The sequence below is a fragment of the Bombina bombina genome, chromosome 8 (genome assembly GCF_027579735.1).
Source record: "Bombina bombina isolate aBomBom1 chromosome 8, aBomBom1.pri, whole genome shotgun sequence".
NCBI classification, from domain to species: Eukaryota; Metazoa; Chordata; class Amphibia; order Anura; family Bombinatoridae; genus Bombina; species Bombina bombina.
Genome location: NC_069506.1, coordinates 41,915,892 through 42,060,070, shown reverse-complemented (window position 1 = coordinate 42,060,070; position 144,179 = coordinate 41,915,892).

The window sequence follows — 144,179 nt, the reverse complement described above, 5'->3', positions numbered from 1 at the left end:
TAACTCCTCACAAACCCAGCTTGCCCATAGCAGAAACATAACTCCATTACTACATAATCCCATCCCATTCACTCCTGCCTTCAGGAGTTACCATAACTGCTATCCCCCCGGGCAAGCTCTCCGCCATCTAGCTGCGACATGAAAATTACCTCTACGGGGAGGGAGCTTCTTCCCACACGTATCTTGCAAAGGGATTTGGCGCTCTTTTCTGGGCTACCCCCCCCCCCTTTATTGCCTCCCACCCATGACCCACCTCTTCTTTCTTCTCATTGGTCCCAGGCTAGGAGTCACCCTCCCCTCCTGTCTAGTCCATTCCTCTAGGGCTCCATTTATCTATCTAAATAATGAAAGTTTTGACTTCCTTGAAGCCTTTTCTGTGAAATAATGCTTCTTTCATAGGGATGATAGAATATTTTTGTTTGAATGCAAGTTCTATATTGTAAGCAGTAGTCATTATAACAGTATCAGTATCAGTGGTTTAACTAACTGAATCATTTAAAGGAACACTGAACCCAAAAATTTTTTTTTGCGATTTAGATAGAGCATGCAATTTTAAGCAACTTTCTAATTTACTCCTATTATCAAATTTAATTTTCTTCATTCTCTTGGTATCTTTATTTGAAATGCAAGAATTTAAGTTTAGATGCCGGCCCATTTTTGGTGAACAACCTGGGTTGTTCTTGCTGATTGGCGGATAAATTCATCCACCAATAAAAAAGTGCTGTCCAGAGTCCATAACAAAAAAAAAAGCTTAGATGCCTTATTTTTCAAATAAAGTTTGCAAGAGAACGAAGAAAGATTGATAATAGGAGTAACTTAGAAAGTTGCTTAAAATTGCATGCTCTATCTGAATCACAAAATAAAAAATTTGGGTTCAGTGTCCCTTTAAGTGAATAGTATTAAACATATATCTTGTAATTTTTTTGTGTTAGAAACCTTAACATTACGCCTATAGTATACACCCATCAAAAAAACAAAAAAACAAGCAATACTTAACATCATTTTACCCAGCACTATTTTATTTCTTAAAGAGATATTGTAGTACAAAAATAAAATCCACAGTTTTGTTAAAATATTTTATTTGAAAATAAATACCTTTATTATGCACTTAATACTTACAAAGTAGTGTTCTTTTGCCACTTCAGATACAGCCAGTGGACTAAACAGGAGCACACATACATGCATATGCTCCAATCACTGGCTTTATTCTCGTGTGGAGCAAATTGGGAGTATTCCATGCATGCAACTTTGATTACGTTTAACCCTCTTGAAGTAGTTGTGCTGTGCACATAGTAAAATGGAGTTTATTTTTAGGTAAAACATTCTAATGAAACCAAACATTTTATTTTTTTTCATTAAAACTACCACTTTAACACAATTTTTTTCTTATGAAACAAAAAATTGCATTGATTAAATTATCCATACCAGTCTATAAAATATATTAGGTTCAAATTAATTTGAATAAGACTGAAAGTTAGAGAGATGAGTCTGAAATGACATTAAGGCTTCTTGGAAAATGTGTCTGTGGATTTAAATGACATCTCAGGGGACAGTATCAAGCTTCCAAATTCCTTTCATCCATCAGATGAGAGAACAAGAAGTTGCTTTCAGATGGACAGCAGTTGGAATTTTCTCCTGGAGTATTTGAGCTGAGACCACACAGATAAAATCCTTCTTCTATTGCATTTGAAATCCTACATGCAGAATCATCTGTCATTGGTCACAAGACTGGGGGCCTTTCAGCTCTCAGTAAAGTAAGTTCAGGGCAACATTTTACTTTTTTTTTTTATTCCAATCCTTTTTGGATTTTGCTTGAGAGATTTTCCAATACAAAAAGGCCACTAACAGGTCACTTGTGCTTTTTTATATGACTCAAACAAACGTATTTGATTATGACTCTAACACATTTGATTTTGTGCTATGGTCTCATTGAAGAGTGCACCTCCAAAACTTCCATTGTGCATATTAAAGATCATCAATTAAATAAGAGGAAAATAAAGTATTGAATAAAGCTGAATAAAAGAGCAGTTTACATATATATTTAAAGGGATATGGATTTTTTTCTTTAATGATTCAGTCTTTTGTTGAAAGACAGGTAGGTATACTCAGGAGCGTGAACATATCTGTAGCACTGTATGATAGCAGTTTTAAAAAGAGTGCTTTTATATTTTTAGAGCACTATGTAGCAACAGGGATTAAACAAACTGCTGCCGACAGTGTTCCATACACATCAACACTATCTACATAGGTATGATCTTCAATAAAGAATAAAAGATGAACAAATCAAATTTGATAATAGAAATAAATTGGACTTTTTTTTTACAAAAGAACTGGATGCTCTGGTCTCTATTTATCAAGGTCTGTCGGACCTGATCCAACAGTGCGGATCAGGTCCGACAGACCTCGCTGAATACGGCGAGCAATACGCTCGCCGTATTTAGCATTGCACCAGCAGCTCACAAGAGCTGCTGGTGCGATGCCGCCCCCTGCAGACTCGCAGCCAATGGGCCGCCAGCAGGGGGTGTCAATCAACCCGATCGTACTCGTTCGGGTTGATTTCCGGCGATGTCTGTCCGTCTGCTCAGAGCAGACAGACAGGTTATGGAGCAGCGGTCTTTGTGACCGCTGCTTCATAACTGCTGTTTCTGGTGAGCCTGCAAGCTCGCCAGAAACACGGGTAATCAAGCTCCATTCGGAGCTTGATAAATATGCCCCTCTGTCTTAATTATGAAAGAAAGAACACACAGAATTAAACTTTCATCCTAAAAGTGCTAGGCTTAAATGCGTTTAGGGCGGCATGGAATGTCCTACCTTTTTTGACGTTCGACTGGGGGACTTGAATCATATGATCGCATCGACAAATACGTGATTTCCTTTTTCAAGTAAATGTTTACATTGGAACTTCATTTGAATGTTCAGCACTTGCCCCCTCTATGAAGGGGTTAAATAAAAATATATTGTATGTTTTCCTTTAAAAAAAACAATGTGGTAGCAAAAAAACTAAAAAGAAATTACAGTTTGTTTTGGTGCACGCAATTGATTGTTAATACAGTAAAAATAAACAGCAACATCAGGCTTAATTCTAAAGGGACACTGAACCCAAAATTTTTCTTTCCTGATTCAAATAGAGCAGCAATTTTAATCAACTTTCTAATTTACTCCTATTATCAAATTTTCTTTATTCTCTTGGTATTGTCTATTTGAAAAGCGAAAATGTAAGTTTAGATGCCGGCCCATTTTGGTAAACAACCTGGGTTGTCTTTGCTGATTGGACAGCACCAATATAAAAAGTGCTGTCCATGGTTCTGAGCCAAAAATTTGCTGGCTCCTTAGCTTAGATGCCTTCTTTTTCAAATAAAGATAGCAAGAGAACGAAGAAAAATAGAATTAAATTAGAAATTTGCTTAAAATTGCATGCTCTATCTGAATCATGAAAGAAAAATGTTGGGTTCAGTGTCCCTTTAATAAATACTAATAATAATACTGGTTTATTATATTTGTGGAGCAAGAACTTTGCCAAGTTTTAATTTATGTTTTCTAAAAGATTAATGTGATATTAAACTGTTTTTAAGCAAAAGGTAGCACATGTTCATCCAAATTATATATATACAGTATATATTTAATTATTCCCCCCCCCCCCACACAGATAGCCACAGCTATCATTACAATCCCTAATATACTTTAAAATGTTATTGAGCAGTACTAGTTTGGAATAATGGATCTTTGAAGCAAACAAGGCAAATTGACATAGCATTACCCAGAATCCCCCACTTCACTGGAAATACTGTTAGCTGATGCTTTCTGTGGAAAATGTATTTGGATGTGCAGATATTATATTTTTTATGAATGTATTTATGGTGGAGTTTGTTTGTTTTTTAGCTGTGGTGAAGGCTTTTCCCCTCTCCCCTTTAAATCACCATAATTTATATTGAGACCTGATGTGTTTTAAGAAATAGAACAGTAGCTGCCACATTTGGGTACCCTTGTGGTGTGTTTTTATTCCTGCTATGCTTTAAAGCTGCTGTGAGTAAAATGTCACTAATATGAGAGAGTCTTTGTTTTAAAGGGGATTTAGAAAAGTCATTGTAATGTTCACTTCCTCTCCCTACCCAGAATCCTTTGTTTCATAGGAAACACTATAATATGTTTGGATTTGGAAACAATTTTTCCTTGCCTTAATATTCTCTATAACTATATAGAAATTGGTTTCAATTATTTTTAAGACACAAGTTGATAAGGGCCATAGGTTTTGTGGATGTTCGGATGATCTACACTGTTGTTACAATTGCATTCTGGAATAAAACCAAGTGATTCTGCCCTACCTCACATCCGTGACTTTTATAGGTGGTATCTTTTCACTACATTTTGTGCTAGATTACGAGTGGAGTGGTGCTTTGTACTCCTGCTCTCGCGAAAACTCAGCTCGACTTCAGCTTTTTGCACGCGTCATGTACCACGCGTATTACAAATTGGAAATAAAAAGTTTTTGCACCTGCGCTAATCCAACATGCACACAAAGGCCGAAGTTAGCATATTGTGACCATAGACTTCAATAGAGTGCAAAAAGTGTGTGTGTGTGTGGGGGGGGGGGGGGGGGACGTAACACCCAGCCTCTCTTCATCAGTCCCTCTATACTTTTTCTGAATCATTAAAAAAAAAATAGTTTTCAAGTCTATTTTATGCCTCAAAACATCTTACCAGTGGCCACAAGTAGCTGGAAGAAACTCAATTATAGACTATAGTAACTTGAGAAATACAGTATGACTTAAAAAAAATGCTAAATAAATGCTGACCCAGGGTGGATTTGGTAAGGTTTTTATTGTAAAATCAGCAAACGATGCACACTCATCCGAGACACAATATAGTTAGCTGGTGGCATTTGGCACATCATATTAACTAATTAGAGACTGAACTTTTTGCACTTACTCATTGCTCCAAGCACAAATGTAAAAACCTTTCAATAAAGGACAGTTTTAAGAAACAGATGAAAAGTTACCACCCACAGTGGCCCCAAAACCTGTCCCCAGTGGGTCATTTCGAGCTTCAGAAAGATTTTGGATAATTGCAATCATGAGCTGATTGAAGAAAATTATACCCCTTTATGTGGCTTTAAAAAAAATATTGTATTTCTTGTAGCGTTAGAATATTTATTGCAAATACTGAGGCAAAAATGTTGTTTAGAACTGTCCAGAATAAATTAAAATATACAAATAATATTTTAGTTTAAGTGGCACTACTACTATGTGCAAATGATTTAGATTTTGATTTTGTATAAAGTTGTATAATTCGCCAAAATTGCTTTTTTTATTGTCATTTGTCCATTATTTTTTTTAAAACATGGAAAATCCATATTAATGCAAATCATTATATAATTTACATTATTTTATTTTTGTAAATCTCATAAAAATATTTATTTGATGGCATACATCAAATAAATTAAGGTTATTTGAATATTAAATATAACGTGATGTTTTGGATTTTACATCATTAAAACTACTTGAACTTAAATGTTTATTTTTTTTTCATGTACATATTGCATCCTATCTCACTTTGATGTAACACAGAAGTTAACAATCTGAAATCAAATGTAATTTGCTCAATATTATTTATATAAATACTAAGCTCAGGCTGAGGATGGTGCTTTTGCCACAGACCCAAGAAAGGCTGTAGTGCATCATGCAGGATTGTGAATATTTCAATTGTAACATGCTACAGAGTGATTGTTTGATCAGCAAAGGACTAATTCTTGACAGCAGAGCCAATAAGATTGCAATGATAATGCACATTTTGCTAACAAAAATACAGTTTTAAATGTTATTAAGCAAATATGCTTAAAGTGAAAGTAAATCCTAGCGTTTTACAAATGCTAGGATTTACTATTGAAACAAATAAATATCACTTTCATTCATGATGTATAAGATATTTCATGTAGAAAGCTCCTTTATTTGTTTCAATTGTCCTCTCTTAGCTCCTACAGCAGCCCACGGCAAAAAAAATTTTTGGCTAAGAGGTAACGTTTTCACCTCTTAGCCAATAGCCGTGCGGTAAATCCGGTTTGGCACCCATAGGAGCCGGATTTACCGCACGGCTATTGACTAAGAGGTTAAAACGTCACCTCTTAGCCAAAATTTTTTTGCCGTGGGCTCCTGTACAAGGTAAAAATGGTGACTGATTGAATCAAATAAAGGAGCTTTCTACATGAAGTACCTTATACTTCATGAATGAAAGTCCCCTTTATTTGCTTTAATAGTAAATCCTAGCGTTTGTGAAACACTAGTATTGACTTTTACTTTAACTGCTGATATATACAGTGCATTTGTTATCTATCTTTATTATCTATCTCCAGTTTCTATCTATTTATCCATCATCTATCTATCTAGTTATCTATCTCCAGTTTTTATCTATCTGTCTATCTATCTATCTATCCATCATCTATCTATCTATCTATCTGCATGTCTGTCTATCTATCCATCTATCCATGTATCTATCTATCTATCTATCTATCTATCTGTTTCAGTCTGTCTGACAATCTATCTATCTATTTCAGTCCTACTGACAATCTATCTATCTATCTATTTATCTATTTCAGTCTGTCTGACAATCTATCTATCTATCTATCTATCTATCTATCATCTATCTATCATCTATCTATTTATCGATCTATCTATTTTTCTATCCTCTATCTATCTATCTATCATCTCTATCTATCATCTATCTATTTATCGATCTATCTATTTTTCTATCCTCTATCTATCTATCTATCTATCTATCTATCATCTATCTATCTCTATTTCAGTCTGTCTGTCTATCACATATCTATCATCTATCTATCTATTTATCATCTACTGTATCTATCTATCTATCTATTTATCATCTACTATATCTATCTATCTATCTATTTATCATCTATCTATCTATCATCTGTTTCAGTCAGTCTATCTATCTATATATCTATCTATCTAAATATCTATATAACTATCTATCTATATGTCTGTCTGTGTGTCTCTCTCTATTATGAGTTTCTTGAGAAGCTGTCCGTAGGCCTCGTTGCATACGGGCAGCGGTTCTGTACATCAGCTGCCTGGCACCTTTGCATCATTACACACTCCGCTGGGTGTGTAATGCCCGTCCCTTAGCCCAAGCGACCAATCAAGCGACCAAGCAAGAGTAGGGACTGTCCATCACCAAGAGCGAGCATTCTCTCATGATTTCTCTTTGCCTTCTCAGAGGTGGTGAAAAGTGTGAGAAGAAGCAGTCTAATGACCACTGCTTCTTACATTTTGTAAAGCAGGCGCACATGTTCGAACCTGCCCCACAACGGCTCCGACTACATGTAAAGGGAGCAAAATAAATAATGGAAGAATATTACAAAGTTAATGTATTATTATGCATAACTAAACATTAGCAAGGGTGTTCACTGTCCCTAGCTATGAATATGAGATACCAATGAAATGCATCCGTTTGTTTAGTTGATGCTGACATGTGACCTCAGTTGTAATTGTTGATATGGATTGCTATAAAAGTTAATTTTTATTTCTAAAGCAACAGCAGACTAGTCCCTTTAATACACTCGAGCAGGTAAAATGCAGTGCAATGTACCTTTAAATTTAAGCAGCTATCCAGCTGCTCCTCTGCCTATAGGAAATAGCAAACAAAGTGATTTTCATTTATAAAGCAAATTAATTAATTGATTTGTCCAAAATAGTTTTTTGTCTGTGTACGTCTAATTCTTTTTCTCAAGTGGACATATTTAAATCCCTTTGATGCATCTTACATAAAATTGTAAGCATTATTTTCCAAACACAATTTATTCCTTTTGGATCTATAGATCCTAAAGTCAGAAAAAAAGAAAAAAAGTTTTATCCAGGAAACATACATGCTGATATATTTTAGTGTATTTTATTTGACATTTACAAGGTTATTAAAAATCCAAACTTTTCAGTAACATCCAAGAAATTGTTAAATTAAACTTACAAATATTTTATAGCTGATTTATTCAAACATATGGCAACATACATTTACTGACAGCTATAGTATTATCCTAAGAGGCAGATATTTGTTCAGCATTCAATCATAGCTGTTTCAACAGCAATGGCATGTTACCAGAGTCTGAAATCCAACATTTTTTTCCATAGTAAGGACATTGGTATTGGATGTATTCCAAACATCATCATCATAATTACTTCGTTCTTCTTTAGGCTAAAACAACATGTAGATTAGGATAAATGGATGTGCAATTCATAATGGCAGCAGTGTGTGTTCTTTAAAACATAGGATGAACATGGTTACAGCACAAGATTGTTATATTAGGCAGCAGAGTTAAAAAAAAAAATAATACTATGTCTTTAAGGATCCCTGTAAGATGTCTGCACTTTTTTTTTTTATTCTGAGTGCTTAGAGGCCAGTTGTAGAGCTCAGTGACATAGAGGAAACAGGGCCAAAAATAAACGGCCTGTTGATTTACTCACGTTACATCATTTTCTTCCCCTCAAGAGCCTATAAATCTCACGCTCCTTGTAAAAACAGAATTTAAAAACAATTGAGCGCTTCTGAGACGACCCCTCAGCTTCCAGCCTCTGTGGCTTTGGAAAATAATGCGTCTATTCACTTTGTGTAGCACTTGTTTCATATTAGATACTATTGGAGCCTCAGTTCCAGCCAAGTGGCAGATCTTGTTAAGACATTTTATAGTCATTCTAGTGGCTTTCGATAAAACTCTTCACTTACAGATCTCTGGACTTTTACCTAAATAATGTGCTTCCTGACTTTTCCATCCTTTAGAAGTCATTAATTCACACATTTACATTTCTTCTTTATCTCCCTGGTATTTTATTTGATCAAAGACTTACAGATGGACAACACTTGCTTTTTTCAAAGGAGCTGTCTTATTATTGAACAATTTATAACTTCATTGCATGGTTCTAATAAAGTTGCAAAAGGCAAAGAACTGGTATTGTTAGAATGTTAATACTGTTCTCATTACTTTTTTCCAAATTGTGTATGTATTGTGTACTGTTTGACAGCAGGCAAGTGGTACTAATATTATCAACTTAAATTGGCTTCAGCTGTTCCCAGAGGTTGAAGAACCGTTTAAATACGAAAATGCTGTCATATTGACTAGCACAATGCAAAAGAAAAAAAGTATTTAAAGAAAGATGGAGTTATTTTTCCAGGGACAATGTTGACCAAAGCAGTAGTCACCTCCGAGCTAAAATCCACACCTGCGATGCAAATGGCTGAAAAGATGAAACACGTCATCAAAATGCCCTTCTGCTATAAAAATGTAATAAAAATCGGTACACGATCCCTGATTGAAGCCGCCTGAGTTTCCTAAATTTCTTGTCAAAGATTACTCCCTAATCTGAGCAGTAAAATCTTATTGCAAAATATGCATTCATCTGTCTTTTAAATGCATAAAATATATTTCCTTGCCCACACTACACACGTTTGAGTGAAACCATATAACTGCAGACAACCTCATACCTGATGAAAGCTGTTTAAAAAGCCAAGTTTAAAGAGATATAAATATATGAGAATGTGTTCTGTTCACACTGTACAAAAACAAGACTCACCAGTATGGCAAAACCAATTCCCTGTAAAATAGCTTTATTGTTTTACAGACAGATCTGCTTTACACAGTCAGGAACACATTAGAAACAGTTTCCTACAAAATATATGTTGTAAGATGTTTCGACATGTATGAAAGTACGAAAATTGCATCTATGTTTAATTTTGGGTTTGCGTTCATTTTAAGTGGACATTGTTGTCAAAAATGAGATTTACATGAATTCCATTTCAACTTTGAATTAAAGAATTTCTGTATCACATATGCATTTGCAATTATGCGTCTAGTAAATGCAAAATGATTTTCCTAATTACTGACACCACCAGCTCTCCAAGAACTAGATTATGAGTGGAGCACATTTTATCGCCCCTGCTCGCTCACTAACTGCGCTCGTCTTTGGCTTTTTTGCATGAGACAGTTACCATGCGTATTACAAGTTGAAAGTAAAAAGTTATAGCTAGTTTCCTGTCCAGTTGGGGTTTTAAACCTTCCCTATCCCGCCAACTTACTTTATGGGAAGCTAGGTGGTAACAAGGGCTGAGACTAGGCAAACCCTTATCCCTACATTACACTATTATGGAAGGTGCGACACCAGTTGATAAAGCCCAACACATTCAGAAATGGGAGCGGAGGTTAGACTTTATAGCACCCACCAAGGAGTGGCACCGCACGCTCCTACTTACGAAAAAAGCCCTTCACTGTATCACCATATATGAAACTTATATAAAACTACTCACACACTGGTACTATGTTCCAGCAAGGCTTGCAGAAATCTTCCCTATGGCCTCTCCAGTTTGTTGGAGAGACTGTTCATTCACAGGTGACATGACTCACATTTGGTGGAGTTGCCCTAAGCTCAGACCTCTCTGGAATAGATGCTTCTCAACGCTTGCAAACATAGGTATAAGCCTCCCTAGAACCCCTGAGACGGCCTTATTTTACCTAGGAACATGTAAATTACCCAAACATTATGGCACGCTATGTATTTACCTCTTTTCTGTGGTCAAACTCAACATAGCAAGAACATGGAAAAGATCACTCCCCCCAGCGTGGTCAGACATTGTACTAACAATGGCATACATATACTCTATGGATAAAAACATTTACTACACGTCAGGTAGATCCGACTTTTTTGAGTTAGTTTGGTCCGATTGGAAGAGTAGGTTTGACACTTCTTGGCTTCCTAGCTTCGAGACCTAGGATAATTTACCAAGCAGTCTGTAGAAAGTGCCTGCTGTCCCACACCAGAACTACCCGGATAGATAACCCTATTCTGGGCTCTCCCCTAATTTTTTCTTTACGGCCCATCCCCCTTTTCCTTCCTCCCCAGTATCACTTCATTCCTCAATGAGCCAGTTGTTACTATTTATGCTAATGCTTTCCCGTCACGACTGTATTGTCTGTTTTATTGTCTCCTTGTGTAATTTAATACGTTGTACGAGTTGGTCGTACACATGATGTATTTACTGTTTCTTTCAAAAAACTAATAAAATATTTCCTTTAAAAAAAAAAAAAAAAATAGTCTTCCAAAATCAATAAACATCCTAATTTAATGATTTAAAAATAGTGAAAACACGACCATGAGGCAATGTGTATCACAAGTAAACTAATAAACGTAAAGTTGGCTTTGAAAAAAAAAAAAAAAAAAAGTTATAGCTCTCACCCTATCCTGATGTGCACAAAAAAACTGAAGTTACAATATCATGACTGCATTAACGTTTTCCCCCATTTAATTCATTGGAGAGAGAAAAGTGAAACAAAAACAACTAGCACCCAAGTCGCGCACAACATTGCATTTTCTCAAGTGCGCTAACCAGACATAAAAATATTAATATTTCACATTCCGATGTTCTTCATATAGAAGAATATGTTCTATTTATTCATAAATACATATATATATATATATATATATATATATAAAAATTTCCAAATGAACTCTGCACTCACTCCACTTCACAACCGCCCAGGGTGCATCCAATGCCACAGCGTGCCTGTACAAATATCCAAAAAATGAGAGCACTCACCAGGACTTAACACATTAAAGCAATCACAGCTTTATTTTAACAAAGTGACGTTTCGAGGATTCTAACCTCGTCCTCAGACTTTACATTTGTGTACATACCTCAGTTCTTTTAAACCCTCCACCGACTATCACCGCGATACCGGAAGTCACCTGGCGTCTTGTGCGCAAAACTGCGCATGTCCAGAGCGTCGGCATGGCAACCGGCCGCGGTGTACACTAAAAACAAAAATGTGAATACAAATGGTTACAATATAGAGCAATTCAATTGTTACTTTATGGTTAATGCACTTAACATCCTAACTATGCGTGCTAATACCTATTTCAAAAGTTACATAGCAGTTTATAACTGTAGAGCGTTGAATTGGTAAAGACTTAATTCCTAGTCTTATATCCAACCTACCACATTATATGGCTATATCAGCAATCAATTGTAATAATAATATACTATACACAGATTGTTACAAACTAGAACAAGATAATACTCCCTAATTTATTACTTATCATTTCCAAATACTATTCTAAGTGCCACTATAGCATTCTGGATAAGAATCTATTTCACAAGTAACAGTGCCAGTCCAGGTTGGTATTCAAACCATCTGGTACTAAAGTGCCCAGATTAAAGATCCACCTGGACTCGCACTGTAACAGGAGTCTATCTCTGTCTCTCCCCCTAGTCGGGGGTGGAATGTGATCTATGATCACAAATCTCAAATCCGCAACCGTATGGCTAGTCAACACAAAATGTCGTGCCACGGGTTGGTCAGACCCCTTATTTTTTATGGCCAGTCGAATGGCTGCACGATGATTGGCCATACGGGTGCGTAAGTCATCAATAGTCTTTCTGACATAGAATAACCCACACGGACAGTGTAATAAATACACTATATGTGTCATCGTGCAGGTTACTCTATGTCGGATAGTATATCTACGATTGGTGGTAGGATGAACAAAGAATTTTGCATTAGACAAACCACTACATGTAGTGCATCCTGCACACTTATAGCATCCAGGTTTTTTAGTCTGCAGCCAGTTAGATTTTTCGTAAAACTGTGCAGGGTCAACCTTCACCAGAATGTCCCATAGAGAACGTGATCTTCTAAAGCCTACTTGTGGGTATCTAGAACCCTTAAATGGTAGATTTTTATCACTTTCCATGATATTAAAGTTCTTCTTTACCAATATTTGTAGATTTTGCTTGTCTGAAGTATAAGTGGTCGTAAGGATCATCCTTCTTTCCATGTCCTCTTTTGTCACAGTTCATAAAGCTGTATCTTGATCCATGGAGGCAAATTTCTGGAAGTGTTGGTTGATCTGTTTCTCTTGGTAACCCTTCTGTAAGAATCTTGTTTTCATCTCCATCAGTTGTTGTTGGGCATTGCTTTGTTTGCTATTATTTCTCATGACCCTCTTAAATTGAGAGATCGGTAAAGCCTTCTTTAATGACGGAGGATGGCAACTAGTAGCCTCCAGCAATGAATTCCTGTCCGTCTCCTTTTTGTATAGAGTTGTACCCAACATACCATCTTCCATAAATATTCGCAGGTCGAGGAAATCTACTGATGTAGAACTTTTGGTCATCTTGAATTGTAGATTGGGATTAATGGTATTCAATGCCTTATACCAATCCTCTAATTCTTCCTCCATGCCTGACCATAGAATGATCAAATCATCTATGTAGCATTTGAAATATTTAATATGTTGGTGTACAAATAGATCAGTATCTTGTTCTTCAAATTCCGCCATAAATAAATTGGCGTACGATGGAGCCATATTCGACCCCATCGCCGTCCCTTGTAGTTGTAGAAAGAATGATTTCTCGAATTTGAAGTAATTTCTACTGAGGCAAAGTTCCAATAATTCCAGAATTAGCTCTACTGGTGGTCCCACATATGGGTATCGGTTCAATTGTTTGTGAACTGCCAACATCCCCTGATCGTGTGGGATGGAAGTATATAAACTAACAACATCCAATGTTGCTAGTATAATTGGTTGATTGATTGTGGGGAATGATTTTATCTCTTTAATCAGACTAATAGAGTCCAACAGAAACGAAGGCATATTGCGGACACATGGTTGGAGGATACTATCTAGAAATACTGCTATCGGTTGTAAAAGGGATCCTATGGAGGACACGATTAGTCTGCCCAGTGGATGGGTCGGGTGTTTATTGCTCTTTGGCTGTGCATAAAACGCAGGAACCCTTGGAAACTCCACTTTCATAAAGTTCCTTTCTTGTTTGGTCAACCAACCATTCCCAAATGCTCGATCCAAAACTTCATCAATTTGTTCCTTAAACAGTATAGTAGGATTATAGGTCAGTTGTTTATATGTAGCTGTGTCATTCAGCTGGGAGAGTATTTCTTGCTGATAATAGGTATAATCCATTATGACCAGTGCTCCTCCCTTATCGGCCTCCCTAAAGATCAAATCTTTATTTGTGCTCAAGTTATCCAGTGTCTTCTTCTCTTCTTTGGTCAAGTTGTTTCTACAATCCGGTTTAGCCGATGTACACATTTTATTAGTGTCATCAAATAGTGGTCTACTATATGTTTTGATACTAGGATTTGTGCTCGAGCAATCATAAGTGCTTTTAGGCTTTAATTTTGGAGTGTTAGCAGTTTCCACAGCAGTATCCCCAAGTCCCATGCCAAAATGTTCCTTGAGTCTTAAGTTCCGTTCAAACCTTTGCATATCTATGTACATAGCCAATCGGAATTCAAGGGACGCCATCTTGGATGACGTCATTTAAAGGAACCTTCATTCGTCGGAAGTCGTCGGAAGAAGAGGATGCTCCGCGTCAGCTGGCTTGAAGATGGACCCGCTCCGCTCCGGATGGATGAAGATATAAGATGCCGCCTGGATGAAGCCTTCTGCCTTTCTGGAGGTCCTCTTCTGCCCGGATCGGATGAAGACTTCTTCCCCTCTGGAGGTCCACTTGTGCCCAGCTGGGTGAAGACGGCTCAAGGTAGGGTGATATTCAAGGGGTTAGTGTTAGGTTTTATTAAGGGGGGGATTGGGTGGGTTTTAGAGTAGGGTTGGGTGTGTGGGTGGTGGGTTTTAATGTTGTGGGTATTGTATTTTTTTTACAGGTAAAAGAGCTGATTACTTTGGGACAATGCCCCACAAAAAGCCCTTTTAAGGGCTATTTGTAATTTAGTATAGGGCAGGAATTTTTATTATTTTGGGGGGCTTTTTTATTTTATTAGGGGGATTATATTAGGTGTAATTAGTTTAAAATTCTTGTAATTATTTTTTTATTTTCTGTAATTTAGTGTTTGTTTGTTTTTGTACTTTAGTTAATTTTATTTAATTGTAATTAGTTTTATTTAATTGTAGTTAATTTATTTAATTATTTTAATGATAGTGTAGTGTTAGGTGTAATTGTAACTTAGGTTAGGTTTTATTTTACAGGTAAATATGTCTTTATTTTAACTAGGAAGTTATTAAATAGTTAATAACTATTTAATAACTATTGTACCTAGTTAAAATAAATACAAAGTTGCCTGTAAAATAAAAATAAATCCTAAGCTAGATACAATGTAACTATTAGTTATACTGTAGCTATCTTAGGGTTTATTTTACAGGTAAGTATTTAGTTTTAAATAGGAATAATTTAGTTAATTATAGTAATATTTATTTCGAGTTATTTAAATTATATTTAAGTTAGGGGGGTTAGGGTTAGGGTTAGACTTAGGTTTAGGGGTTAATATGTTTATTATAGTGGCGGTGGTGTGGGGGGGCAGATTAGGGGTTAATAAATATAATGTAGGTGGCGGTGGGCTCCGGGAGCGGCAGTTTAGGGGTTAATCAATTTATTTGGTTGTGGCGGGGTCCGGGATCAGCAGGATAGGGGTTAATAACTTTATGTAGGTGGCGGCACTATAGGGGGCTGAAGATTAGGGGTTAATAGGTATAATGTAGGTGACGGCGGGGTCCAGGAGCGGCAGCTTAGGGGTTAATACATTTATTAGATTTGCAGCGGGGTCCGGGAGTGGCGGTTAAGGGGTTAGTAAGTTTATTGAGTTGCGACGGGGTCCGGGAGTGGTGGTTTAGGGGTTAATAAGTGTAATGTAGGTGGTGGCGGTGTAGGGGGGGCAGATTAGGGGTGTTTAGACTCGGGGTACATGTTAGGGTGTTAGGTGTAGACGTTACCTTAGGAATCAATGGGATATCAGGCAGCAGCGAACATGAACTTTCGCTCCTGTCAGACTCCCATTGATTCCTATGGCATCTGCCGCCTCTAGGGCGGTGGATTGAAAACCAGGTACGCTGGGCCGAAAACGTGGTGAGCGTACCTGCTAGTTCTTTGATAACTTCCAAAAGTAGTCAGATTGTGCCGAACTTGCGTTCGGAACATCTGGAGTGACGTAACCATCAATCTGTGTCGGACTGAGTCCGCCGGATCGTATGTTACATCACTATATTCTACTTTTGCCGGTCTGTAGGGTTTAATAACTACGGCGAATCAGGCTCACCACAAATACGCTGCGGAATTCCAGTGTATTTGCAGTTGACAGCTTGATAAATAGAGGCCATCATATCTTTGAGCCCAATTTTTTTCAATAATTTTATTAGTTTGTTTTATTACGAGTGTAACTGTACTTTTTAATGTGTTTTTGATGTGTTTTGTGCAACTTTTAAATTGAACAGTTAACCAGAGCTCTGAGGTTGTGTTCATGCAAGCGCATTTACTTTCAGCTTGTAATAATCGCGCTACTTCCAATGCAAGCAAATAGGTGCGGTAAACCCGACATCGATTGCGCGCAACAGTTAGAGCGTCACTCGTAATATAGCCCTAAGTGGGTACAAGATGTCATTGTGCTGCCATTCTATTTTATTCCCCTTGTTTATAACACCATCAGTAATCCTAAAGCTCAAGTTTGTTAGATTATTAAGGACATGTAAAGTGTCTTATGCAATTGTATAGTCTCATTCTTTGTGTTGTTTAATGTCTTATTCAACTTTCTAAATATCGTTTGATCTTTGAAACATTGGTCCCACATTCCAACTCATTAGAGTTTTCTGTGTAAAGACTTTAATTGACTTGTGGCTTCTTATTTTCAATGGCATGTCAATCCATTTAGTGTCAGTTTTTTTAAATTAATAACAACAATTATTAGGTTCATTTGGTTTAGCTTTACAATAAAATGTCAAAACTTAGCCCTAAGTACTTGCACAGCGACATTAGATAATCAGAATATTTATTTCTACATCTTTTTAAATGCTTAGCTGTAGGAGACTTTAAAAAAAAAACATGAAAAGTAAAATTAGTCAATAATTTAAGACTTTTTCTCAGACAAAAATAAACAGATAACTTGACATCATTCACGATGAACAAAACTGGATGACTGCCACATTTACTAGTGAGAAAGCTGAAGTCTCTGCAGATGTGGACTGCAAAAATCAAGGACATTTTATATCATTTGTAAAATTAATGAAAAAAGCTTTATAACATATCTGTTTGCTGAGTTATAAAGTCACAGTTATTTTTAATATATAGGTTGATTTGTTCCAAGGAGAATGACGCAACATTAATTTACATTTTTAGGATAACATTTTAATTAAAGTGTGTTAAATTTATAACTGGATCCAGAAATGTAATTCTATTCCTATTTGTTTGGTATGGTGTAAAATAATTCTACTATTCAAAATGATGTCTTCCACAATTGACTATACTGTTGGGTCTATTTATAAATGTTAAAAAAAAAAGTCAGTTCAAAAGTCTGATGACGTTAGCACAGGATGGGCAATTGATGCCAAAAGTCTCCTAAGCATTATTTGTGGGCCCGTGTTTCTGGCGAGTCTTCAGACTCGCCAGAAACACCAGTTATGAAGCAGCGGTCCATAACCCTGTCCGCCTGCTCTGATGAGGCGGACAGGAATAGCCGGAAATCAACCCAATCGAGTACGATCGGGTTGATTGACACCCCCCTGCTGTCGGCCGATTGGCCGCGAGTTTGCAGGGGGCGGCGTTGCACCAGCAGCTAACAAGAGCTGCTGGTGCAATGCTGAATACGGAGAGCGTATTGCTCTCCGCATTCAGCGAGGTCTTGCGGACCTGATCTGCACTGTCGGATCAGGTCCGCAAGACCTTTGATAAATAGGCCCCAATGTGTTGTTTTTATACGTTTAACAGTTTTTCTTGAAATTTATTGGAACCTGCCTCTTAGTTGTGAGCTGGCAGTAATACTTTACAATAAGGTTTTTTTTTGTGAATAAATGAATTAGAAATTTTCTCCAACTTGACTATTACATCCAACTTTACATAAGTCAATATAAAGTTGTTCCTTTGTGGATAGACCATTGTGTTTTTCTATTGATTTATAGAAGAGGGAGGCGTATATGATATAAAAAAACATAATTAAATTAATTGAGATCAAAAAGGTCACATCATTTTTGATTTGCACAATATGTTTGCTTAATCTGTTTTTACCTTTATTGAGAAAGTGGCCTTTACTTTTTGACGTAAAAGGATATTGTACTTTTGACTTCTTGACTTGACCATCTTGGAACTTATGTAGTACATCCATTGGACATTCTATGCACTTTTAAAACAAAGAACATACAATGTCAGATATGCAACAAAATATATAGAACAGAGAGACAAATAAGATAACACAAGGTTTAACAAGGTTTCTAACAGGGAAATCATGGCAGGCTACCATTGGAAATGAATGTGTCTCATGCTATAACTTCAGAATTTTGTATCTAACTGGGTTGCATGAGCAAACAAATCTTGTAGACTTAAGAGACTGCATTGAGAACCTATGAAAGTAACGTTTTCAAATGTTGAAAATTACAAATTCAGAAAATATACAGAACATATATTCTGGAACACCCACTGCTTAAAGTGAATTTATAAAATCCGGACCATATCTATATGGTTCATTACTGACTTTCAAGTGCAAAATTATTGTAAAAAGAAACCTTTGAACGTTCAAAAATGCTGTATCTTTCTAGCAAATATTTTAGCAGACCCCTCAAAGGTAACCCATAAAACCATCAGTTCATATGTAGCTACAAATGCTGCAGTATTTATTAGAGTGAGATTGACAAACAAACAGTCTATAAATGAAAAAATATAGGCAGTAAATCAGAAGACATTTTTTAGATTATGTTATTGTATTATATTTTACTTTTGTTTTATCAATGGTAAGTTACAGCACCTATGTAATTAATCCTCTATATAACTGTTGAATGAAGTCTATTGGGTAAATTTAGCAAGAGGCGAGTGGACATGATTATAGTGAAATGCTTGTGCAATGATTCCCCTGCTTACTGGCGGCCAATCGGCCACTAGCAGGCGCCCTCAATTATCCCGCTCTTTTGACCTCTGCTTCTTAACTTCCGTTTCTGGCAGACCAGAAATGATGGGGCTCCGAAGCAGAATCCACTGTTGACAAATGGAGCCCTCTGTGTAGCTTAGAGGAGAGATGGTAGAGAAGAGAAGCGATATGACAGAAATATTTAAAGGGACATAATACTCATCTGCTAAATAACTTGAAACTGATGCAGTATAACTGTAAAAAGCTGACAGAAAAAGAAGATATTTTACCTAACAATTTTCTCAGCTCAGCAGAGAAAGTTCTGCATAAAAAGTTATAATTCAGCTGTTGTCCAGCTGCAGGTAAAAAAAAGAAAAAAAAAAAAGAAGAAGAAATGAACTGCAGCCAATCAGCATCAGCAGTGCTGAGGTCATGAACTCTTTTACTGTGATCTCATGAGATTTCACTTAACTGTCATGAGATTTCATAGTAAACTTCCTTAAACTGAATAGGGAAATAATATGAGTGTGCACAAATGCTCGCTCCTTTCGCTGTCCTGGGACAGACATACTGATTTGCTGCTTAGAAATCCTTTACATTGGGATGTGGCTACTGAGGAACTTTTGAGGTAAAATAACTTTATTTTTTACATAGAGATGTTCAGGTGATATTTTCTAGTCAGCTTTTTACAGCTATGCTGCATCACTTTCAAGTGTTTCAACATTTGGGTACCATGGCCCTTTAAGTATATTAAAGGGTTTCATTATGCTGAGAATAAGAGGATTTTTCACAAAAATTGCAACACCAGTGGAAGGGGTCATCTTTTTAATTTGGAGGACAGTAGGTTGAGGTGTAATTTGTCTAGGCAATTTTTTAAAAGAACGGTGAGTCATGGAATAGACAACAGAGAGAGTAAGGGCAAATACTGGGGGTAATGCCTAGTTTGATCAGTACTGAAAGGTAATTAAAAGAATTTTAGAAAGTCTAATTTTAGGTATAGAGCTGTTTACCTTTGCTTACCGCGGTTTTACATATGAAGAAGATACAGTTGCATTACAATATAATTCTCAAAAAAAGGAAAGTCTTTGTATGCTTTCTCTCCATGCCAGTGAGTTTTCGATAATCGGAGCCTATAAGAAAATATAAGAATTCCTTGGATAAGCATAAGCCTATCGTAGAATTAATAACGTTTACTCTTAAGAATAAACAAACACAGCCAAGCTGAAACATTGGTATTTATCTACCATCAAAATCTATGTCTTTGTGTCATATAAAGATGAATTTTAGATTCCTAAATATATACAAGAGACATAAGGTTTTGGTGAGAGCTATAGTCAGTTATTAAAAAAAAAAGTTAAAAACAAACTATATATTTAGGGTTTTCTTTCCCTGTGTAAGCACCAATCTGCTGAATTCTTCCTGTGTACTCTTTTTCTCTTTCACCAGAGTATTAAAAGGCTACTAAAAAGAGACCTCACAGATGCCAAGATCTGTTGAGCATTGAGTTGTAGTTTTGACAGTGCTTGAGTACCTCAGCTTGGTAGATAGGCAGTGTTTTTTATTCTGTTTGACAATTATCTTCTGGGCAGCATTACCAGGCTTATACATCTCCTTTCAGCAGTCCCAGATAGTTCCCGACAGCAGGGGGATTCTGTTTTGTCTCAGGGAAAAAAAGGTGGGCTTTGGCAGTATCCAAGGCCACACTCGAACACAGTAGGGCACAATGTATCCTCTGTCTTTCAGAGAAAATAGCTTCTGACAGGGATCAGTTTTCAGTCAACTGCCAGGCCTCTCCCATTATATGAGGCAAGACCTGCAGGCTGCAATGTAGATAACCTGTTATCGTAGAAGACTGAATAGAGAGTTCACTCATTTGTGTTTGTGCAAGATCATGGACAACCTGAAACTATGTTCCTTGACAGGGCTCTCAAATTAAGCATAAAACTGAGCATATGCCCCTAAAAGCAACACCGCATGCTTAAAATGAGGTGGAAAATATGACTACAAGAACTTAAAGGGACATAACTTTAAAAAAAGAAAATGTGTTATATCATTTTAAATTTGTACTATTCCTTGCACAAAACTAGCTGTTTAACTCTTACAAAAGGGTTAAACATGTTGTTAAATTCAGTTCGATGACAGCAATGTTCTACTGGAAGCTAGCCAAACACAACAAAAGGCATATGTGTGTAGCAACCAATCAGCAACTAGCTCACAATAGTGCATTGCTACTCCTGAGCCTACTTAGATATGATTTTTTTTTTAACAAAGGATACCAAGAGAACAAGGCAAATTAGATAATAGAAATAAATTGAAAAGTCTTTTATAACTGCACGATATCTGAACCATGACATTTTAATGTTGAATTTCTATGTCCTTTTAAACTCTTATTTTCTAAAGGAAATTCCTGCACTGGGGGTTTGGAGAAAGTAACCTGTATATTAGCTTTTTACAACATTTAAATATAGGTTAGAACTCTCTACAATTGGATTTTGGAATTTCTATATGCCAGAAAGTATTGGGCTACCAAGCAGTACACTGCATACATTTCTTCTTCCATAACCATTTCATTTAAAAATGTAATTGAGGTTACAATCAAGTTGTACTAAGAGGCATTTGAGGTGCACCAAATGTGTGCCATAATATTTTTCAAAATGACATATTCATATTATATATTTTGTGGTGGTGCAAACTCATGATGCCAGACAATTAATGTTAAAAATGATCATGATAAAATTTATGCTATGCTTTATAATCACCCCAAGAGAGAGGGGTATTGTGCAGAATTCAGAAAGTGACTCAGCAACATGCCACACAATTATTACTTGATCAGTGGATGAGCTCATGCATAACTTTCCTTAACTGACCATTTCAAAAGAGGTAAGATAAAAATGAGACCTTCTTAAAGAGTATGCCAATGGACTGCAAAATAACACAAATTGCAGTTTTACATTATTTTATACAACCCATTTTTAATATAAACCGTTTTCAATGCAGTCATTTTACTATTTAGATAGATATATAGATAAATAGATAGATAGATAAATAGATAGATAGATAGAGATAAAAAAATACTTAAGTCCCTTTAATGTAATGTAATCTAGCCTAATATGTCTACAGACAGACAGACAGACAAATAGATAGATAGATAGATAGATAGATATATGTAATTTAATCTAGCCTAATATGTCTACAGACAGGCAGACAGACAGACAGATAGATAGATAGATAGATAGATAGATAGATAGATAGATAGATAGATGATAGGTAGATAATAGATAGATAGATAGATGATAGGTAGATAATAGATAGATAGATAGATAGATAGATAGATAGATAGATAGATAGATAGATAGATAGATAGATACAAATACTCATGTCCCTTTAATGTAATGTAATCTAGCCTAATATGTCTACCCAGAAAGATAGAATCATCAGTTTCATTATGTTAACGAAGGTCAAAATACAACAACAAAAAACAGTTACAGAGTTGAGTAGGGCTTGAGTTATCAGTAGGCATTTGACAATGTTTTGTTAACCCTTCAGCTGCCATAGATGGCTGCTTTACAGGCAGTCATTTAATCGAGTGACACCTTTGCAGTACTGCATATATTTTGTTATAACATTTTGAATGGCAATCTTGTATCTGCAATAGAATATGCGAATTCCGTATGAAAATTAACAAACATATTTAACTTGCTCCCATAATTGGTACTTTATTTAATCCTATTCTCCAAAATATGCTCAGTTATAAACAGATTTCCAAAAGACAGTTTTGAGTTTACAAATTTGTATACCTATGCTAGCTCCAAATTTGTTCTATAGTATACATGGATCTAATCTTTAGTAGAAACGTATTTAGTATTCTAACATCTCTGTAATCAACTGTTACTTTCCAAGATCAAAAGAAAACCACATTTAATTTACATGGAGTAGTTAATTTATCCATTTTAAACTACAGATGCATCACAGCCAATTCCAAGTCTTTTGCTTTGTTACACGTTCTGCGAACCTGATTCTTTCGCCTTTGTGTCTTCTTGAGTTTCTCTGAGGGTCTGTTCACATTGGATATATTTTCATGTACTCTCTTTTTTTGGTTTCACATCAAACAAAATGCAGTAGACAGCTCAATAATGCTCAAGTCCTACAGGTGCCTCGAGTTTAGTATACCGGCAGCGATCGGTTTCATTTGACTTCTCAGTGCAGTAAGTCTATGCTTATTCATTCATTCATACAACAAACTTCTACGGATCTTTCTCCATCTTCCTCTTTTTCATATAACAATGAAACACCAGTGACCATGCAGTTAGAAGGATACATTTTCATGATTCTTTTTTTTTTAAATCTTCCTATTGGATGTGAATAACAATTTTATTAACAAGCACAGAAGTGTAATCAATATCAAGTGCAATAGGAAAACAATAGTGAACCCTTTTTTTGCATTTATGGAACATTCTAATGCTATAATAATATTATTTGCTGGAGCAGTTTATTATTACATGAATAGCTGCAAAGGGTTTAAACACATACATTAATTTGCTCATCAGGTACAATCCTACATTGTTACTAAGCTAAACAAGGTTGGTGATTGGTGGCTACGTACATATGCCAGTCTTGAATGGTATCCTATTGAGAGGGTTAAACAACTACTTCCAATGAGCAACACTGCAATAATAAAATACTCCAATAAATTAGATCATTTATTTTTATGTTAGTTTTTATCATTAAGATATTCTAGGCTGCTATCATTGAGGAAAAGGCTACTTATTCAACTGAGTTTCCTCCTCTTTTGACATAAATCTTTAACCATATTACTTTAGAAGATTGAGCCAGGGCTGACAATGCCCCTGTTGGTTGCTTTCTTGATTTGATCAGTAATAGGGGCTAACATTTTAAAGACCAATTAAATAACCATATTTCTTGGCATGCATTTAAAACATTTAAACAACACAAAATTAATTTCATGCAACAATTGCTCCGCCCCTTCTACTATTGGAAATAACACACAAGTACTCTGCTTTCTGATTGGTTGGAGAATAAAAACGAGAAAGGGTGGAATTGTGAATTGAATCTGCTGCAAAATAAACCCACATCACTTATTTATATTCTTTTTCCTCTTCTTCTTTTTATTATTATTATCATTATTATTATTATAATTATTATTATTATCATTATTATGTATCATTACTATTATTATTATTATTATTATTATTATTATTATTATTATTATGTATTTTTATTATATTATGTATCATTATTATTATTTATTATTATTAATAATAATAATAATATTAATATTTGTAGAACAGCAAGATATTCTATAGTGATAAAACATGGTTTTTTTATTTTATTTATTTTTCTACTTTTAATGGCAAAAAAAACTGTTAAATATACTCTTTTGTTGACTGATATAGTAAAACTCTTATACATGAAAATTTCAATACGCTTCAAAAATGACTTTGAAAACTATGATATAAATTTATTTAAAAAGTAACAGTATTATTATTTCTTAAAAATTATTAATATTATTACATTTGATTTACCTTTTCCTCTTTCAATTTATTTATATTTTCTTAACAATAATAAGTGAGTTGTTCTGTGACATTCTCTTTTAAATTCCGGATGTAGGAACATTCAAGTTACGTGTTATAATGTATTAAAATCCATCTGCATCTTAGAAATGCATTGTCAGCTGTTTACTTTCACTAACTGCATTTGCATTCAGTATACTTAAAGTGATTTGAATTATTAAAGACTAGTTCTTTGAATTATGGGTGTAGTGAGCTGTTCATGTGAGAAGAATGTGTTACTCGGTTAAACTAAGTTCTTTCAACAACATAACGATGCAATTTACATCCGATCAGATATTGGTTGGTAGATATTATTTATAATGTCATATTTTATTTTACTCTAGAGAGAAAAAAAGTTATTTATTTTACAGAATAGTTTCTTTAAAGGTACATAAAACTTTATTGCCATTTGGGTCATATTGATTTGAAAGAGCACTATACATCTTTATTTTTAACAATTGCATCTTTGTATTTAAAATTTAATCTGAATAACAGCTCCTTCTGCACAGGCCACAATGTAAGCGCATACAGATCCACTGCACATGCACTGGACTGTCACTCAAGTGCATGCACAACTAACATTCACCAATCAACTTCTGTATGCTGAGCCATGTGATTTTGTCTTTAGTAAGTGAAATATATGTTTATATCTGATACTATTCATGTTTTTGTTGTTTTTATTCTGCTGATATTCTTACCAAATAGTTTTTCAAAGACATCTAATTTTGGGACATGTTAATGATTAGATATACCAAGGTCAATTCTCTTTTAAATGAAATGTTTGTCATTCATTTCTTTTCTACAAAAAATGTCTCTTAAGATCTGTAAGGGATGTTGTAGAATAGTGCACTGTTACTTACATGTAACTATAGGTTTATCCCTTGTAAAGGAGGTAAACACATAATTACAGTCATTTCTGAAAGAGCAATGCAGTACTGGGAGCTAGCTGGTAATTGTTGGCTACACACATATGCTTTTTGTCATTCGCTCACCAGATGAGTTCAGCTAGCTTCCAGTGGTGCATTGCTGCTCTGAACCTGATTTTAACTATGGGCATGATTATCTAAATGTCACCAATTCTGATGTGGATTTTCACGCTGACCCTCGCAGGGACCCTCCTCATGGAATTATCTTAAAAAATGGGCAATTCCTGCTAGTGGCAAGTTGCATTTTATAGAAAGAAATGGAGCTCAGTGGAAAGGGAAACGTCATTGGGTAGAGCGAAGATAGCACTTAAAAAATTAAATCTGCTTATAGCATCTTACAATCACCTCTATTTTCTTATGCATGTGTTTTTCTATTAGGATAGAAAGTTTTTGCGTATTTTGTCACAACCTCCCCACATTTTAGTTTGGGAGAAAAATCAGTGAGATCTGTAGGGCAAAAATGTTTAGATAGTTAAGCTTGTTTTTGAGAGATAATTTCATACATGCCCATAGACTGCCCATGTTCAGCTCATTTTACGTTAAAAAAACAATTACGCTATGTTTTTTGTACTTATAAGTATGAATTTCTGTGTGTTAAATGCACATCCTGTGTACTTAAATTACGATTTATGTTGTGCATATTTAATATGATTTATTCCTGTGTAATTTACATACATACTTTGTTATGATTTTTGATGCACCTTAACAATACAAATTTGTCCTGAGTATTTTTGTGGGAATGGTTTGAATATTTGTTTAGTGTGATTTTTAAATTACTATTTTCATTGTGCACTTTTGTAATGTATGCATCTCCATCCCGTACGAAACTACAGTATACACCCCTTAGCCAGACATACTGTTTTCTGGGTAAAAAAAGTGGCTTTAGAGAATTCCTGCAGGGAATAAGAAGGAACTGGCGAGCAATAGAATCGCACCAGCCCAGAGATTTTTAGATAATCAGGCCCTATGTGTTTATGCCTTTACATGCATCTTTGGTATGTTTTAATAGTGAATTTGACTCCTTTAAGTCTACTTCCCTTAGGGAAAAATCATCCAAAAGGTTACCCACAAATTCATTCACAATTACAAATGACTACATTGCTTCATAAGATTCCAGTGTTAAAAGATCTTCTCTATGAGATTTTTATTTATATTGTAATGATTAATCCGCTCAAGTCCGAAATTTGTGTAGTATATCTCATGCAAACATAAAGCAACATTTTGAACTCAAAGCTCTTTCTCAAGATTAAGTACTTAATAATATATCAAACTGCTCTTTTTTTATTAACTTTTCCACAACATCTGAACTAGCATTTTAATATCATCACAGACTAATCTATCTGGGTGATTGACAGCCCTTGCTCTTGAAACATTGCACAAGAGCAGGCAGCATTGCTCAAGTAGCCGCTTGTGCCATGATAAGTACAGACAGCTCAATGCTGCCCACCCACCTCAATCACAGGCAGACAGGTACCCACATTGTTAAAGGACCAGTAAATACCGTAGATTTGCATATTCAACAAATGATAAAAAGACAATGCAATAAAACTTAGGGGTAGATTTAACAAACGGTGGATGCTGCAATCTACCCCTGAAGTTTTCGGCTCGCCGGAAGCTTAAAGGGACAGTCTACACCAGCATTTTTATTGTTTAAAAAGATAGATAATCCCTTTATTACCAATTCCCCAGTTTTGCATAACCAACACTGTTATATTAATATACTTTTTTACCTCTGTGATTACCTTGTATCTAAGCCTCTGCAGACTGCCCCTTTATCTCAGGCGGGTTTCAACAGTTTAGAAATCAGTTTGGGCCTAGCTAGGTTAAGCTTTTCAAAAATACCACCAAGGGAACAAAGCAAATTTGATGATAAAAGTAAATTGAAAAGTTGTTTAAAATTGCATACCCTATCTGAATCATGAAAGTTTAAATTTGACTAGACTGGCCCTTTAAGTGAAAAAGCAGCGGTGGTAAGACCGCTGCTCCTTAACTTGTCCACCAACTTGTAAGCCTACCTCAGTATGCTGTCATAGAAAGTAACAAAGCTTCAACAAAAGAATAAAAGGAGAAAGAGGTAAATTTTATAAGAGAGATGAATGGAATGTTTTTTTTTCTGAATTATGGATGTTTAAGGATGAATATATGGACCTTTAATACATGATTATTGTTTTGTGACTCAGACAAAACAATGACCAAAATCAAAATCTGATTTATATATTAAGTATGTTGCATGACTGCATAGTATTGGGGAAACCTTGATTAAATATAACAAGTCTTTGTAGCCAGGAAAAGTCAGGAAATCCAGCTAGAGTCATATACTAAAGCTACAGGCCAGATTTCTGAGCTGTTATTTCTTTAGGAATAGAAGCCTGCTCTGCTACACCAGTCTCATTTTGATTCCTATCGACAAGTGATGATATGAGGTTCAGCAGAGAACAACAGATTGAATTCTCAGCCAAGAGGGGTTAAGAATCCCTTTCATACACTGCCGGCCACCCACTTCACCTTGTCCTCTTAGAGAGCTACAGGAGCAGTTAACCCTTGTTCTCCTGTATTTCTGTAGTAATGAAAACAGGAAATGAAATAGGTTTAGGGAGAAGATTAAAATCTGTAAGCTTGCCAAGCAATGTGGTCATTTTAATGATCTGTGCTCATTGTGCAATTTATATGCTCCATTTTAAAAAGAGTTTGTATGAAAGCCAAAAAAACGTTTGTCTTAAAACCATAGTAGACTATAAATACGTGTTTTTAGTTCACAATGTTAAACACATAATAATGCATAGTATGATAGACTCGAATTTCTATAAATAATTTTGCATGAATACTTTCGACCGTTTACCCGTCATATCCTTGCATGTCTGGAAACAACAGTGCAAAGTCTGGAAGTACTTTACATCAACAGAATTTCTTGTAGGTAATGATCTCTTACATGGAAAATTTGTCCAAGTATATTACCTTTGGACTGTGAATATATCCAGCTTCCGTAGATCTCTCCCCATGGTAAATGTAAAAATAATTAATGCCTGAGTTATACAGGTGAATTTACTTTTTTTTTTTTTGTCTTAAGTAGAAAAATATGATGAAAACTTTAAAAAGTAATAAAATGAATCCCAGCTTTTTTTGTTGCGTACAGTTATGCTGTCTATTAAAAAAAGGATATGTTCATTATGACATGAATACCTAGTAATCCAGAATAATTTGTATTACCAATGTTACCATTATGTAAAGTGTTAACTTGTAATCTATAGTGATAAATAGTTTTTGGCAATTTTTTTTATAGTTTAAAAGACTTCAATATGACTTTTAATAGAATGTTCTGGTTTAAAAGGAATACTTTTTTGGCTAGATACAACCAATAAAAAAGGATTTTCACATTCTTAAAAGAGAAATTTTATGAACAAATTGGTGTCCTCAATAAGATTTCAATGCAAAAAGGTTTACAATTATTCCAATTTTACCTTTATCCTAAAATGTGATAAATGTGATCAAAATATTATTAGAGTCACGATAGTGACAATGTTACTTACTCTAATTTGTTAGAGTATGTCATTTTAAGACTACCCCCCCCCCCCCCCCCAAAAAAAGGGGTTAACACACTGATGTACCGCTAGGGAGCTGCAGAGCACTGCTGATTCAGAGCGGAGACTGAATTTGATTCAAATGAGAGTATGTTATTTTTCGACTATTATATGCAGTGATAGTATAATAGGTGTACAGACTATTAAGGCAAATTTTTATATATAACAAAATATGAATATTTCAAATGAACTTAACACCCAACAATTTATTTATAAAATATATGTCCAGGAGAATCAAAATTTAAACATTATACTTCTCTTTCTTAAAAGGGAAATTCAAAATTAAACTTTCATGGTTCATGATAAGAGATTTTTTTTTCAATTTACTTTTGATATTTAATTTACTTTGTTCTCTTGATGTCTTTTGTTGAAAAGTTTATTTAAGGAGCAGCAATGCACTACTGGTCGCTAGCCAGTAATTGGTGACTACACACATATGCCTTTTGTCATTTCTATTCATAGAATTTTTAAATGTGCAGGTGATTCATTCCACTGGTCAGTTGCTATTTAGCAAACATCTCTCTATCCTTACTGAGGATGGATCTTATTTATTTTCAGCTTTTAAGTAATCTAAGATGATATTACCTATAAGGGAAAATAGAAAAAGTCTGGGATTCAGTATGTTGTTAAAATGTGCTAAAATAATCTTTCTGCTTCTGAAACCTTAACTTAAACTTTGTCACATATGTGCACAGATAAAAACTAAACTAAATACTTGCGCCCATTCATAGGGTTAGTGGGAAGAGATAAGATTTGTCTTTTTTTTGTGAATGAGGGCTTCACTTTCACAGAACAGGAAGTCAGGATGAATACAAAGAGTATGGAAGGAGTCAGGTAGTGAAACTCCAGCTTCCTTTAATCTGATAAAGAATAGACACTAAAATGTAACACTGACAGGTCAACTCTACTCAAAAACTAAATGGGAAGGTGGTTAATTGCCAGATAACAAAAATATGTCATAGCAACTTAAACCTGAGTTACATTCTACTTCCCTTAAAGGGACAGTAAAGAATATATTTAAACCCCTGATTTATATTCAAGATGTAATATCATATTGTAAACCTTTACATTTTTTCTTTTTCGTAAATAAAATTTGAACTTTTAATCATATTTTTTGGAAAGCTCCCCCGGGCCGCTCCTACGTTTCCTACAAATTTGTATCATCAGTGGGCAAACAGACAATTTTAAAGCTCCCATCACCCATCCACTTCCTGATGGGTACACCCCTGTCTGTACGCTGCTTGTCTGCATGTTTGAAAAGACAGACAGCTATAGACAGGAGTGCGCACAACAGGAAGTTTGTGGGGTAGGAGGTAGCTTTAAGCCATAATCTATTTATAACGTATTTATTACGTTTAAATATTGTCTTTCTAATTATTTTCTCAACTTCCTTATCTTATTTTTTTCTGCTGTTTCTCAATTTAGAGGGACAGTCTACACCAGAATTTTTATTGTTTAAAAAGATAGATAAACCCTTTATTACCCATTCCCTAGTTTTGCATAACCAACGCGGTAATATTAATATACTTGTTACCTCTGTGATTACCTTGTATCTAAGCCTCTGCAGATAGCCCCCTTATCTCAGTGCTTTTGGCAGACATGCAGTTTAGCCAATCAGTGCAGACTCCTAAATAAATCCACGGGAGTGAGCACAATGTTATCTATATGACACACATGAACTAGTACTGTCTAACTGTGAAAAACTTTCAAAATGCTCTGAAATAAGAGGCGTTTTCAACAGTTTAGAAATCAGTTTGAGCCTAGCTAGGTTTAGCTTTTCAAAAATACCACCAAGGGAACAAATCAAATTTGATGATAATTGTAAATTGGAAAGTTGTTTAAAATTGCATGCCCTATCTGAATCATTAAAGTTTAATTTTGACTAGACTGTCCCTTTAATTTTGCATTTTGTTACCTCTTCCTGCCTATATTGCATGTAAGGGTTAAATATATTATTACATTAGAGCTTGTAATAGGTATAGATATGACGCTTACATTTGTTTTATTTAATCTCCCGTCAATAAGTATAGATCAATATAATAAAGTGGCGAGGCGAGCGCCACAAAAGGCTGAAGTGACACAGTGATAGGCTATATATATATATATATATATATATATATATATATATATATATAATGAAATATATAATTTAATACATATCGAGAAAGTGTACAGTATAAATCATGGATCCATGTAACAAAAAATATATAAAATCCAATATAAAAACAAATATAAAAACACAATTGGTGACATTCTGGAATAATCAGAATGTCGCAGCCCTGTTGGTGAAAACAACAATAAACATTCAAAAAAGAGTCCAAAGTAACAGTCCATAAGAGTCATATACTAAATATCCGTGGTCGTGTAAAGCAAAAGGTGAATTGCAATTGATGGGAAAAAAGGTGAAAAAAATGTGGAAAAAAACTGTGAAAGAAGGCTGTGGAAAAAATAACTTTGAAGAAAATAACTTTGAAAAATTCACTAAAATTTCAAGTGAGGAACATCAATAAAAAACATCCAAAGAATAAGGTGTATAAAAAATGTGAAAAAACAAAGTGATGAAAATACTCCTGCAAAAAAATGTATAAATATGTGTATGGGTGCAGAGGTAGAGTCCTTAATCCATAGAAATCCGTGGGTGTCTCCAAAAAATGTGTTCCAAAATTTTTTTTCTAAAAAACCTGTGGAAAAAATAAACAATACTGCAAAATAGGTATACAAATAGTAGCAAATAAAAGTAATAAACTTACTTTGGTTAAGTCGACGCGTTTCGGCCTCAGAATAGGCCTTTATCAAGACTAAATAACCAAGGTAAGTTTGTGATATATAAATGGTGTTCTATCCAATCAATGAGTGTCAATTTTGGCGCAGTTATTTGGCTTCGCCCACATCCTGTAAGGTGTTTTCTGGATATGGGCATACTTCCTAATGGCCCTTCTTCAAATAGTTCTAAAATACTGATACTATATAGTCTTCTTACTTAATAACTTTAATAAAGTATGCTATGGGTTAATCCTAGAATTAGCATCATGTTATTAAATATTATTTTCATTATTAGGATGAGTGACGTTACTTCCGGAATATGACTTCCGGTTTCGGGTAAATGAGTGACGTCACTTCCGGAATATGTATTTCCAGTTCCTTTTATTACCGGATGTTGTGATTTTGGGAGGCAAAAATAGAGAAGTAAGAGGGGCGTTATTTCAAAATAACTTTTAAGACACTGTATTGTTTTAAGTGTATGAATTCAATTATATAAGATTTATAGGTAAAACAGTATGTTTGAATAACTTTGAGTGTAATAGTTACGGATATTGTCAATCAGTGGCGTCACTACCAGAATATGACTTCCGGTTTCAGGTAAGTGAATGACGTCATTTCCGGATTAAACATTTACGGTTTTGTTTTAGACAAATGTCAAGACTTGACAGGCAAAGATGAAACAATGCTGTCCATTGGTAGAGGTATTCTCTAATCACCTGATAGGGCACCCAATTAGCATAAGTCCAGAGAGTTCACTCGGACATATAATAATGGGAGTGATGAAATAGCACACACAAATAGGAAACCAATCATATAGATATACACAAAAAGGATAGCTGTCTTAAGTATAACACTGATAATAACAAACATATAAAACATATAAAACCATTTCATAATAGCTATAAATAAAGGATTGACGATACAGAGAGACATTATAAAGATCATCATGATCAACATCATGGCATCAACTCACAAGAATAAGTAATCAATCATAAAAAAATCAATCATAAAAACTCTATAAATACTGCCTACCATAAAAGTAGTTAAGATTGTGGTAAAAGTGCATATAAAAGACCCACATTAAGTGAGTCAGGTTCTGCAATATACCATATAGCATATCGTAAAAACACATTATATAACATTTCATAAAAATATCATAAAAATATATCATAAAAATATAAATATAACTTAGGACTAGTAGGAGCTGGATCATAAAATCCAAAGTGGGCAGTAAATAAAGATTAGATAGCTAAAAATACTATTGTGAAGGAAGTGAATGGGGGGACTAGAAGAATGTTATCGTCTATTCAACTGGAAGAGGTGTACTAAATCTTCTTTATTATTTAAGCCTTTTGGATACAGGCAATCTAATGTGAAAATCCATTTGGACTCACTGAGAAGCAGTTTCTGTTCATAATTACCACCTCTCCAGTTTTTTCTTATTTTTTTGTATCCCACAATATTTAAAATCATTCAGATTTCCACTATGAGTGGTGGAAAAATGCCTATATAATGGAGTATCTGTGTTCTTTTTTTCAGTGCAAAGAATGTGCTCTCTTATTCTGTCCCTAAGTAGTCTAGTAGTCTGTCCTATGTACTGCAGGTTGCAAGAGCATTGAATTAGGTATATAACACCTCTATCGCAACATTTGATCAGATCTTTTTCTTTTTGTTGATATGAAGAGAAGGTGTTGGTTTTCCACCCATTTTTGCATGCCTTGCAGTTTGGACAAGGGTAAAATCCTTTAATGGTTTTATTCAGATAATTCAGCGTACTTTGACCTCTTTGTTTAGGGACACTTGGAGCTAACATGTTCCTCAGATTATTTGTTTTTTTGTATATAAATGTAGGCTGGGGGTCAATTTTTCCCCAATCAAGTCATTGTCCTTTAATAGTGTCCAATGTTTTCTGAAAATGTTATCCATTATGGGTCTATTGGCACAGTATTCTGTGATCAGTGGAACGTTAATAATATCAGTTTTGAAAATGTTTTGTCTTCTTATTCTTGTATTTTAGGAGATCTTTACAGTCAGTGGTCCTGACTTCCTTGATCTTTTCATTCAGTAGTTCCTCTCTGTACCCTCTTTCTAAAAATCTTTGTTTTAAGACATTAGCCAGTTCCTCCCATTTTCTTGGATTAGAGCAATCCTTTTTTACTCTTAGCAATTGGCCCTTAGGAATGTTATCTTTCCACGTGGTATGATGACAGCTTAGGCTATGCATATAATTATTACAATCGATCGCCTTAAAGAAGGTCGGTCTCTATATGCCTATCAACAATCTCTATTTTGAGATCTAAGAAGTTGCTATATTTGTAAGTGAATTTTAGATTCATCCTGTTCAAATTCATTACATCAATTGTATGTTGTAGATCCTCAAGCGTGCCTCTCCAAATAAGAAAGATGTCGTCAATATATCTTACATATAGGACCAGGTCTGCGCTAGCTGGGCAGGAGTACCAAAAGATATTCTCCCACTTGCCCATATATAAATTTGCGTAGCTCTGCGCGAACCTGGTCCCCATAGCCGTCCCGCATAATTGTTGATAGTATTTGTTGTTGTTACTAAAATAATTATGACTTAAAATATAGTTGATGCTATCAAGAATAAAAGTGTGTTGTGCTTCAGGGATAGAGGGGTCTTTTTGTAAGAAGAAATCCACTGCTTCGACACCTTCTTCATGAGGAATGCTAGTATAAAGCGACACTACGTCGCATGTGGCCATAATAAAAGTATCTTCCCATACAAGATTTTCCAGGGTAGTCAGGACTTGTGTAAAGTCTCTGAGGTAGGATGGTAGACTTGTAACGAATTGTTGAAGGTTTTTATCCACATATTCCGAAAGATTACAGGAAATAGATCCTATACTATGGGTCTTCCAGGCGGGTTTACCAGAGACTTGTGGATCTTCGGGAGTTGGTAGAAAACTGGGGTGATAGGATGTTTCACCATTGGGTAGTTGTATTCTCTTTCATTTAGTATCCCCCGTTTTCTTGCTTTAGTAACCAAAGCTTCCAATTCTGTTTTGAATTTCTCCATCGGATTGCTGAGTAACCTCTGGTAAGTTTTAGTGTCGTCTAAAATTCTGTTGCATTCTCCTTCGTAGTCTTCTCTGTTCATTACCACTATACTGTCTCCTTTGTCAGCCATTTTTATAGTTAAGTTACAGTTGTTTTCAAGTTTCTTAATGGTGTCAAATTGGGATTTAGATAGATTGTATTTGACATTCTTCAATTTGTTCTTCCTCGGGTTTCTTATGTCATGACATACATCCATTTCAAATGATTCAATTGCACTTCCTTTGCTCCCAATTGGAAAAAATGTAGACTTAGGTCTTAAGTCTGTTTGTTGAAACTGGTCTTCTATAGATGGTCTTGGAGGTATAAGATTCCTTTCCATAGGGGATCTTGCATAATATCTTTTTAACGTTAATTTTCTGACAAACTCTTTGGTGCTAATGAAAACTTGGAATGTATCTAAGCATTCTGTGGGTGCAAAACTAAGACCATATGATAATATGGATTCTTCCTTCGTCGATAGCTCACTTGAGCTGAGGTTGTATATACCATTAATTTTTTTGTTGGTTTTAATTACCAAATCAGAGTTAGATGTTTGTGGAGTTGGTTCTTGAATGACATTTTCTGTATGTAGCTTTTGTTTATTTATTTTTTTTCTCAATTTTGAACCTCCTCTTTGTCCTCTAGGGGTCTTCTTTTTTGCTGTGTTATATTCTCCTGTTCTTCTGAGTCTATGTTTTTTCTTTTCAGTGTAGTTCTTTCTTTCTCTTTTTCTCTGGGGTGTGGGGGATTTACCCCTAAAAAAACTGAATCGGAAGTAGAGGCTGAAGTGAGATTTTGTTCTGGGGTCACTATAGTCTTCTTTATTTTCTTCTGTAATGTTATGTTAGAGTGATGTGTATTCTCTTTTGTAGGGTCTTGGTAATCATTTTCATCTCAAATGTTTTCTAATCTGTTGGAGTCGTTGTAATATTTCTCTCTCCAACTAGATCTGTAGTGAGGATTGCCATACTGGTTATCTCGATGTTGGTAGTTTCTGTAATCGGAATGTCTCCTCTCATAGCCTGGTGTTTCGTCTCTATGGTCAACAAAGGAGATCTTTCTTCCTTGTGTAAATTTTGGTTTCTCAAAATTTCTATGAGAGCTATTGTAATTGAGATAGTATGGTCTATAATGATTCTGATATGATTTATAATCATTATATGGGTGATATGATCAGTTTTCATGATGGGCTCCATTATCATAGTTAGTATAATGTCTCTCATTATACAACCTTTGGTTATTCTGTCCATAATCATGTCTGTTTCAGTATCGTGGAGTCCTGTCTTCAAAATTGTCCCGATCCTCATTATAATACGGGACACTTGTTCTGGGTGTAACTCTATAGTTTGGATACCTTCTATGAAATGGCTGATAATTCCGATCTTTGTATTGAAGTCATATTCCGGAAGTAACGTCACTCATCCTAATAATGAAAATAATATTTAATAACATGATGCTAATTCTAGGATTAACCCATAGCATACTTTATTAAAGTTATTAAGTAAGAAGACTATATAGTATCAGTATTTTAGAACTATTTGAAGAAGGGCCATTAGGAAGTATGCCCATACCCAGAAAACACCTTACAGGATGTGGGCGGAGCCAAATAACTGCGCCAAAATTGACACTCATTGATTGGATAGAACACCATTTATATATCACAAACTTACCTTGGTTATTTAGTCTTGATAAAGGCCTATTCAGAGGCCGAAACGCGTCGACTTAACCAAAGTAAGTTTATTACCTTTATTTGCTACTAGTTGTATACCTATTTTGCAGTATTGTTTATTTTTTCCACAGGTTTTTTAGAAAAAAAAATTTGGAACACATTTTTTGGAGACACCCACAGATTTCTATGGATTAAGGACTCTACCTCTACACCCATACACATATTTAAACATTTTTTTGCAGGAGTATTTTCATCACTTTGATTTTTCACATTTTTTTATACATTTTTAGTGAATTTTTCAGAGTTATTTTCTTCAAAGTTATTTTTTCCACAGCCTTCTTTCACAGTTTTTTTCACCTTTTTTTTCAACTTTTTTTCTCATCAATTGCAATTCACCTTTTGCTTTACACGACCACGGATATTTAGGATATGACTCTTATGGACTGTTAATTTGGACTCTTTTTGAACGTTTATTGTTGTTTTCACCAACAGGACTGCGACATTCTGATTGTTCCAAGACATCTGTACCATTTGTGTTTTTATATTTGTTTTTATATTGGATTTTATATTTTTTTTTGTTACATGGATCCATGATTTATACTGTACACTTTCTCGATATGTATTAAATTATATATTTCATTTTATATACACTGTGTGCAGAATTATTAGGCAAATGAGTATTTTGACCACATCATCCTCTTTATGCATGTTGTCTTACTACAAGCTGTATAGGCTTGAAAGCCTACTACCAATTAAGCATATTAGGTGATGTGCATCTCTGTAATGAGAAGGGGTGTGGTCTAATGACATCAACACCCTATATCAGGTGTGCATAATATTAAGCAACTTCCTTTCCTTTGGCAAAATGGGTCAAAAGAAGGACTTGACAGGCTCAGAAAAGTCAAAAATAGTGAGATATCTTGCAGAGGGATGCAGCACTCTTAAAATTGCAAAGCTTCTGAAGCGTGATCATCGAACAATCAAGCGTTTCATTCAAAATAGTCAACAGGGTTGCAAGAAGCATGTGGAAAAACCAAGGCGCAAAATAACTGCCCATGAACTGAGAAAAGTCAAGCGTGCAGCTGCCAAGATGCCACTTGCCACCAGTTTGGCCATATTTCAGAGCTGCAACATCACTGGAGTGCCCAAAAGCACAAGGTGTGCAATACTCAGAGACATGGCCAAGGTAAGAAAGGCTGAAAGACGACCACCACTGAACAAGACACACAAACTGAAACGTCAAGACTGGGCCAAGAAATATCTCAAGACTGATTTTTCTAAGGTTTTATGGACTGATGAAATGAGAGTGAGTCTTGATGGGCCAGATGGATGGGCCCGTGGCTGGATTGGTAAAGGGCAGAGAGCTCCAGTCCGACTCAGACGCCAGCAAGGTGGAGGTGGAGTACTGGTTTGGGCTGGTATCATCAAAGATGAGCTTGTGGGGCCTTTTCGGGTTGAGGATGGAGTCAAGCTCAACTCCCAGTCCTACTGCCAGTTTCTGGAAGAAACCTTCTTCAAGCAGTGGTACAGGAAGAAGTCTGCATCCTTCAAGAAAAACATGATTTTCATGCAGGACAATGCTCCATCACACGCGTCCAAGTACTCCACAGCGTGGCTGGCAAGAAAGGGTATAAAAGAAGAAAATCTAATGACATGGCCTCCTTGTTCACCTGATCTGAACCCCATTGAGAACCTGTGGTCCATCATCAAATGTGAGATTTACAAGGAGGGAAAACAGTACACCTCTCTGAACAGTGTCTGGGAGGCTGTGGTTGCTGCTGCACGCAATGATGATGGTGAACAGATCAAAACACTGACAGAATCCATGGATGGCAGGCTTTTGAGTGTCCTTGCAAAGAAAGGTGGCTATATTGGTCAATAATAAAATTAATCCTCAAAAATACAACTTGCCTAATAATTCTGCACTCCCTGTATATATATATATATTATACTTATTTAGTCATTTAGACCTTCTTTTAGCCTATCACTGTGTCACTTCAGCCTTTTGTGGCTCTCGCCTCTCCACTTTATTATAATATTCATTATTGGGTTCACTAAGGGACCTCTTGAGGGGAGCTAGAGGTGTGTTGATATTAGCGCAGGGTCCACTCACTGCATTTGTTCAATAAGTATAGATCATAAGATTTAAAGGGACACTCGAGTCAAAATTAAACTTTCATGATTCATATAGAATATGTGATTTTAAACAACCTTCCAATTGACTTCCATTAACAAAATGTGCACAGTCTTTTTATATTCACACTTTTTGAGTCACCAGCTCCTACTAAGCATGTGCAAGAATTCACAGAATAAACGTATATGCCTTTGTGATTGGCTGATGGCTGTCACATGATAGATAATAAATAGATAGATAATATATAACCCTTAAAACTATAGAAAAGTGTCAGCTTCATCAGTTAATCTATGTAGGTAATCCATTTAATCTTCTTAAAACCTACTTTTTTATCCTTATTTACATAAAACTTGCCTTTTGCTCTTTTTAACCATTGTGGGTTATTTGGAAGCAACATTGATATGTTTGACTGCTTTAGAAGTCACTGCTGGATCAACCTAATTATTAAGTAATTAAGTATATACAGTAATTGATTATGAGAGTTTCTTTAACCTCATCATTTTATATGGCCCTATACAAGAATGGCCACTTGCCTGCTATTTAATGATGTTTATTATCCTGAGTTCCATATGATATGGGCCAGATTACGAGTGAAGTGCAAACATTTACACTCAAGCGATATCCTGTTTTTGGGATTGTTTGCACGCAGGTTAAATTACGCTGTTGTTAAAAGTAAACGCGATTGCTTGAACGCAATTGCCATTTATGTTAGAATGATTACCGCATCCTCAGAAATGTGGTTAACTGTTTCATATTGAGATACATACATATACATTTCTAAAGATGTATATATGTATATACAGTATATATATATATATATATATATATATATATATATATATATTTCTATTTATATATACACATGTATTTATGTATTTACATGTGTATATTTGTATTTACAAACATATATACACATATAAACAAATAAATACATAGTGCATTAGAGCCCTTTGCAGTTAAGTACATGAAAACATATTTATGCAATATTCATATTTAATGAAGGTTTTAATTTTGTATTTACTGTAAATATTTTACATTCCAAAGTTCTTCGCATAAGGGAATATGGTCTAAGTATTTATACATTGATATTCCTATATATCTGTAGATCTGTAGATATCTATATATATGTATATATATATATATATATGTATATATATATATATATATATATATATATATATATATAAAAGGTATATATATATATATATATATATATATATATGGTATAGATACAGTATATATTGTACCAAAATACCATCAGATATACATATATATGTATTTATGAATACATAGAACATATTCTGCAATGTGCAGAATATTGGAATGTGAAATATTCATATTTTCATGTCGAGTTAGCTCAGTTGGGAATATGCGATCAGGTTTGCGCTTGAGTTGTTTTTTTAGGGTGGGTTTCCACTTTTCTTTCTCCATTGACTTCTATGGGGGAATAAGTTATCGCACTCGCAATATTGTAAGCTGGGCTTTTTGTGCGCATCAGGTTATCATGAGCCCGAAAACTTTTCACTTTCAACTCATAATACCAGCGCAACCCAATCCGTGCAAAACATTTAATTCTAGCGCAATTAGCGATATAGCGAAAGCACTAAATAGCACTCCACTTGTAATCTAATCCTATGTCTTTTACATTTTGTGTTTGTATGGAAATTAATTGAGGTTGCCTTTTTCAGTCCCTGTAACAAAAATAACCTGTAAAAGTTCTGTTCTTAGAAAAAAAAAGCATCATAATTGCTCTTCAGGGTAACCTGCCTTATTTCACTTTAATTGGAGTTGCAGAGAGCTCTTAATTGAAATCACCTCTCATTTGTTTGCTGTTCGTAGGGGTGAATTGATAACCTATCCTAACTTCACAAAGCTTCTAAAAATATGACTTTAAATGTGCTTTGCCAATATGTATCCCTTTTTCAACTGGTTTGCTTACTGCCCACGACTGGATATAAAAGAAATCAGTATGATATCTGTTGACTCACCCTTTGCTATGAGTTTTTTCTCGCTTCTGTTATTAACCAACATTGATTAATTGCATAATTACCTACTATTGTTGAGAACAACAGAGAGAACTAATTGGAATGTATGAGGGTCAATTATGAGTAATTGAAATCAATTAATAGGTGATTTTCTTGATAGAGTGTATATAATGGAAGGGAATCTAATTACAGTTCAAAGTCTAGAAAAAAAAACTGAAGGCACAAGTGAAGATTTTGCAATGGGGTTGATTAGCAGACAAGCAAATCTTGTATCAGTACAGTAGAATTAGTACCATTGTGTTTATGAAAAGCTGCACCGAAAGAGTGGCTTGTTCCTTGTCTTTGTGCCTTGGTTGCCGGGAGCATTTTATAACAGGGTTGATAGGAGGTTATTTATAGGAGCTTTGATATTTTATCAGCAGACAATAACAGCTTTATTAAAAAAAGTATAACAGTTAAAGGGACACTCAAGTGAAAATTAAACTTTCAGGATTCAGATAGAGCATGCAATTTTAAACAACTTTCCAATTCACTTCCATTAACAAAATGTGCACAGTCTTTTTATATTTACACTTTTTGAGTCACCAGCTCCTACTGAGCATGTGCAAGAATTCACAGAAAATATGTATATGCTTTTGTGATTGGCTGATGGCTGTCACATGATACAGGAGGGGTGTAAATAGACATATCTTTGAAATTTGTCATAAAAAAAATCTGCTACTCATTTTAAGTTCAGACTAAGGGGTTGATTTATAAACGGCTGATGCTGCTTCCAACCCACTCCGCTTCCAGTCCGCCTAAAGCGGAAATTAAGAAGCCGCGGTCATAAGACTCTGAGGCAGCGGACAGCAATCAGCCCGATCGTATACGATCGTGTTGATTGACACCCGTGCTAGCGGCCGATTGGCCGTGAATGTGCAGGGGGCAGCATTGCACATGCATTTCACTAGAAATGCTTGTGCAATGGAAAATGCCGACAGCGTATGTTGATTGCGGCGGACATGATCCACTACAGCGGATCATGTCCGCCCGCACAATGATAATTCGGCCCCTGAGTGCTATTGCATTGTCTTTTTAGCATGCATTTGTTGATTATGCAAATCTACTGTATTTACTGGTCCTTTAAAGGAGCATGACAGTCAGAATTAAAGGGACATTAAATACTAAATACAAATTATGAGCATAGAATTGAGGTTATCCCCCTTCCCCCGCCTCTCTCTAGTCAAGGGTGTCACCATGTTAAAATCTATCTTTAATGTCATTTCAGTGCTGATATTTTAGCACATGTTCTGTAAGACTCCTGCATTGTAACCTAGGTTACAAAATATTGGCACCCATAGTTAGATGGCGTTGAATGCTTGTTTAATGTGCCTTTAAACGTTTATGATTCAGATAGACCATGCAATTTTAAAACTTTTCAATTTATGTCTATTATCAAAATTTACTTAAAGGGACAGCCAAAAATGGAATCCACATGGATGCATTTCAGTTTTGAATAGAAGCATTTTTGTAATATACTGTACATGAATTAGCAAAAATGCTTCTAATACAATATATACAGGGAGTGCAGAATTATTAGGCAAATGAGTATTTTGACCACATCATCCTCTTTATGCATGTTGTCTTACTCCAAGCTGTATAGGCTCGAAAGCCTACTACCAATTAAGCATATTAGGTGATGTGCATCTCTGTAATGAGAAGGGGTGTGGTCTAATGACATCAACACCCTATATCAGGTGTGCATAATTATTAGGCAACTTCCTTTCCTTTGGCAAAATGGGTCAAAAGAAGGACTTGACAGGCTCAGAAAAGTCAAAAATAGTGAGATATCTTGCAGAGGGATGCAGCACTCTTAAAATTGCAAAGCTTCTGAAGCGTGATCATCGAACAATCAAGCGTTTCATTCAAAATAGTCAACAGGGTCGCAAGAAGCGTGTGGAAAAACCAAGGCGCAAAATAACTGCCCATGAAATGAGAAAAGTCAAGCGTGCAGCTGCCAAGATGCCACTTGCCACCAGTTTGGCCATATTTCAGAGCTGCAACATCACTGGAGTGCCCAAAAGCACAAGGTGTGCAATACTCAGAGACATGGCCAAGGTAAGAAAGGCTGAAAGACGACCACCACTGAACAAGACACACAAGCTGAAACGTCAAGACTGGGCCAAGAAATATCTCAAGACTGATTTTTCGAAGGTTTTATGGACTGATGAAATGAGAGTGAGTCTTGATGGGCCAGATGGATGGGCCCGTGGCTGGATTGGTAAAGGGCAGAGAGCTCCAGTCCGACTCAGACGCCAGCAAGGTGGAGGTGGAGTACTGGTTTGGGCTGGTATCATCAAAGATGAGCTTGTGGGGCCTTTTCGGGTTGAGGATGGAGTCAAGCTCAACTCCCAGTCCTACTGCTAGTTTCTGGAAGACAGCTTCTTCAAGCAGTGGTACAGGAAGAAGTCTGCATCCTTCAAGAAAAACATGATTTTCATGCAGGACAATGCTCCATCACACGCGTCCAAGTACTCCACAGCGTGGCTGGCAAGAAAGGGTATAAAAGAAGAAAATCTAATGACATGGCCTCCTTGTTCACCTGATCTGAACCCCATTGAGAACCTGTGGTCCATCATCAAATGTGAGATTTACAAGGAGGGAAAACAGTACACCTCTCTGAACAGTGTCTGGGAGGCTGTGGTTGCTGTTGCACGCAATGTTGATGGTGAACAGATCAAAACACTGACAGAATCCATGGATGGCAGGCTTTTGAGTGTCCTTGCAAAGAAAGGTGGCTATATTGGTCACTGATTTGTTTTTATTTTGTTTTTGAATGTCAGAAATGTATATTTGTGAATGTTGAGATGTTATATTGGTTTCACTGGTAAAAATAAATAATTGAAATGGGTATATATTTGTTTTTTGTTAAGTTGCCTAATAATTATGCACAGTAATAGTCACCTGCACACACAGATATCCCCCTAAAATAGCTATAACTAAAAACAAACTAAAAACTACTTCCAAAACTATTCAGCTTTGATATTAATGAGTTTTTTGGGTTCATTTAGAACATGGTTGTTGTTCAATAATAAAACTAATCCTCAAAAATACAACTTGTCTAATAATTCTGCACTCCCTGTAGCTGTTAGATGTGTATTTAAGTATTCATCATGCACCAGCATTTTAAACAGGGCACTTGCTGAGAGAGCCTAAGGTTCTTTCACCATCTGGTAATGACTTGTTAAAGGGACATGAAACCAAATTTTTTTCTTTCATGCAAAAACATGCAATTTTAAAGAACTTTATAATTTACTTCTATTATCGAATTTGCTTTATTCTCTTGATATCCTTTGCTGAAAAGCATATCTAGATAGGCCCAGTAGATGCTGATTGGTGGCTGCACATAGATGCCTCATGTGATTGGCTCATCCATTTGCATTGATATTTCTTCAACAAAAGATATCTAAAGAATAAAGAAAACTAGATAATAGAAGTAAAAAAAAATGTTAAATTGTATTCTCTATCTGAATCATGAAAGACAAATTTGGGATTTAATGTCCCTTTAATTGCTGACATAATGCAAGCTCCACTGGTGCTTTGAGCTGCTGCAGTATTTAAAATACTGGTGCATATTGTAATTTGTTTCTATTTAAAGTTGTAATTCATCGGTGTGCATTTAAATTTTTGCCTGGAATGCCCCTTTAATTATTCATTCTCTTGGTATACTTTTTTAAAAAAGCATACCTAGGTAGGCTCATGGGCAGCAAAGCACTACTGGGAGCTAGCTGGTGATTGGTGGCTGCACATATACCTCTTGTCATTGGCTCCCCAGATGTGTTCAGCTACCTCAGAGTTGTACATTGCTGCTCTAGAGCTGACTTAAAGGGAGAGTCAACCCAAAATTTCAAATAAGTAATTCCTTTAAACTTTCTAATGATTATTATTTTGAACTATAGTCCAATTTAGTAACCTAAAGCGTATTAGTACTTACTTTTATCTTGTCTGGCTGTTTAAAATGTCTGCCTGCCCCCTCCCATATTTTGTCACAAGTATCTTCATGGTTGTGCAGCACTAAAAGCACTAACAGCTAATTTTCGCCCGTACACACTCCCGTATTTTGTGCATGCGCAGTGCGCCGATAACACTGTAGGGAGAGGTTTCAAAGAGGAACTCTAAATACATTCTCATTTTCCTAGACGTGTCATTTTCCTCCCCCTACAGTGTTATCGGCGCACTGCGCATGTGCAAAACACGGAGTGTGTACGGGCGAAAATTAGCTGTTAGTGCTGCACAACCATGAAGATACTTGTGACGAAATATGGGAGGGGCATATAAACAGCCAGACGAGGCAAAAGTTAGTACTAATACTTAGAAACACTTTAGGTTACTAACTAAATTGGGCTATAGTACAAAATAATAATCATTATAAAGTTTATAGGAATGACTTATTTGAAATTTTGGGTTGGCTGTCCCTTTAACTATAGACAAAATTGATCAAAATTGCAGCATCGCATGGTAAACTTAAAGGGATAGGAAAGTCAATATTAAACTTGCATGATTCGGATAGAGCATTTTATTTTAAGACACTTTTAAATTTACTTCTATTTTCAAATGTGCTTTGTTCTTTTGGTATCCCTTGTTGAAAAATAATATGCACATATCCTACACTAGTGGGAGCTAGCTACTGATTGGTGCCTGCACACATTTGTCTCTTGTGATTGGCTAACTAGATGTGTTCAGCTAGCTGCCAGTAGTGCAATGCTGTTCCTTCAGCAAAGGATAACAAGAGAATGAAGCAAATATTTTTTAATAGAAGTGAATTGGAAAGTTGTTTAAAATTGTCTGTTCTATCCAGATCATTAAAGAAAGATTTGGAGTTTCCTGTCCTTTTAACCATTGCACAAGAGCTCTCTTGTGCAATGCAATCCATGCTCTCGCGTTATTGGTTCTCAATTACCCCAACAAGTGAGTGTCAGGGTGATTTATCTTACCACCTCTGAGGTGACAGAGAAGCTAAATAAACAATTCTGTGAATGCAGCTTAATAAATCTTCCTTTTCAGGAATTAAACGCATAGTGCTCTACAATCAACAATACACTAATGAAATGTTGCAACACATTAGATCATTTTTCCTTTTGCAATTTTATGTCCCTTTAAATTTTTATTTAAAGGAGTATTGAGCACCAAATTGAACTCCCTTTAAAATGTTTTATTATACAAACTCTAAATAAAATAAATAAATAAATAAAAGCTTGTAGTATACTTTTCTTATTTATTTTGTCGTTTCTTGTTACTTACCTCTATAAATTGTGGATTTTCCACTACCCCAAGGAGGCTGTTGTGTCTCCTTTAGGATTCACGCTGCAACATTCTACACTGTGATTGCTTGATCAGTACAGGAGCCCATTTTCAGCCAACCCTAATTAACCATATCAAACTAGATATCTCAATAGGTTTTTCAAACGGTTTGTACCTGGACTCGAAAACAATAAAAATGTGTTAGTAATATGAATGCTTTTAAAACAAATGTTTTCTAATCAGATATTTTACAATGCAGTGTTAAATGTTTATTTTGTGTATGTATAAAAATCACTTTAATGTCCTTTTAAGGAAGGGATTAGAAGAATGAGTACCTTGCATTGTATACATGCATGAGCAAAATATATTGAAACAATTTTCTAATTCTTGGGTTGTCACTCACACATCACTTCTCAATGAAGCTGTTGTGTCTTATTTTACGTCTCCACACCTCCCTCATTAGATGTGCATCCTCCTTTTTGTATAGAAAACAGTGTTTTCCACCCGATCGCACACGTTCCTTCTTATGAGCGAAAGCTCATTTTGAGCAGGGAGTTTGCTAGAACTTTAATATAAAGTTATTAGATGTGTGTGTGTGTGTGTATATATATATACAGAGAGAGAGAGACAGAGAGAGATAGAGAGGGAGAGAGACAGATAGACAGAGAGAGATAGTGAGAGAAAGGGAGAGAAAGAAAGGGAGAGAGAGAGAGACAGAGATAGATAGAGAGAGAGAGAGAGAGAGAGAGAGAGAGAGAGAGAGAGAGACATAGAGATAGATAGAGACAGAGAGAGATATAGAGAGAAAGTAAGAGAAAGCAAGAGAAAGAAAGGGAGAGAGAGAGAGAGACAGAGAGAGATAGAAAGAGAAAGTGAGGGAGAGAGAGAGACAGAGATAGATAGAGAGAGAAAGAGAGAGAGAGCGAGAGAGAGAGAGAGAGAGAGAGAGAGAGAGAGAGAGAGAGAGAGAGAATGGGGGGGGGGGAACAGCAAAGGATCCACACTCACTGTTTTTTTATCAAATAAAGTGCTTTATTTGCAGATGTTTCAGGAAACAAAACTCCCCTTCTTCAGACCTGTTCCCCGAAACGTCATCAAATAAAGCACTTATTCTAAAAAATCCAGTGAGTGCAGATTATTTGCTGTTTTATAGTTAATTACATCCCGGCACCATGGTAGTTGATCTTGGTTTTTAAGAGTACACACACATATGTATGCAGGCATACAGGCACACACACACATACATATGCATACACACACACAAGCACACACATACACATACATGCATGCACACACACACAAGCACACACATACACATACATGCATGCACACACACACAGAAACATACACGCACATACATACATACATACACATGTGCAAATACATACATAAACACACATGCATACACACAAACACACATACAGGCACATACACGCTCACACCACAAACACACACATGCATAGACATACACACATATACATATGCACACATACAGGCACATACATGCACAGACACACACATGCATACACACATACAGACATACACACATATACATATACATATACACACATACAGGCACATACATGCACAGACACACACATGCATACACACAATCAGACATACACACATATACATATACACACATACAGGCACATACATGCACAGACACACACATACACACACATATGCATACACACATGCAGGCACATACATGCACAGACACACACATGCATACACACATACAGGCACATACATGCACATGCATACACACACATATATATATACACAGACACATACAGGCACATACACCTGCACACGCATACACACATATATATACACACTTACATACAGGCACATACACCTGCACACGCATATACACATATATATAGTTACACACTTACATACAGACACATACACACATGCATACACACACAGGCACATACATGCACAGACATACACACATGTGAATGTGTGAAAAAATGAAGATGTTTTTAAGTAATTATCAAGATGTTTGTAAATTGTATTGAAAGCAGAAGATTATGTAATCGAAACCAGAGGTTAAGGGGTCAAGGACTATGCGCTATCAGTTACAGAACAGGCAGAAACACATTTCACTTCCTTACTACTGGGCATTGTGCTGAAGAAGTTGGCAGTGACAATAATTCTCTGTTATTTATTAGAGCACAATCTTTCAATGATATACAGGAAATTGGAAAATATATTGTTTTAGCTACACCTGCATGGAGACACGTAATTAGAGATTTCAGTGAAAGTATTTACAAAAGTAAACTGTCAACCAGTCTATCCATTATGTACTTTTTTCATGCATTTATATATAATAAAGGTGCACAGTATTGCAGCTAAATCTTATGTTTGATCAGTCGCTCTGAGTGACCTGTTGCCACTGGAGAATTATTATTCAACTGACAAGTGATATTGTTTGTTGTTTAGTTTTCTTTTTTACAGTATGGACTGTTTTATTTTGTTATTTTGTGAGTTAGTTGTTGGAAGGGAAGGTTATTTGCAATGGGAGAGGGATCATTGGGTTACCAATAGAGGAATGTATGGGAGGGCTATATTGGGGGGGGGGTTAGATGGGGGAGGCATCTTTATATAGTAGGGGGCTTTGCATTCATGAAGCCAGATCTGTTGTGTTGAGTCAGATATGAGGTGGTGACATGGTCACAGTGTTATTAATACTGGTTCAACATCATGGTAGGGGTTAATAGTGTTGGGTCAGGATTTTTGGTTAAGGGTAATTGCACTGGGAGAGCTATTAGTGCTAGCAGAGGGTAGTGGTTAGATTTAACTGTATTTTGGGGTCCAGGACAGTTGTGGATAAGGCTATTTAAAGTAGGAGTAGGTGAACACTTGTATTTAAAACTTGTTTCAGCAGTCTTCCAGTAGATATAAGTAGTCAAACTCTACCTATCACTTTCCTTATATGGAGGAGTAAATCAGAACTTGCATCTGGAGATAACAACGCTTGCCCCTGTTATTGTGTTTACACAATCTACAATCTACATTGTTTGACTTCAGTAGAAATTATAAGGTAACAAATTGTAAATTAGGGACAGATATGTGGCAGGGTGAAGACTGCTGTGTGCTACGTTAGTTTTCATGACTTTTCATCCACAATTGTTATAGTCTTAAATTACAGGAAAACTATACTACAAAGATGTTTTACTATACATAATTAAGCATATTATACTATGATCTAAAAGTGTTTACTGTCCGTTTAAAGGGCCACAAAAGTCAAAATTAAACTTTCCTGATTCAGATACAGCTACTAATGAGCATGTGCAAGAGTTAACAGTGTATACGCATATGAGTCTGTGATTGGCTAATGCCTTTTACATGATACAGGGTGCAGGCAAATTGAAGTAAATTTTGAAATTTCTCATTTAAAATTCAGATTAATAGTGCATTGTCTTTTCATTAGACACTTTTTGATTATGCAATTGTACTGTATTTAAATAGACAGTGTACTGCAACATTGTTTTCCCCTTAATGTGTTTTCAATGATTTGATCACATGGAACAAATTAAAAGTTAAAAAATGTAGGGTATACTGTCTCTTTTATAGTCCTTTAGCTTTATTTGTAGTGGGTGGACTATAATTGTCTGAGTTCTAGACAGATTACACCAGATATAAAGAAATGTTGCAAGGTCAAAATTTTGAATACTACATGATCCACTCCAACCTCTCTGGGGGCAGAGGGGGGGGGGGAATCTCAATTACAAGGGGGAAAATAAATAAACACTAAAATGAAATTACAAAGTTTATTTGTATCTAGTATACATAAATATTTTACAGTGAATAACATTTTCAATTTAAAAGGACATAAAACCCAACATTTTCTTTCACAATTCAGATAGAACATACCATTTTAAACAGCTTTCCAATTAACTTATATTCTCAAAATGTCTTTGTTTTCTTGTTATCCTTTGTTGAAAAGCAGGGATATAAGCTCAGGAGTGTGCACGTGTCTGCAGCACTCTATGGCAGCACTATTTCCTGTCATGTAAGGCTTCGGGCATGAGCACGCTACCAACCTAGGTATCTCTTTAACAAAGAATAACATGAGAACAAATTAAATTTGATAATAGAATTTAAAACTTTTTAAAAATTGTTATTCTCTATCTGAATAATTAAAGAAAAAAATGGGCTTCATGTCCCTTTAATGTAATTTTAAAAATATATTTTATGTTTTATTTTTAATTTTTGTCTTTACATACAAACTAAAAGGTCCATATTATCTTGCCTAAATGAGTACTTAATCCCCAGACATATGCACATAACCCAGGCACTCTTAAAAGCCTTTAATATATTTGACCTTACCATTTCTATTGGTTATACATTCTAAGTATCTAAAGTTAACTCATAATCTACTACATTCTATTTTGAATAATGATCTATGAGTCTGGTATTCTTCTTTCACTAAAAAGAAAAGTTAATTTTGAAATAGTGGTTTATGTCTGCGTCATAGTTTATATTTCTAAAATTCCGCAATCCATAAACATTCTACATTATTCCCTTTCCATCCCCTGGGGAGGTATTTTCCATGTAGTGTAGAGACCTGGACTTCATCAGCTGTATCAGTAGAACCTATGTATATAGATTTGTGCAACTGACCATGTCTGAATCATTCCCCCAGTAAATAAAGCAATTATTTTTGACAAGTTACATTAACTTTCATCAATAGTCTAATTTTTGAACAATATGCCTTCCACACTGAATATCAATAAGGACTTATCTGTATTTTTTTTTAAAAAATAAAAAAAATTATAGAGGAAGAATTCAATATGTCATTTTTTTCAGCATATTGATCTTGCTTCCCTATAAAAATCAACAGACAGCACATTGTTAAATTATTAACTAAATGTTACTTCGTACTAAGAATTTGTATCTGCAAAGATCATTTGGAAAGACAGTGATCTCTTTATACATTTTAATAGACCAGGGAATAATACTGGTGTAAAACTGACTGCTTGAATTGTATTGATAATGTCAAGTTAACTATTTCACTATTGATTGGGAGAATAAATGTGGGATTTTTTTCCCTATGAATTACAGATAATCTGTTTTAGTATCTAACCTTAGTATGTAAATGTTTTCTAGTGCAAAATTGCATCCCCTGATTTGTTTAACAACAAAACTTAGTTAATTTCTCCTAATTTTGTGCTCTTATTTTTCAATCTGAAATAAACCTAAAAACTTGTTAAATTCTATGTGAAATGCTACCAGGTGCTTTATGATCGCCTAGTCGCTTAGGTGCACCAAAAAAGGGTTATATTACATTGCTTCTGTCAGAATGTCTGTTGAGCACCTTAATTAATCGCCTAGTAACTGATTTAAAAAAAAAATGTATATTCTCCTTCTAATGCGTGTAAATAAGTTCTCCATAAATACTGGAGAAGCGAAGTAGAAGTAATTTCTCTTGGAGCTTCCATGGTTTTCAACATCATTATGGAATATTTTTTTTTATTATTTTTGCCGGAATTTCTATTTCTCATAGATATGAGGCTCTATAACATATATATATATATATATATATATATATACAGTATATATATTATTTCAATAAATAGATGCTTCAGTCTATGAATATTTTTTATTACTCGAGAAAGCCTAGTTACAGGCGAAACGCGTTGATGATAATCCAAGGGGTCTAAGGACTTTCCAGTCAAATTAACACTCTGCGTAGAGTAGAAAGGAACTGCTGCCATTTAATAATTGGACAGAGAAGTACCCGTTAACCAAGATTACAAAGAACCGGTAGCCCTGGAGAACTGTCATTCACATAAAGATCCATCCTACCTAATTTTACCCATGATATAGTCACAATCCAGAGGTCTGACTGAAACCGGAAGTGTGGAGGAAAGACACACAGTGTGTATCGCACACATTGAATACCGGGTAACAACCGGAGGGCACAGAGTTGGGACGAGATTAAAAGATTGACGAAGGGATCAGTACAGTATCAAAAAACGGGTACTTGGAGGTAACATAGTTTCCATATACTGGATTGTTGAAATCTGTTACAGAATATAAACATTTACATTTGTGTTGCTTATTTTATATTCCACTACTATATAAGCAAACTGTTACCCACAGCATTGAGTCGAGTAGCTCAAGAGTTCGTTTCTCTACATGTTTTTATTTTTACTTTTTGGATATATTATTCAATTTTTTTTATTAAGGTGGTATTGAGTACATTTTACGTTTTATGCTACAGGTGTCTAAGGTCATTTCTCTGGAAATATGTTTTTAGAGGAGATGTCCTCATTAACCACTTTGTTTTATATTGTTCTAACTCCAACGAACATTATAGTTTTATTAAACGGTATATACAGTCACCAGTATCTAGGTTTCTAATTTTCACCCATTGCTTTATTATATGATATGTTTTGTTCTCTAAACTATTTTGCCTCATTTGAAGTTTAACCCTAAGCTTTCTAGTACTTTCGAGTACTTTTTAGCACAACAAAGTAAAAAAAATGTATAAAATCTGTTAGCATGGTTTTTTTTAAAATACAATTGTGGTTTAAAATATACTCAAACTAATTTCCATTAGCCTCAAAGAAGGAGCATATAAAAAAATAATAATAATAATTTATTAGCCTTTAAACAAACACAAACATTAGAAAAAAATGAATATTTTGATAGCTAAATAGTTGAGTTCTTTATATAAAGGGGCTGAATTATCAAGCTCCGAATGGCTCGCCGGAAATAGCAGTTATGAAGACTGCGGCTCCATAACTGGTCCGCCTACTCTGAGGCTGCGGATATCAATCCGCCAGATCCTATACAATCGAGCAGCCAACCGGCTGCGAATCTGCAGGGGGCGGCATTGCACAAGCAGTTCACAAGAACTGCTTGTGCAATGAAAAATGCTGACAGCGTATGCTGTCAGCATTCATTGATGTCTGTCGGAGCAGATCATGTCGGACAGACCGGTGATAAACCGGCCCCATTATATAGAAGAACAAACAAATTATAAGTGTAACTGAATACAGATATGTTTCTAAAACAGCTAGCTCAATTTTAGGTTATTTTATCCCATGTGTTTGAATACTCAACCCTAGTTTTCAGCTTTGCAACACAATGCTCAAAGCTTCCAATTTCACACATATTTTGAATATCAAATGTAATAGTCATCTATTAAAAATACATTCAAATGTTCTATTTTAATGTAATGTTTGGATTTTATGGAAAAATACAAGATACTTTTTACCAGTATTAATCAAGTCGCAATACAAAGTTTGAAAAAAACTAAACTCATAACCATGTTATGTAGAGAGAGAGAGAGAGAGAGTTAAAGGGACATACAATTTCAGATAGAATATACAGTTTTAAACAACTTTCCAATTTACTTCTATTATCAAATTTCCTTCGTTTTTTGTTATCCTTTGTTGAACAACAGGGATGTAAGCTCAGGAGTGTGCATGTGTATGCAGTAATATATGGCAGCAGTATTGCAACAATGTTATAGCAATAGCACTAGATGGCAGAACTATTTCCTTTTATGTAGTGCCCAAAGCATGTGCACACTACGGGGTCAATTTATCAAGCTCTGTACGGAGCTTGATGCCCTGTGTTTCTGGCGAGCCTTCAGGCTTGCCGGAAACAGACCGCTACTCCATAACCTGTCCACCTGCTCTGAGGCGGCAGACAGAAATCAACCCGATCGGATATGATCGGGGTAATTGACACCCCCTGCTAGCTGCCATGAATCTGCAGGGGGCGGCATTGCACAAGCAGTTCACAAGAACTGCTGGTGCAATGATAAATGCCAACAGCGTATGCTATCAGCATTTATCGATGTGCAGAGGACATGATGCGCTACATCGTATCATGTCCGCTTGCACATTAGTAAATTGACCCCTATCTATCTCGTTATCTCTTCAACAAAGAATAAAATGTGAACGACTACAATTTGATAATAGAAGTAAATTGGAAACTTTCTTTAAAATGTATCATTAATCTGAATAATGAAAGAAACAAATTGGGGTTTAATGTCCCTTTAACACTAAAAATGAACAATAAGGTAGAGAGTTTAAAATCCCCAAAATTCTTTCTTTATTTTTTACAAGAATCTTTTGAGCATTTCAAAGGTTAACTTCCCAAATCAATAAATCATTTTTTGTTCCTCGCTGCACAGCTGTCAGCAGATACAACCAAACGTGCGTTTATACAAGACAATATGAAACCAAAGAAAAGTAACATATAAGACTTCTAGCAATTCAATGATCTTTCCTTTGTACAACTGAAGTTCATTCATTTATGTTCTGTACTCAACAACATATCTCATAAATGTTAGCTACCAGTGAACTTGTCTCCTAGATAAATTCCTAGGCTAGCTTTCTGCCGGCTGGTGCGATTCCTTTGCCTGCAGGAGATAAGATAGGGCTAGTGTTTGCTACAATGTGTCAACAACTTGCTTCATGACACACGATGAGTGATAAAAGATTAGGAAAGGTGCTGATGTGCTCACATTTAGTTAATGAGGTCACAGATGAAGTTACCGGCCTAAATGATAACCTGCAAATTTGAATAATGTGTAGCAATCATACAGATTTAGAGAAGCTGTATCCCTATCCCCTCGCTACTGTCAAACACATGTAAGCACCCAAACAAAAACAGTGGGGGAAAAATCAGTTCCAATGGATAACACCTACTGTTTTTCACAGTCTCCTGTGTTCTTGTAAACTATGAAAAATCAGTGGGATATTGCATTTACTGGCTTACTCATTATAATCCTGTCATTATGAGATTCCCTTTTCACTTGTCATAAAATGACATCTTTGGTATTAGATTTTTATAAAGTGTAATATAAGTTGCCTTGTTTTATGATCCCTTCATTTGTCTCAAAGCTGTAAAATGTTGACCAACATTATAGGTAAAAATGGAACGCTATGTAACTTGCATTTTTCTTTAAAGGGACAGGAAACCTGCAACATTTTCTCGAATGATTTGGATAGAACACACAATTTTAAACAAATTTCCAATTTGCGTCTATTGTCAAATTTGCTTCATTATCTTGTTGTTATCCTTAGCTGAAAGAACAGCATTTAATTACTACTGGCAGCTAGATGAGCATATCTAGTTAGCCAATCACAAGAGACAAATGTGTGCAGGCACCAATCAGCAGCTAGCTCTCATTAGTGTAGGATATGTGTGAATTCTTTTTTTAACAAGGGATACCAAGAGAACGAAGCACATTTGAAAATAGAAGTGAATTTAAAAGTGTCTTAAAATGACCTGATCTATCTGAATCATGCAAGTTTAATTTTGACTAGACTATCCCTTTAAAAGACATAGAGAAGAGACGTGACGATGAATCTGTCAGCGCTAAAACATTGCACCAGGTGTCTCTACCGTAAAAAAAAATGTTTTGTTTGCTGTTTGTTATGAAAAAACTGTATAAAAATTGATTGACATGTTGCTTCTGTTAATGTTTATTCTACAAGTAAAATCTTGCTTCTTTTATTCATTTGATTTGGGTATTAACAGGTATGAGTTCTTTTTGGGGCACTGTATATACTGATAATCCTATGCAAACTCATTTATCTTGCTACATCTTCAGAACAATCTGTCTCAACACAATTGAGTGCTATTTTCTGCAAGGAACGATGACATTTTTCCAATATTCTTCTTCATTTCATTTATAGATGGTAATTTGTCATTGTCACTAAAGGTGAAGGCTATATCTGAATTAAAATGACTTAAAAAACACTTTTTTTGTTAGTTTTTTTGTTATTAAGACAGAGCATACAATTTAAAAAAAAAGTTTCCTATTTACTTATATTATCACATTTGCTTTGTTCTCGTGGTATTCTTTATTGAAGAGGTAACTAGGTAGATAGTGGGCACGTGTCTGGAGTACAGGTGGCCCTCGATTTACAACGGTTCAATTTGCACCGTTTCAGAATAACAACCTTTTTTTCAGTCATGTGACTGCTATTGAAAAGCATTGAGAAGCAGTGCATTGATTAAAATAGCCAGTAGGTGGAGCTGTCCGCTTGTGTTGCAGCAAAGATATGCAAGCCAAGCAAGCTGAAATTAATCAGTTTATCCAGACCTGAGCTATCGAGCAGCTTGCAAAGGAACAAGATCTTCCTGTCTATAAATCAGTCCAGATTGGAATGCATAGAAAGAACTGTTTGCAGAAAAATTCAAGTAAAGTCTTTGTTGTGTGATTATTTTATTAGGTTTATAATGCTGTTTAGCAAATGTTTTTGTTCATTTAACTTAGTTTAATTATATATTCTGTGTTTAGCATTTAAAGTCTTCATTTCAAAGCTTTAAAAATAACCCAATTTTGAGAGGGGCCTGGAACCTAACTCCCTCACTTCCCATTGACTTACATTATAAACTGGATTTCAATTTACAATGGTTTTGATTTACAACCATTCCTTCTGGAACCTAACCCTGGCGTAAACTGAGGGCTACCTGTACTACATAGCAGGAAAAAGTGCTGCCATCTAGTTTTCTTCCAAATATATAACATTGTTGCAAAACGACTGCCATATGCAGACATGTGCACATTCCTGAGCATACTTTTTTTTTGTTAAACAAAAGATCAAAAGAGAATGAAGTAAATTAAATATTATAAGTAAACTGGAAAGTTGTTTAAAATCACATGGTCTAGCTGAATCATAAGAGAAAAATGTTTGGGTTTCATGTCCCTTTATGGAGTAATTTAGGATTTAGAAGAGCGATAACTGTAGGTAATTTCCTATACAATTATCACCCACTTATCCTCCAAACATGATTTAACATTAATCAATTTGAAAAACTCAACTATTTTAATGGTAATATCATCCAACTTTCAGTTCAATCCATCTTCACTAAATTAGCGAGGTAGTTTACTAAACACTGGTAGAAATGTTTAAAATGATATTAAACTAAAATTTATAATTGACCATATTATGATTAATTATGCATAGTAAAACAATATTTATTTCTGCAGCAGTTTTCCGTTGTTTGTACAGTTAATACCCTGGCTATTTCAGAACAGTGACCCTGCAACACTGCAATATCTTAATGCAAGAAGTCACTTAGATTGCAAAACAATGCACATTTTCTGTACAAAATGACCCTTTCAAGTTTTTCTTAAAGGGACAGTCAAGTCCAAAAATAACTTTCATGATTCAGACAGGGCATGCAATTTTAAACAACTTTCCAATTGACTTTTATCATTAAATTTGCTTTGTTCCCTTGGTGGTATTTTTGAAAAGCTAAGCCTAGCTAGGCTCAAACTGATTTCTAAACTGTTGAAAACCGCCCCTTAGCTCAGAGCATTTTGAAAGCATTTTACAGTTAGACAATACTAGTTCATGTGTGTCATATAGATAAACATCATGCTCACTCCCGTGGAGTTATTTAGGAGTGTGCACTGATTGACTAAACTGCATGTCTGTCAAAATTACTGAGATAAGGGGGCAGTCTGCAGAGCCTTAGATACAAGGTAATCATAGAGGTAAAAAGTGTATTAATATAACAGTGTTGGTTATGCAAAACTGGGGAATGTGTAATAAAGGGATTATCTATTTTTTAAAAAAAATAATAATTCTGGTGTATACTGTCCCTTTAAACATTATTTTGTATGCAGATCGTTAGAAATGCAGTGCTTAATTGGTGATTATATACTAGGCCAAAATAACACAAAAATATTTGAATGTCCCTTCAAGTTGGTGTGACTACAGTGTTTCAATCCAGTTATTCAGCAAAGAGATTACACATTCTATGAATGCTAAATACATTTAGTTGTGAGAAGCATAAAAGGGTTAATATGATCCTGATAGAAATATTTCCAAACCCTTTGTCATTTTAAGTTGTTTGTTGACTAAAATGTGAAGAGATCGTACATGCTTAGTAAAGAGACACTAAAGAATACCATAGGGGTTAGGTAATTCCTGTCACAGTACTCTTTCTCTCCATAAAGGGGGAATTAGTGATTATAATATAGAATGTTTAATTATGTGCTATAGAAAAAAACATTTCAGTATACTTTAATTAATTAGTCCCCCCCCCCTTTCCCTGTATTTATTATTGCAGATTATCCAGTTTCCTGTATACTCCATACTTGAGAGTACTATATTCTATAAAGCCATTGTTTGCATACCATAGCCACTCATTTATAGCTGTCTGTAACTGAGCAGATTACATTGAGGAAAACTAGGTTACATGTCAGCACATATTGCTTTGAGCACATTAAAATGTTACACTTATTTCTTCAATATTTAAACAACTAATATAATTAAAGGGACAGTGAACCCAATTTTTTTCTTTCAGAATTCAGATAGAGCATGAAATTTTAAGCAACTTTCTAATTTACTCCTATTATCAATTTTTCTTTGTTCTCTTGCTATCTTTATTCAGCGCCATGGATAGCGCTTACTTATTGGAGGCTTACATTTACAAACCAATAAGCAAGCATAACCCAGATTCTCAACTAAAAATGGGCTGGCTCCTATGCATCACATTCCTACTTTTTAAATAAAGATAGCAAGAGAACGAAGAAAAATTAAGAATAGAGGTAAATTAGAACGTTACTTAAAATTGCATGCTCTATCTGAATCATGAAAGAAAAAAATTGGGTTTAGTGTCCCTTTAAGAAAAATATCTACATATTATTGGTAGGTTAATTTTTGCTTTGAATACATCAATCTATCTAGCTAATGTCCCTTTAAATAGAGTTCTATGTGTTTAACTCATGATATATATTTTTTTCTGGATACCATAGACCCTAGACACACATTTATAGCTGTCTGTAATTATCTTTAGCAGATTACATTAGATAATTTTTGTGTGTATATGTATATGTGTGTGTGTATGTGAATGTATATGTGTGTGTGTATGTGTGTGTTTGTGTTTATGTGGGTATATGTGTATGTGTGTATATGTATGTGTGTGGGTATATGTGTGTGTTTGTGTACATATGTATGTGCGTTTATATATGTGTGTATGTGTGCATGTGTGTGTATATGTGTTTGTGTATATATATATATATGTGTATGTGTATCTGTGGGTATATGTGTGTATGTGTGTATACATGTGTGTTTGTGTACATATATGTGTGTTTGTGTATATGTGGGTATATGTGTGTATATGTATGTGTGTGTATATGTGTGTGTTTGTGTACATATGTGTGTGTGTATGTGAATGTATATGTGTGTGTTTGTGTACATATGTGTGTGTGTGTATGTGAATGTATATGTGTGTGTATTTGTGTGTGTTTGTGTTTATGTGGGTATATGTGTATGTATATGTGTGTGTGTGTGTGTATATGTGTGTTTTTGTGTACATATGTATGTGCATGTATATATGTGTATGTGTGTATATGTGTTTGTGTATGTGTGTGTATATATGTGTGTATGTGTGTGTGTGTGTGTATATATATATATGTGTATGTGTGTGAATCTATATGTGTGTGTGGATCTGTGTATATGCGTGTGTTTGTGTATATATGTTTGTCTGTGTATATGTGTTAGGGATAGACCGATATATCGGAGTGGCCAATTATTAGGGCCGATATTTGGAATTTCTGAAGTATCGGTATCGGCCAGAAACTTACCGATATTACCGATATGGAGCAAATCAAAAGAAATTTAGCTCTGTGTACTTCAGGGAACCTATGTCGTTTTAAGTGACACAAATCACCTATAGCACATATAAGCTGGGCATAGCATAGCATCTAATAATAAATAGCACTGATAACAGAGTCCAAGCCCAGGTGTTCCTGGGAGCTCAGTTACCGACTACCATACCCCCAATGGCAGGCCTGTAGATGGACTTGCATAAACTAACATATATGATTTGTGAAATGGAAAATGTGATCTTTAAGTGGCATTTAAAGCTACATAGTTTCCCTGAACACGTTTTTCTCTAAAAATAGAGAAGAGAAGAGAAGAGCGCGGACTCAAATGCAGAGTAACATCAATTTAATAATACACACGACAAATGGCCACTTACAAAATAAAAATATAAAATCAGCATATATATGAAATAAAAACATAGACTTATCGTCTCATGCCAGCATTCATCTGTGTTGATGAGATGTCAGAGTAAGCTTGTCCCTTTGTATCCTCCTTAGTATTGCCAGATTCAGGTATGTCAGAGTGGGTCCTTGAGGAATTACCTCCAAGCAAAGTTCATAAATTCATGCCAATTGTGGACCAAAGTTCTGAATCGATATTAAAACAGGTGACAAGTGAAATGGCAAGCTAAGTGTGCGTTATAGCTGAGAGTACAAAACGTTCCTCGGCTCTTTTAACCTCCAAGCTCGTAGCTGCAGACTTAGAGCTGGGGCGGCTTCACAGGAACGATTAGCTCAGAGGGTGGGCGGGCAGTGGGCGGTTCTCTACGCGTTTCGTCACGTCTCGGCGTGACTTTCTCAAGACTCTTGAGAAAGTCACGCCGAGACGTGACGAAACGCGTAGAGAACCGCCCACTGCCCGCCCACCCTCTGAGCTAATCGTTCCTGTGAAGCCGCCCCAGCTCTAAGTCTGCAGCTACGAGCTTGGAGGTTAAAAGAGCCGAGGAACGTTTTGTACTCTCAGCTATAACGCACACTTAGCTTGCCATTTCACTTGTCACCTGTTTTAATATCGATTCAGAACTTTGGTCCACAATTGGCATGAATTTATGAACTTTGCTTGGAGGTAATTCCTCAAGGACCCACTCTGACATACCTGAATCTGGCAATACTAAGGAGGATACAAAGGGACAAGCTTACTCTGACATCTCATCAACACAGATGAATGCTGGCATGAGACGATAAGTCTATGTTTTTATTTCATATATATGCTGATTTTATATTTTTATTTTGTAAGTGGCCATTTGTCGTGTGTATTATTAAATTGATGTTACTCTGCATTTGAGTCCGCGCTCTTCTCTTCTCTATTTTTAGAGAAAAACGTGTTTGCAACCAAGGTCTGTGGAATCACCTGTTCCAGAGGAGCTGCTGGATCCTTTGCTTCATTTCATTTATCAATATATTTTTGGAATAAGTATCAAGAACTGTCCTTATATCTAAAACAACTTTTTGGACTTTGTGTTGTTGCTTTATAACTTTGCACAACTATATATACATATATTTGTCAGATATTGCTATTTATTTATAATATAGAGTATTCTATCGGTTATTTCCAGATCATTGCGCTGCTTTGGTGTGTGTTTTACACACACCAAAAATCTGTATTCTATAGTTTCCCTGAAGTACACAGAGGAGCTAAATTACTTTTGATTTGCTCATAGGGGTCGGCAATACATAAAATAAATCTGCTTGCTAGTTGCTGTCACAAATAGAACATTATTTGTTGCATTCTAAAAAACTTTACACATTTGCAAAACATTTCACTAAAGCTGCTATATTTGACAAATTTTTTATTTAAATATTTTATTTTCCCCTTTCATGGGCATAGAAAAAAACATTAAAAAAATGATAGTTCAGGCACATCAGTTAATTGTGAACAACAAACCTTGAGTAGAAAGCTATGCAGTATAGGAGAATAGTATCAATATTCTCTAGCAGTGGATAACAATGCTCTGACCATTAAGTGGCTCTGCTGCACATGTATAAAACTGCCCATAAGTGACATAATATAGAAACTTATAGTTCACTCCTCAGTACCAGGGAAGGTATTTGCAATCCAGTAAATATATGAGCATATTAAAAAATAAAGCAAATAATTAAATCTAGCACTGATATTCCAGCATGTCCTTTCTTTCTCTGTCAAGTGGCAGTATATACAGGGAGTGCAGAATTATTAGGCAAATGAGTATTTTGACCACATCATCCTCTTTATGCATGTTGTCTTACTCCAAGCTGTATAGGCTCGAAAGCCTACTACCAATTAAGCATATTAGGTGATGTGCATCTCTGTAATGAGAAGGGGTGTGGTCTAATGACATTAACACCCTATATCAGGTGTGCATAATTATTAGGCAACTTCCTTTCCTTTGGCAAAATGGGTCAAAAGAAGGACTTGACAGGCTCAGAAAAGTCAAAAATAGTGAGATATCTTGCAGAGGGATGCAGCACTCTTAAAATTGCAAAGCTTCTGAAGCGTGATCATCGAACAATCAAGCGTTTCATTCAAAATAGTCAACAGGGTCGCAAGAAACGTGTGGAAAAACCAAGGCACAAAATAACTGCCCATGAACTGAGAAAAGTCAAGCGTGCAGCTGCCAAGATGCCACTTGCCACCAGTTTGGCCATATTTCAGAGCTGCAACATCACTGGAGTGCCCAAAAGCACAAGGTGTGCAATACTCAGAGACATGGCCAAGGTAAGAAAGGCTGAAAGACGACCACCACTGAACAAGACACACAAGCTGAAACGTCAAGACTGGGCCAAGAAATATCTCAAGACTGATTTTTCTAAGGTTTTATGGACTGATGAAATGAGAGTGAGTCTTGATGGGCCAGATGGATGGGCCCGTGGCTGGATTGGTAAAGGGCAGAGAGCTCCAGTCCGACTCAGATGCCAGCAAGGTGGAGGTGGAGTACTGGTTTGGGCTGGTATCATCAAAGATGAGCTTGTGGGGCCTTTTTGGGTTGAGGATGGAGTCAAGCTCAACTCCCAGTCCTACTGTCAGTTTCTGGAAGACACCTTCTTCAAGCAGTGGTACAGGAAGAAGTCTGCATCCTTCAAGAAAAACATGATTTTCATGCAGGACAATGCTCCATCACACGCGTCCAAGTACTCCACAGCGTGGCTGGCAAGAAAGGGTATAAAAGAAGAAAATCTAATGACATGGCCTCCTTGTTCACCTGATCTGAACCCCATTGAGAACCTGTGGTCCATCATCAAATGTGAGATTTACAAGGAGGGAAAACAGTACACCTCTCTGAACAGTGTCTGGGAGGCTGTGGTTGCTGCTGCATGCAATGTTGATGGTGAACAGATCAAAACACTGACAGAATCCATGGATGGCAGGCTTTTGAGTGTCCTTGCAAAGAAAGGTGGCTATATTGGTCACTGATTTGTTTTTGTTTTATTTTTGAATGTCAGAAATGTATATTTGTGAATGTTGAGATGTTATATTGGTTTCACTGGTAAAAATAAATAATTGAAATGGGTATATATTTGTTTTTTGTTAAGTTGCCTAATAATTATGCACAGTAATAGTCACCTGCACACACAGATATCCCCCTAAAATAGCTATAACTAAAAACAAACTAAAAACTGCTTCCAAAACTATTCAGCTTTGATATTAATGAGTTTTTTGGGTTCATTGAGAACATGGTTGTTGTTCAATAATAAAATTAATCCTCAAAAATACAACTTGCCTAATAATTCTGCACCCCCTGTATATATATATATATATATATATATATACTTTACTTTTAAACCTTATCTGTAAAGTGTACCAAGTGAGCATGTTTTTAGTGAAGTGGCAGCAATATATGAAAAAAACAGAAGCCGTTTAACAGGAGAACATGCTGAAATGTTATACTTTCTGCACTATAATGTTTTTCTACTTAACTGTGAGTATTTAAGAAATCATGTAGTGTCTAGCTTTGCAGTAGTGACTTAAATTTAATTTTATATCACTGTTCAGTTTATAAGGGATTTATGCCATTTTTATATGTTTTAGGAAGCCATTTAATAAGTTCATTTTCAAGAACTTTATTTTTCCCAGTTGTTTAAAATTGTAATTAGCATGTTCAGTTTATACCAGATTTGTGTAGAAATTGTGTTGATTTTTCAAAACTTTAAATGTACAGAATATCGGCCCCTGTTATCAGTTATCGGCCTGAAAGGCAGTCAATAATCGTTATCGGCCCTGAAAAAACTATATTGGTCTATCCTTAATATGTGTGTGTATGTGTGTGCATGTGTATGTATATGTGTGTGTATGTCTGTGTGTATGTGTATGTATATGTCTGTGTGTGTGTATGTGTATGCATGTGTTTGTATGTCTGTGTGTATGTGTGTATGTTTGTGTGTATATGTCTGTGTGTGTGTGTGTATGTATATCTGTGTGTATGTCTGTGTGTGTGTGTGTATGTGTGTGTATGTCTGTGTGTGTGTGTGTGTGTGTGTGTATGTGTGTGTATGTGTATGTATATGTGTGTGTGTGTGTGTGTGTGTATGTCTGTAAATGTCTATGTATGTGTGTGTGTGTATGTGTGTGTATGTGTATGTATATGTGTGTGCATGTGTATGTATATGTGTGTGTGTGTGTGTATGTATGTGTGTATATGTCTGTTTGTGTGTATAATTGATTATTTTGATCTTAAAGGGACAGTGGAGTAATGATTCAGAAGATCAAACACATTTAAAAAAACAACATTTCATTTACTTCTGTTGTCAACTGTACTCTTTGTATCTTTTATTACAACTTAGCTCCTTACCATAAGAGCATACTGAGGTAGGCTTAGGAATGTAAAATGTGTCTTCAGCATTATAAGGCAACAGTTTTTGCAACAATGTTTATAACAATATTATATTCAGTACTCAATTCACATGCACACTCCTGAGACAATGTTCTATGCAATCTTAAAGGAATATGAAACCCAATTGTAAAAAAACGTTTTCAATTGACTCCTATTATCAAATTTGTTTCATTACCATGATATTTTTTGTTGATGAGATAGCTAGGTAGGCTTCTGGTCTCTACATGGTAGGAACTAGTGCTGCCCTCTAGTGCAATTGGATAACATTCTTGCAAAACTGCTGCCATATAATGCTCCAGAAATGGGCAGTCTTACGTTCTTGCTTTTCAACAAAAGATACTAAGAGAACAAAGAAAAATTGATAATAGGAGTAAATTAGAAAGTGACTTAAAGGGACACTGAACCCAATTTTTTTCTTTTGTGATTCAGATAGAGCATTACATTTTAAGCAACTTTCTAATTTACTCCTATTATCAAATTTTCTTCATTCTCTTGGTATCTTTATTTGAAATGCAAGAATGTAAGTTTAGATGCCGGCCCATTTTTGGTGAACAACCTGGGTTGTCCTTGCTGATTGATGGATAAATTCATCCACCAATAAAAAAAGTGCTTTCCAGAGTTCTTAACAAAAAAAAAACTTAGATGTCTTCTTTTTCAAATAAAGATAGCAAGAGAACGAAGAAAAATTGATTATAGGAGTAAATTAGAAAGTTAAAATTGCATGCTCTATCTGAATCACGAAAGAAAAAAATTTGGATTTAGTGTCCCTTTAAAATTGCATGCTCTACCTGAATCATGAAAGAAAAAAATTTGGGTTTCATATCCATTTAAATTTTCAACAAATGTAACTTTAACTCTGAAATGTGATTTTTGTGCACTTTTATTCTGTGGCAGAAAAAGTCTACCTGTCAAGGAACAGGCATATAGACCACCCCTTACTTTAAACATACCAAGTTTCTGTTTCTTATACTGCTTTGCGCTCTGGGTAAGATTTCAAAAATGTTGTTACTGGTTGGAGGTTTTTTTTAACAGCTCTATTACACAAATCCAAATTTTGAACTCTATAATTTTGAGCAGCAGCATGCAACTTTCCTGTTGGCACCAACTCCGGCTCCTGTTCCCTGCAGAGAGTTGTTCAACTGTCAGAAAGGTCAGTGAGATCATGCTTCTGCTGGGCTGTCTTGTCTATCTGATATGTATTTATTTGTTTCACTGATACACAAATTAATATCCTGAGATCGCTACATTTGGTTATTCATGCATAAAGAAAGCAATCAATTTAAAGAGTACATGCCAGGCATGTATATACATGTGTTTAAAGGGACATTTGAAGTGTGTGTGTGTATATATATATATATATATATATATATATATATATATATATGTATGTATATGTGTATATATATATATATATATATATATATATATTATATAGATATAAAGATATATATAGATATATAGATATAGATAGATATACTATATATATATATATATATATATATATATTTATATACTGTATATATAGCAGCACTGTCTGTTAAATTAATGGTTTAAAAACATTGAATTCTAATTTTGATAGTGAAATTGGACACCAAAACATGCAACAGAGAAGAGGGGGCGTGTCCTCTTCTCCGTTGCATCTTTTGGTGTCCAAGTGTGTAGCGACTGTGAATCTGGAATAAACTTACCTTGTTTTCACAAGCCTGGAGTTCCGCCTCTTCCTTTCTTCTGCAACGCTGGAGTGACTTCCCTCTTTTGGTGTGCACCTCTTTAGTCCAAGCAGTTTTGGAGTTCTATTGTTTATCTGGGGTTATCTGTCGGCCCCTGGATGACGCCTATGTGAGCCGCGCTAACCACTTCCTGCTATTGCAGTTTATGAAAACCCATTTGATTATTGCTTATGTTATCTCCTTTTACTGTGTCCAGTTAGGTATAAATAAGTAATTGAACAAGCACAGTTATGATATACTTTTTTGTAGAATTTGTCCCTGGGATCTTCTTATTCCAAATTTAAGAACATTGTGCATATAGCATGCTTCAAATGTTAAAGGGATATTAAACATTTTGAGATGGTAATTTAAAATAAACTGTATTTAAATTAAAAAAAGTCTGCAATATATTTTTATTATTTATTTAGTCCTCTTTTCCTGTAATTTCATTCTGAAATTGTGAGCTTTTAAGTTCCTGCTAGAAATGGAAGTGCAGAACACTGTTATATTCCACACAGCTATTGGCTGCAGCCTCTAGTGACCTATTTATAACTGTCCCTAATTGGCCACAGCAGAGAAGGTAACCTAAGTTACAACATGGCAGCTCCCATTGTTTTATAGACACTAAATATTTACACTTATTTTGTCCATATTTAAACAGCTAATGAAACTTTTAAAAAAATACTTCTAAATGTTATTCTCAGACTAATCTTTTCTTTGAATGCATTATTCTATCTAGGATTTATTTAGTGTTTAATGACTCTTTAAGCAAAATCAAGGTGTTCCTGTGTTTTTCACATACATAGTACACAGGGTTATTTATTTCACACATTAGCAGTTACATTAGCAGTTTATTTCCCACATCTCACAGCACTTTATCCCCCTCTCTCACACACTCTCCCCCTCTCTCACACTCTCCCCCTCTCGCACATAATCTCATTCTCTAACTCTCCTCCTCTCTCTTACTCCTCCTTCTCTCAAACACACACTCTCTCCCTCTCTCTTACTCACTCTTCCTTCTCTCTCACACATACTTTCCACTCTTTCTCAAACACACACCCTCTATCTCTCTGATAGCTGTATTTATATAACATTCTAACATTCTATTTTCTAATTTTCGTTTTCTAATTTTTCAATAAAATTCAAAAAGATTTGTTCGAATAATAGAATGTTTAGCTATGTATTCATTCAATTTGTCACATTCAAATTCAAAATACTATTTCTAGTCTACAACCGTGTTTAATAAATGTAATATTCGAATTTGAATTCTACATTCGAATTTGAATGTTACATTCAAATTCAAATTGTATTTCTAGTCTAATACTGTGTTTTTTAAATGTAATAGTCGAATTCAAATGTGACATTCGAATTTGAATGTCACATTCAAATTTGAAATAATATCTCTAGTCTACAACTGTGTTTAATAAATGTAATATTCTAATTTGAATGCTACATTTGAATTCTAATGTCACATTTGAATTTGAAATAGTATTTCTAGTCTAATACTGTGTTTTTTAAATGTAGTATTCGAATTTGAATGTGACATTTGAATTCGCATATATATCATTCACATTCAGAATAGTATTTCTAGTCTACAACTGTGTTTAATAAATATAATATTCAGATTTGAATGCTACATTCGAATCCGAATGTAACATTTGAATTTGAAATAGTATTTCTAGTCTACAAATGTGTTTAATAAATGTAATATTCAAATTTGAATGCTACATTCGAATTCGAATGTAACATTCAAATTTAAAATAGTATTTCTAGTCTAATACTGTGTTTTATAAATGTAATATTCGAATTTGAATGTGATATTCGAATTCGAAATAGTATTTCTAGTCTACAACTGTGTTTTATAAATGTAATATGCGAATTCGAATGTGACATTCCAATTCAAATGTGACATTCCAATTTGAATGTGACATTCCAATTCGAAAGTGACATTCGAAAACTGTAAATAATAAATAAATCGATAATAGAATTTTTAAGAATATTCTTTCTTAACATTCTATTATGTAAATCAAATTTCTACAATAAAATTTGAATTTGAATATAAACACATACGCCCATCCCTAGGTGCTGCAGACTGATGACCGCTGCTTTCCTAACTTTCGACTGCAGGCTTGCTCATGTGACTGTAGACTGTGCTGTTTACAACATGTATATATATATATATATATATATATATATATATACTTTTTAAAAAATATATATAATTAAATAAAACCATTTCCATAGTCCTTCATCTAAATGCTGATACCCAATGCTTAAAAATGTACCACCCATTTAATATTCCCCATATTTTATTTTCCCATCAGCCCTATCAACATTACATTTGTCATCAGCTGACAAAAAGTTAATTTAAAGCAAATATTTAAAAATGTCCTCCTACGTGTTTTCTTGGTATCTTTCGTTCACACCAAATTAAAACCGATTGCACCTTGCACTTGTAAGATAACTGAGTGATGCATGGATAAAAGTATTCTTTACTTGAGCATGATTAATCAATTCATCATGGCAATCTAATCTAAAGATAATTTGTCTTCTTATAAATTGAAAAGAAAAACTTCCTTTTATAATAGACTTAAAAAAATATTTATTTTTTCAGCTGTTGTTATCTTGTTGTAGCTTCCTATGTTTACCACCGGTTTATCCTTTTTTTCTTTATTTTCGAGTTTAAAAAAATATAAAACTATATAAGTGTTACAAAGCTGAGTGGAAGATATGCAAGATGAAATATTAAATGATTATGAAAATCTTTTTTATTACACATAGGGGAAGATTTGATAAGCAGTGGATGCTGCTTTCCCCCGTGTGAAGTTTAAGTTAAAGGGACAGTCTACACCAGAATTTATATTGTTTAAAAAGATAAATAATCCCTTTATTACCCATTCCCCAGTTTTGCATAACCAATACAGTAATAGTAATATTTGTTTTACCTCTGTGATTACCTTGTATCTAAGCCTCTGCAGACTGCCCCCTTCTCAATGCTTTTGACAGACATGCAGTTTAGTTAAAAATTTTCAAAATGCTCTGAGCTAAGAGGCGGTTTTCAACGGTTTAGAAATCAGTTTGAGCCTAGCTAGGTTTAGCTTCTCAAAAATACTATGAAAGGAACAAAGCAAATTTTATGATAAAAGTAAATTGGAAAGTTGTTTAAAATTTCATGCCCTATCTTAAAGGGACACTGTACCCAAACATTTTCTTTCGTGATTCAGATTAAGCATGACATTTTAAGCAACTTTCTAATTTACTCCTATTATCAAATTTTCTTCATTCTCTTGGTATCTTTATTTGATATGCAAGAATGTAAGTTTAGATGCCGGCCCATTTTTGGTGAACAACCTGGGTTGTCCTTGCTGATTGGTGGATAAAATCATCCACCAATAAAAAAGTGCTGTCCAGAGTACTGAAACCAAAAAAAGCTTAGATGCCTTCTTTTTCAAATAAAGATAGCAAGAGAACAAAGAATAATTGATAATAGGAGTAAATTAGAAAGTTGCTTAAAATTGCATGCTCTTTATGAATTACAAAATAAAAAAATTGAGTACAGTGTCCCTTTAATCATGAATGTTGAATTTTGACTAGACTGTCCCTTTAAGAAGCAGCAGTCATAACTTCTCTGCCACTTTTAGGTGGCGGACTGCAATCATCCTGAGCTGATACGATTTGGATGATTGTTACCCCCTGCTAGCGGCCGATTGGCCGCGAATGTGCAGGGGACAGCATTGCACAAGCATTTCACAAGAAATGCTTGTGCAATGTTAAATGCAGACAGCGTATGTTGTTGGCATTTAGCAATGCCGGGCGGACGTGATTGCTACAGCGAATCATATCCGCCCGGCATTTAATAAATTGACACCTTAGTATGTATCAGCAAGATATAAAATAGTTATTTTTTGTTTTGTTAGCAACATTTTCATTGTTTTGCTGTCCAGGAAATAGTGCTGTTTTTTTGCATATGGATGACATTTTTGCAAAATTGGTGCCATAAAGTGCTCTAGACACATGAATACTCCTGAGCTTACGTGCTTTTCAACATAAAATACCAAGAGAATGAAGAAAATTTGATAAAAGAAGTAAATTAGAATGTTGCATACTCTATCTGAATCATGAAAGAAAAATGTTAGGTTTCTTGTCCCTTTAAGTTTGTTTATCTTATCTCTTCTGCTGTTGCCAATTATGGAAAAATATATTGAGTTCCTGTGATGATCAAGTAATCACTGTGTAGCATGCAGCAAGGTTGGAGTTATAAATCCTACAGGACGCACTTGAGTCTGTCTGGAAAGAAAAGTTTAGAAAAATAAATAATAAAAGAACACTGTGATGTTTTTAGTGTAAATAAATTTGGGGAATAAAATGTTAAAGTTTAATGTTCATTTAAATATGTTGCAATTTTTCAGACAAACTACATACTACAAAGTGATTGCTTAGAGATTTACAGGCAGCCCTCACTGGCCACCATCAATGATGATAAGATAAACATACTCATTAGAGTTTTCAAGTGGTTAATTTCTGATTTGCAAAACTCTGCACAAAGTGCCAATAAAGTTATAGTATTAAATGCCTTTAAAACATATATTGTGTATATAGATCTTTTGCACTTAATTTCTGATACATGCTACAAGACATGTGCATTCGGCTGCTTCGCCATTGGCCGAATGCAAAGAAGGTGGATGCTCATGACTTTTGGCTAATTTCTAGCACTATTTATTCTTGTGAAAGTTCAACATATTAAGATCTGGAATTGCACAGATCTTAGTGTGTTGCACTTTCACAATAATATATATATATATATATATATATATATATATATATATAGGGAGTGCAGAATTATTAGGCAAATGAGTATTTTGACCACATCATCCTCTTTATGCATGTTGTCTTACTCCAAGCTGTATAGGCTCGAAAGCCTACTACCAATTAAGCATATTAGGTGATGTGCATCTCTGTAATGAGAAGGGGTGTGGTCTAATGACATCAACACCCTATATCAGGTGTGCATAATTATTAGGCAACTTCCTTTCCTTTGGCAAAATGGGTCAAAAGAAGGACTTGACAGGCTCAGAAAAGTCAAAAATAGTGAGATATCTTGCAGAGGGATGCAGCACTCTTAAAATTGCAAAGCTTCTGAAGCGTGATCATCGAACAATCAAGCGTTTCATTCAAAATAGTCAACAGGGTCGCAAGAAGCGTGTGGAAAAACCAAGGCGCAAAATAACTGCCCATGAACTGAGAAAAGTCAAGCGTGCAGCTGCCAAGATGCCACTTGCCACCAGTTTGGCCATATTTCAGAGCTGCAACATCACTGGAGTGCCCAAAAGCACAAGGTGTGCAATACTCAGAGACATGGCCAAGGTAAGAAAGGCTGAAAGACGACCACCACTGAACAAGACACACAAGCTGAAACGTCAAGACTGGGCCAAGAAATATCTCAAGACTGATTTTTCTAAGGTTTTATGGACTGATGAAATGAGAGTGAGTCTTGATGGGCCAGATGGATGGGCCCGTGGCTGGATTGGTAAAGGGCAGAGAGCTCCAGTCCGACTCAGACGCCAGCAAGGTGGAGGTGGAGTACTGGTTTGGGCTGGTATCATCAAAGATGAGCTTGTGGGGCCTTTTCGGGTTGAGGATGGAGTCAAGCTCAACTCCCAGTCCTACTGCCAGTTTCTGGAAGACACCTTCTTCAAGCAGTGGTACAGGAAGAAGTCTGCATCCTTCAAGAAAAACATGATTTTCATGCAGGACAATGCTCCATCACACACGTCCAAGTACTCCACAGCGTGGCTGGCAAGAAAGGGTATAAAAGAAGAAAATCTAATGACATGACCTCCTTGTTCACCTGATCTGAACCCCATTGAGAACCTGTGGTCCATCATCAAATGTGAGATTTACAAGGAGGGAAAACAGTACACCTCTCTGAACAGTGTCTGGGAGGCTATGGTTGCTGCTGCACGCAAAGTTGATGGTGAACAGATCAAAACACTGACAGAATCCATGGATGGCAGGCTTTTGATTGTCCTTGCAAAGAAAGGTGGCTATATTGGTCACTGATTTGTTTTTGTTTTGTTTTTGAATGTCAGAAATGTATATTTGTGAATGTTGAGATGTTATATTGGTTTCACTGGTAAAAATAAATAATTGAAATGGGTATATATTTGTTTTTTGTTAAGTTGCCTAATAATTATGCACAGTAATAGTCACCTGCACACACAGATATCCTCCTAAAATAGCTATAACTAAAAACAAACTAAAAACTACTTCCAAAACTATTCAGCTTTGATATTAATGAATTTTTTGGGTTCATTGTGAACATGGTTTTAGTTCAATAATAAAATTAATCCTCAAAAATACAACTTGCCTAATAATTCTGCACTCCCTGTATATAATTTTTGTATATATATATATATATATATATATATATATATATATATATTATATATATATATATATATATATATATATACACAAAAATTATATATATAACAGGATAGTAAATGAGATCTTGGAATATATATATATATATATATATATATATATTTTTTTTTTTTAATGGAGTTGATATTTTGGTCAAATGCTGATAAAGGGATTTATATATTGTAGATCATGAATCACCTTTCTGGATAAAAAAAAGCAGCACAGAAATAACCATGTTCATATTATTGACCTAAGTACATGAATTCATAGCCACTCACAATAAAAACACAGCTGAAATTCAAAATCATCATTGTCCTTAAAGAATGCATTCAGACACTAGTTCCAACAATATTTTTTTATCCAATCAACAGACATCCTGTCAACTCTCAATAGCCTCTATGACATGTCAGTCTACTGTACAAATCTTCTGGTATAAACAAAACTGTGTCAGTCTTGGCAACAAATTCTGCATATCTATTTACACAGTTTCATCCCTAAGCTTATTATAATAAACTGTTTGTCTTCATGCTTACAGATTGTAAATACAGCACTACAGAAAAATATTCCCTGAGTTATGTAAAGGGTTCAAAGTTCACACTTTTAACAATATATATATATAAAACTTGATAGGAGAGAAGGCACTCGCCGTATTAAAACGCAATTTATTTTTATTAGGTTAACGTTTTCGGGGTCTCCCCCGTCCTCATACCTCTTAATATTGACATACACTATTTAACACCTTACCCCCTCCACCATAGTGAAACAGCATCAGCTCCCACGGTGTCGGTCCAGCGCAACTGCGCATGCGCAAGCCCCGCTATAAGAAGCCAACCAGGACAAAATTGCTGCAAAGCAAAGTGTAAATACCTTGTGATTATTTGCATCGTATAACCAACTATAGCAAAGAGACCACAAGTTAGACAGTTAATCAAGAGGTGAAACAGCCTTCCTATGCTCTCTGAACTAACCTAGCAAGAATAACAAGTATTGCGTTACACTATATAGTACAAGGATGCACCATCCTGATTATCTAGAGCTATATCCAGTTTTGCCTAGTCATTTTATATAGCTACTAAAATCAATCACATTAATCCGCACAACAATGATACATCCTCGCTAGGTTACTTACACATTCAGAATGCCAATCCTCATACACACATACACCCAAGGTAACAAGACACACTATTCAAAAACCTGTCACCTTCAGAGTCATACCACATTCAACCCATACACAAAGCAAAAAGCAATAAAAGTCAAACTGCCATACTCCCACTATGTTACTACCACATGCATCCAAACAGCTGTACCCATCACCAAACTCCAACTCAGTCATTTATACATAGGTTGATGGGCAACCCAGCTACTACAAAAAGCACTGATAGTCCAAATGAACATTCAAGCCCTTAGGGTACATCGTGTCCAAGTTAAAAATCCACATGGACTCCCTTTGTAGTAGGCGTTTAGCCCTATCACCACCTCTTGCACCCCTAGGCACATGATCAATAATAAAGTGCCACAAGTCAGATACCACATGTTTGTTAGTACAAAAATGCCTGTCCACGGGTTGATCTGAGTCGCCATCCTTGATGGCTTTGCGTATAGCAGATCGGTGGTTCGCCATTCTTGTCCTAAGATCATCCTGGGTTTTACCAACGTAAAGCCTGCCACAAGGACAGTGAAGCAAGTAAATAATGAACTTCGTGGTAAAAGTAACCCTATGCTAAATATAGAACCTCTTATTGGAGCAAGGATGGATAAAAGCCACCACAGGTAGTGCATCCACTACACCGGAAACCACCCATTTTGGTGGTGCTCAACCATGTAGTCGACATGTAACTATCACAATTGTCAGGTCTTAACAGTAAGTCCTTCAGAGATCTTCCTCTCTTAAACCCCACCATGGGTGTTTCCATACTCGCAAACAGTAGGGCATCATCACTGGATAGAATCCGATGCTCACTCAATTTCCTCATGAATTGTAGTTTTTCAGGAGAAAAAACAGTGGTAAAAATCATCCTCTGACCTGATGTACCTTTCTCAACCTTCTCAAGTGCTTGTTCCTGAGACATAGATAATGCTTCATCCAAAGCTTGGTTAAGATGGGTTGACCCATAACCATGGCTGACAAATCTCTTCATCATGTCATTTAGTTGAATCTCTTCCCTGACTTCCTCAGAATTATTACGAACCACAAACTTAAATTGTGACTTTGCAAGGTACCTGAGGAGGACAGCTGGTCACTTCCAATAGAGAATTTCTGTCTGTCTCCTTATGGAACAATGTTGTACATAACTTCTTGTTCCCCTTGTAGATCCTAAGATCCAAAAAGTCAATGGTCTCAAAATTCAATGTTAGTTTAAAGCATACTTGAGTGTTGACCTTGTTCAGATCAGCAAACCACTCTAGAAGCTCCTCAGGGGTACCACCCCATATGACCAACAGGTCATCTATATACCTTTTATAGAATTTGACCCTGCTGTCACTCGCAGGAAGGGGAGGTTTGACCCCAAGAGCAATAACCCTAGTATTACTACGTTTTCAAGGATGGTCAAGAAGGATATGACTGAGGATATCCATATGAAGAGGAATGAGATATGTAATAACCTGACTAAGGAAGAGAGACAAGCACTCAAAAGCTTACAATTGAACAAAGATCTGGTTATCCACGAGGCGGATAAAGGTGGGGCTTTGGTCCTCCAGGACTATTGTGACTATACGCGTGAGATACAAACACAGTTAGCTGACACTGGTACCTACAGACGATTACCGGGGAATCCCACTAAGTCATTTAAAACAAGGATTGATGCTTATTTGAGTTGCTTGTTACAACAGGGTATCCTCTCTAAAACATTGAAGGAATATCTACAAGTTGACCATCCTGTAATACCCATTATCTACACCTTACCAAAGGTTCATAAAAACCCGATAACACCACCAGGCAAGCCAATTGTTTCGGCGCAGGGTTCTAACCTGTAACCCTTGGCTACATATGTGGATGCTATTCTTCAGCCGTTGGTGAGAAACACGACTTCATTTCTACTTGACTCAATTGAACTTATCAAGTTATTAAAAGCTTGGCAGCGGTTTGAAGAGAGTGATATTCTGGTCACATTGGATGTGGCCAGTCTTTATACCATTATTCCTCATGCACAAGGAATGGCAGCTGTAACTCATCATCTTCTCAAACATCCCTATGTAGGCCCTCCTGTTGATGTAATAATGGAACTGTTGGACTTCTGTCTAAGCTGTAACTATTTCAAATTTCTTTTTGCAAACATCTGGCACAGCGATGGGGTCCAATGTGGCCCCATCCTATGCGAATCTCTTCATGGCACAGTTTGAGACTGAGGAGACAGACGCCTTCTGTGACAGCAGGGTCAAATTCTATAAAAGGTATATAGATGACCTGTTGGTCATATGGGGTGGTACCCCTGAGGAGCTTCTAGCGTGGTTTGCTGATCTGAACAAGGTCAACACTCAAGTATGCTTTAAACTAACATTCAATCTTGAAACCATTGACTTTTTGGATCTTAGGATCTACAAGGGGAACAAGAAGTTATGTACAACATTGTCCCATAAGGAGACGGACAGAAATTCTCTATTGGAAGTGACCAACTGTCATCCTCCGAGCCTGAAGAGGTCCCTTGCAAAGTCACAATTTAAGCGTGTGGTTCGTAATAATTCTGAGGAAGTCAGGAAAGAGATTCAACTAAATGACATGACTAAGAGATTTGTCAGCCGTGGTTATGGGTCAACCCATCTTAACCAAGCTTTGGATGAAGCATTATCTATGTCTCAGGAACAAGCACTTGAGAAGGTTGAGAAAGGTACATCAGGTCAGAGGATGATTTTTACCACTGTTTTTTCTCCAGAAAAAATACAATTCATGAGGACATTGAGTGTGCATTGGGAGATTCTATCCAGTGATGATGCCCTACCGTTTGCGAGTATGGAAACACCCATGGTGGGGTTTAAGAGAGGAAGATCTCTGAAGGACTTACTGTTAAGACCTGAAAATTGTGATAGTTACATGCCGACTACATGGTTGAGCACCACCAAAATGGGTTGTTTCTGGTGTAGTGGATGCACTACCTGTGGTGGCTTGACACAGAGTAATACATTTATCCATCCTTGATCCAATAAGAGGTTCTATATTCAGCATAGGGTTACTTGTACCACAAATGGCATTCTGAATGTGTAAGTAACCTAGCGAGGATGTATCATTGTTGTGCGGATTAATGTGATTGATGTTAGTAGCTATATAAAATGACTAGGTAAAACTGGATATAGCTCTAGATAATCAGGATGGTGCATCCTTGTACTATATAGTGTAACGCAATACTTGTTATTCTTGCTAGGTTAGTTCAGAGAGCATAGGAAGGCTGTTTCACCTCTTGATTAACTGTCTAACTTGTGGTCTCTTTGCTATAGTTGGTTATACGATGCAAATAATCACAATGTATATACACTTTGCTTTGCAGCAATTTTGTTCTGGTGGGCTTTTCATAGCAGGGCTTGCGCATGTGCAGTTGCGCTGGACCGACGCCGTGGGAGCTGACGCTGTTTCACTATGGTGGAGGGGGTAAGGTGCTAAATAGTGTGTGTTTTTTATGTCAATGTTAAGAGGTCTGAGGACGGAGGAGACCCTGAAAACGTTAACCTAATAAAAAAAAAATTGCATTTTAATACGGCGAGTACCTTCTCTCCTATCAAGTTTTGTACATTGCTTTGGAAGTGCACCCCAGAGGCTGAGTCTTTGATACGTGTGCTAGCTCCTTATTTTTGAATTATATATATATATATATATATGTTGCAGTTAAAGTCAGATACCTTATTCCCAGGGTTCATTTGGGATGGATGCCAGAGGATCGGCCGGGTGCCCCCGTTCAACCCTCCAGACGAGGGCAAAAAAAATTGTGTTAATGGGGGAATTACAGTACATCGGGCTTTACCCACAGCCGCTTGGGTAATGTCGATTTTACTTGGGTAATCCTAGGATTAACTGGATTTCTTACTTTACCGTAACATATGACCTGTCTGCGGTTAACTGCCTGTGACTCTGGGGACAGTGCAGCTTCCTGAGAGTGCTATTGTGTACCCAGGGCTGTGCATGTTGCAGGGTCATGGGATGTGTACCCGGTCCGGTCTGAGAGTGCAGTCCCCTTCTGTGTTTGGTATATGTCTGGGGTGATTACATAAGCCTGTGCACCCTTCACTTGCTCCAATTTTGTTGTATTGAGAGCTTGCATTGTGTGGCTGTTTAGGGACTTTGGAAGAGACCTTGACGTGGTACCTGGGCTTATCCCATTTGGCCAGATGCGGTAACTAACTCTTCCATTTTTGCTTTTAATCTTAGCTGAGAGCTTGTAAGTGAGTGCTGCACTTTCTTTGTGTGCTGTATTAATTTGTTTTGTAATTTTCCCTATGGGCCTTGCACCCAGACCTGTCTGGGGTTAACTGCCTGTGACTCTGCCTGTGACCCCTTCCGTGTTTTGTATATATATATAAATTAGATTTTTTTTTATGTGATGTTGTAAGACTTCGTCCAAAACACTGCATTTTTATGAGTTAGTTTAAAGGGACACTGAACCCAAATTGTTTTGTTTCGTGATTCAGATAAAGCATGCATTACTTTCTAATTTACTCCTATTATCAATTTTTCTTTGTTCTCTTTCTATCTTTATTTGAAAAAGAAGACATCTAAGCTAAGGAGCCAGCCAATTTGTGGTTCAGACACTGGACAGCACTTGTTTATAGGTGGGTGAATTTATCCACCAATCAGCAAGAACAACCCAGGTTGTTCACCAAAAATGGGCCGGCATCTAAACTTACATTCTTGCTTTTCAAATAAAGATACCAAAAGAATGAAGAAAATTTGATAATAGAAGTAAATTAGAAAGTTGATTAAAATTGCATGCTCTATCTGAATCACGAAAGAAAATATTTGGGTTCAGTGTACCTGATGTATTCATTATCATGTCAAAACATCTGGTTATATTTTTTAAATACAATTAGTGTTATATGGTTATGGTTTATATGAAACCCTTGAATTCTCTTTTATAATTCAGACAGAGCATACAATTTTAAACAAATTTACATTTTATTCCTATCATCTAATTTTCTTCATTCTCTTGGTATCCTTTGTTGAAGGAGCATCAAAGTACTACAGGGAGCTAACTCAACACAACTGGGGAGGCAATGGCATCATATATGTGTTGCCAGCTCCCAATGGTGTTGCTGATCCTGAGTCTGCACAAAAAAAAACCCTGAGTCTACCTAGGTATGCTTTTCAACATACCAGGAGAAAGCATCAAATTAGATAATAAAAGATGAATAAATCTATCTGAATCATACAGTTTAATTTTGACTTACTGTCTGCAGCATTCAAATGTTTCCCTGGGACCCCAAAATCAGTCCTAAGGAACAATCCATGATATCTCATATTTTTCTCCCAGAACACAAAGTTCTACAAGCTTATTTATAGCAAAGGAGACCAGGAACTTAGACTTCCACAGGGTTTTCCAAGAAGTATATCTGTGGACTGCTTTTTATTTGTAAAATCTTGTGAATTGTGTTAACAAAATAAATTAATTTTAAACATTTCTTTTGCATTGCAAAGCTCAGCTGATCATATATACCGTGAGTTCAACTTCCCTTTAAGGGTGTCATAACTTACAGTAAATAGCTGTAAACCATCAAGCGTTACTATGAAAAAAATGTTGACCGATGCAGGTGATACTTTTTAAAGGAACAACTAAAAACATCTTTATGAAGAATTCTTCTTCAAGTGTCTAGAGGAATGTTTGTGGTTTGAACTCCCTTTAACTCATATATGAAATATTTTTCAGTAGCAGTAACTCGACCAGCTTCTTATTCTCATCACCTTATATGTTTTTTTTTATCATAATATTGCTGAACATATTTTTAATGAGACAAAACAAAGCAACTGTATATAACTAGCATAATGCATTTGATGTCTAACAGTGGTAAAGAGAATGAAAGAACAGGTAAAAAAAACACTGACTCTAATATACAGAATTTTAAAGGACCACTTAACACAGTAAAATTGAATAAGTGAAAAATACACAATAAAAAGACAATGCAATAGCATTTACTTTCAAATTTAAAATGTCGTGGAATATTTTCTGGCAAACTTCAAAGTTAATCCAATTTCCCCTCCCCCTGTATAATGTGATCGCCATTAGCCAATCACAAAAAAACAATGTGCATGTTTTGATAATAGAAGTATACTGCATTTTTTTAATTGCATACTATGGGGCCTATTTATCATTGCGTCAATCTTGACGCATTCGCTGGAGTCAATACGCTTGCCAGACATCGACAGACATCGCTGCCGCGAATCTACATACGACAGCCTTATTTATTAAAAAGCCTGTCAAAAACATGCGTGTCAAGTACGGAGCGATGAACATCGGACTGTTGATAAATAAGTCATCGATGTTGCGGATATTCTGTTTTTTTCAACTTTATTTATACCATTTCATTACTGTCCATGAACAAGCACATTTCTGTAAAGCTAATCTTTTATTTTTCATCTGTTAATGTCCAAGAAAAAGCTAGATTTATACCTGAACAAACAATAATATCTCTTAGAAAGTATTTTTCTATTTATTTGTTATACAAAAAATGGATATATGATATTTCCACATAAATTAATGTGTATTTTTATTTCTAGAAATCATGATATGCCTATCATGTTTTTTTTTTTTTTTTTTTTATGAATATTAATTCTAGAATTTGTACATATATCTTTGCACATACTTGTGTATATATATATATATATATATATATATATATATATATATATATATATATATATATATATATATATATATATATATATGTGTTAGGTCAGAAATCTTTTGCAAACATATTTACATGTCCCTAAATTCCTTTTTTTGTTCTAAACAATGTTGTCTTTCATATCTCTGTGTTTATTTATACCACTATATGTATATAGTGTAAATGTATTATTATTCTGAGCAGGAATAATATAACATGTAATCAGGGTATCATATGTATTTATTTGCAATCAATAGATATTTTAAGAGCTCAGGTAGTTTTCGTTCTGCATCTGTGTAACCCCTCCTGATTGCAGTCTAGTTTCAAACACCACCCCTACACAGGTGTTATAAAATGGGCTGGCATATAAGATGACATTTTCTTCATGAAAATGAAATTCCAGAGAAGGAAGAAAACACTAAAAATAGCATGACAGTAAAGAGGTGATTTTAATTTCTGCTGTAACTGAATCATGACAGTTTAAAGGGACAGTCAACACCCGACACAACCGGATTCCATATGTTTGTAACGCAAACGAAGCTCCACCTGCACCGGCTCCCTTCTCTATTACCTCTATCCTTGTTCTAGGAATCCTTCCAAATACATACGTTAATGTAGTCGAAATATTGCCGCCAAACTCCTCCCACGGTTACGTACTAACCTTCTCTTTCAATCCATCCTCCAATCAGAATGGAATCCTTGGTCAGAATCTTCACAGTGTTTTGTGCATGCGCAATTCAATAAGAACCAAAAAAGCGGAACTTTATTCTCCCCAATAGTTTCCGACGTATTATATTTTAAACAGTACCGTATTACTTAACACTGATCTAATTAATTGGATGCGTCAAGTCCGATTGATGATTTACAAATGCGCATGCGCAATGACATATTGTGCGCGTCATCAATCCCTTCATGAACGAGCGTGATTTGGAAGTGAGATGGGGAAGAAGGAGGAGGGGGAGGAGTTTGGCAGCCATATTTTGACTAGAGTAACGTATGTATTTGGAAGGATTCCTAGGACAAGGATAGAGGTAATAGAGAAGGGAGCCAGTGCAGGCGGATCTTCATTTGCATTACAAACATATGGAATCCGGTTGTGTCGGGTGTTGACTGTCCCTTTAATGTTAGGTAAACTATCCCTTTGAGCTATCAGTTTAAGATTATATTGAATCAAACATCATTCAAATTTTAAAATCATTGTCTAAAATATTACACTGTGTGTCCTAATGTCATCATCAATGTTTAACTTTAATACTAATTTCACATATACATACTTTCAAAGTATAATACACAATGTAACAAATGGCACTTACAGGTTCTGATGAGTGATCAATGACACAAGTATTTAGCAATTTGATTCGTAACTCGTAAGTGAATATAGAAAATGTGTATTTAAATCAGATTGGCTGCTGTCATAAATCATGTGATTATGTATTTCCCAATCAAAAGTGGTGGAAAATTTCACTAGTTTGTGGGTTGTTTAGGAGTATTGCATCAAATTTGGTGCAAAAAGTGTTGCGTCAAATTTGGTGCGAAGTGGAGAGTGGGACTTGTATTACATGCCTTAAACATGGTGCACATAGATTTATCAAAAAAAAAAAAAGGAAGTTAGCTATATTATGTTATGTATTTATTTAATTTTTATCTCTATATCTACTAGTGCACTAAGTTTGGAGCAATACTTCGCAACAAATTTGGAGCACTACTTTGTACCAAATTTGGAGCAATACTTTGCACCAACTTTGGAGCAATACTTCGCACCAAATTTGGAGCAATAATATTGTCCCCTTACTTTGTAATGAGAAACAAAGATGTAACATTATTAAGTATTAATGTATTTTTCATTGTCATCCCTATGTCTACTAGTGCACCAAGTTTGGAGCAACACATCGCACCAAATTTGGAGCAATAATATTGTTTGATTTAAAAAGAGTATACAATCTTGATAAAGTTTCTAATTTACTTTTGTTATCTAATATGCTTCATTGTCTTGCTGCATCGAACATAACCTTTCTGTGTTTTCAGACTCCCATTGATTTCTAGGGCATTCGCAGCCTCAAGGGTGGCGGTTTGAACGATAGGTATACGAACGTACCTGTTGAATGTTTGATAAATTGGGAAGAGGGTCAAATAGAGTCAAAATGTAAATTCAAAACATCTGGAATGACGCAACCATCGATCTGCGTCAAATTGATATTGCAGAAGCGTATATTACTTCACACATTTCAACATTTGACGATCTTGACACTTTGTTAACTATGGCGGATCAATCTTGTGTCAAATTTGACACTGGATTCCAACGTATTATCAGTTGAAGCTTTGATAAATCTACCCCTTATCTGAATCATGAAACTTTAATTTTACATTAGTATCCCTTTAATGTGATTATACGTCCCTTTAAATGAACATTTTTTAGCAAACTATTAAAGATATACAGACAGACAGACAGACAGAAAGATAGATAGATAGATGATGGATAGATAGATAGATAGATAGATAGATAGATAGATAGATAGATAGATTTTAGAACCTAGAATTTGGCTGGGAAATTCTAAAGCAGGACAAGACCATTGATTGTCCAATACATTCAAAGGCCACTTCTGATTCGCCATATCATTATCAGAAGCACCAATGACAATGTAATGCCCCTTTAAGAATTAATGTGATCAAAATGGCCTAACCAATAAAGTGAAATTGCTAAGTCCCACTTGTTCTTCTCTAACTCTAACATTAAATCAGCAATATATTTAATATTAGGATTTATACCCTAGTGAAAAATTGAAATATTAAAAAGCAATTTACTCTCATTGTTAATTGTCAATAAAGAACATATGACTTAAGCTATTATATGTGATCATCAAATTGATTATGACATCACTCAGTAGGATGCAAAAAAAAATAATACAACCAAAGTTAAATAAGTTCCAGGTTTCAGCACAGCACATACAAATAAATGCTCGGTATTTGTTTTTTTAAATCATTAATCATTTGGACTATAAGCCCTTGAACATGTCACTGTCAATAGCTAGCATCTTTAAGTTGGCTATTGCACGCTTTTAGCTATATACACAATGAGACAATACAAGGCATCAACAGCTTTATTTAAACAGAATTCCAAACATATTTACAAATGCGTTTAGATGTAGCCAATCATGTTCAAGGCTAACTGAACACCAGTAGTTTTCCCATGTACAGTGTCTCTTCCAAAACGTATGTGGCTATGAAGAAACTTCTTTTCTGAGCTTACTGATAAGGTGACAATTATCCATCATTCGCTTAAGTATACATCAGTGACAAGCGCAGGAGACGCTCCCATCGTGAGAGAACACAACGCTTGGGAGCAGTCAGAGGGAGCCATTGTAATTTATCTACAGGCGTGTTAACCTGTGCTGACTCAAGTATTTACTCTGTACTATCTTATAGAGAAATGTGTCACCAATGTGCACAAAGATTACGAAAACAAAAAAAAAATGCCAAGGAAGATAATAATACCACACAAAGAGAAGCAGATTTCAGTTAGGTTAAATCTTCTTCACCGCAGAAAATCTATTTCCTAATTCCTGTGTGTTTGTGTGTGTATGTGTAGGTGTGTGTATTTATGCAAATGTAGGTGTATGTATGTGTGTCTGTTTCTGTGTATATGCACGTGTGTGCGATCACATATGAATGCATGTGTGTTATTGTGTGTGATCACATGTGTATCCATGTGTGTGTAGATGTGTGCATAGGTTAGTGCAGTGTTTTTCAACCAGTGTGCCGTGGCACACTAGTGTGCCGTGAGAGATCCTCAGGTGTGCCACGGCAGACTGACAACAGTGTGACATATTTTTTAATCTTTGCTTGTTTTTTACTCCCAGTGCAGGGGTAGTTTGTAGGAGGTATGGCATAACAACACAATACATACAGTATGTGTGTGTTTGTGTGTATGTGTATATATATATGCTGTATTAGGCTACAATGTGTGATTTTTTTAAAATTTTGGGATGGTGGTGTGCCACAGGATTTTTTAATGTAAAAAAGTGTGCCACAGCAAAAAAAAAGGTTAAAAATCACTGGGTTAGTGCATGTTATGTATATGCATGTTTGTGTGCATACTCACATGTCTATATATGTGTGTGTGCTCATATGTGTATCCAAGTGTGTGTGTGTGTGTGTGTGTGTAGAAGTATGTGTGTAGCTGCATGTTGTGTATGTGCATGTTTGTGTGTTAGCGCACTCACATGTCTATGTATGTGTGTTTCATATGTGTATGTAATCATATGAGTATGTATGTGTGTAAGATGACGTTTATTCATGTGTGTGTGAGTGTGTGTAATTATATGTATATATATGTGCGTGCTCACATGTGTATCCAAGTGTGTGTTTGTGTGTGTATGTAGATGTGTGTAGGTGCATATTGTGTATATGCATGTTTGAGTGTTTGCGCACTTATATGTGTAGGAGTGTATGTAATCATATGTATATGCATGTGTGTGTGATCACATGTATGCATTTGTGTCTGTGTGATTGTGTGTGATCACATTTGTATGTATGTGTGTGCTCACATGTGTATCCATGTGTGTGTGTGTGTAGGTGCATGTTTGTGTGTTTGTGCACTCATATGTATATGTAATTGCGTGCTCATATGTGTATGAGTGTATGTAATCACATGTGTATGCATGTGTGTGAGAGTGAGAGTGTGCTCACATGTGTGTGTGTGTAGGTGCATGTTTGTGTGTTTGTGCACTCATATGTATATGTAATTGCGTGCTCATATGTGTATGAGTGTATGTAATCACATGTGTATGCATGTGTGTGAGAGTGTGCTCACGTGTGTGTGTGTGTAGGTGCATGTTTGTGTGTTTGTGCACTCATATGTATATGTAATTGCGTGCTCATATGTGTATGAGTGTATGTAATCACATGTGTATGCATGTGTGTGAGAGTGTGCTCACGTGTGTGTGTGTTCATGTGTGCATTTACTGTGTGTGTTTACGGATGGATGCAATGAGTATCTGCCCAAAACCATATTTATACTATTAAAATGTTTCTTTTTTTATATACAGAGCACTCGCTGTTAAAAAGGTAAATGTACAGGTATGGTATAATGAGTCTCCTAAGCTCCTTAATGGGAAATGGGAATGCTGTCCATCATTATACAGCAAGAAAGTCATCTCTACAAGTTCCTGTCTGTGTTCTTCGTTTAGCCTGTAAAGCTGTAGATATACTGTGTACACACAAATGCCAGAATCAAATGTGATTGGCTGCTTCATTTTGAATAGACACAGTGGCAGCTTTGCAGGCTAATTGAAGTATATATTTGTGCTTAATTCCTCCCTAGTGACAGATTATTTACTGGCTAATAAGGGCAACTCCTACAGCTGGTGAGCACAGTCTTGCCTCAACCAGCGTACAAAAATAGCTTTATTCAGGATGGCAGCAAATCAATGCCTATTCAAACTTCCATTATATTAACCTTTATGAAAAAAAAGGCTGAAAAACTGGATGTATACAGGACGGGTCATGAAAATGTAGTAATGATTTTTGTTAGTCAGACACAAGTGCTGTTTTACGCTCAGCATCAGGGAGACTGACTGTACATCATCACAGTTAGAAACGCAGGAAATCATTCAGCGCAGACATCTCTGCTCCCTGTAAGCAGTAGGGAAGATAGCTAACTGAATACTGCTTTTGTTATCATTTTATTGCAATACAAGAGGCTTCATATTGTGCTTAACCCCTTCTGCACTGTAACCAAGAACAGCCAAACGCATAACAAATAACATTAGGACTATTTGAAAACAAAACCAATCAACAGTATGAAAGTGAACAGGATATCCTGTTAGAGGAAGTCATCCCTGACAAGATAGGTACAGTGTATGGAGCTCTCCTGTCTTTATCCCTTGTCACTATTGGCCTAATTTGGTGGCCACTTTTGCCTTCCCACTTCTGTTGGATGTATCTGCCTCTTTGCTATCAACCATTGTATTTCACATATTTTCTAATTAATGTATTTATTAGTATTGATAAGTTTCCCGGATTCAACTGGACAGGTCAGAATTTCAGCTGGCTGCACCGTAAAATGTATACAAAGATACTGGACATTTAATATGTCTATATTACTTTAATGTCCCCTGGATAGTGGCTACATTTGAAAGCCCTTCTATGCCTATATGCATTACAAATATGTCTCAGAAACAAATTACACTACACATGCACAACTCTATATCGTAGTAGCAGCCAAGAAAGTTGGGGGGAAAAATCACTGGCTTATACATTACTGGCAGTTATGGGGTGTTAATGTTACATTTAGCAATGGGGGTAAAATCTCTGTTCTTTGTTTTTTACTGACATCCATGGGGTTGTAAAAACACTGCTCTGTGTGTACTACTGAAAGTCAAGGGGTGGTCAGATCAATGCTGTGTGTTACTGGAAGCCAAAGTGGTACAATTATTGGTTTGAGTGTTACTGGCAACCAAGTAACATTCTAAGGGCTTGATTTTTTAAGTGCTTTTCTCCACTTTGACTGCAGGCTCACACAAGCAAACTTACAGTCAGGATTTATCAAGCAGCGGTCATCAGAACGCTGCTTCCCTGCCCTGTTCTCCACCTCTTTGGAGATTAAAAGTTCCTGCCCATGCTTGATTGTCTGTGCATGTGCAGGGTTGCACATGAGCACACAGGAGTACTTGTGTGCAAGGGTAAAAGCGGGCAGCAGATTGCTGCAGCCAGAGGAGAAGCTGGGCGGACAGGTACAAATATGTATGCCCCTTCCTCCACTGGATGATAAATCGAGCCCTAAGTGTGTTTACATTTTCTCTACTAGACAATCACCTAGGACCAATTTTAGCAATGTTCTGATAGGAGGGACAAAGTCATAATTAGAGTAAACTACTGCTCTACGAGGGAGGTGAATATTACCCCATCCATATTCTCTCTAAATTGTTCTCTCTCTGGGTTTTATGTGATTTTTGTCTCTGTTATGTTTTCATTTTCTCCTTTTTTTTCCCCCCATTTCCTTTTAGCATAATGATGGTCCAAATTTGACTCTAAACCTGTCCCTCCTTCAGTTTTGTCTATGACAGTCACAGCTTCAGGATAGGGCTGCCATCTTCTGACATAATACTTTGTAGACTCTGATACTGTTGATTGATTCTAAAGAAAAAGTAAAATTCCAAATTTTATTCGCTATATTTAGCTGCTTTTGGTCACAGTGTAGAAACATTTTATAGTATAATATTTTCCTCCTGTCTACAATAAAATTTAAAGTAATTTTATATAATGTACATGAAAATCAGATGTCAGCAATTAAAGGGACAGTCAACACCAGAATTTTTTTTGTTTAAAAAGAAAGATAATCCCTCTATTACCCATTACCCAGTTTTGCATAAATAACACTGTTATAGAAATACTCTTTTTACCTCTGTGATTACCTTATATCTATGCCTCTGCAAACTGCCCCCTTATTTCAGTTCTTTTGACAGACTTGCATTTTAGCCAATCAGTGCTCACTCTAGGGTAACTTGACGTGTATGAGCTCAACGTTCTAATGCCCTCTAGTGGTCAAAATGCATTCAGATTAGAGGGAGTCTTCAAGGTCTAATAAATTAGCATATGAACCTCCTAGGTTTAGCTTTCAAATAAGAGTACCAAGAGAACAAAGCAAAATTGGTGATAAAAGTAAATTGGAAAGTTGTTTAAAATTACATTCCCTATTTAAATCATGAACATTTTTTTTGGACTTGACTGTCCCTTTTTAAGTACTGAACTTTAAAATATCTGTATTAAAAACATATGTTTTGAAATAATTTATTAACATTGTAATTTTGCTAGCGCAAATTTACAGGGTTTTGCAAATCAATAACAAATCAATGTTCCTGGTCTTATTTGCTGTGGCCAGATAGATACATATGTAAATGAGATTGTGGTTTGAGTTAACCAATCACTGTGTAGAATGTTGAAGAGTCAGCTAAATTGCACCAGAACGTACTATGATGGAGGCACTTCAGAAGTATTTTACAGCAAAAAAAAAAAAAGGGTAAAGTAAATATTGATTGTATGTATATTGCAATGATTTTTTTTTCTTTTCTTAATTAAATCTTTTTATCATTGAGTACATTTTGAGTTTAAATAAACATTAAAGACATGTTTTGTTTGCATTAGAAATTGCTAACTGCATTGTAACAGACCTACAATCAAATTACATTTTTAAAACATTTAAAAACTGTACTTTTGTTTGATAAATGCATGTTGTTGTACAGTCCATAGCCATATTCCTTGAAATGCCTCTTGAATTTTGATTATCTCATTTCCTTTACAGTGGCCAATTAGAGATCTAGATAAATCAGTTATTTCACCTATCAACCAATAACTGTACAGCATGTAACAGTGTCACGGCTCTTCATTCTAGATTCTATGTAAACACTACAATTGTCAGACTTGAAGGGAGAGCAAAGTCATAATTAGACATTTATGATTCAGACAAAACATCCTTTCCAATTGACTTCTATTATTTAATTTGCTTCCTCCCATTGTTATCCTTTGTTGAAGGGTTTATCTAGGCAAGCTCTGGAGCAGCAAAGAACCTGGGTGCTAGCTGCTGATTGGTGGCTGCATATATATATATATATATATATATATATGCCTATTTCATTGGCCCACCCTATGTGTTCAGTTAGTAACCAGTAGTGCATTGCTGCTCCTTCAACAAATGATGCCAAGAGAATGAAGCAATTTTGATATTAGAAATAAACTGGAAAGTTGTTTAAAATTGTATGTTCTACCTAAATCAATGAAGAAATTTTTGGGGTTTCATGTCCCTTTAGAAAAACATGTAAAATAATAATAAAAATGCATTGCAAAATGTTTTTATTATTCATAATTAAACATTTTAAGGGAAATAACATTTTGATTGCAATGTCCCTTTAATGTCACTCTAATGAAAACACGTTACCGTCAAAAGCCTTTACAAAAAAAAAAAAACTTTAACAGTTTTAATATATTGAACAATGAATACCAGAGGATTTAATCCCACTCTCAATATGAATTCAATAGATTCTTGTGGTTTAAATCAATAACTTTTGTGCTGCCTTTTTTTTTTTTTTCTTAGGCTAGACCAACCGTGCAACTTTATTGTTTATATTTACCACAGACAATTTGACAGACATTTACGTCTCGCTTCCTCCTGACAATTTATTTATTCCTATCTTCCTCGCTTTGCACATAATTTAATGTTTCCCTTTGCATCTCAATCTACTTCTGTCCTGTTATGGTATTACTTGTTTTCTATTTTATTTTTGAGCTCCCTGTATCACTCCATGGTCCCAGCCTGTATGATTAAGTCTGTAGCTCTCCTGCTGTTTTTAATAGGCCTTTAGGTCTGACCATCCGATGAGAACGAACCTGCACAGCTTGTTCCTGAATACTTTCACTGGAATCTTTTAATGCAGAGTATTAATCATTACTGTCAAACCATTCAAGTCTTAAATATGTCCACCCAGCATTAAATAATAATATACTGGACAGAAAAAAAAGTTGTAAACAATTAAAATTGCTTTTTTTTGCATATAGATGTGACACTTTTTATAATGACATTGTACACAATAATTATATAAAAAAAGATATGTGGTCAAATGAGCTGATAACTAAATTAAAATTACCATTTGTTTTCTTTAAATTTTACTACCTTGTTTAACAAATGTAGTAGTTTGATTAACTTTAAACACAAAATTAAAGAACTCCATAAAATATTTTATTATGATTAGTCAAAACATTTTAATATAATTCCATATATTTATTTTGCTACTTTTACCTGTGATTTCACACTGTGGGTTTTTTTATGCTGTCTCAGAGAAATGTTGCTGTATACTACAGGATCCATAACTTTTACTCTGCAAAATGCTACACAGTAATAGCTTGATCAGTAATTATTTATATATCTCCCTAATGGGCCATGGCAGAGGAGATAAGATAAAGATACTAAGGCTGGCTAGGTCTGTCTGCAGACTAGTATGAGACATGAAAAAAATGCAAATTTTGTTAAAAAGGTGACTGTTTTAAGATTTTAAAAAACAAATATTCTGGGTGCAGATCTCAATGGACTGATTGATTTTGTGCATGTGTGTGTGTGTGTATAGATATATATAGATAGATAGATAGATAGATAGATAGATAGATAGATAGAGAGAGAGAGAGAGAGAGATAGATAGATAGATAGATAGATAGATAGATAGATAGATAGATAGATAGATAGATAGATAGATAGATAGACAGATGATAGAATAGATAGATAGATAGATAGATAGATAGATAGATAGATAGATAGATAGATAGATAGATAGATAGATAGATAGATAGATAGATAGATAGATTATAGACAGACATAAAAAGATTATAGACAGACATATAGATAGACAGACAGACAGACAGACAGACAGACAGACAGACAGACAGACAGACAGATAGATAGATAGATAGATAGATAGATAGATGATAGATAGATAGATATATTTATAGTACCTCTTGATAGCTTTGTATAATCTATGGCCATGTTATAAATAAAGATAATAATAATTAAAACAATTACAATTTGACATATGCTCAAACACCAATTGAAAAACTTCAGTAACAAGACCCTGAGAAATAAAAATACAAATTAAATGCTTAATTTTATCTTTTAGTAGTTTTAGTTTTCTCAGGAAAAGAACAAGTTTGTTAAAAATAAATGTGGGGCATATAAATGAATGCTAAATGTTTGGTTAACATTCAACATTCAATTATTTTTTTTGTGCTAATTAATATTACATTTTGACTTATTGAATTTAATATTCTAATGTTAAGTATATGATCTAATTGGTAAAAACAGGTTACATCTGTCCAGGCATTCAAATGTTAACAGGGCAGTGTACTGTACAATTGTTTTCTCCTTAATCTGTTGCTAGTGACTTGTTATACCACCAGAAGAGTAAACATGTATGATAAATTGTTCCTTTATGTTTTCTTTTTTCTTTTTGTACATTAAATAGCTGTTTTGCTCTTTGAAACCACAACCCATCAACATAGACTAAGCTTGCAAAGAGATCAGACATCCTTATCACTCAAATGATTCTCTTTCGTATCTCTGTCTCTATACAATACTTAGAAAGAACAATTGAAAACTAACATTTTACAACTTTATCTTTTTCACTCCCCACTTAGAGTGTAATTTCTCCTGTAAGCTGTATGTATGTATATATATATATATATATATATATATATATATATATATATATATATATATATATATATATATATATACAGTATTTATTATATATATACACACACACACAGATATATGTATGTATGTATATATTTATACACACACACACTCTCTCATGCACACACACACGTTACATAAACAACATACAAAAGTTATATTTTGCTAAGTCATTCATTTTTTAAAGGGTTACAAACAGACTGTGCTTTATGTTGTGATTGATACTACAAAACATTGTCTGAAGCATTTATTAAAGGTGCTGAAATGTCAAGAAGTGAGACAAAATAAAGACTTGGCACATGTATAAGGGGTAATCCGGCTATATGAAATGTGACCAACTTAAAGACAGATTTCAACTTCAAACTTGTTCTCAACTTCTGCAGATGTGCGCTTGAGCCGCCTAATAGGTGAAGTTGGGAAATTCTCAGTTCAATGTAATATTAATAATGATCATCAAATAAGGTGATGTCTGAAATAAATATTCTGCTGAATGATTTTGTCAGTTATGTTGTTTGAGAGAGAACATTTTTATTAAAAAAATTAACATATGTTACTTTATTTCAAATAGTATTACAGCTCTGCACTACTAAAACCAAAATCAAAGTAATAAGTAATAAGTAAGTAATAAGTTACTTTGTTTTTACTACACAATAAATATAACAGCCCTCTAGGACAGTGTTTCTTAAAGTGAAGGTCAATTTTCATCAATGAGTGCCCGGTTTTTAAAAATACTTTTAAAAACAGGGGCACTTTCATTGATGAAAATTAACATTGCACTGGATTTGAAGAAATACTTACCTTTTACTCCTGCAATGCCGGATCGCCGATCTCAGCCTCAGTTCCTCTGTACTGACGTCAGAAATGACGAAAAAAGTCTTCCTCCAATCATGGCTTGCACCCCAGAGCGTCCAGCTCGTGATGCCTGGCTGTGATTGGAGGAAGACAGTTTCGTCATTGCTGTGGTCTACAGCAGGAAGAAGAAGGAGGGGGATCGTCGATCCGGCATTGCACGAGTAAAAGGTAAGTATTTCTTAAAATCCAGTGCAATGTTAATTTTCATCAATGAAAGTGCCCCTGTTTTTAAAAGTATTTTTTAAAACCGGGCACTCATTGATGAAAATTGAACTTCACTTTAAAGGGACAGTCTATGCCACAATTTTTTAGTGTTTTAAAAGATAGATAATCCCTTTATTATCCCTTCCACAGTTTTACATAACCAACTGTTATATTAATACATTTTTTACCTCTGCGATTAGCTTGTATTTAAGTATCTTCTGGCAGCCCTTTATCACATGGCTATTTATTTATTATATATTGACTTGCATTTTAGCCAATTAGTGCTGTGTTGTGCTGACTCTTAAATAACTCTGTGGGCGTGAGCACAATATTATCTATATGGCCTACATGAACTAGCAGTCCCCTGTTGTGAAAAGCAAATAAAAAAGCATATGATAAGTGGCTGTCTGTAGTGGCTTAGAAACAAGCAGCAATTTAGATGTTTAAATGTTATAAAGTATATTACTATAACAATGTTGGTTGTGCAAAGCCAATAACAATTTCCCTTTAAATGGACAGTGTACTGTAAAATTGGTCTTCCTGAGGCGTGTTTCAAATGACTTGTTATACTATCTAAAGGGTATAAGATGTATTGCAAATTGTTTGTTTAGTTTTATTTTTGTATATGAAGTAGCAGTGATGTTTTTTGTATTTTTTGGGGGGAGGATTCTAGTTGAATTCACAACCTATTCAAATGTGATGTGCTTGCAGGAAGAGTGGACATCCTTATTTTTTTTTGTCTATATACACAAATGGTGTCCTTATCTTACCTCTGTCCGATTACACCAAAAGCAAGTGCAATTGAAAATGAACAAAACTGGCCTCAGAGAGAACACTGGTGCTGACTCAAAACTCCATGGTAGTGAGCACAATGTTATATATATATATATATATATATATATATACACACACACATTAACTAGTAGTGTCTAAGTATTACAAACTGTCAAAATGCACTGAGATAAGAAGTAGCCTTTAATGGCTTAGAAATCATTTTATGAGCCTACCTAGGTTTAGCTTTTAACAAAGAATACCAAGAGAACAACGCAAATTTGATGATAAAAGGGAATTGGAAAGTTGTTTAAAATTGCATGCCCTATCTGAATCATGAAAGTTTCATTTTGACTTTACTGTCCCTTTAAATATTTGAGTCAATCATATTGAGTAAGTAGCTTACCAGCCAGTTAATTAAAGAGCAAGCTACTGAGTTCCTCTTGCCAATGCTCAAGGTACTGTACATGCGAAAAACAAACAACATAACAATTATGTTTAACCTGCCCCCCATTTACTATTATGCATTGCATGTTTTTCTTTCCAGACTTAGCCTGCATCATTGTAATATTTATTAAACATAACTTGAATTATTAAACATCTGTTGACTATTGCAGATAAGGTGTTAGATCACTTTTTTTTTATTTTCTTGAAACTGCCATACATATTTGTTAAGTGTAACTAGGTGGTTAAAAGTAATTGTTACAATATTAGGTGTCTGTGCCATTTTAAAATGCAGCAAAAACATAAAGTACCATAGGGGTTTAGTTATAATCACATTATGCCCACATGGTCCCAAGTAGAGGGATTATCTTCTGCTTGCAGTAAGCATTTATAGCTAAAATAAAAGTCAGAGGTGAATGTGGATTGCAGGCTAAAGACATTCCATAGACATTATTGCAAACTAGTATGTTAAGAGGATATGTGAATTCAATAATAGCTTTCATTTTCAAACTTCCAAGCTTGACATGAGCGTTTACCAGATTCACAAGTGAAATGTACAATGTTTGTAGAGAATTATTTTAGCTTTTGATGATTCTCCCTTTAGTACTTTTATTCCCCAAAATGTGCTCAAAGAAATGTTGGAATCAGAGGCAGATCCAAGAGGGTTTTTTTGGTGTTGACTGTGAACCCCTTTTATTACTGCAGATTCCCAAATTTGAAAGGTTCCATTTGCCCTGAATTTCCATTGTCTGTTGCTCTACACAATACAAGGAGGGAGGTAATGAAGAGATAAAGGGAATTTAAAGGTAGGAATAGGTTGTAGGAATAAGTGTGTTGTGCACAAAACTAAACATAAAATTTGGCAAACATCATAATATCAGTGTGAAGTGGGAGAGAGAGTTGCTTTGTTATACACATGAGCTGCACATGATTTAAAGCATTTTGTCTGATTGGCTTCAACAGAGTTGAGTCAATCAGGGCATATGTATAGATATATAGGGCCGGCTAAACCATGGGACCAAGTGTGTACAACAGACCCAGGTAGCACCTAACAAGGTGTGTGAGACAGATCACTCATTTCCTCTGTCTCCATGGGGAAGTCACAGGCTCCCAGCAGCATAACCTCAATACACAAAAGCACAGAACCGGTCAGGGGTGACATTCAAGGTAGGACAAGTGCATCTCTTCCCTAACTTCCTTCCCACTTATTGTGCACTTGTACATAAGCATCGGTTACATGTAAGCAGGAGGTCTTAGTAAGGTCAGCAACCAGGCTAGGTTGATTTGCTAGTAATTAATGTTATTACTGGGGGGTGTCATTGATTTCTTGGACCCAGGTAGAACAATATCTTGAGCCGGTCCTGGATATAAGCAGCAGAATTTCTGGCAATTGTTTACCTCCTGCTGTCCCTCCTCTAACAGACATGCATGATCCCAACAGTAAATAATATTGCAAAGTCAGAACGGCCTTGAAAGCAAAGAATAATCTGTATTTAATGGATATTAAAAACTAAATACATTTTCTAAGTACAAATATTGAGATTATTTCAAGCCTCCCTCTAGTCATGAGGTCCTCCATGTTGAAATCTAGCTTTCACTGCATTCCAGTGCTGATGTCTTTGCGCGCATGTACAGCAGCTCTCCTTTGGATATCTGCAGTGTAACCTATTTTATAAAATGGCAGCCGCCCATGATTAGAGGAAGGTGCATGAATTTTATTTAATGTTTAATGTCCCTTTAATTAACACTAACTTATAGGGGTAGATTTATTAATGGCTGAGCGGACATGATTCTCTGTAGAGGCTCATGTGCGCTCGACCTCGCTAAATGCTGACAGTATACACTTTCAGAATTTAACATTGCACAAGCATTTCTGGTGAAATGTTTGTGCAATGCCGCCCCCTGCTCACTGGCGGCCAATCGGCCTTTAGCAGAGGCTGTCAATCATCCCAATTGTATCAGATGATTTCAGTCATTAGGGAGCAGCAGTCTTACTACTGCTGCTTCTTAACTTCAGTTTCAGACCTGAAATGCTGGGGCTTCTATGCAGCATCCATTGCATAATAAATCGACCCCATAGACTGAGCTCCACCTTTGTAAACAGTAGATATATATTTCTCCATCCATTCAGTAAGACACTGGATAAAATACAAAACGTAGTTAACCTAATTGGTTTCTAGTACCAAGACGGTTTACTACTTATCGTGTTACTGTTCTTCCCCTTCTGTCTGCAGCTCTCTTCAAAGCCGCTCTCTCTATTTCAGTTCTTTACAGATGACAGTTGGTGAAGCTCTGCATCTTTATACTGTGTGCCATCATCTTCTAGTTTAGGTAATCTTGCACCCTGGGACAAAAGTAGTGCATATTCACAGATCAGTTAGGTTATTGGCTTATCATTGCTGTATCATGTGCTTTCCGTTAGCATTCACTATTCAGTGTAGGATCCAGTGGTGGACTAGCCCAGTGGGTAGGGGGGCAATTACCCTCCAGTCCTCTCTTGGTTATGGAATCAGTGCAAGGGCAGAAGGCACAGATTTATTTTTATTTTGTTTTTAGTTCATGTATGCACCTATCTATCTATCTATCTATCTATCTATCTATCTGTCTATCATCTATCTATCTATCATATATCTCCCTGTCTTTCTATTTATCTATTATCTATCAATTTATCAATGATCTATCATATATCTATCTATCTGTCTATCTATCTATCATCTATCTATCATATATCTCCGTTTTTCTTTTTATCTATTATCTATCAATTTGTGAATGATCTATCATATATCTATCTTTCATATATCTCTCTATCTTTCTATTTATCTAGTATCTATCTATTTATCAATGATCTATCATTTATTTATCTATCTATCTATCTATATATTATTATTATACTTTCTTTATAAAGCGCCAACATATTCCGCAGTGCTGTCCATGGGTACAATTCAATTAAATAAAACAATTATATAAAACTTGTAAGAGACAAGACAAAATTTTACAAGGACATATAGGAGGAATTGAGGGCCCTATTCCCGTGGGAACTTAAATCGGCCCCTACTTCTTTAGTGTGCGTGAGACGCTCTGAATCTAACCATCTGACTCCACAATGCACAACCTACAAGCTATGAAAAATGAAAATGCAAAAGGGAATTTTACAAAAAATTACCAAGTACAATTTTGGAACAGCCTGACACCTATTCATTATGGTTACAATACAATAAGTTGCAACTTTCATATCCCAGAGGTTGAAGCCTTTGTGTATTGCTCTGCTCTGTATTGATTATTATTATTATTATTTTTTTTTTTTTTTGAATGAACAGCTTGCAAGCCTCCTACACTTCATATGTCATTGGTAAAATATAGATGCTAACTGCTAGGTCTGATGTGGGACATTGTCACATTTCTAATCACATGGCGACTCAAAAAATGTGACCATTATTTTATTTAAAGAAGCTTTCCCACGGAGAAAAGGTCACTTTAGAGTTGGAGAATAAACAATGAACTTTAAGCATGAATATAGAATATACACTTCGTATCTCAACCAGTTTTAGACCATAACTTAGGTCTTCTGAGATTTGCTAATACTGTAACCTCAAGTTACATGAGGAAAGATGAAGAGGTGTAGCCACCAATTACCAGCTAGATCCCAGCATGCACTGCTGCTCCTAAACCTACCTAGGTATGCTTTTCAACATACAATAAACCAAGACAATGACGTGGATTTTATAATAGAAGTACACAGAAAATTATTTTAAAATTGTATTCTCTTTCTGAATCATAAATGTTTAATTTTTTTGACTTTCATTTCCCTTCTAATAAATATTTAAGAATAATTCTTATTTAGAAAATAAATATATATATATATATATATATATATAATACAAATAATGAAACTCTGCACACAAAAATAAAACTAAAATAGCAGGTATTAATTGAAAAAAATGAACAAAATAGCTTTATTAAACTTCTCAAAGAAGCACCATGCAAAATCATCTCTTAAAAATGTACATATACAATACAGACAGGCGTCCCTGCTTGCAAGGTTAAAAAGAGGCAAAGTTAATATATCAGTGAGTCACCAAATTGTAAACACATATAGAATCAGTACAATTGTACAACTAAATCAAGGGTTAAGCATCCATTGAATATAGTATGCATATATTTTGAAAGACTAGCACAGTTGATGATTTTATAAATGCTCAAAATGTCCCAAGTTGTGCTGAAAAGTACCATGTATGCATCCCGGCTCTTAAGGGTTAACACCAGCCGGAACAACAAGTATATTAAATAGTCCCGCTCAATGCAAATTGGCATGCAAGTTGTAATGTATATATTTCCCTCAAATATAACAATAGTGGCTCTTAAGGATACAAAATCCACTACTTAAAGGGACACTGAACCCAAATTTTTTTCTTTCATGATTCAGATAGAGCATGCAATTTTAAGCCGCTTTCTAATTTATTCCAATTATCAATTTTTCTTCGTTCTCTTGCTATCTTTATTTTAAAAAGAAGAGATCTAAGCTTTTTTTTTATTCAGAACTCTGGACAGCACTTTTTTATTGGTGGATGAGTTTATCCACCAATCAGCAAGAACAACCCAGGTTGATCACCAAAAATGGGCCGGCATCTAAACTTTCTTGCATTTCAAATAAAGATACCAAGAAAATGAAGAAAATTTGATAATACGAGTAAATTAGAAAGTTGCTTAAAATATCATGCTCTATCTGAATCACGAAAGAAAAAATTTGGGTACAGTGTCCCTTTAAGTCTAACACTGTTTCCACAGCTGCAATTGTACACAGCTCGTCTCTGGTAAAGATGCCTCTTGCAGAGGTAGTGTGAGGTGTAATATTAAAGTTCCTTATATCCAATGATAAGTATTGTCTAAGGTACAAAGCTGTCAAATCGGCTGTCTGATGGAAACAATTAATGTTACCTTATTGTTTATCCGTTACCCAGAAGCTCCTTGTTCACTCTTCAGTCCTTTCGGATTCAATGTGTGATATACTCACAATCCTACTCGGGAAGTGTTGAGTTCTTTCAGGTTTCATCCAGGGTTTCCCCTTGTTATGGGATGCTATCGTCCGATCTTATGCTGATTTCCAACACGTTCACTACCTCCGGCGTCCCACTGATACAAACAATGCCTCGTTCACAGGTGACGCATGTTTCGGGCTCCGCCCTTCTACCTGACTTTTATTTCCCTTTAAATAAATATTTAAGAATAATTCTAATGTAAAATATATATATATATATACTGTTGTATTTTTTACTCACTTATAGGGTTCTATTTATTTATTTTTTTATTGAGGTTTTGGATAACAAACATAAAACTTAGATCGCCTTTTGATAACAGAAAAAGACACAAACAAAACTGAGCTAAACATTTCGATAGTTATATATCATACAAAAGGTAGACTATTGAAACCTCAATTTTGCAATAAAATAGCCTAAGTGACTGACCAGTTAGAGAAAGACCCACATTTAGGCCAAATAGTCTTTGAATATAAAAGATAATTGATGGTCATATGGGCAGCTCTTTATGAGCTTCAAGTCGAAAAGGAATATATATATATATATATATATAAGATGGGGGAAGGGGAGTTTCAGTGGGTAAGAACCGCTATTTAAATGAGGGAAAGGGTGGAGGGGCGGAGCCAAATATATAAGGGTGACTTATGAGATGTGGCGGGACCTCTAAAATTATTATTGGGGAATTTGTTGCAGGACAAATGTTAGTGTAGACCATATGGCAGTAGGTATCTTGAAATTTATGGGGATGTTAAAGAAAGTGAGTCATCAGGGGGCTAGCGCTGTATATAGAGGTTGATGACTGGCAGGGTTACATATTAACGTGAAAATGTTGCACTAGACCGTGTATCTAATGTGAAATTGTACAAGCAACATTGCGCTACTAAATATCCAGCAGGTATATATGGGTATATAAGGTATATTAGACATGTAAATATATTCTAATGCTATAGAATAGACTCATGCGAAACCCAGACCAGACTATCGCAATAGAGCTAAAATTTCACGGTCATTTAACATAGCTATTACCTCCAGTGAAACAAACTAAAACTCTAGTGAACTAAAGCAGTACGTGTGATTGAACAGTGGTATTATTATAATATATATTAAAAAGTGCTAGCTTTTCATATTTAGTAGAAGCCTGCAATATGTTGTACACGAGTGAAATACATACCACACAATAGCAATCAAGGAGGGTCTCCCCTCAAGTAACACACAAACAATGTTAAAGGTATAAAAGTAGGTAGGTATGAAAATAACTCAGTTTCAGGTATTTAAGCGATATATAACTATGGATAAAATGCGAATACGCTATCTAATAGTAAAAACATCTGTGGAATAGAGGCTAGTATCATTACTCTAGTAAGTAAGTTAGCTTATGTAAAGTATACGTATGTTAGCATACATGTTAAAGGGACAATCAAGTCCAAAAAAAAAACTTTATTTTTCAAATAGGGCATGCAATTTTAAACAACTTTCCAATTTACTTTTATCAACAATTTTCCTTTGTTCTCTTGGTATTCTTAGTTGAAAGCTAGACCTAGGAAGGCTCATATGATAATTTCTAAGCCCTTGAAGACCGCCTCTAATCACATGCTTTGTATTTGCTTTTCACAGCAGGGGAGAGCTAGGTCAGGTAAACCCTATAGATAACATTGTGATCACGCCCGTGGATTGTGGCAGACACTGCACTAATTGGCTAAAATGCAAGTCAATAGATAATAACTAAAAGTCATGTGATCAGGGGCTGTCAGAAGATGCTTAGATACAAGATAGTTACAGCAGTAAAAAGTGTATTAATATAACAGTGTTGGTTATGCAAAACTGGGGAATGGGTAATAAAGGGATTATCTATCTTTTTAAACAACAAAAATTCTGGTGTTGACTGTCCCTTTAATGTTAGAGACTCATACTGTTATAGAGGCATTAATGAGTGTTGCCTTATTTGCAAAGTCTGCAATAGAGAAATAGTTTGAACAATAAACCATAACCAGCCTGAAGATAAAGTACATTATACACTACAACCTCTTTCCCTGCAGCATAGGCTAAGTATGAAAGGCATAAACTATTTTAAAACATTTATAAGAGGTTTTACATCAGTCTCAAAATTATATATAACACATGGAATAATAGAGCCTATAGGAAGATGCTGAACATCTATAAAAGAGCATTATCAGGTTAAGAAATAGGGCAACTATCTAAAGGCCAGCCTCGGATAATATTTATAATGGGAATGAAAGTGAAACAAAACAAATATATAGAGCCACATCTAACCCAGATAATTCAGAGAAATACACACAGTTATATGTTAAAAATAATAACTCTAATCTAATATAAACTGTTCCTGACTGTCTCATTAAAATTAATGACGACTTATATATAAGGATCAACCTATATCTCCCCTAGCCGCAGATACCTTATATAGTTCAATGTCAAACTAAAATAGGTGGCTAAAAATGGCATGGTTAGGATATGTCCTAGCTACGTTATATCAAATAACAGAGCCTATTTTCCCCTACATTGTAAGGTGGTTTTCATTAGCCTTCCCCAAACCAAGAGTCTACCATACATGAACATTAGTGAAATAGCTAGAGAACCATAGCCTGCTATCTAACTTCAGGCAGGAAAAAAGGTTGAGAGATACTAACAATCCTTGCCTAATATAAAATCTGAGGGGCAGATTACAGGTAATATAATAGTCCAACCTGAGTTATGGGTAAATAAAATATAGAGGGGACTAGAAACTGTAAGCTCTATAATTCCTATGTTGAAAGTTATGGTTACAGGAACCTAAGGATACGGAGCTTTCCACTGCCCCTTTGGCATTCCCTAGGTGCGTATGGTGAGGCTAACCATGGCACATATCAGTAATGCTATGTAAATGGCCCAGAAATGGAAATCTGCCCTAATATTATATAATTTAGGAAGGGATACACTTCTACCTAATATTGCCAGACCCTGTAATGATAATCAGCCATGCAATATGGGGTGATCTCAATATGTGTACTATCCGTTCTTGCCCAAGGATCCCAAAATATGCATACATCCAATAGAGTGATTACCTCTAGGGCAAGACAACTGCACACATCCAGAGAAAACCTGCTTACATTACAGATGAGCTGCTAGATTATGAACCATTTTATGGGCTGCATTGAACAGATCAAAGAGAGCCTATGATGAGAGCTAGATACAGGGGAGGTTAGATAAAGATTAATTACAGCTAGCAAAAAGGACTATAAAAATACCATATCTCCTCACCCTATAGGTTATCAGGTTGATGTCCGAGTAGTTATACCTTACCTAGTGGAAGTGTTTAAAGAAGGTAGTTAAATGTCTAGGGTATCATTGCGGTAGTGTGGTTTCTGAGAAAGGTTAGAACGCACATCAACATACATATAACCAAATGATAACAGTCACCGTTTCATATACCATCCTATGCATATGAAGATGTCAATACAAGTATTCACCATAGATAAAGATAAATATAATGCACTTCTAGAGCAAAGAAAGAGTTGTTCACTTCACAGCGCTAATCTAACCAAATCTCGTGTACTATTACGGTACACCTAATGTATCAAATGTAATTGCATTAATGTATTCAAACAGTGATTCCGTAAACAGTGTACATCGCTATAATATATATATATATACACACTAGGAAAATGATCCTGCTAATTAAATATTAGCTATTGTTGTTTCAATATTAAGTGGATAATACAAGGAGAAAATCTATAGTTCTCAAATATGTTGATCGAGTCTATAAAATGCAGGATTGTTCTATCTTCAGAAAGTGAACGATCAACCTTGCAAGCATGAAATTACAGCAACCCCCAGAATGGTTTAACAGGCTACTCACAATAGGTGACCTCAATCAAATGAGGTAAGGAGCGGGCGTTGTTAATGTGTCAGGTCCCAGCACTGATTCACAAGTAGCGGGCTTAGAGTCCTAAGCGCTGTCCCTTGAAGATTCTCTGTTTGTCCGGTACTCCAATATTGTTGTCCGCAACCGGTCAGGGTGTCTTTGATAACAATAAAAAGGACAGTCGTCCCACACTATGATAAAAGATTCCACTTCGATCGTAAGTGTTATGTATAAAAAATCTTTAAGGATGAGCAGCCAGATTCAACACTCAGCCTTACGCGTTTCAAAGTTTAAAACTTCTTCCTCAGAGGCAGAAGTTTTAAACTTTGAAACGCGTAAGGCTGAGTGTTGAATCTGGCTGCTGTCCTTTTTATTGTGATGCTGTATTGATACCTCATATAAACTGAGGTCTCGTTTGTGAGTACCATTCTTATGTTGCAATAAATTCGTACCACTTTTAAAACAGTATTATGCTATGTGCCGTGTTTGTTCCCTTTACATAAACACGTTGGAGTTATCAAAGACACCCTGACCGGTTGCGGACAACAATATTGGAGTACCGGACAAACAGAGAATCTTCAAGGGACAGCGCTTAGGACTCTAAGCCCGCTACTTGTGAATCAGTGCTGGGACCTGACACATTAACAACGCCCGCTCCTTACCTCATTTGATTGAGGTCACCTATTGTGAGTAGCCTGTTAAACCATTCTGGGGGTTGCTGTAATTTCATGCTTGCAAGGTTGATCGTTCACTTTCTGAAGATAGAACAATCCTGCATTTTATAGACTCGATCAACATATTTGAGAACTATAGATTTTCTCCTTGTATTATCCACTTAATATTGAAACAACAATAGCTAATATTTAATTAGCAGGATCATTTTCCTAGTGTGTATATATATATATATTATAGCGATGTACACTGTTTACGGAATCACTGTTTGAATACATTAATGCAATTACATTTGATACATTAGGTGTACCGTAATAGTACACGAGATTTGGTTAGATTAGCGCTGTGAAGTGAACAACTCTTTCTTTGCTCATAAAATTCAGTTTGTTCATTTATAAGGGTAGTGTGACCATACTGCTCTGTTCACCCCAGCTGCTTATCTCGTTTAGGTGTTAATATTATCTTTGCGCCTCCAGTGTGACCTGTACTTAGATACAGCTCACATCACAAAAACCCTTTCTTTTCTGACATAATGCACTTCTAACTAAGATATGTACTAATGACAAACTAGGACAAAAAGTAAACCATAGTGAGAAAGGTTAACAATGTATAATAGAGGCCAATAGATGATGATCCACAGTTAAAACAAAAAGTGTGAGGATCATAGTATCACAGTTATTAATACGCAGAAAAAGAATGTCCCATTGACGATCTCTATACCGGCTTTAGGAGAGGAAAAGACCCAGTGATTAACTCGTTAACCTACTCCAACTGCGTAAAGGGAGCAGTAGTAGGGACATTTAACATGGCCAACGTTATATCTTAGAGTGTACATGTGTCTTAGGGGAGCTTGGGCATCATACCCCGATTGTGAGAGAGAAATAGGTGCGGTCGATAGCGGTGCAGCATTCAGCCAGGGCCTCCCCCAGAGGGCTAGAGATGCGACCGACATAGCATTTGTGGCCAAGGAAGGTCGAGGTGCTCTCTGCGTCTTATAGGGAAGAAGCGGAGTAGGTTCAATTTCAGAGAGCGGTAGACTCGTGTCTAAATCTCCTCTCTCCACTGACCCCATCGAAGGTAAGGCCATAGATGACGAGTCGTCATGTGTGCGCGAAGTGGCCAAGCGTGATTTCACCTCAGTCAACAGAAAACAGAAGTCCGATGTTTGCCCCGACTTGCAATACCCCAGGTTCAGTGTGTATCTGTCAGAGGGTACCTCTGGGTTTTCCTGAGTCTTGTATGCGGGTGTAGCGTAGTTCCCGCCACGCTGTACAGGGTCAGTGCTCTCGGCTACAGAGTTCAGCGGTGGTGTGAAGGCTTATAGTAGCAGTGTTAGGTCCTCTTTCAGACTCTGATAGTGCCTTTCCAGGAGTTGTTGGGTGTGTTGTTCCCAGGTTTCCACAGCTTCCATGTCAGCAGTTCCGTTTGGGAGTGAGTGCTTTCTGGTGTCCCCACGTGGAAAAGCTTAAAAGGGGATATCAGCGATGCATTTCCAAAATGGTGTATCTTCAATTTCTCTAAGTACAGTATAAATTAGTTTTGCTTTCTAAAGTATCACAGAAGAAGTTCAAGCTCTTTATATGAAAATTAAACCAAGTAATTATATCTGAAAGCCCGGAGCTTCAGAGAAACGCATCCAGCTTCCTTGGTAGTTGGCTCCGCCCCCCATAGGGTTCTATTTTAACAGTCAAAAAAATAAACTGAATTATTTTTATACCTTCAAAGTCTCTGTAAGTTGTGTTACTTATTCTTAAATGTGTGTTTTATTTTTCTAGCTACTAAACCTTTGAACTGTAGGATCAATTAGCTGCTTTATTGTCACATGAATTTAATATTTTACTAGTTTTAAGGTGATTGTGACACTAACTCAAACACACTTCTAGCGATATGTTTTGTACTTAAAGGGATAGTAAATCCCAAAATTTTCTTTTATGATTGAGATAGAACATACCATTTTAAACAATTTTCCAATTTAATTATTCTATTATCAAATTTTCCTCATTCTCTTGTTATCCATTGCTGAAGGAACAGCACTGCACTACTGACAGGAAGCTGAATATATTTATTTAGCCAATCACAAGAGACAAATGTGTGCAGGCACCAATTAGCAACAGCTCCCACTAGTGTATGATATGTGCATATTCATTTTTTAACAAGGGATACAAAGAGAATGAAGCACATTTGAAAATGGAAGTGAATTTAAAAGTGTCTTAAAATGGAATGCTCTATCTGAATCATGCACGTTTAATTTAGACCTCCCTATCCTTTTAAAACAAGTTTATGCTCATAACAATTCGTAAGTTTTGTTTTCTCCCTTCTGATTTTCACAAGGTAAAGTGCACAGGTTTGTACAATTGTTAGCACTTTCTCAGCACTTGTAATTCAAAACACAGAGATTCAAATGTTAAGATTATTGCTCACTCTCTGATTATAGTCTGCAATTCTCTAAAGCTAAATATCCCTGTAATATGTATGAAAGATTATTTTGTATTAGTACAACACGTGTGTGCGTATTCAAATGAAGTGAAAAATTCAGTAAAACAGCATCTTACTGATTGGTAAAGTTATTGGTTTTGATGTAAGATCTGGTAGTTGGGGTATATTTGATATGATGTAAAGGGACAGTAAATACCTTAAAGGGACATGAAACTCAAAATTTTTCTTTCATGATTTAGGTAGAATATACAATTTTAAATAACTTTTCCGTTTACTTTTATTATCAAATTTGTTTCATTCTCCTGATATTGTTTGTTGAAGGAGCAGCAATGCACTACTGGTTTCTAACTAAACACATGGGTGAGCCAATGACAATCGGTATATATATGCAGTCACCAATCAGCAGCGAGAACCTAGGTTCTTTACTGCTCCTGAGCTTACCTAGATAAATATTTCAGCAAATGATAACAAGAGAAGGAAGAAAATTAAATAATATAAATAAATTGGAAAGTTGTTTAAAATTGTATGTTCTGTCAAAATCCTGAATGTCTACTTATGACTTTACTGTCCCTTTAAGATTTTTATATAAAATGTGTAGTTATTTGTAATGAAACAACTTTGCAATATACAGTACTTTTTTATTATTTTTTTTTTACTTCATTTACATGTAATATAGCTCTGAAAATGCAATTTACACACGCTTAATGAATGTATCTAGTCTTGTTGTCTGCAACCCAAATCTATGCTCCTCCAAATAAGGTAAATGGAGGGGGGAGTTTTGCAATATAAAAACAGCTGCAGCAAACAACATGTTAATTTGCTTTAAACATGTTTAGACTTGGCTGACATGTTCTTCTATAGCAAAACAATAGAAATTTCTTCTAATTGCAAGGGGTTTAGTGTCCCTTTAATTTCAAGCTGACTAAGAGCCTCAAGCGCAGAATAACAAAGCACTTTTCTTGTTCTGAAACATATGTGACTCGTTTTCATCACGTTCGTACCTCCTGAAGGTCGGGCATCACTCACTAGCGGTCTGAGAATTGGAGAGCGATAGTTTGCAGTTTTTGCTATCAATAGCTCTTTGATAATTCTGTAAACATATCTTGTTTTCTGGCATTTATTTTCAGTACATTAGAGGAGGAACGGACTCAGTGGGAGCATAGCTCACCATGATCAAAAAAACTGTCTCTTACTTCTGTCACTTGCATCCAAGCTATTGCTGTTGGCACCAGAGTTTGCTAGCCGTAATAGTTTTCTTGGCAGGTCTATAGTTAGCTCATGAAACCCTCTAAAACATATGGGGTAGCTTTTAGGCAAAGCGTCTATGGCCTAATTACACTCACTGAGTCTTAAAAAAGTAAATATGTTAATTAATAAGCATGAGCTGTTGCAATTCTATAAAATTAGTTTGCAGTGGAAAATTACATGCATACATATAAATACATAGCGGCCGATTTATCACGGGCCGAATGGCCCCTGATGTCCCTGTTTCCGAGCGAGCCTTCAGGCTCACCAGAAACAGCAGTTATAAAGCAGCGGTCTGAAGACTGCTGTTCCTTAATTGGTCCACTGCCTCTGAGGCTGCGGACATCAATCCGCCCGATCTCATACTCATGATTAGTGGCCGATTGGCTGCGAATCTGCAGGGGGCGGCATTGCACAAGCAGTTCACCAGAACTGCTTGTGCAATTCAGCGATGTCTGTCTGACATGATCTGCTGAGCTGATCATGTCGGACAGACATTTGATAAATAGGCCCAATATTGTGTTATTGGGGTCTGGAATATTCAATCTTATTTAAAGGGACATAATACTCATATGCTAAATCACCTGAACATCTCAATGTAAAAAAGGAAGATATTTTACCTCACAATTTCCTCAGCTCAGCAGAGTAAGTGCTGTGTAAAAAGTTATACTCAGCTGCTGTCCAGCTGCAGGTAAAAAATAATAATTAAGAAATGAACAGCAGCCAATCAGCATCAGCAGTGCTGAGTTCATAAACTCTTTTACTGTGATCTCATGAGATTTCACTTAACTCTCATGAGATTTCATAGTAAACTTCCTTAAACTGAATAGGGAAATAATATGAGTGTGCACGAAGCTCACTCCCTTGGTTGTCCCGGGACAGGCATACTGATTTGCTGCTTAACGTCCTTTGCAATGGGGTTTGAATACTAAGGAAATTTTGAGGTTAAATATCTTTCTTTTTTACATAGAGATGTTCAGGTGATATTTTCTAGTCAGCTTTTAACAGCTATGCTGCATCAACATGTGTTTCAACATTTGGGTATCATGGCCCTTTAAGGTTAATAATATGGATTGAAATGCATTTTAAAATTGTGTAAACCTAAAAAGTCCCTGTTGGCTAAGAAGCTCGATTATGATTACAGCTAAGCATTCTGGGTTATGACATGCAAATTAAGCAACTTTTTTTTTGTTTTCGATCCACTATAGAAATTGGTTTTCTAAGTAAAATCACTGTTCATAGCCTACATTTTGTAGAAATATGATGAAAGTAAAAATGCTCAGACAGCAGTTTAATCCTACTATATCTCCACAATGTAAGGAAGATTTGTTCTACTGCACCATGAACTATCTGATAGGATTTTGTTTAAACATAAAGGAACATATTATGAGTGGAGCACAAGTATTTTCACGCAAGCGATATCAGGTTTTCGAAGTTAACACTCTTTGGGTGAGCACATCCTCAGAGCTCTGGTTAACTGTTTCACGAAACAAAAAAGTGTCACAAAGCACATCAAAAATACATTACAAAGTACAGGTACACTCATAATAACACAATCTAATAAAAATAATTATGAAAAATATATTGCACAAAGAAGTTATAAGGGCTCAAAGATATGAGATTGCAGGTGTTAGATAAAAAAGACAGTCAAAGGATTTAACATTTAGATACATACATATACTGTACATGTCAAAAGATGAATATATATATGCGTGTGTGTGCATTGTAACCCTTTGCAGTTAAGTAGATGAAAATGTGTAAATTCATATTTATGCAAAATTATATTTATTAAAGTGTTATACTGTGTAAATATTCCAATGTTCTTTATATAGTAGACTATGTTCTATGTATTTATAAATAGATATTTTCCTGTATATATCTGCATATATCTCTATATGTAGAAATATGTATTTATGAATAAATAGAACATATTCTTCTATGCGAAGAACATTGGAATGTTAGACATTCACATTTTCATGAGAATATGCAATCGGGTTTGCCCGCAAGTAGGGTGTTAGGGTTTCTCCACTTTTTTGCTTCATTGACTTCTTTGGGGGAATAGGTTATTGTGCGCAATATTGTACGTTCGGCTTTTTGTACGCGTTGGTATTTTTTTTTTTACCTTAAACTCATAATACGAGCGCAACCCGAGGTGCGCAAAACGTTTCTTCTAGCGCAATTAACGCTGGAGCGATAATTAGTGCTCCCCTTATAATCTGACCCAAAATGAATTAATTAAATATAGCATTACATTAGAATATCACCTTAATATTAGTCCAAGATGAGTGTAAACAGCATTTTTTATATGTTGTATTATGTTCTAATTCATGGTGTTGTTTTTTAAATCAGTAGATGAACATTCTGTGGGATAAATCAAGTTATGCTGCTCAAAACAAGCCAAAATAAATTTTAAGAGGTTAATTTTTAAGAGGTTAATAAATCTTTTAAAGGGACAGGGAATCCAACATTTTCTTTTATCATTCAGAGCATCTTCCAATTTAATTTTTTTTTTTTTAAATAAAGCTTTCCAATTGATTTCTTTATTATCAGATTTGCTTTGTTCCCATGCAAAAGAAGAGCATACCTAGGTAGGCAGCGTTACAAAACTGCTGCTATATATTGCTCAAGACAGGTGCACACTCCTGAGCTGACTTAGAAAGAATATCAAGAGAATTAAGTAAATTGAATAGTAGATATAAACTGGATTTTTTTTTTTATTATTATTATTTATTTGTATGCTGTATTTGAATCATAAAAAATGGTTTTCTTGTCTCTTTTAGTGGGAACAAAAACCGCATACATAGCCGTCACTATGAATACTGAATTATAGAAGTCAAAATTAAATTTACATGACTCAGACAGCGCAGGCAATTGAAAAAAAAGTTACTATCTGCCTCCATTATCAAATTTACATAATTATTTTTGTTTATTTTATTGAAGAGCATACCTAGATCTGTTCATGAGTGTGCACGTGTCTTCAACACTATATGGCAAAAGCCTTTGCAACAATGTTTAGAATAATACTATACATAACATAGTAGTCAATACATGTGCACACTCCTTAAAGGGACCTGATACCCAAATGTTGAAGCACTTGAAAGTATGCAAAAAGCTGACTAGAAAATATCAGCTGAACATCTCTGTGTAAAAAAGGAAGATTTTTTACCTCAAATGTCCTAAGTATTCACACCGCACTGTAAAGAGACTAAACAGCCAATCAGAATGCTTGTACCAGGACTTGCAAGGGATTGTGCATCTGGTATGTGTTAGGGACATGTTATTTTCCTATTCAGTTTAAGGAAGTTTACTATGAAATCTCATGAAATTTCAGTGAAATCGCATGAGATCACAGCAAACCAATGCATGACCTCAGCACTGCTGATGCTGATTGGCTATTTTTTTTTTCCAACTTTCAGCTGGACAACAGCTGAGTATAACTGTTTACACAGCACTTACTCTGGTGAGCTGAATAAATTGTGAGATAAAATATCTCCCCTTTTTATATAGAGATGTTCAGGCGATATTTTCATGTCAGCTTTTTGTAGTTATGTTGCATCACTTTCAAGTTATTTAGCATTTTTAATTTTATTTGCCTTTAAAATTTTATTGTAACTGCAAAATCTCAAAATCCAAAAAATAAACTATTTGCGGCACCCAGACTTAACTGTCACTGAGTGTAAATCTTGAATAGGTAAAGATGATAAATTATGAAGAGAAAACTTGTACTAACAGGACAACATTGGCATCTGAGGATTAAATAAACATACAAAAAAATCCAATAATTTGTTCTAAAATCACCATAGAGGTAGCTATATAAGAGCATATTTACTAAGCAGACTTCTGCCAAAAGACATGTTCAAAAGCTGTCACTTTAAGGTGTGGGATTATCAAAGGCATAAAAATCAGCTTTTGTAGAATTGTATGTATTTGACCGAGCATCATTTTGTATATAGCTTTTTCAAACTGTACCGAGCTCAAATTGTCTGACAGTATTTCCATTAATTTTTCATTTTTCAGTTTATCTATGGTACGTTACAAAGTCACAAAAATAGTTTAATATGCCTAATGTAAGAGAGATTTGTTTTTAATGTAGATAATATTGCATTCGTCTAGTAATGAAAATTGTTAGTCAAGTTTAAAAGTGCAAAAAAACCAAACAAATAAAATGTAATAAAGTGTTATATGCATAGTCAATAATAAAAATCCTAACTGTGTTTAACCATTGCAACAATGTTCACCACATAGTAAAAGTCAGTTCTAGAACAGCAATTCACTACTGGAACATATGTGATCTGGTGAGCCAATGACAAGAGGCATATGTGCATAGCCACCAATCACCATCTAGCTCTCAGAAGTGTATTAAAATTTGAAAAAAGAAGTAAATGGAAAATTATTTTAAAATTTCATTTTAATAAAAAAAAAAAAAAATTGACTATTATTTCCCGTTATATTTCTTCACACAGTCTGTTATGATATTATTGCTGATGTCTTAATAAGATGCTCTAAATAGAAAAGTCGCACAAAAAGACGCAAACACCAAAAACTGATATATATTTTAAAATGTCTTCTTTTAATATAAAACAAAGAAAAAAAATGACTACACTGTTTAAGTGAAAACTGCTTATTTTTTATTTCATATAAGAAACAAATAACAGAAACATTTTGTTATTAACTGGTGCACACACACACACAAAATATTACTATTTAATATTAAAATTATAAATTTAATTCAAAGACTAAAAGTAAATATCCCCTTGTGGTAAACTGAATAATATGACCAAAAACCATACCTAAAATACCAATACAATTCCATCAGGAGTAAACACAAGAGGTGACCACCTTTTCTGGCCAATAGCCAGAGACCTCGGCGTCAGGTGCGATACAACTGTGAAAATTGAGGCAAAAATAAACAAACATTGAAGAAAAAAAAAATTAAATAGAGAAATTGGATAACAAAGTTTTTTCCTAGTCCCAAAATTTTAAAAAATGGTTGAATAATCACATTTGAATGTGAGAATTAATTTGTTTTACAATTTCAGAGTAAAAATAACCCATATGGATCAGTTGGAATGTTGGTAGGATATGAGGATGTATTTTAAACTGTATCACAGGTTTGTGAGGTTTGTCTTTGGCTGGAATAAATTATGTTGACCACTTATGCACATCTGTGCATGTTGGTGTCTGTATTTATATAAATATACACTTGCATCTATGCAGGTCCAGTACACGGTAAAAGTTATTTGATTTTAATAGAACAAGTTTTGTTTAGAAAGCTGGAAGAAAATGCCTCTATTTAAAATACAATCACTGGTGTGCGTTTCAATGTTGATATTGTTTTAAGATTATTTTCTCAGAGTTTTTCAGTGGCACTTCACATACTGGTTTTAAATATATCCTTCTAGGTTCTTTAGGGGTATAGACAAACCATATATACTGTAAACTAGTAAATTTTAAAGATATGAAGATGATTTTGCTTGGATTTAAGATGCATATATCTCCTGCTCTGAGTTTGCTTGAAATTCAAGCGAATAGCGTTTGCCACATCAATTAAAGATGGTATCAGTGAAGCCCTTCTCCCATTTGGTGTCTTAAGCACTTTTTATATGACCTGTTTTAATGTACCTTAACTGAAGGGCCAGTTAAAAAAATAAAGAAAAAGCTACGGGAAAAAGGGGTACACAGTGGGAATCCGAATGGGTATGCAGTTACATGCCTTGTGGCATTTTAAACCAATTCAGTTAGGAACGGAATTTAAATTGTATTACACTTGTTTTCATTGATGCTTCAATAGTAGACATTTTAAAATTATGCTTTTTGTTTATTGAAAACTATTTTTTTTTTTTTTAATTATGCTTGAGGTACTAGTCACCATTTACCAATAAAGGCATGGATTTTATGCTTATCAGCCAGTGAGTTATGTGTCCCTAGGGATCAGTTGTGCACAGAGTCAGGGTTTAAAATAGACAACACATTGACTATGCAATAAAGAAAGGAGGAAAGTTGTGACATAAAGGAAAGAGGACAATGAGTCCCTATTTGGGACTGTCCGGCAAAATACAGGACAGCTGATAAATTTGCAATCATCTGGATTTGAACTTGTTGATACCAATTTTCAAGGATTAAAATACATACCATATTAATCTATTTGAATTATTTTTCTTGGAACAATATTAAGATCTTCAATATATTTAAAATATATATATTTTATATATATATATATATATATATATATATAATGAAAGGGTTCTTATAAAAATTGCAAATTCTAAAAATAAATAATTATGACTGGACATAATGTGTTGTGATCCAATAATTAATTTAAAAGTATTAAAGTGGCAAGAGACTACCAGCATGGCATGATTAGTGGCATATTCCCAGGTGTTAAGTTAGATTACAATTAGCAACCTTTATTTCCCAATGCAGAACCTGCTATGCATTCAAAATATCAGAAAGGCATTCCCATGTGCCGATATCTGGCTTTCATAACGCCCGCCTGCTTAATTTCTGGCACAAGACACATAAAATGAACCTTTAGGCAAGTAATTAAAACTTAGGTTTGCCCAATTAGGCAACTAATTGGCAGAACAGGCTTGTTTAATTATATTTTTTACAACCTCACAAACTGAAATGTTCTCATTCAACGTATGAAATGATGTCAGTGTAAATAAACTTGAATTCCTTGGCATGATTGGACAAGCCACCATAAAACAAGTTTTTGGAAGAGTTCCGAATAGTCCCTGTTGGCAAAACCAATTTACAGCTGCAAATATACCCTAATTGCTCTGAATAAGGCAATCAGCTGCTTTACTTAAACAGAAATGTTTAAAAGCTTCCACTGAGACAACATGGTTTTGGGAAGGCAATTTATCAAAGTGAAGCTTGTGTCAAAAGCGCTAAAAAATGTAATATGTATATATAAAATATTATACTTGTGCTTTTTAGAAGCACCACTTTAATGATAAGTAACTCGGTCTAATAGGATTTAAATGTAATTTAACAATCTACAATAAACAAAATTTAAATATCTAAATTAAACTTACACTGAATTTGCAGCCTCCAGATTTTCCTCAGCACTTAAAGGGGTGTAAAGGTTCCAAATGAAAATGCTGTAATATGTTAGAACATTTATTTATTTATTATTATTATTATTTATTATTATTATTATTATTTATTATTATTATATTTTTGCACTATTGCTTGCAAAGAACTATGGGCTAGGTTACAAGTGGAGCACTAATTTATCACATGCCCGCAAACGGGCAAATTAGCCCATTTACGGGCACACAATAAATAATCAGCCATTACAAGTAGCTGGTTATTGCTACCGTGAGCTTGTGGTAGCAATTAGCGCTCCCAAAATTAACCAGAGATTAGATATCTGGTTAATTTTATAATGGTCCCCCAATTTGTACCAAAATACAGTGGTGTGCAGTTTATTAAAAAATAAAATGGTAGCATTTTTATTTTTTAATAAAATAACTACACTAAGCAGTTATGAGGGCTGAAAGTTGTGGGGGGGGGGTGGTGTTAGAAAAAAAACGGTACTGAAAAGTGCCTTTAAATTGCCGTCTATAGGAGCTGTGTTTTCACAGTAAATATATATGTATATGCTTATATACATATATATTTATGTGTTAATATGTGTTAGCGGTTTAACTCCTGACATCCCATATTTTTCAAATATGTGTTTGGGTTACAGAAATTTACCACCACTTTAACCACTGCAAATGGCTTAAACACATAGTTAAAGTGAGCTCCAGAGCAGAAATTCCATACTGGGAGCAAGCTAAACACATCTGGTGAGCCAATGACAAGAGACAAATGCCTGTCACCACCAATCTCAAGATTGCTTCTAATAGTGCATTGCTGCTGCTGAAGATATACACATATCTTTTCAACAAAGGATACCAAGAGTACAAACTAAATGTGAAAAAATAAGTAAAAGTGTCTTAAAATTATTATATGAATCATGAATGTTTCATTTTGGCTTTTATATCCCTTTAATTTAAAAAAAAGAATCCTTTAGAAAAGCTTATAAAATCATATATATATAATTCCTCATAGGCTTTAAGGCTTTAATACATTTTGTAGAATTGTGTGACTGATCCCTATGTGTTTAAACCATTCAAAAGGGTTAAACACATCAATAAAGTCCAACTCAGGAACTGCAATGAACTACATCTCCCAAGCAGGCCATGGCCAGTGAATGGCAGCTACATGCCTATACTGGTCCATAATGACTCAGCACCTTTATCTTGCTCAGAAACTTCAAAGTGTTGCAGTTCCTGAGTATAATTTTAGCTATATGTTTAACCCTTTTTAGGGGTTTATCCACATAGTTTTCAAGGGGCATTATTGCAAAAATTACATGTTCTGAAACATTAGAACCTTTTATTTTCATTTGTATTTGCATTTGACATTTTAATGTTAATGCACAACTTTAACATCCATTCAAAGGAACAGTTTAGTCCAAAATAAACTTTCATGATTCAGATAGGACCTGTCATTTTTAGGGCATGCAACTTTAAACAACTTTTCAAATTACTTTTATCACCAATTTTGCTTTGTTCTTTTGGTATTCTTAGTTGAAGGCTAAACCTAGGAGGTTCATATGCTAATTTCTTAGACCTTTAAGGCCGCCTCCTATCTAAATGCATGTTGACAGTTTTTCACCACTAGAGGGCATTAGTTAATGTGTGTCATATAGGTAGAATTGAGCTCAGGCACGTGAAGTTACCTAGGAGCCAGCACTGATTGGCTAAAATGCAAGTCTGTCAAAAGAACTGAAATAAGGGGGCAGTTTGCAGAGGCCTAGATACAAGGTATTAACAGAGGTAAAAATTATATTAACAGTGTTGGTTATGCACAACTGGGGAATGGTTAATAAAGGGATTATCTATCTTTTTAAACAATAACAATTCTGGTGTAGACTGTCCCTTTAAAGATGGGGTTTAATTTGAAATTATTTGTATTCTCTAATCTGTTACAGTATAAACAGGTAGTTAATGACTGTGTGTTTACTTTTATTTTATTTTTAAATAGGTAATGCTTGAAGAACTTTTTAATTTGTTTACACACTGTGTATCTACATATTCTATTTTGTCCCCAAGTATTATCATTACTTCCATATGGAGTCAATGTGCTGTTTTAGATGACATCACCTTGAGAATAATTACAGGTTGGGTGGTCATTAGTCTCTTTGTAATATTTTTCCCCAAAAATTGAGTGTGCTGACATTGATCAAACACAAATTCTTAAATCTAAAGAGCAGTTATATACAACTTTAACAAACACAGAATTTTAAAATAAATAAATCTGTTACTCAACACTAAATCATATTGAAGTCTAAAATAAACTATTTCACACAACACTCAGTTGAGTTTCTCTATAAAGTATTGTAAATATTAAATTATAGTTTTAAGAAACTCACCCAAATCATATGAAAATATAAAAATATTTAATAATAATAATTTATTATTATTATTATTATTATTATTACACGTGGTGTGTTGTTTTTTTGGGGGGGGGTATTTGTTTTGGGGGGTTTAATTCTGGATTGGCAGCTACAATTAAGCCAACATGGGTGAAGTTTGGCTATTGAAAATAAATGTAAGCACTCAAGCTTAAAAAGACTCTGAACCCAAATTGTTTCTTTCATGATTCAGATAGAGAATTACATTTTAAGCAACTGTCTAATTTACTCCTATTATCAAATTTTCTTCATTCTCTTGCTATCTTTATTTTAAAAGCAGGAATGTAAATCTTAGCAGCCAGCCCATTTTAGGTTCAGCACCATGGATAGCGCTTGCTTATTGGAGGCTACATTTACCCACCAATAAGCAAGCATAACCCAGGTTCTCAAACAAAAATGGTCTGGCTCCTATGCATCACATTCCTACTTTTTACAGTAAATAAAGATAGCAAGAGAACAAATAAAAATTGATAATAGGAATAAATTAGAAAGATGCTTAAATTTGCATGCCCTATCTTAATCATGAAAGAAAAAAATGGGTTTAGTGTCCCTTTGAAGACATTCAAAATTGTTTCACATTTAATAAAATTGGTAATTTATTGTGTGACAGCAGAAAAATATTGTAAATAGAAGTCATGATAAAAAAATATATATATTTATTTAGAACCAACAATGTATCCAAAGTACAAAAAACAAAATCATAATCTTTTAATAATGATTAACATTTTAACCTTTTATGATCATATATGGCAAATTATAATTTGTTATGAGTTATGTTAATTAGTTTAAGTATTTCAATCAAGCCTTTCTTACAACAGAAGTGACAAACTTAAATACTCTCATTCTAATAGTGATTTTGCTAAAATAATTTCCATGAATAGAACCTACTCTTTGTAAACATTTAACTAATAGGGTACAAGCTCAGTTTTTTTTCTCCCGGTTAGACAAACTGCTAATGATCTTCAGCCTCTATGATTTTGCTCCCTGCTGTAATGACAAAATTAAAGTACTGTGGATTGCAAAATAGTTATTACTAGACAGGCAATTACATGCTTCCAAAATTCTTCATCACTAAAAAAACAGATGTTTTTTTTTATAGAAAACAGACCCAGACATCTATTTAATTATCATGTAGCTGTCAGAAACAAGTGAAATTATGAATGACCGCACATGATGGCTGAAAACTTTACACACAGTTTCCTCTTCAACGTTACCGCACATAAACATTTTTATGGCTCCTGAAGAGAACTGGTTCATATACCCTAGCAGGCTTAATCAGACCCTAATACCAACATGAATGCACCTGTGGCATTGAGCCCTATGCTTATGGCAGATGCAGTCTGGAACTGATTCTCTCTTGTTATTTCAAGACTCCATCTAAATAGGGCACAGACCCCTGGGAAAGCACAGCTCCATTTTCAGTCTATCACTTACTCTAATTAGGCTAAATATAGACATTTATGAGTGTAGATCTAGTGAAAGTTATGCCTAAGTATCATACCAAGAAAACTTGTCTTTATATTTTTTTATTAAAGGCAAATAAATATATTTCACAATCCAAAGAGACAGCAGCACTCACCAAATCTTCATGATACACATATTTATTGTAACACCAAGGTGTGAAAACAAAACAACATCTTGAGCCTCTAGCCCTTAGTCATGTCAGTACACACTGAATGAAAACACATCTCTATTATAAAGACAGGTATACAATGCCCCACCCTTTCCAAAACATACCTAGACAGTCATAAGTATAAAAAACTCTCCTTAGTGGATAAAATACTCATTACATACAGTATATATTTACATTTCTTTCAGCATAGAGAATATTGGCACAAATTACATACTAAGAATCTACCAAGTGACAATCAAAATGATAAAGCAATTAGACACAACCATTATTCAGCACATAATTAAAAAAAAAACAGATATGTCATATTCTTTATTCAATACATCTGGGCTACATGTTTCTAATTTATTGATCCAGAAAACATCCTTCTGTTTTAAGCATAATTCCCTATCACCCCCTCTCCTAGGGATACCAATATGGTCAATGAACAGGCATATATTATGACCAGCCATTAAAAAATGTTATGCCACAGGGTTTTAATATTTTTTAGCATGATTATCTGATTTTTGAGCTCATTAATCCTTTCATGGACCATTCTAGTGGTCTTGCCAATGTAACTCCACCTACACGGGCTTTTCATCATAATTTAAGCATAGAAATGGCATAATTTGTAGTACAGGTATAATATCCTGCCAGTTCTAGGATGAAAAAAATGTTTACCTTTGATCCTGCAGTTGAACATCCTAAGTAGGGGTAACAACCAAAATAATTTCTGTAATGTAAGTTTGTATATTCGTTCTCTGTGGGGCATTGTATACCTGTCCTTATAAGAGAGATGCGTTTTCATTCAGTGTATACTGACAAGACTAAGGGCTAGAGGCCGAAACGTTGTCTTGTTTTCACACCTTGGTGTTGCAATAAATATGTGTATCATGAAGATTTGGTGTGTGCTGCTGTTACTTTGGATTGTGATATTCGTTGAAAGGAGGACAGGTGTGGAACCTCTGACAGATTTGCACCACAATATAGTATCTTATTGTGCTTTACCTTATTAAATTGTTTTAAAATAAATACATTTCTCATCTTTGAAAAAAATTTGCCACCATTTGGCTTGGTCCAATACTTGATCATATTTTTTATGTAGACTGTCAGACACATGCATGTTTGGAAAAACATATATTTAATGTTATCTGTGTGCACTAAATGTGTGTGTGGTGCGCATAAAATGTCTGTTTACAGTGTGTATGTGTAGTGTGTGTACTATATGAATGTGTAGTGTGTGTACTTTGTTTATATATGTACTTTCTGTAGTGTGTGTACTGTGTGTGACTTGCACTTATTTATACATGATACAGGTAACAGAACACTGCAGCCAGTATTCACTGTGTACCACGCTGCTGCACCATACAGACCAATATCAGAAAATACAATTCCCATAATCCTCTACTGCTAAATGCTGTCACTGAGCATGTCTTCATTAATTTTTCTAATCATTTTGCTTCAACTGACGATGCTCAAAAAATGTATAAAAAAAACGTGGCTTTAAACCTTTATATTTCAGCAACCACTACTAATATTTTCAGACAAATAAAGCCCTACTAGATTATAACATCTATCTGCAATCCAGTTTGCATAAAGATTGTGGCAGATGTTTTTGCTGCAAGTTTAACTAATAGTATTTAATGTTAAGAGATAGGGTGAAGTACTTTTTTTTTTCAATATGTAATAACTCCCAAATAATTTGTTTCCAAGAAGAGAGAGTATATAATTTAACAAAATCATATTCTTCCCTGCAGACATATAACGTTTCAGCACTGCCTGAGTTCAGACATTGTTAGTACATCATATTAAACCAAATCATTTAAATCTGAGATGAAACAAGGAAAAATCCAAATATATATTCTGTATTTAAAGATGCTATGTTTTTAGCAGTTTCTTCACATAGCATGATGGGACACAATCATTGAATATCAAGACATGTCACCTAGTGCTTTCTTCCTGGTTTCCCAGGCACTCAATTTTACATGAATGCGTTTTCTTTGGCTTTAATGCCGTATAGTATTTTAAAGATACAAAGTATCTTTTCTTGGAAATATCATTAAAAAAGAGACTAGTTGGGAGTTGAGGGTATTTGGATAAACCTGACAGCTCATCGCACAAGAAAAGCCCTTTTGTTCAGAGATGGAAAGAAAGAATCATTACATTACCATAGGATCACTGGAAAGTGTCCAGTAAAAACTAAGGACCAACTAAAAAAAAAATGATTAGAAGTGCCTGTAAGGTCCTGACATCAGATCAGATGTTTATTATTTTTTCTTATAGAGATTTGCACTAGTGGGCATCCTGTAGCGTAATTTTATATTGCCAAAAGGTATCAGAGGAAAAGCATCAGTAGATACAAAAGGGACACTGTAAATCAGAGCTTGCCACTCCAACCTTGTGGTGTAGAGTGACTATTAAGTAATAGAGCTCCTGGGTTGTGATTCAATTGACTTTTCTGTTCTGAATCACCAATAAAACGTTTTTTTAAAGACAGGAAACTGCAAAATTAAACAATATTTAGCACATCATACATAGATTATGCAAAACTAAGACTTTAAAAAAATATATAAATCAGAGTTGGCAACTGAGAAATTAAAGGGCCATAGTCAAAAAATGACATGCTCTTGTCCATTAGAGCATGTCATTTTTAGACTATCGACTCTGCACTACTGTGTGCTTAACCCCGCAGAGCGCTGCTGGTCCTGAGTGGAAAATGCTGCTTATCCAATCAGAAGCGCTAGTTTCACAGTTGAATCTTACGACTAGTCCTACTGATTGGATAACCGGCATTTTCCACTCCGGGCCAGCAGAACACATAGAAGGATTGGATTAATTTGATTATATAATTTTACGACAATTTTTGCCATTTAATTGTAAAGAATGGCATTGAAATTTCACACTACTGGGGGCACGGAGATTTCCAGTGCTCGCTTTCTTTTTTATTTTATTGTTTTAACTAATATTTTTAATGACTGCTGCTGCTTTTACTTTTTTAAATCGTTTTAATATTAATAGATGTAGGTTGAGTGCCCCATTTGTGTGCTTATTGTTAAAGGGACACTGAACCCATTTTTCTAATTTACTTCTATTATCAATTTTTCTTCATTCTCTTGCTATCTTTATTTGAAAAAGAAGGCATCTAAGCTAAGGAGCCAGCACATTTTTGGTTCAGGACCATGGACAGCACTTGTTTATTGGTGCTGTCCAATCAGCAAAGACAACCCAGGTTGTTCACCAAAAATGGGCCGGCATCTAAACTTACATTCTTGCTTTTCAAATAAACATACCATGAGAATGAAGAAAATTTGATGATAGGAGTAAATTAGAAAGTTGCTTAAAATTGCATGCTCTATCTGAATCACGAAAGAAAAAATTTGGGTTCAGTGTCCCTTTAAGAAAACTTGCAAGACACCTAAGGAGTTTCACAAAAGTTAGCCTATGTATAAATACAGTTCCATGTTGGCTGCAAATGTGGTTGCCAGGCTGAGTGAATTAGAAATTTTTTCTATCCTCTTCCACCCCACATTATATTATATGAACAAATTATGAGTATGTTACATCCTTGCTACTGAGCCTATTTAGATAAGCTTTACAACAAAGGATATCAAGAGAATGAACCAAATTAGATAATAGACATAAATTGGAATGTTGTTTAAAATTGCATGCTCTATCTAAATCATGAAAGAAAGAATTTAGGTTTCATGCCCCTTTAACTATTTACTTGTAATGCATTATGGATAACTCTGGAGCGATAATAATGATCCATAACACAAACTCTTTTGCACTCAACCTGTATTCGCACCCAAAGGGGCCCATTTACTAAGCTGCGGATGCAGCTGTTTCCGTGCAATCCTTCAGGTTTGCTGGAAAAAAAGTTAAGAAGCAACGGTCGTAAGAGGTGGCCTCTGAGGTGGCCGATATCAATAATGATGATTGACACCCCCTGATAGCGGCCAATTGGCCGCGAATGTGCAGGAGTGCAGCATTGCACAAGCATTTCACAAAAAATGCTTGAGCAATGATAAATGCCAGCAGCTACAGTGGATCATGTCTGTCCGACATATAATAAATCTACCCCAAAGTTTTTTAACATTAATTTACTACTTAGCTATCATAGTGATACTTCTAAATATTTTTCTACCAATAAACAGTTAATTCTGTGTTACATTTACTAAGAATAGTACACAAAAGAATCTTTATCCGTACAATATGACTTGGATTTAATAATATATCTGTTATATCTTCTCATAGCAGTTTGAACATTTTTTGTTTAACCACAAGATTTTATTGGGCAAAATAGATTATTGTCAATTATCTGAAGAATAGACCTACCCCTGAAAAATTCAACATTTCCATGATTACTTAAATATCTATTGAAATTGTTTTCCTTAGTTACTCTAAAAAAGCTACAAAAAAAAAAAAAAAAATATAAAGAGCATCTGAAATGTAAGATATTTTCCATCATTTCACATTTGCTAACAATCATGATTATGACTGTTCGATTTGGCTCTAATGCAAAATGACAACACTTACTGTAGGTCTCTTCTCATTTTTATGTTCGTACAATACCTTCTGGAAATAAAAACATCAAATTTGCTGACCTAAAATAAAGAGTTGGCACTGTTCTAATTAAACACATTTTTTCACAAAATTTCACGTTCTGACAACATCAAGATAAACATATTTACTAGTTTAATTAAGAAATTCTACTGGCCAGAAACAAAAACACATGATAGATATTGTAAAAAAGTTTTCTTTTTGTATGTTGCATTACTGTGTGTTAATTGAAATACTGTCTGTAAATGTTTGTCCACTAAAATGGCATGCTATATTTGCGTTCCACTCGTAATACCAGCACACGCAATTTGAACGCGACCTCACGTTTGCATTGCATGGAAGCTTTGCGCTCAATAGAGTGCGCTTCCATAGGCTCCCATGGGAACCTCATTCTCATGACGTGATTGGTTAGCAAGGTCATTTTGTTTAGGGAAATCAGTAAAAAAAAAGAATATAACAAAAACTCGTTTGACAGCACAAAGCTGCATTATTCAAAGAAACATTTTTCTCGAGATACTGTATATATATATATATATATATATATATATATATATATATATTCACAAGAAGATATTCAATTCAATATATATATATACTGTACCTGTATATATATATATATATATATATATATATATATATATATATACTGTGTATATATATATATATATATAAATGTGTAAAGAGAGAGAGAGAGAGAGAGAGAGAGAGAGGGAGAGAGGGGGAGGGAGAAAGAGAGAGAGAGAGAGAGAGAGAGAGAGAGAGAAAGAGAGGGGGAGAGAGAGAGAGAGAGAGAGAGAGAAAGAGAGAGAGAGAGAGGGAGAGAGAAAGAGAGAGAAAAAGAGGGAGAGAGAGAGAAAGAGAGAGTGAGAGAAAGAGAGAGAGAGAGAGAATAGAGAGAGAGAAAGAAAGAAAAAAAAAGAGAGAAGGAGAGAGAGAGAGAAAGAAAGAGCGAGAGAGAGAGAGAGAGGGAGAGAGAAAGAAAGAGAAAAAGAGGGAGAGAGAGAAAGAGAGAGCAAGAGAAAGAGAGAGAAAGAGAGAATGGAGAGAGAAAAAAAAAGAGAGAAGGAGAGAGGGAGAGAGAAAGAAAGAGCGAGAGAGAGAGAGGGAGAGAGAAAGAGAGAGAAAAAGAGGGAGAGAGAGAAAGAGAGAGCGAGAGAAAGAGAGAGAGAGAGAGAGAATGGAAAGAGAGAAAAAAAGAAAAAAAGAGAGAAGGAGAGAGAGAGAAAGGCAGATAGAAAAGAGAGACAGAGAAAGAGAGACAGAAAAAGAGAGAGGACAATATCTATCCACAGGCCATAGGACTGGACAGTAGTTTCTAATATAATAAAATTCTGGTCCTTTCACACAAACATCCAGGATAAATTATTTTTAAATAGCTAGATTTGCTCTTTTGTATAGTAAGTAAATGACACCCTGCTGATTTTTGTGATATATTATGTTTACTAAAAATTAGCCAATTTTCTCATTACATTTTCATCTCCTCTTTGAGTTATTTGTTATTACTGCCAACATCAGGAACACATTAAGAGCATTGTCTGTACAACATAGCATTCAGCAATTGTGGTAATAATGCAGAGATATTTAAAGGCACAATAGCAAGTAGATACCAAGTAGATGGTAATACATTTAGGACTAGATTACAAGAGCTCATTTATCGTGCATCTGTAAAGGGGCTAATTCGCCCGTTTGTGGGGGCACGATAAATAACCAGCCATTACAAGTGGCTCCTGGTAGCAAGTATTGCTCAAAAAATTAACCAGAGGTTAGACCTCTGGTTAATTTTTTTAAAAGTGCCCCAAATTCAACCACCACCCCCCCCCAAAAAAAAAATGTATTACCTTTTAAAAAATAAAAAATTGTAGCTTCTTTTTTAAAAAAAAAAAAAAAAATGCTCTAGGCAGTTTTTGGGGGCTAAAGTTGGCGGCTGTGGGTTTACATTGTGGTCTATGGGAACTGTGTGTAAATATATATGTTTATGCTTATATACATATATATTTTTTTGTTAATATATATATATACACATATTAACATGTAAACATATATGTATAGACTCATATATATTTATATTTGCTGCGTATCGCAGCGCGACTTACCATCTTTACTGTGCTAGTTATCATGCCGTGTCTGACGGCATGAGAATGAGGCTCCTATTGGAGCCTATGAAAGTGCGCTCTCGTGAGCACAATGCTTTCGTGCAATGCGAATGCGAGGTTGCGTTCGCATTGCACTTCATTTGTAATACCAGGTGTGCTGGTATTTCTATGTTGAGCCCAAATATCGCTTTCACAGAATCTATATTTTGCGCTCAACTTGTAATCTAGTCCTATATATAAATATATAAATATATATATATACTGTATATATATATATATATATATATATATATATATATATATATATATATATATATATATATATATATATATATGAGAAATACCTTTCTCCTACAAACTTTGTACTATAAATAAAGACTTGTAACATTCATGGCTTTGTTAATAAAGGATAACAAACGATTTCTCATAGTTATCAATAACGTTTTTCTTTGTATATTTATAAGACCCCATCAGAAGCTCAGTAAAATAAAGTGATTATAATAGAAAAAAATAAAAGCACAAGAAATTTTGTTAATTTGTACCGCAATATTTAAAAAAAATGTAATTTCAATAAAAGATAAGCTTCAAACATTAACACATTAATCAGAAGAAATACTGACACAATAAGATCATTTTTTTTTTAATGTATTTATCATGAAACTGTACTGTACAAAAATCTTAAAATGCTCTACATATATTTCAAAATCAATGAACGCATCCTTTAAATTGAATTCCACTTTACTCCCACATAATAAACTGGGATACAAACAACGCTTACTCAAATTGTCTATTCACAGTTACGCTTTGTTTACATTTCTCATTAAGTACTTGCCAGATCACCACCAGGATATCTTGTAATTACAAGAAGGAATTCTAAATATATGAGTCAATCAAGGATGTTTCTCTACTTGAAAACACATGCTGTGCAGTTAATGTAATGTAGTTTGACTAAAGTGTTTTCTATATGTGCTCACTGCTCAGAGTCTAATTAACTACAAGACCATCATAATGCCCACTAAGGACACCCTCAATTTGAGGAACCCTATAAATAAATGTCTATGATAATAAGGTATATCTTTAGAGGTCATATATACAGGTGAAACTCGAAAAATTAGAATATTGTGCAAAAGTTCATTTATTTCACTAATGCAACTTAAAAGGTGAAACTAATATATGAAATAGACTCATTACCTGCCAAGCAAGAGAGTTCAAGCCGTGATTTGTCATAATTGTGATGATTATGGCTTACAGCTCATGAAAACCCCAAATCAACAATCTCAGAAAATTAGAATACTACATGCAATCAATAAAACAACTATTGTACATGGAACAATAATGGACCTCTGAAAAGTATAAGCATGCATACTGTATGTACTCAGTACTTGGTTTGGGCCCTTTTTGCAGCAATTACTGACTCAATGCGGCGTGGCATGGAAGCTATCAGCCTGTGGCACTGCTGAGGTGTTATGGAAGACCAGGATGCTTCAATAGCGGCCTTCAGCTCTTCTGCATTGTTCGGTCTCATGTCTCTCATCTTTCTCTTGGCAATGCCCCATAGATTCTCTATGCGGTTCAGGTCAGGCGAGTTTGCTGGCCAATCAAGCACAGTAATCCCACGGTCATTGAACCAGGTTTTGGTGCTTTTGGCAGTGTGAGCAGGTGCGAAGTCCTGCTGGAAAATGAAGTCAGCATCCCCATAGAGCTTGTCTGCAGAAGGAAGCATGAAGTGCTCCAAAATCTCCTGGTAGACGGCTGCATTGACCCTGGACTTAATGAAGCACAGTGGACCAACACCAGCAGATGACATGGCTCCCCAAATCAACACAGACTGTGGAAACTTCACACTAGACTTCAAGCATCTTGCACTGTGTGCCTCTCCATTCTTCCTCCATACTCTGAGTCCTTGGTTTCCAAATGAGATGCAAAATTTGCTCTCATCAGAAAAGAGGACTTTGGACCACTGAGCAACAGACCAGGTCTGTTTTTCTTTAGCCCAGGTAAGACGCTTCTGACGTTGTTTGTTGTTCAGGAGTGGCTTGACAAGAGGAATACGACATTTGAAGCCCATGTCCAGGATCCGTCTGTGTGTGGTGGCTCTTGATGCACTGACTCCAGCCTCAGTCCACTCCTTGTGAAAGTCCCCAACACTTTTGAATGGCCTTTTCCTGACAATCCTCTCCAGGCTGCGGCCATCTCTGCTGCTTGTGCACCTTTTTCTTCCACACTTTTCCCTTCCACATAACTTTCTATTAATGTGCTTTGATACAGCACTTTGGGAACATCCAACTTCTTTGCAATTACCTTTTGAGGCTTTCCCTCCTTATGGAGGGTGTCAATGATGGTTTTCTGCACAACTGTCAGGTCAGCAATCTTTCCCATGATTGTGATTCCTACTGAACCAGACTGAGAGACCATTTAAAGGCTCAGGAACCCTTTGCAGGTGTTATGGCTTAATTAGATGATTAGAGTGGGACACTTTGAGCCTAGAATATTGCACCTTTTTACATAATTCTAATTTTCTGAGATTGTGGATTTGGGGTTTTCATGAGCTGTAAGCCATAATCATCACAATTATGACAAATCACGGCTTGAACTTTCTTGCTTTGCATGTAATGAGTCTATCTCATATATTAGTTTCACCTTTTAAGTTGCATTAGTGAAATAAATGAACTTTTGCACGATATTCTAATTTTCGAGTTTCACCTGTATACAGTATATAAATATATGTGAATATATATATATATATATATATATATATATATATATATATATATATATGTGAGTGTGTGTATGCGTGTATATATATATATACAGTATGTATATGTGCTTGTGTGTATATGTGTGTTTATCTATATATGTGTGTGTGTGTGTGTGTGTGAAGGGTTATTTATATATGTGTGTGTAGGTTTATCTAGATATGTATAGTATGTGTATGTGAATGAATGAATGAATGATTGCCCCTCTACTTTTTGCTGTGCTCCGCCCTATATATGGTTCCTGGAGGTTCCTGGAGGCTTATCTACTTATTATGGTCAGTAAAGGGTTACAGTATAATGAGTGCTATATTATATTGCATTAATATTTTGCAGTAAAGCATTAATCTGACTTTGTACTTGCTTTGGGAATATTCTATATAAAGCACCTCTAAATACAGTAAAGTTGCATAATCATAAAAAATATTATAAACAGACAAAGTAATAGGAAACAAAGTTTTGTTTTGTTTTCTGGCAAATTTTAAAGTTAATTGCATTTCTCTCCTCTTGTATCATGTGACATCCATCAGCCAATCACAAAATGCATATATTATTATTATTATTAGGTATTTGTAGAGCGCCAACAGGTTCCGCAGCGCTATGAACATAGGTGGTATATAAAAAACAATTACAGGGATCAAATGGGTAGAGGGTCCTGCCAATAGTTGCACTGTTGTAGTCGGCTCTTATTAAGGTGGACTACAAACAGCTGGACTCATAGGCTTACATGCTATGGGGTTTAAGGGGATAGCAGTGGAGATAGGAAGGTTAGTGTAGGTTGTATGCGTCCCTGAATAGTAGAGTCTTCAGGGAGCACTTGAAGCTTTTAAAACTAGGGGAGAGTCTTGTGGAGGGAGGCAGAGAGTTCCATAAGAAGGGGGCCAGTGGAGGAGAGTAGGAGATCATGAGCGGAGTGAAGGGGACAGGAGGGAGAGTATCTGGAGACAAGGTCTGAGATGTAGGGAGGAGCAATGCAATTGAGGGCTTTGTGTGTCAGAGTGAGAATTTTGTGTTTTATCCTGGAGGCAAGAAGAAGCCAGTGAAGGGATTGGCAGAGAAGTGCGGCAAATGAAGAGCGATGTGTAAGGAAGATGAGCCTGGCAGAGGCATTCATTATGGATTGTAAAGGAGCTAAGTGGCAGCTAGGGAGACCAGAGAGGATGGAGTTGCACTAGTCGAGGTGGGAAAGGATGAGAGAGTGGATTACAATCTTAGTTGTGTCTTGTGGAAGGAAATGTCAAATTTTAGCAATGTTTTTAAGGAGCTAAGTTGCAGCTAGGGAGACCAGAGAGGATGGAGTTGCACTAGTCGAGGTGGGAAAGGATGAGAGAGTGGATTACAATCTTAGTTGTGTCTTGTGGAAGGAAATGTCAAATTTTAGCAATGTTTTTAAGGTGGAAGTGGAAGGCTTTAGCCAAGAACTGAATGTGAGGAGTAAAAGAAAGATCTGAGTCAAGTGTGACCCCAAGACATCGGGCATGTGAGGTTGGGGTAATGATGGAGTTAGCAACAGTTATAGAGAAATGGGGGGTGGAGATTTTGGAAGAAGAGTGGAAAATAAGGAGCTCAGTTTTGGAGAGATTTAGCTTGAGGTAGTGAGAGGACATCCAAGATGAGATATGAGAGAGACAGTTAGTGACTCGGGTTTGCAAGGAAGGAGATAGTTCTGGTGCAGAGAGGTAGATGTGGGTATCGTCTGTATACAAATAATAATGAAACCCGTGGGACTTTATTAAGGAACCTAATGAGGACGTGTAGATTGAGAAGAGAAGGGGACCGAGGACAGAGCCTTGCGGTACCCCAACAGAAAGAGATAACAGGGCAGAGGATGCCCCAGAGAAGGCTAAACTAAAGGTACGGTTAGACAGATAGGAAGAGAACCAAGAGAGAGCTGTGTCGCAGATGTCAAAGGATTGGAGGGTATGGAGCAAAAGAGGATGGTCGACAATATCAAAGGCTACAGACAGATCAAGGAGGATAAGTAGAGAGAAGTGGCCTTTGGATTTTGCTGTAAGAAGGTCGTTGGTAACCTTAACAAATGCTGTATCTGTTGAGTGAAGGAGGTGAAATCCAGATTGCAGTGGATCAAGGAGGGAGTTTAATGTAAGGAAATGGGATAGACGTGCATATACTAGCTTTTCAAGAAGCTTTGAGGCAAGAGGGAGTAGGGAAATAGGGCAGTAGTTGGATGAGGAGGTTGGATCGAGAGAAGGTTTTTTGAGGATAGGTGTGTCTAATGCATGTTTAAGAGATGTGGGCAATATACCAGTGCTGAGGGAGAGGTTGAAGATGTGTGTGAGTATAGGGGTAATGGTAGAAGAGAGGGAGGGGAGTATTTGTGAGGGGATGGGGTCGCGGGTACAGGTAGTGAGGTGAGAGGATAGTATAAGGGCAGAAACTTCTTCCTCTGTAACAGGACAAGAGAGCTAAATTTATGGCTATGTGGGTTTTGGATGATTGTGAGCTTTTGAGGGGGTGGGAGACCGGTAGTATGTTAAGAAATTATTTCATTTCTGATGGAGTCGATTTTGTTGTTGAAGTAGCTGGCAAAATCTTGAGCTGAGAGAAAAGTTGTGCTGGGAGGTGGGGGTGGGTGGAGAAAATTTTTGAATGTGGAGAACAGATGTTTTGGGTTTGAAGAAAGAGTAGAGATAAGAGTAGAGAAGTAATGTTGCTTATATAGATTAAGGGCAGAATAGTAAGAGTTCAAGATAAACTTATAATGAAAAAAGTCAGCAGAACTCCGAGATTTCCTCCAGTGTCGCTCAGCAGTGCGGGAACATCTGCGTAGGTACCGTGTCAGAGGAGTATGCCAGGGCTGAGGATGAGTGTATGTTTTCCAAGCTATGGTATGTGGGGCCAGATTATCAAGGACCGATATAAGGGTGGAGTTATAGTGGCAGATAGATTTATCAGGACAGGAAAAGGAGGGGATGGAAGAGAGAAGAGGTTCAAGAGAGCTAGCGAACTGTTGCTGATCTAATGACTTGATACTTCTGTGAAGTTTAGTGTGACGGGTAGAAGGAGGGAGAGTTGTAGGGAGGGAGGTGATATTACAAATGAGGAGGTGGTGGTAAGAAAGAGGAAAAGGTGAGTTTCTGAAGTTTGAGATAGTGCATCGATATGAAAATCAGATCAAGGGAGTGACCATCTTTGTGAGTGGGAGAGTCAGTCCATTGTGACAGGCCGAAAGAGGAAGTGAGTTGCAGAAGTTGTTTTGCAGAGGAGGCAGTGGGATTATCAACAGGGAGGTTGAAGTCACCAAGAATGAGGGCAGGGGTATCTGAGGAAAGGAAGTAAGGTAGCCAGGCGGCAATGTGATCTAGAAATAGAGTTGCGGAGCCAGGTAGGCGGTATATGACTGCAACGTGTAAAGAGAGGGGAGAGAATAAGCGAATCATGTGTGTTTCGAAAGAAGAAAATTTGAGGGAAGAGAAGGGCTGTATTTGTTGAAAGGTGCAACGAGAGGAAAGTAAAATACCAACACCACCTCCTTGTCTATTGTCAGACCTAGGAGTGTGGCTGAAGTGGAGACCCCCATGTGACAGTGCAGCAGAGAAAGCAGTGTCTAAAGGAGAGAGCCAGGTTTCTGTGAGAGCCAGAAGATTGAGAGAGTGGGAGATAAAAAAAGTCATGGATAGAAGTAAGCTTGTTGCAAACAAAGCGAGAGTTCCAAAGTGCGCAAGTGAAGGGGGTGGTGGCTTAAGATGCAAGAGGAATGTGGAATGAAACGATGTAGCTTATCATGTCCACTGCACATCAATAAATGCCGACAGCATACGCTGTCGGTATTTATCATTGCACAAGCAATACCACCCCCTGCAGATTTGCGGCCAACAGGTGGTGTCAATTAACCCGATCGTATCCGATTGGGTTGATTTCTGTCTACTGCCTCAGCGCAGGCGGACAAGTTATGGAGCAGCGGTCTTTAGACCGCTGCTTCATAACTTCTGTTTCCAGCGAGCCTTGTTTTCCGTTCGGAGCTTGATGATTCGGCCCCTATGTCTGTATCCACCATTTAACTATTTGGTTGCTGGCAGTGCTTCCACGCTATGACAATCATACAAAATGCTGGACTGTTGGGAATACTGGAATTAGGACTGTAGAGGTATGTTGAGGTTTTATCATTGCTTGCATCCTCTGATGGAGACCCCCATGTGACATGGAGACCCACATGTGACAGTGCAGCAGAGAAAGCAGTGTCTAAAGGAGAGAGCCAGGTTTATGTGACAGCCAGAAGATTGAGAGAGTGGGAGATAAAAAAGGTCATGGATAGAAGTGAGTTTGTTGCAAACAAAGCGAGAGTTCCAAAGTGCGCAAGTGAAGGGGGTGGTGGCTTAAGATGCAAGAGGAATGAGGAATGAAACGATGTAGCTTATCATGTCCGCTGCACATCAATAAATGCCGACAGCATACGCTGTCGGTATTTATCATTGCACAAGCAATACCACCCCCTGCAGATTTGCGGCCAACAGGGGGTGTCAATTAACCCAATCGTATTCGATCGGGTTGATTTCTGTCTGCCGCCTCAGCGCTTCATAACTTCTGTTTCCAGCGAGCCTTGTTTTCCGTTCGGAGCTTGATAATTCGGCCCCTATGTCTGTATCCACCATTTAACTATTTGGTTGCTGGCAGTGCTTCCACGCTATGACAATTATACAAAATGCTGGACTGTTGGGAATACTGGAATTAGGACTGTAGAGGTATATTGAGGTTTTATTATTGCTTGCATCCTCTGATGCTTTCACTAAGCTAAATATCTTAAAGAGACATAAACCACTTTTTCTTTTCTTTCATGATTCAGATAGAGCATTCATTTGTAATCAACTTTCCAATTTACTTCTGTTCAATTTTGCTTCATTCCCTTGTTATCCTTTCAAGAAGGAGCAGCAATATAGCTTCTTAAAAAAGGTTTTGCTCACTGTCCTGTGTAGCCTGTTACAGAGACTCTGAGGCCTAGATTTAGAGTTCGGCGGTAGCCGTCAAAACCAGCGTTAGAGGCTCCTAACGCTGGTTTTGGGCGCCCGCTGGTATTTGGAGTCAGTGATTAAAGGGTCTAACGCTCACTTTTCAGCCGCGACTTTTCCATACCGCAGATCCCCCTACGCCATTTGCGTATCCTATCTTTTCAATGGGATCTTTCTAACGCCGGTATTTAGAGTCGTTTCTGCAGTGAGCGTTAGAGCTCTAACGACAAGATTCCAGCCGCCTGAAAATAGCAGGAGTTAAGAGCTTTCTGGCTAACGCCGGTTTATAAAGCTCTTAACTACTGTACCCTAAAGTACACTAACACCCATAAACTACCTATGTACCCCTAAACCGAGCTCCCCCCACACCGCCGCCACTCGATTCAAATTTTTAACCCCTAATCTGCCGACCGCCACCTACGTTATACTTATGTACCCCTAATCTGCTGCCCCTAACCCCGCCGACCCCTGTATTATATTTATTCACCCCTAACCTGCCCCCCACAACGTCGCCGCCAGCTACTTACAATAATTAACCCCTAATCTTCCGACCGCAAATCGCCGCCACCTACGTTATCCCTATGTACCCCTAATCTGCTGCCCCTAACACCGCCGACCCCTATATTATATTTATTAACCCCTAATCTGCCCCCCTCAACGTCGCCGACACCTGCCTACACTTATTAACCCCTAATCTGCCGAGCGGACCTGAGCGCTACTATAATAAAGTTATTAACCCCTAATCCGCCTCACTAACCCTATCATAAATAGTATTAACCCCTAATCTGCCCTCCCTAACATCGCCGACACCTACCTTCAATTATTAACCCCTAAACTTCCGATCGGAGCTCACCGCTATTCTAATAAATGGATTAACCCCTAAAGCTAAGTCTAACCCTAACACTAACACCCCCCTAAGTTAAATATAATTTTTATCTAACGAAATAAATTAACTCTTATTAAATAACTTATTCCTATTTAAAGCTAAATACTTACCTGTAAAATAAATCCTAATATAGCTACAATATAAATTATAATTATATTATAGCTATTTTAGGATTAATATTTATTTTACAGGCAACTTTGTAATTATTTTAACCAGGTACAATAGCTATTAAATAGTTAAGAACTATTTAATAGTTACCTAGTTAAAATAATAACAAATTTACCTGTAAAATAAATCCTAACCTAAGTTATAATTAAACCTAACACTACCCTATCAATAAAATAATTAAATAAACTACCTACAATTACCTACAATTAACCTAACACTACACTATCAATAAATAAATTAAACACAATTGCTACAAATAAATACTATTAAATAAACTAGCTAAAGTACAAAAAATAAAAAAGAACTAAGTTACAGAAAATAAAAAAATATTTACAAACATAAGAAAAATATTACAACAATTTTAAACTAATTACACCTACTCTAAGCCCCCTAATAAAATAACAAAGCCCCCCAAAATAATAAATTCCCTACCCTATTCTAAATTAAAAAAGTTACAAGCTCTTTTACCTTACCAGCCCTGAACAGGGCCCTTTGCGGGGCATGCCCCAAGAATTTCAGCTCTTTTGCCTGTAAAAGAATAAATACAATACCCCCCCCCCCAACATTACAACCCACCACCCACATACCCCTAATCTAACCCAAACCCCCCTTAAATAAACCTAACACTAAGCCCCTGAAGATCTTCCTACCTTGTCTTCACCATCCAGGTATCACCGATCCGTCCTGGCTCCAAGATCTTCATCCAACCCAAGCGGGGGTTGGCGATCCATAATCCGGTCCAGAAGAGGCTCCAAAGTCTTCCTCCTATCCGGCAAGAAGAGGACATCCGGACCGGCAAACATCTTCTCCAAGCGGCATCTTCGATCTTCTTCCATCCGGTGCGGAGCGGGTCCATCTTGAAGCAGGCAACGCGGATCCATCCTCTTCTTCCGATGTCTCCCGACTAATGACGGTTCCTTTAAGGGACGTCATCCAAGATGGCGTCCCTCGAATTCCGATTGGCTGATAGGATTCTATCAGCCAATCGGAATTAAGGTAGGAATTTTCTGATTGGCTGATGGAATCAGCCAATCAGAATCAAGTTCAATCCGATTGGCCGATCCCATCAGCCAATCAGATTGAGCTCGTATTCTATTGGCTGATCGGAACAGCCAATAGAATGCGAGCTCAATCTGATTGGCTGATTGGATCAGCCAATCGGATTGAACTTGATTCTGATTGGCTGATTCCATCAGCCAATCAGAAAATTCCTACCTTAATTCCGATTGGCTGATAGAATCCTATCAGCCAATCGGAATTCGAGGGACGCCATCTTGGATGACGTCCCTTAAAGGAACCGTCATTAGTCGGGAGACATCGGAAGAAGAGGATGGATCCGCGTCGCCTGCTTCAAGATGGACCCGCTCCGCACCGGATGGAAGAAGATCGAAGATGCCGCTTGGAGAAGATGTTTGCCGGTCCGGATGTCCTCTTCTTGCCGGATAGGAGGAAGACTTTGGAGCCTCTTCTGGACCGGATTATGGATCGCCAACCCCCGCTTGGGTTGGATGAAGATCTTGGAGCCAGGACGGATCGGTGATACCTGGATGGTGAAGACAAGGTAGGAAGATCTTCAGGGGCTTAGTGTTAGGTTTATTTAAGGGGGGTTTGGGTTAGATTAGGGGTATGTGGGTGGTGGGTTGTAATGTTGGGGGGGGGGGTATTGTATTTATTCTTTTATAGGCAAAAGAGCTGAAATTCTTGGGGCATGCCCCGCAAAGGGCCCTGTTCAGGGCTGGTAAGGTAAAAGAGCTTGTAACTTTTTTAATTTAGAATAGGGTAGGGAATTTATTATTTTGGGGGGCTTTGTTATTTTATTAGGGGGCTTAGAGTAGGTGTAATTAGTTTAAAATTGTTGTAATATTTTTCTTATGTTTGTAAATATTTTTTTATTTTCTGTAACTTAGTTCTTTTTTATTTTTTGTACTTTAGCTAGTTTATTTAATTGTATTTATTTGTAGCAATTGTGTTTAATTTATTTATTGATAGTGTAGTGTTAGGTTAATTGTAGGTAATTGTAGGTAGTTTATTTAATTATTTTATTGATAGGGTAGTGTTAGGTTTAATTATAACTTAGGTTAGGATTTATTTTACAGGTAAATTTGTTATTATTTTAACTAGGTAACTATTAAATAGTTCTTAACTATTTAATAGCTATTGTACCTGGTTAAAATAATTACAAAGTTGCCTGTAAAATAAATATTAATCCTAAAATAGCTATAATATAATTATAATTTATATTGTAGCTATATTAGGGTTTATTTTACAGGTAAGTATTTAGCTTTAAATAGAAATAAGTTATTTAATAAGAGTTAATTTATTTCGTTAGATAAAAATTATATTTAACTTAGGGGGGTGTTAGTGTTAGGGTTAGACTTAGCTTTAGGGGTTAATCCATTTATTAGAATAGCGGTGAGCTCCGATCGGAAGTTTAGGGGTTAATAATTGAAGGTAGGTGTCGGCGATGTTAGGGAGGGCAGATTAGGGGTTAATACTATTTATGATAGGGTTAGTGAGGCGGATTAGGGGTTAATAACTTTATTATAGTAGCGCTCAGGTCCGCTCGGCAGATTAGGGGTTAATAAGTGTAGGCAGGTGGAGGCGACGTTGTGGGGGCAGATTAGGGGTTAATAAATATAACATAGGGGTCGGCGATGTTAGGGCAGCAGATTAGGGGTACATAGGGATAACGTAGGTGGCGGCGTTTTACGGAGCGGCAGATTAGGGGTTAAAAAAAATATGCAGGGGTCAGCGATAGCGGGGGGCGGCAGATTAGGGGTTAATAAGTGTAAGATTAGGGGTGTTTAGACTCGGGGTACATGTTAGGGTGTTAGGTGCAGACGTAGGAAGTGTTTCCCCATAGGAATCAATGGGGCTGCGTTAGGAGCTGAACGCTGCTTTTTTGCAGGTGTTAGGTTTTTTTTCAGCTCAAACAGCCCCATTGTTTCCTATGGGAGAATCGTGCACGAGCACGTTTTTGAGGCCGGCCGCGTCCGTAAGCAACTCTGGTATCGAGAGTTGCTTTTGCGGTAAAAATGCTCTACGCTCCTTTTTTGGAGCCTAACGCAGCATTTGTTTTAACTCTCGATACCAGAGTTAAATTTATGGTGCGGCCAGAAAAAAGCCTGCGGAGCGTTAACAGCCCTTTTACCGCCGAACTCCAAATCTAGGCCTGAGAGATTCTGCTGAAGATTAGCAAATAACAACTTTTATGCATTTGCTTCCAACCTCCTGATTGTGGATGAGGTGGCACATGTAAAATTCAGTATACTTGCACTGAATCAATCAACATATCTATGGTACAGTAAGTAATGTGTGACTTAACCTCAGATTTCTCTTGTTCAGATTAAGTAACCTTGCTATAAAATTCAGATAGTGCATCAAAAGTTAGTGTGGGTGCTGTAGTGTTAGCCACACAGAGCTGGATATACTCAAGAACACCTCTTCTGCAGTATTGGATGTATATTGCTTTAACTAACTATATAATCACACACACAGCCTGCTTCATGCTCTGAACACATGGCTTTCAATATATCTTTATGTGCTTGGTCTGTATGCTCATAACACTGCAAACATTAAAGCATACCTTGATCCCCTTTCAAAAACAAAATCTGAAACTATTTAATGAGAGTCCTTTTATATTTTCAATAGTGGTCAATGTATTTTTTTTTTAAGAATATCAGCATTCTTTGTTTTCCTTTCAGTGACTTCAATGTTGTGCACTATCCCTGTTTATTTCTATATGTCATCTGCAGAGTCTTGATGATTATAAATTGTAATATTTGTAAATAAAGCAGGAGTCCAGAATTTTAGACACGGTTGTTATTGATTCATCTAATATTAATAAACCAGGGTTACTGCTATATATGTATACATAGAGAGAGAGAGAGATAGATGATATATATATATATATATATATATATATATATATATATATATATATATATATATATATATATATATATATATATTATATATATATATATATATATATATATATATATATATATATATATATATATATATATATATATATATATAGATATAGATACATACATTACCCAAAGACTTTCCAGAACAGGAGGGTGAGGGTGTGTAGAGCTTAGGGTGTGACATTTCATGGATGAAGTTGGGCAGTGGCCGGCATACCGCTGCTACATCAGACCGCTGCTACCACAATCTTTTGCCACCTCTTAGGTGGCGAATTTTAATCTCCCCAGTGTCCTCCGACTGGGGAGATTGACAACTCCTGCCCACGCGTGATTGGCTGTGTGCGGGCAGGGGGCGGGATTACACGCAAGCACAAAATAACGCTTGTGTGCAATGAGGCGAGCTGCGGCAGACAGGAGCACATATAAATCGACCCTAAAGTGTCATGGGCACATATTTGGTCATGCACATATACAGTGAGTTATCCAGCTTTCACTGGACGTGCTTAGGGAACAAATATGCATAAACATGGCTAAAATGATAAGAAGCTGCAAAATATATTGAGCTTTAATTAGTATGTGCCTTTAAATCAATTATTAGACCTTTTATTTAAAGAATATGAAGAATTTAAGGACACAATGTTTTATTTTTACAGTCAACTTCAAAATTGTTATTCTTTAAAAAGATAGATAATCCCTTTATTACCCTTTCCCCAGTTTTGCATAACCAACACAGTTATATTAATATACTTTTTACCTCTGTCATTACCTTGTATCTAAGCCTTTTCTGACAGCCCCCTGATCACATGGCTATTTATTTATTATCTATTGACTTGCATTTTAGCCAATTAGTGCAGTGTCATACACAGCCCACTGGCGTGAGCACAATGTTATCTATATGGCCCATATGAATTAGCAGTCTCCTGTTGTGAAAATCTTATCTTATAAAAAAGCATGTGATAAGAGGCTGTCTGTACAAACAGGCAGACATTTAGCAGTTTAGATGTTATAAAGTATATAAATATAACACTGTTGGTTGTGCAAAGCTGGGGAATGGGTAGTAAACGTGTTCTCTGTCTTTTTAAACAATAGCAATTTTGGTGTTGACTGTCCCTTTAATAGCACAAAAAGTAAATAACACAGAATATAGCTCTTTGTTAACTATTATTGTTTTTTGTTTTTTTAGGTTGTTTGTTTGTTATATGACTTTGTTTGTCAGTTACCATCTGACAGTTTGTAGACAGAAGAACAGTTTTTAATTGTGTAAACTGTGTAGACCTATTCCATCTGAAAATAATTAACTTTTATATTTGATATCCCTCCCAGGGATAGTTAGAATAAGTCTGTACACTTTTCAATCTAAGCATAAAAACATGTAAATAGCAAATAAATGGCAGCCTCAGTTTCACCTTGGAATTATTTTGATAATAATAAAAAATAAAAAATAAATATGCACGCAATTTCCCTACTGTTTTCCCTCTGTTTTCTTTCCAAATAATTTTGTGCTGGAAAACAGCTACTGGGTAGGGAAAAAAGACTTACAGAAACCTGAGTGGGATTGAATACAAGAGTTGATGATATGTTAATCAGGACGGTTTTATCGAGCTCTGTTTTTGTGTCACAGAGACAGAAGGGATGCAAGCACAGATGATTATTACAGACTGAAAGAGTCACAGAATGTGTTCTTGCTTACTGTGTTAAATGTGAACAGCAAACAGCAACTGTAACTTTAACCCATTAATTGTTAAGAAGGTTTGAAGCACATAATACTAAAATCTTATCAAAATACATTACAATATAATAACAGATATGTTGTTATTAATCTTAGGAAGGAAAACATTCACACATTTTTTGGAAGAATTTTTGTATCTGGAAATATTCCTAATGGAGCCTCAAAAGCTTACAAGCATTTATAATGTTGAATACAGCATACAGTCTTAAAGGGACATAAAGCACTAAATAAATGCTTGATAGACTGATCCATTCAAAGAAAAGATTAGTCTAGGAATAACATGTAGATTTATTTTTTAAAGTTTTTCATTAGTTTGCTGTAGCGTATCATGTCTGCCAGACATCGCTGAATGCCGACAACATATGCTGTCGGCATTTAACATTGCACAAGCAGTTTTGGTGTACTGCTTGTGCAATGCCGCCCCCTGCAGATTCGTGGCCAATTGGCCAATAGCAGGGGGTGTCAATCAACCGGATTGTATGCGATCGAGCGGATTGATGTCCGCAGCCTCAGATCCGGCGGACGAGTTAAGGAGCAGCGGTCTTAAGACCGCTGCTTCTTAATTCCTGTTTCCTGTGAGCCTAAAGGCTCGCACGGAAACAGGAATATTTAGCCCTATTCGGGCCATGATAAATCGGCCCCTTAGTGTCTATAAAACAATGAGAGCTGCCATGTTGTAACTTAGGTTACCTTCTCTTCTGTGGCCAATTAGAGTCAGTTATAAATAGGTCACTAGAGTGTGCAGCCAATGGCTGTGTGGAATATACCAGTGTTCCGCAGTTCTATTTCTAACAGGAACTGAAAAGATCACAATTTGAGAATGGAATTGCAGAGGAAGGAGAAGACATAAACAATTAAAGTATATTGCAGAGTTTTTTATATGCATGATTAATCATTTTATATTATCCTTTGAAAGTGTTTAATGCCCCTTTAAAGTAAATCTTAGTAAATAAAGTGTATAGTCATACTGTAGCACATTTGCTTACAATATAGTAAAATTAGTGATTAGCACATAGAATTGTGTACAAACAAAAAACTGTCAAAGACGAATCGGGTCTCTTCCAACAAAAATAAAAAATACTTTTGTCTGATATTCATCTCTTTGGAATATGCATGTTTTTTATGAGGAACATCTTCAAAAAAACCGTTAAGGCAAGACAGGAGCAGGTAGATAGCAGCTTAAACTTAAATCAAGTTAAAGACAAAGCTAATACTACTGCTACAAGTCTGCAGCCCATTTTTTTATGTATATTACTATTTTTATGGGATCAAGATTAACAAGAACAAATGTGAAGTTTACATGACTATTGGCTCACAGGAATCACATGAATTCTCTCTCTCTCTCTCTCTATATATATATATATATATATATATATATATATATATATATATATATATATATATATATATATGTGTGTGTGTGTGTGTGTATAAGTTTGCATTGCTGAGCTGAGAAGGGGAAAAATGGTTTTGCTGCTAAATGAATTCCCACAGTCAACATCTATAAAACAAAGACTCTAAGTGCAAAAATGACTGACGGTGGCAAAAAAATATAAGCTTTAATATAACACCAGAGGTGTGAAATACAGGAAACTGTTAAATCCCCTGCATAAAGAAAACAATGAGAGAACTTGAAAACAACATGGTTATTTGTGTGGGTTTTACAAGAACCTCTGAAATCATTATAATTATAGCATGCTCTCACTATTACTAGGCTTGTCCCAGTTGGGTCATACATAAATGAGGGACCCCTCGCCTTAATCCCAAACAGAGTTTATAAAGGTACAAATTAGTTGCCGTTTCTCCTAATGTTTTTACTTAGAAATCTGGAATTCCAGCATGGATAATTCATTTAAACATTAACAATATTAATGTGAAAAAAGGAAGTTTAGTAAGTTATTTTTGGTAGCAGCTCACATTTTTTTGGCTTGCGTTATTTGGTGTGGGTACAGTACAGCTGTCATAATCAAGATATTTCTTAAATATGTTCCCAACATGAGTTGTTTTCATGATTTTATTTAAAAGGAATCTGACATTATATGGGAAAAATAATATACCAAAGAGATTGCTAAAGGCACTGAGAACAACATGGACACCACATTCCAGCAAGAAGGTCTATTAGAGCTTGTACCCTTCAGCTCATACTGACTTGAATAGAAACATTCTTAATTGAAACATAGTACATGCTACATTGTTGAAAGGTGCATTAGCCAAGCCATTTATACTATATACCCACAGTTTGTGAGTCAGGGCTGGATTGGCCTACCAGGATACTAGGAGACTTCCCGATGGGCTGCAGCAGCTGAGGCTGGAAAGCTACAATTTAAAGGGATGATTATTGGATGCAATTTGGTTGTAGGGCTGCTATATAACATTAATCTGGCATTTGTATTTAATACAAAGTAATCCCCTTTGAGAAAAATGGGGCATTAGCGCATTCTACCCACTCAACGGAAAATAGGGTTGGTCTTCATATTTTTCCAGGGCTGCTTTTTATTCCCAGCCCAGCCCTATTGTGAGTAATTCAATTTTCGGTTTGATACTCAATACATTTTTGTTATACTATATTTTGTCTTTAGTGTCTTAATTTCAATATTGTTAATTATGAAAACTACAGCAAGTTTATTGCGTATGTGCTCAAAACATTTATACTGCGAACCTTTGGTTTCTTATGTAGCATGAGCGGAAAACCTTTTTATATGAAGAGCTACTTTTTAATTTCTTCTTCTACTTACATGGTCAAAGAGCAAATGTTAGAAACTATAGATAGATTGATTGATAGATAGATAGATAGATAGATAGATAGATAGATAGATAGATAGATAGATCAATAGATAATGTAAAAATATATTTAAAAGAGGGCCAACAAATTCTGCATTATTACAATAGTAAGTGTATAGTTGCTAAATACAACTCCATAAATGATAAAGGTGTAAAGGATCCTACTAGTGGGTTCTTTATGGTGTATACCACCTTCACCATCTCTACGGGATAGGTGGCCTTGGTAAATGACATGCTCAAAGTAGCACTTGGGGAACAGCTGAGATAGAAGGGAGGGATTAAAGGCAGGAACATCCGACTATAGGTTAAAGGGACAGTCAACACCAGGATTTTAGTTATTTAAAAAGATAGATAATCCCTTTATTACCCATTCTCCAGTTTTGCAAAACCAACACTGTCATATTAATACACTTTTTACTTCTGTGATTACCTTGTATCTAAGCATCTTCTGACAGCCCCCTGATCACATTACATTTTAGTTATTATCTATTGACTTTCATTTTAGCCAATTAGTGCAGTGTCTTCCACAACCCACGGGTGTGCTCACAATGTTATCTATATGGCCTACATGAACTAGCTCTCCCCTGTTGTGAAAAGCAAATAAAAAAGCTTGTGACAAGAGGCGGCCTTCAAGGGCTTAAACATTATCATATGAGTCTTCCTAGGTTTAGTTTTCAACTAAGAATGCAAAGAGAACAAAGCAAAATTTATGATAAAAGAAAATTGGAAAGTTGTTTAAAATTGCTTGCCCTATTTCAAACATGAAATTTTTTTTGGACTTGACTGTCCCTTTAATGTAGGTAATATGCATCTCAGAACAGGTGCATTTGTATCGAACTCTCTGCTTACCTGATTAAATTTGATCCTGATTGGCTTACAGTATTTACCCAGTTTTAGCCATCTAGAAATATAATGTTGAATGAAATTTTCTTTAGTCCAACTTAATATCCATCTTTTATATTAAAAAAACAACTTGAACTAACAAAGGTGACGTTTAACCAACTTGCCTTTAATGAATAGTCATTATTGAGATTTTTTTCCAAGTCATTAAAGGAACAGTAAAGTCACAAAAAATCTTTCATGATTTAAATAGGGCATGTAATTTTAAACAACTTTCCAATTTACTTTTATTACCAATTTTGCTTTGTTCTCTTGGTATTCTTAGTTGAAAGCTAAATCTAGGAGGTTCATGTGCTAATTTCTTAGACCTTGAAGACTGCCTCTAATCGGAAAGCATTTTGACAGTTTTTCACCACTAGAGGGCGTTAGTTCATTTGTTTCATATAGATAACACTGAGCTCGGCACGTGAAGCTCCTAAGAGCAAACGCCGATTGGCTAAAAATGCATGTCTGTCAAAAGAACTGAAATAAGGGGGCAGTTTGCAGAGCCATAGATACAAGGTAATCACAGAGGTAAAAAGTATATTATTATAACTGTTTTGGTTATGCAAAACTGGGGAATGTGTAATAAAGGGATTATCTATCTTTTTAAACAACAAAAATTCTGGTGTTTACTGTCCCTTTAAATTCACTTAACTTAAAAAAAAAACTAAAAAAAAAGCATTGTATCCAATCAATACTAAGGGCCTAATTCTCTAAAGCTCTCTGGCCTGGCAAGATTTTTTATAAAATGGCTCATCAGTATTTCATTTCCCCTCTGGGATTGTTTTCAAGGCATTTTGTACCTCCTTGGGAATTGTGTATCTCATTAGAATGAGTTCACTAATATTCTTGATGTAAAGAAGAGACATTTTACAACATTGCCCTCCGTATCATTTTATTTTGATTTCTCTCTGTGCCAGAGAGTTTTTGAGAAATGGGTCAGTCCTTTATGGAACAACCACTATTTTATTTATCCTAACCAGGGTGAGTGTTTTTTTAGAATTTAGCATTTTATGTGGACCAGTTTTAGATTTACAAGTGAGTCTAGCATGTTGAAAAACATCTAATCTATTTGTAGGCAATATTTAAAGGAGCAGTAAATACAGTAGATTTACATAATCAACAAATGCATGATAAAAAGACAATGCAATAGCACTTGGGGTAGATTTAACACGGGACGAATGGCCCTTGTTCCACTTGTTTCCGTGCAAGCCTTGAGGCTTGTTATGAAGAAGTTATGAAGCAGCGGTCTAAAGACTGCTGCTCCATAAATTGTCCGCTGCCAATGAGGTTGCGGACATCAATCCACCCGATCCTATACAATCGGGCTGATTGACAAACCCCTGCAGGGGGCGGCATTGCACAAGCAGTTCTGGTGAACTGCTTGTGCAATGATAAATGCCAACAGAGTATGCTGTCGGCATGCATTCAGCA